At 40.7% G+C, this 144,179-nt stretch overlaps 1 protein-coding gene across 1 annotated transcript; it reads right to left on the bottom strand.

Moving 5' to 3' along the window:
* Positions 1-34,262: 34,262 nt before the first annotated feature.
* Positions 34,263-127,787, bottom strand: LOC122811599. Its single transcript, XM_044083555.1, has 6 exons — positions 127,631-127,787; positions 107,686-107,873; positions 103,459-103,610; positions 96,184-96,479; positions 94,320-94,510; positions 34,263-35,029 (listed from the first exon to the last, which is right to left on the bottom strand). The coding sequence occupies exons 1-6, from the start codon at positions 127,638-127,640 to the stop codon at positions 34,823-34,825; spliced, it is 1,044 nt and encodes a 347-aa protein (XP_043939490.1). The 5' UTR covers positions 127,641-127,787; the 3' UTR covers positions 34,263-34,822.
* Positions 127,788-144,179: the final 16,392 nt, after the last annotated feature.

Raw genomic sequence — 144,179 nt, 5'->3', positions numbered from 1 at the left:
CAGAACACGCTACCGAGATTACTGGAACACAGCACTCCCAGAGGCATACTTCTAGGTGGGTGACATAATCAGCAAAGGCAAAGACGCCGATAGGGAATGTATGGTGAGTGAGCAGTCTAAAAGCATTACACTGTCCCCAGGCAGCTGGAAACATGCACACACACATACACACAGTTGGCAGGGTTGGGATTAGAACATAGACCTAACTACCTTATCACACTACAGCATTACGCAGTTACAGAACACGCTACCGAGATTACTGGAACAAAGCACTCCCAGAGGCAAATTTCAAGGTGGGTGACATAATCAGCAAAGCAAAGGCGCCGATAGAGAATGTATGGACAGTGAGCAGTCTAAAAGCATTACTCTGTCCCCAAGCAGCTGGAAACACATGCACACACACACACACACACACACACACACACACACACACACACACACACACACACTTGGCAGGGCTGGGATTAGAACATAGACCTAACTACCTTATCACACTACAGCATTACGCAGTTACAGAATGCACTACCGAGATTACTGGAACACAGCACTCCCAGAGGCATACTTCTAGGTGGATGACATCATCAACAATGGAACAAACGCCGTTAGGGATTATATGGAGTGTGAGCAGTCTGAAAGGATATTACTATCCCCAGGCAGATGGAGACAAACACACGGCAGTGGTGTGAGCAGGACAACTGCCTATCTATGGAGCACTATTACAACAATACATAGATCAATACATAGATATGAGACGCGCCACAGATAGTACACCTTCCAAGACAGCCAACCAGTGTGTTCAATGTCAGAATCCATCCTGACGTGGGGTATGGACATCTGTTGCCTGGATGACCACTATCGCTATACAGGTGTACAATGGTCATGCCCATACACAGAGGCACATAACCAATGCAAGGCGTCACTGGGCATGCTCACACAGTAGCACACGTCCGTTTGGAATGTACTATGTGTCCATCTACACAACGGTGTACTGGGCATGCTCACACACTTAGTAGCGAAGGGCTGTCTTGTATGCACACAGATTCTAAACACAGAAGGGCACAGTGTGTCGATAGTCATCATTGTTAGCATGAATGCTGCACTACATATATCTGACACTGGTCTTCTACACAATGTCTGCTGCTGTCCATCACCTTAGCTGTACCAGTCTAAACCTGGCACACTACTACCACCCGTGGTGATGTCCTGGCAGCAGTGGCTACTTCGCACATGCAGTACCATACATAGACGAAGAAACCTGGGACCAGGTAAACACCCTGATACCTACAGGACAACTGCATTGTATGTGTATGCTAAACAGTACTAGATGTGTAGTGTTCGTAATCACAGCTGCCAATCTAGATCCACCAATGGGGAATACGGACATCTCTGCAGTGAGGGACACCTGGCATATGACACAGCTGTGCACAATAGCACTACCATTGTATACCTCAGATACAGACATGTGGGCCATAAGACCATTACGGACCGCTCCATGTGTTAGTGTCCCCATGTACATGAAGGCCACTCACATGTACTGACCAGTACACTCTTAAAAGCCATCACAGATGTGTCAGGTGCAGATCACAGTGGTAAATGTCGCATTCTAGTATGTAGCCCTCAGACATCACCACGTCCTTGGACCAGCAACACACATCCATACATTAGTACAACACCATGTTACTTATGACCAGTGGACTGTACTTAGCTCTACAGCAACTGTGCAGACTACCCATGTACTGACAGTGCTCCATCATGTGTTATGCAATGCAATGATACCAGTGTTTATTACCAGGTCGGCTGTACACTTAACAGGGGCCCTGGGTCTTATACAGCTGTAACAGATAACTGTTGCTGTACACCAGGGAACACACTCATGTTTGGATATGACATACATGTAACTACCGTGGATATGTACATGGCCATCACACACAACACATATGTACATAGCATAGCGTTTCCTGTCCTCCGTGCAGACAAGTAGCTACAGCAATTACACGCATGCACATGGAAGGTAGGTCCATGGCTGTTGAATGTACATAAGGTAGTAATGTTGACTGAGGTAACATTCCATCTGTACTGGTTACCCATGACAACTATCATACTATACGACAGTCCATGTGTCATGTATGTCATCACACATGTCCACCAATTGCAATGCATACAAACATGGCTACATGACAGGAATGTAGGACCTACACACATGTACATGCAGTGGTGTGCATTCAGCTACCATGCATGTGCAGGAGCTGATGTATGCAGTCCATCAGTGTCTTACTACAACATGCAGTTACAATGCAACCCCATCATTGACACCTGTATGTGGTGGAATACTGACAGTACGGTAAGATGTACATCAGGTATGGATGGATGTGTGTACATAACATGGTGGTCCACCTTTGCAGATAGATGTTTGCTGAGGACAGCTCACAGGTGTGTCACAAGCCATCCTACCATAACATGTGCAAACAGTAAGCTATGTTTCTGTTACATGATGGTGAAAACATACAACCTACACAGCGGTCAGGGTGTCACTGACTGTAAATCACTTGACACCTGTAACACGTACGTCCCCCCCATGTGCATATAGCAGGACAATTGCTGAAGGTAGCGTCGGTACACATTGCAATGCGGGCAATACTGCTGCATGTCTGTCAGACGTATCATCAGATAGCAGGTGTTTGGTTCATAGTACTGCCATGTGTGCTTGCTTGTGTTACCATATATGCCATGTATGGTGGGGAATACATCCCAATTGTTACACACCCCTGTACACTGTTGTAGAGATCTGTACATACTGCAGTGTAGAAAGCAACACATAGGCAGGGGTGGTGTGTGTATCACACACGTTAGCTATCTGTATGTGAATGACATGTGTGGACTCCACAGTGTGTGTGTGTGTGTGTGTGTGTATGGATGGCTGTCTGGTGCATGGAGTGAGGATGTATGCAACCATACAGAACAGTTAGGATCCCTGACCTCTCATGGTGATGCAATCTACTACCCCATTGATGCCGTCAGTCTTAGGCATTACTGCCTACGTGTACATGTTCATTCTCTGTGTTGTGTCATGTGGGTGCACAGTACTGTAATGGTGATTACCACATAGGCAGGGGTCCTCACCACAACACTATCATGTGTGTGTTATAGTGACATCGACCCCGTGAGTGTGGACGTGTTACTGTTTGTGTCTGTGTGTGTTTGTGTTCTCATCCTGTAATGTGAAAGTGTATTACCGCTACACAGTGAGGCCTCCTGCTATCAACTGCCTACACCCTTGACATCAGCTAGACCACTGTGTAAACCCCCTGCACCATGTAACTGTGGCTGTGATGTGGATGTGACCCGGTATGGATGTCACGTCTCTAGCCACTGTAGCCTAGTACACAGCCCACATGCTCCTGGATCAGTAGATGTGTAGACATCTGTGGAATGTTAGCCTTACTAACAGTGAGGTTGAGGCTACGTATAGCATGCTGGTATTGCCATACATGCCTGTGAGTACTCCACATTTACACATGGGAAACTGCAAACACTGGTACTAAATAACACATGCAATTAGACCGTAAGGAGTGAAGCAGGGCATCATTACCAACATGCTGTTACTGTTGTTATGAAAATACAACACCTCCACTCCTTCAAAACACCGCTATCTTAAATTCTACGAAAACAGGAACACATCCACAGTAAGTTTGAAAAGTTCTTTAATTCTGGTACCTCGGCCTTCGCCTTCTCCTGGAATACATTTTACTACATCAAACACCACCCTTTTTATATCATGCTTGATTGAATTATTGAACACATTAACCCACTAATACTAATTATTGCTGCACCATTATGGACTGCATCTTAGAACATTTCTTTTTAAATAAAACTGCAACATCTCCAAATAATTCTTAAATTACATCTTGAAACTATTTACAAATATGACAAAATGATTTGAAATTTTTATATGAATGCTTTCATACAATGTCCTTCATATTTGATTAAACATACTTACAAAACACTTTAATAAATTATCTTGTTTTTACAAATATTTTAAACTTACTTATGACCAGTGGGCTGTACTTAGCTCTACAGCAACTGTGCAGACTACCCATGTACTGACAGTGCTCCATCATGTGTTATGCAATGCAATGATACCAGTGTTTATTACCAGGTCGGCTGTACACTTAACAGGGGCCCTGGGTCTTATACAGCTGTAACAGATAACTGTTGCTGTACACCAGGGAACACACTCATGTTTGGATATGACATACATGTAACTACCGTGGATATGTACATGGCCATCACACACAACACATATGTACATAGCATAGCGTTTCCTGTCCTCCGTGCAGACAAGTAGCTACAGCAATTACACGCATGCACATGGAAGGTAGGTCCATGGCTGTTGAATGTACATAAGGTAGTAATGTTGACTGAGGTAACATTCCATCTGTACTGGTTACCCATGACAACTATCATACTATACGACAGTCCATGTGTCATGTATGTCATCACACATGTCCACCAATTGCAATGCATACAAACATGGCTACATGACAGGAATGTAGGACCTACACACATGTACATGCAGTGGTGTGCATTCAGCTACCATGCATGTGCAGGAGCTGATGTATGCAGTCCATCAGTGTCTTACTACAACATGCAGTTACAATGCAGCCCCATCATTGACACCTGTATGTGGTGGAATACTGACAGTACGGTAAGATGTACATCAGGTATGGATGGATGTGTGTACATAACATGGTGGTCCACCTTTGCAGATAGATGTTTGCTGAGGACAGCTCACAGGTGTGTCACAAGCCATCCTACCATAACATGTGCAAACAGTAAGCTATGTTTCTGTTACATGATGGTGAAAACATACAACCTACACAGCGGTCAGGGTGTCACTGACTGTAAATCACTTGACACCTGTAACACGTACGTCCCCCCCATGTGCATATAGCAGGACAATTGCTGAAGGTAGCGTCAATACACATTGCAATGCGGGGAATACTGCTGCATGTCTGTCAGACGTATCATCAGATAGCAGGTGTTTGGTTCATAGTACTGCCATGTGTGCTTGCTTGTGTTACCATATATGCCATGTATGGTGGGGAATACATCCCAATTGTTACACACCCCTGTACACTGTTGTAGAGATCTGTACATACTGCAGTGTAGAAAGCAACACATAGGCAGGGGTGGTGTGTGTATCACACACGTTAGCTATCTGTATGTGAATGACATGTGTGGACTCCACAGTGTGTGTGTGTGTGTGTGTGTATGGATGGCTGTCTGGTGCATGGAGTGAGGATGTATGCTACCATACAGAACAGTTAGGATCCCTGACCTCTCATGGTGATGCAATCTACTACCCCATTGATGCCGTCAGTCTTAGGCATTACTGCCTACGTGTACATGTTCATTCTCTGTGTTGTGTCATGTGGGTGCACAGTACTGTAATGGTGATTACCACATAGGCAGGGGTCCTCACCACAACACTATCATGTGTGTGTTATAGTGACATCGACCCCGTGAGTGTGGACGTGTTACTGTTTGTGTCTGTGTGTGTTTGTGTTCTCATCCTGTAATGTGAAAGTGTATTACTGCTACACAGTGAGGCCTCCTGCTATCAACTGCCTACACCCTTGACATCAGCTAGACCACTGTGTAAACCCCCTGCACCATGTAACTGTGGCTGTGATGTGGATGTGACCCGGTATGGATGTCACGTCTCTAGCCACTGTAGCCTAGTACACAGCCCACATGCTCCTGGATCAGTAGATGTGTAGACATCTGTGGAATGTTAGCCTTACTAACAGTGAGGTTGAGGCTACGTATAGCATGCTGGTATTGCCATACATGCCTGTGAGTACTCCACATTTACACATGGGAAACTGCAAACACTGGTACTAAATAACACATGCAATTAGACCGTAAGGAGTGAAGCAGGGCATCATTACCAACATGCTGTTACTGTTGTTACCAAGACACATACTGTGAACATAACACAATGCAATCTAAATGCAAACACTGTTACGTAATGGCACATGCAAGTAGACCTTAAGGAGGAAAGCAGGGCATCATTACCAACATGCTGTTACTGTTGTTACCAACACACATACTGTGAACATAAAACAATGCATTCTAAACCTGTACTACATGGTATGTCTGCTGTGTGTCAACAGTACACAACAATTGTAATGTACACTTATCTCACTATTCTGTTCACCCTGTGCATCAGACCATATGAGCATGTCCCTGCACCGATGGTGTGGATGACAGGGATGCGGCACAGGCATCATCATATGCAGAGGGTGATAATGTTTGCCAGGGGCCTAGGCTGCACCAGTAGATGACATCATGTGTGTGGGTTAGGGCCCGTGATCTTATTGGACATGTGTGGTTGTTATGCATGTGGGTGTTGCGGTGCCATACAGATGTTTTTGCTGTGTGCGTGTATGTTTGCACACAGTTCTGCCATGTGTGCGGCCTACACAGGGGTATTATTGACAGCTCCAGATTGTACTGACCAGAATGTACAGCTTACTGTGTCCAGCCATGGCCACGTGACCTGTGCCTGACAGGGGTTGCATGGGCACTACCAGGCAGAGGTACAGATTGGCTACTGTCTGATGACACATGTCCACTGGGACCGTGTCCCCGCTGGGAACGTCCTGGGCCATGTCTACGTGGCCTGCTGTGTCCTGGTGTGGACAGCGCAGCACCAGCTGCACTGCTACTGCTACCAGCACTATGGGAGCGGGCATGTGAAGTAGCTCGTTCACGTAGACCTGCACCAGGTGGTGTAGCTGGCCTACGTCCACATGGCCTACACCTCACTCCTACCAGATGTTCCAGCACAGACAGCTCCTGCTCGCGGATTGCCATGCCATGGTCAAGGATTCCAACCATGTCACCCACTCGCCTGTCCAAAACATCAGCAATCTGCTATTGAGCATTTGCCAATGCCTGGATGTTGTCATTTAAAGTACAGATGGCAGCCCTCTGAAGCCTCTGCCCTTCTCTGTTCTGCCATTCAGCATGTGCCTGTGCCGCCATTACAGTCTGAAACATGCGTCTGGTGACACCAGCTGCTGCGCTCTATCTTGCAGGTGCATGTCTGCCAGAAGTCCTCCTACGAGCAGCACTGGCCACATGCCTGTGTGGCACATCTGCAGTCATTTCACTGACACCATGGTGTGAGGACACAACTTCTGTAGCCACCACACGTTCCTGTTCCAAGATAATACACGCTGACTGTCCTTCCTCTATGGCTACTGGTGATGGGGTATGTGTTGGCATGAGAACTGTGTGCGGGGAAGAGGGAGATATAGCTGGGATGGCAACCATTGGCACAGATTCAGCCCCTGACAACCCTGCCTGTACCTCAAGCATATGTTCATCACTGCTAGCGTCTGTGGGGACACTAACATCAGATGGACTGCAGGAGGGTAACGCACCTACATCACCTGTGAATGCAAACAAAGACTCTACATTACAATAGAGACACACAGACTCACACAGACACACAGACACATACAGACACAGACACACACAGACACAGACACACACAGACACATACAGACACACAGACACACAGACACACACACAGAGACACACAGATAGAGACACACACAGACCATGCACATGATTTGACAGAAGGCATGCAGCATGCATGTGATACAGCAGATGGCATGCAGCTCAGACATTAATAGTGGTAGTTAGCATACATCCCTGGGTTGCACACAACAGCAAGCAGGTGTCATATCAGACACCATGCATTTCACAGAATGGTAGTAAGCATGCATCCCTGTGATACACCATGTGGACCAGCACAGGTTAACAGTACACATGGCTGATGTGACCTTGACCTTAACATGTGGTATGACATGTACTCTGCTGACATGATCATTGACATGCATACATGTGTGACACAATGGTGTCCTGACACATGTACTGTGGTGTGATGGGTGTCACATTGCAGTGTTGTCTGTATGCCCTACAGATAGATTGCACTTTTAGCAGATGTGCATGTGCATTGAAGGGTAGTATGGGGCATCTACATTGCTATACAGTGTGAAGTACAGACACAGTGCCATTGCATGGCATCATGTGGTGTCTATATTGCTATACAGTGTGGAATACACAGACAGTGCATAGCCATGACTGCGTACATACACATTACATAAATACTGTGGATTGTGACCCATGTCGCTGAGGTGTATACACACTAAACCATGCTGTGTCATGTGACAGGTCACTGGAAGACTTACAGATGACACCCCTGTACAACTGCTAAAATGTCTTAGCTGCCTGGCAACCGTGTCCACACATGACAAACTTGTCAATACACCATGTCCCACATGACATTTATGTACCACACACACACACACGAGTTGCATGGCTGACAGCAATGTCCAACAGTAGCAAGGAAAATGTTATGTGGTCGAATTAAGTGGCACCTCCACAAGCTGTGCACAGGCTTTTAGGATGTCCAGTGTTCCACATCTACTATATAACCATTCAACAAAGGCTATAGTTGGACCATGTGTGGACAATGTGCAACAAGGTGTACATACATCACATCTACTGTGTGTTGCTACATGTCTCTGGCCATCCTCCATGGCCATGTGTGAACATGTGTTGGCCAAATGTTTGTGATGGCCATCTATCTCACATGTCTGTGTTGTCCCATATGACATACACCGATAGATGTCAGATACTTCACTGTCCATAGAGCTATGCAGACAAAGGGTTGTATGTTTGTTATGTGGGGTATGTTTTATGGGATAGTGAGACAACGTTGCAGCTGGACCACTACATGCCTGGGACATGTCAGATGGCACATCACACTGTGTACACCCATTACAATGGCATATTCCACAATGGTAAATCTTGTGGGCTGGCCATATCCCAGCTCACTGTGTGGTACTGTTGACGTACCACACATGTGTTGTTCCAATGTATAGCACATATTCCTACATTGAGCAACACCTCCACCGTTGTATGCACACCTGTCCACACATCTAGCAATGACAGATACTGTGGTTTCATGTCGGTGTTTCATTTAGTTTATATATATTGCACATGGGTAGCCAGTGTGATTGATGACAGATGCGACCTGTATATCGTGACTGAACCATACAGTCTGTGTACATGTGTTAACTGGCCACATGGTGAATAGATCTGTGCATTAACATGCCTGATACTGATAACTGTCTCACCTACAATGGACTGCTGTCTGTGTGGCACGCTAGAGGTACCTGTATAGGGGTGACAGCAGTTTGATCGCTATCCATGACTGTATGACAGCTACAGGGTGCACTGTGCATGTTAACATGTTCGCTTGTACAATAGCATATAGTATGATGTATGCACATGTGTGCATACACAGGGTAGCATACTATAGTATGCGGCATGTGTGCAAACATACCTTTCATATGATGTTACATTGCATATTGTACAGTGACACATGCAACTACATGGGATATAATAGTTATATGTGCTCGCTGGTTGGGCAACATCTACCTCCACGATGGCAGCTAGTGTTTGTGGATGCTGTTCTGATGGGGTCCCCAGGCTGGCCAGTAGCTCCTCGGTAAGTGTGAGTGGGGGCTGGGTTGGTGGCCCACCACCTGTTCGACCTTGTTCCCTGGTGATTGCATTGGCATGCTGTTTCGCATGTAGGATCAGGTCTGTGCAGTGTCTGCACACCTGCTGGTAGGTGCGGTTATGGCCACCCACATCATTAACCCTCCTGCGAAGTTCCTGCCACAGATCGTCACACTGCTGGGCATGCTGTGGCACATGGCTGAACAATACCTCAAAGTTATCATGGAGGTATGGTATGAGAACATCATCCTTCAAGTGGCTATATGCTGGCAGGTGTGATTGAGGCATTATCTGGAAGACATAATGAAGGAGACAGGTCACAGTATCTCAGATGCACAGGTTTACAGCTGCACATACATGTGTATTACATCTAGTACATATGAACAGTTATCTTTGACAATGTCACACACATGTAACACCCGTTGTGCATTGGATATTTTCACCATATATGTGTATCACCTCATTACATTGTTCATACTCCATGTGAATGCTGTCTTGATGTGGGCATGTCTGTTTGCCTGTACTGGTGTTCTTACCTATCAGCACATGCCTGGATGTGTCCACAGTAATGCTGTTGACCTTGATGCTGTGTATATGTCACATATCAACACATACACTGCCTTAACGGACATGAGCAGTGACAATGCAATCATGCGCATGGGAACCTTTACATGCATGTGTTTTGCCATATACATCTACACGGCACTGTACAGCAGTTCAACATCCTGCCACGTATTGCCTGTGTTGCACATGTGATACACATGGGACAATGGCTAGCCGGATGGTATTCGCAGGGATGGTTATCAACTATAGCATGTACAGACAAGGTCATGCAGTAGTGTGCATGCCCTGGGCCATGTATGGCCATAGGATGTGACGTTTTCTAGCTGTATCCAACAGCCATGTTCCCGCCGCCAGGTGCATCAGTGCCACATTACAGATCCAGACAGTTAATGATACATCTACCATGCAGTCATCGCACCATGTATGACAGAGATGACATGTGCAGCTTTGATGGACAGGGTTGCATGGTATGGCAGGAGTATGTAACATGTATGGCACAGGGATCTGTCCAGCATGTGGCGATCCTTGTAGTAGGCAGGTGGCTGTCCATGACGTATGTCTATCAGATCAGGATATGTATGTGTAGCATGTCCAACATCACAGTGTTGCACATGTCTTTATGCAGGGTAGCCAGCATGCTGCATAGTGGAGGTGAGGATTGTGTAGGCTGGTGTCGCCCATCCACGCATGGCCAATACCCCTTAAAGGTGATATGTGATCCGATATTGGTCACCTGAGTGCTGAGTATGGCTGTCCAATGATCTCCATGCTCATGGATGACACCCTGTCATGACTTGGGTTGCCTCGTATGACTGCCTAATACACCTGGAGAGGTCACCAGCTCAGGGAGCACCATCCCTTACACACAGTGTCCATAATGTTGACCGCTGCCTAGGAGGTACATAATGGGTACAGGGTTATTAACCTAGCAGTGACAATGCAATAAGCAGCTGTCAGATTGTGCACATATGTCCTGCACCTCACCCACAATGCCCATTCTGTATGTTGTCCACAACACTGAGACAGCTATTGCTCCTAGGTCATGGCCATTCACATCCTTACATACACAGATGCCTTCCATTTGTCTGTGTGGTATGGGCTACAATGATGGGGGGTACAAAACATTAACCCTGTTTTACTGTAGCTGCCACTACTGTGGTATGCACATGTCACTCAGACACCTTTTGTAGTGCTGCTTCTGTCAACAGGCCACTGGTAGAACACTCCTGTGACATACGTAGGTACATCTAGTATACTCAGTGTAGGTGGAACACAGTATGGGCGATGATGTCCTATGACCTGCCACAGGTATGCTATGCAGGGTGAAATCATCCATACTGTCATCTACATCTGTACTGCTAACATCTATGTTGATTAAGGTTCATGGACTTGCAGACCATACTCAGCAGGGTAATAGTGCAGTGCCTCCCATTATGGCTGGCGTCTCCACTTTGTGGATTGTGCTGACTGTTGCTGTGCTCCATTCAGTGTTTTCACAGAATGACATGAACTCATGTTTTACATGGCAGTGTATGTGTAAACTGTTTTGCCATATGTGTATGATACGACCATGGCAGTGGACGGGTCACATGCAGCCTGAATGCACCTTGTACCATCATAAGTATGGTTACAGGGTTTCTGTAGTGTTCATGAATATGTGCTTGTGTACCTGTTTGGGGGGCAGTGAGTTTATATTATCCAACACCTTATCTGTATTGCATATTCATGCTCAGCACTTGTTCAGAACATGTAAGCACTTCATGAGCTACTAATTACTATAGCACTCATTCCAACTCATTTCCTACAAGTACACTGTTTGTCCTTACATTTCCGGCTTGCTTACAGTACAACAGCTGTTGTACAGACGTACCTCACATATCTTGTGAGACATGGCTGAATATACAGGCATGTCAAAGTGTCAATTACCAGTGTTATTGCCTGTCTATATGATGAATATGGCAAACATGAGGCAATATAACAATTGTCTCATGTACACAGTCAATGCTCACTTCCTAATGTACGACACTACAGCCTGTGGGAGATGCACATATGTAGCCATACTCGGGGTAATGCTCTCTCCAACCCAGACTGAACTTGTCATTCATGTGGGGATGTTAAATGATTGCAACACACCACACTCATCACATAGTCTCACTAGACCTCCACCACCAGTGGCCACACATAGTAAGATTACGACATTTGCGGAGATTCTCCATACTCTGTGTAGGCAACAGAGGCAGCCCCCATCACCAAACACAACACCAATTACTTATAGCCCACAGACTCATGTGTGCCCATCAACTACAGCCAATAGGGTGTTATAACATACCCAACACACTAGTCATAGGTGACTCTGTAGGCAGTCACACTGATCACCCACTCAGCAGGCTACACAAGGCGATAATCGCTTTCATCTGGCTGTCGGGTAACAGGATCCACAACATAACCTATGCACTCATGCCACTCCTCACCAGGTACAATTTGACTGTCATTCTCCATGTTAGTGTGAATGCCCTGCGATGTAACGTCCTTGACTACATGTACAGGGACATGCAATAGCTCTCTGATCTTGTAGCCCAGGAAGGTATCGCCCATGCCCTGAGAAGCATTCTGCATTTATCCAGACTGATACCACTGTACAACAACTGAATATTTCACCTCAACACTTGCCTATGCTTCTGCTGTCATTCCACAGGCATCCAGTATCTGTCTGCTTTGAATGACATGGTCAACAAAACACGATGCTGTGGCACAGATGACCTGCACCTGTCGGCCCTGGGATTACAGATAACATCTAAGGCTCTTGCTGCTCTTATACTGCCTGTCTTGGATACGTTTCCAATACCATATTCACCACCAGAACAGGAACAGGCAAGCAAACCTGAGGGTAATGTTACTCAATGCTTGACATCTTCATCTGTAACGCACTCAGGCGAGGCACTCCTTATAATGGACCACTTCAATATCTCTGCAGTGACTGGGACTTGCTTCTAGGCTTGGAGAGCACCCTGCACTGACAGGTTATATGCAGACCACACCTTTCAGTCATGCCACCAGGACCGGAACACCCACGACAGAGGTGTGTCCATATGTCACCAGGCTGTACACACCTCCAGGCTGGTTGCTTAGCACAATGCATCAGAGGTAATCCACATGCAATTAACTGTGGCCAGAACTGCTATACGCATTGTAACTTGCTACGGATTCCACACCATACCCCACGGTTAATGGCCCTCATTTCTTGGTGTACTGGACAGTAGGGTTTAGACAGGAACTACTGATGTGAGACTGACACTATCCCAAACTTAACTGGGATACCTACTCATGTACCGACACAGTAGGCCAACGGTTTCTGGAATTCATAACCTGCAGTCGGCTGGATCAACCTATACACACCACAACCAAGGCCAACAATATCCTGGACATGGACATTACCAACATGTGACTGGTGTTCCACACCTGGGGTTATCCCCTCATTGGTCATATCCGAACGTATGGTAATCACCCTTGGTATCCACATCCTGGCAGCACACCCTTCATGGAATACACAATGCAATATTTCTACAAGGCCAACTTCAGTCTTCTTATGATAGCGGTAGTAAACATCATGACACCCGTGCAGATGGACAATATAGTTACAAATGCTGAAACATACACAACTGCACTTCATTAGCACTTACACGACTGCATGGATCATGCTATCCCATACAGGGCCATGATGGTACCCACCCAATAACGGACGGCACTCTGGGGGTCCAGTTCCATGGACATAATGTGCAACAAAGGGAGGAGGCTGTTGCAAAGTGGAGTACAACCCCATGGGTGGGGTAGCTCCCTGATCAGCCTCAGTAGGAATCCGGGATCCCTTATCACATCCACCAAAGCTAGCTACATAAACATTACTGCGACACATTCCAAGGACTACCACAAAGTGTTTTGGAGGTATGTCAGTACTCTCGATGGCAATACCCACAGCTACTCTGACATACGACAGTTAGGCAGTAACATTACAGAACCGACTGATATTGGCAACATCCTGGCAGATATTCAATGCCAACTTTACACCGCTTTCACACCGTTCAGGGCCCAAATCTATACAGGAACAATGCAGAGTCCCTGCAGTCACAACTACGCAGTTCAAACCTGCACTCTGTAAGGCCTGGAACACAGACTCCATGTGACCGTCCAACATCCCGGGCTGCAATTTACACTAACCTCAGAATGACATGGCTCCCCACTTGGCCACCAGATTCACTAATAGCCTTCTATCAGGCATTGTGGCCCCTAAATGGTGCACAGCAACAGTTATCACACTCCACACAGGTGGCGCCACAATGGACCAGAGGGACTATTGCCCTATACGCCTGGCGGGACTGTTCTGCAAGGCTATGGGGCACATCATTATGGAAGTCATTCACAAGACATTGGTGGGCCCCAAACCTTTGATACCACCCAGGTTGGATTTGTTATGGCCAGACCATGGCTCCTACACCTGGTGGACTCCTTTGATACAGTTACCAAGGTAGTAGATGACAGTAAGGAGGTCCACACAGCCTACTTTGTCCTCTCATTACCTTTCAGCTCCATTCTCCATTCTGGTATTGACTACATACACATCCACCTGCACATCGGCCCCTACGTCTCGGGATGTTATGCATAGTGGCTCATGGACAGGACCCACACAGTGAGGGTAACATACTGTAGTACCTACTGTAATTCAGTTACAATTGGCGTACCCCAGTTCTCGGTCATAGGGCCCCTCATGTTCGGTATATGCTTCCCTGAGGTACAGGCTAGCACAGAGGGACTTTCCCTGAATAGGTTTCCAGACGACTGCAAACAAGGAGCCATGATTGAGTCACCAGCTGATACAGACACCCTCCATAAGGGTGTCACTGTGACGGATACCTGGTGTTGATAACATGGCCTCAAGCTGCATGACACAAGGTGCATATACATCCCTTTGGATGACACCAATCACCCACTGACTATCACATAGGTGGTAGTCCCTACATACATCAGACATTATCACGGGATCTTAGTACACACGTATATAGCACCCACTCCTTTGATGACCATATTGCCAGTGTGGAGTGGATATCTTTCTACATGGCCACCCTAATCTGTAATGGGTTTGTAGCTGGAACAAAGGCACCCATTGTACCTCTATACTCCTGAAGTATGAAACACGTTCAAGGGTACAACACCCTTTGGGGTGTACCTTGGAACAGCAACAGCTTTAAATACCACAACATGGGAATTATTGACCTCTGAAGGATGACATATGCAGCACAACTACAGAAACCACAGCTGTACACATTTGCATACTGCATACTCAGAGGTGACCTCTGCTGAACATATAAGGCCCATGTCCACAACAATATTGATGGATATACTCCACATAAGCAACATAAACACAGGCCACTGAGAGCAGCATGCTCAAGGATATGTACCCAAACACAACAATGAGTGGGGCGTGCTTGAGGGATACATTCCTGAACCGGACACTCACCATGCTTTGGAACATGATTCCTATGTACATCAAGCAGGGATCCTCACTAGCACTCTTCATGAGATACCTCGATGGGTGGATATGAGACAGACATGTATGCCAGGGATCACTGCAGAAGCAGTGGCTGTACTGTACACAGGTGCAGGTAACAATTGGCTCTGCTGTTCAAAGGCACAGGACACTACCCTAGGAAGGTGCCGCCAGTGAAAACACTGTAGTTGGGCTTACAAATGGACTTGGCCAGACAGCATAATGCGTAACTATGAACCTGTGAAGCTATTACATGTCCTTTGTGCATGGATAATTGAGTAGCTCTCCCATTTCAGTTAGCTATTATGCTGTTACACTGTCCCCTGACTACAAGCCATATGTATCCTGTTATTGTGTATTGTACATGCCAATAGACATAACTTTTGTTTGCATGATATAATAGTATTGCTATGTAAAATATCTGACATATCTACCTACAATACTGTACATTACACATATTTTAAACATTTCTCCCATAATGCAAAGCATAATTGCACAGCGGGACCACCTTAGGCATGTTATTCTCGTTATATGCCCATACATATGCCTACTGTAACAGTATATCAACATATACTATCCCTGTTATGGCACGTACTTGTTGGACAAACCCTACCACTGACGGTGGCTGGTGTGGAATTGTTGTGTTGAAAGCCCTTATGTAGCATCCCTTGTGGTGTATGAGATGTTTACCTTGTGGACCACAGCAGGACACACACAATTTCTACAAGCATTACTATGCTCAACAAGACATCACTACATAATACCTTTTCCCACTTTATGCATTGCATACACTTTAATTAATACAGAACAGGCACTACATACAGTAACATACTGAATGTTCTACATACCTTGTTAGCGTTCCAAGTCTTTGTAGATATCTGTCTTACTCCTTTCCTGTTTAAACGGTTCTATGGTATAAGAATATAATTTGAATTTATGGCAAGCCATCCTTTTATCGTAGATACCTGCAACATGTGGTATCCTGCATTGGTGTTCATGAGTAAATTGTTACATGCACATCAGCTGTGCATCTACTTCATTCACCAATTACGTGGCAACAGTGGGGTATAATTGAATACTCCACTTGGGCGTTGGCCTTTTGCCCTACGTTTGAGGGAGACGGCCTGTATGTGTTTTGTTGTGAGGAATTGCAACTGCTATTTGCAGAAACACTGATATTTTGGATTCATGTTCCCCGTGGATTGTGTGTGACGGCTAGTGTATGTGGTTCTACATGCCAGTGTAGCGGTTATCTCAACCGTCTGATATGGGCCTATTGCAAACAAAACCTGTAACATCGCCGTGTATTCCATTATACAACAGCAACAATTTCACATGGTGCCACTACAAGTGTGTCTCTCACAAGGTATGTTAACGCTTCTGCAAATGTCACTGAGTGAGTGGATGTTTGTGAAGTTATTACAGTCTGTATTGCAATTGTTTCGGGTGTGGGTGAGATGTAGGTAGGTGTACATAGCATATACAGGTTTGTGGGGACTGCATTTATACATATTCTATATGTGTGTGCGGGCTCCTTCCTAATTGCAGACCTATCATTTAGTATGCTACAACTATGGTTGTTGCAGGCTTATTCATTGAGCCATTGTTAATTGGTTCCTATATAGTATGCAGGTGAAGTTAATACTTCAATCCCTCCGGAAATACATCGATATGTAAGGGTATGTTACTACATGAAAGCTGTCTCATGTATGTCTGTCACAGATATTTGCACTCATTACAGTTGTGTTGGTGACTGAACCTCTTTGTCTTGGGTTGCCACCCTTTCAAATGGCCATAGTGAGACATTTGCAGGACACACATCGGTGTTTAGTGGTGGACACATACCCACGGTCAGTACACAGGATAGAACGACGTTTATCCTAAATACATCCTTATTCTTGTATCACTTTAGCTACTTATCATGTTTCTTGTAACATTTCGTAGTTTAGATACAGGAATAACTATTTAATGCAACTATTACATAATATATGGGACATATTTATGTCCTACAATCTCGGACATTTGCCCTTTTTAATATTTGTTGTCAGGACACAACTGCCCGAGGAGTGACTGTCCTACTTAAAGTGGGACAGGTAGTGACCGTATGCCTACAGCCTGCCATGACCACACCTACCATCATAATCTACCTCGAAGTTAGCACTTACAGACACAGGATGCAAACACACACACACACACATTACAGTCCCACAGAAATGCACACGGTACCCTCAACACACACTTACACAGACTACAGCAGCAATCACAAACACACTTGAACACAGTACCTACCTGGACTGCACCATCAGCTGTGCTAACTAAATGTCCCTTAACATCGTGATAATATTACTCGGGATTATAGTGTTCCGGTACTGTGGTCTTTCGGTCTTTAAGCCTCGTGATTATGCGTGTAGGTATGTAATACATTTGGTAGTTGGCAGTATCCTATTTACTTGTACCTCTATGGTTGTGTACATGTCGTTAACCTATCTATATATTTGCAGTACAACAGCTGTTGTACAGACGTACCTCACATATCTTGTGAGACATGGCTGAATATACAGGCATGTCAAAGTGTCAATTACCAGTGTTATTGCCTGTCTATATGATGAATATGGCAAACATGAGGCAATATAACAATTGTCTCATGTACACAGTCAATGCTCACTTCCTAATGTACGACACTACAGCCTGTGGGAGATGCACATATGTAGCCATACTCGGGGTAATGCTCTCTCCAACCCAGACTGAACTTGTCATTCATGTGGGGATGTTAAATGATTGCAACACACCACACTCATCACATAGTCTCACTAGACCTCCACCACCAGTGGCCACACATAGTAAGATTACGACATTTGCGGAGATTCTCCATACTCTGTGTAGGCAACAGAGGCAGCCCCCATCACCAAACACAACACCAATTACTTATAGCCCACAGACTCATGTGCGCCCATCAACTACAGCCAATAGGGTGTTATAACATACCCAACACACTAGTCATAGGTGACTCTGTAGGCAGTCACACTGATCACCCACTCAGCAGGCTACACAAGGCGATAATCGCTTTCATCTGGCTGTCGGGTAACAGGACCCACAACATAACCTATGCACTCATGCCACTCCTCACCAGGTACAATTTGACTGTCATTCTCCATGTTAGTGTGAATGCCCTGCGATGTAACGTCCTTGACTACATGTACAGGGACATGCAATAGCTCTCTGATCTTGTAGCCCAGGAAGGTATCGCCCATGCCCTGAGAAGCATTCTGCATTTATCCAGACTGATACCACTGTACAACAACTGAATATTTCACCTCAACACTTGCCTATGCTTCTGCTGTCATTCCACAGGCATCCAGTATCTGTCTGCTTTGAATGACATGGTCAACAAAACACGATGCTGTGGCACAGATGACCTGCACCTGTCGGCCCTGGGATTACAGATAACATCTAAGGCTCTTGCTGCTCTTATACTGCCTGTCTTGGATACGTTTCCAATACCATATTCACCACCAGAACAGGAACAGGCAAGCAAACCTGAGGGTAATGTTACTCAATGCTTGACATCTTCATCTGTAACGCACTCAGGCGAGGCACTCCTTATAATGGACCACTTCAATATCTCTGCAGTGACTGGGACTTGCTTCTAGGCTTCGGAGAGCACCCCTGCACTGACAGGTTATATGCAGACCACACCTTTCAGTCATGCCACCAGGACCGGAACACCCACGACAGAGGTGTGTCCATATGTCACCAGGCTGTACACACCTCCAGGCTGGTTGCTTAGCACAATGCATCAGAGGTAATCCACATGCAATTAACTGTGGCCAGAACTGCTATACGCATTGTAACTTGCTACGGATTCCACACCATACCCCACGGTTAATGGCCCTCATTTCTTGGTGTACTGGACAGTAGGGTTTAGACAGGAACTACTGATGTGAGACTGACACTATCCCAAACTTAACTGGGATACCTACTCATGTACCGACACAGTAGGCCAACGGTTTCTGGAATTCATAACCTGCAGTCGGCTGGATCAACCTATACACACCACAACCAAGGCCAACAATATCCTGGACATGGACATTACCAACATGTGACTGGTGTTCCACACCTGGGGTTATCCCCTCATTGGTCATATCCGAACGTATGGTAATCACCCTTGGTATCCACATCCTGGCAGCACACCCTTCATGGAATACACAATGCAATATTTCTACAAGGCCAACTTCAGTCTTCTTATGATAGCGGTAGTAAACATCATGACACCCGTGCAGATGGACAATATAGTTACAAATGCTGAAACATACACAACTGCACTTCATTAGCACTTACACGACTGCATGGATCATGCTATCCCATACAGGGCCATGATGGTACCCACCCAATAACGGACGGCACTCTGGGGGTCCAGTTCCATGGACATAATGTGCAACAAAGGGAGGAGGCTGTTGCAAAGTGGAGTACAACCCCATGGGTGGGGTAGCTCCCTGATCAGCCTCAGTAGGAATCCGGGATCCCTTATCACATCCACCAAAGCTAGCTACATAAACATTACTGCGACACATTCCAAGGACTACCACAAAGTGTTTTGGAGGTATGTCAGTACTCTCGATGGCAATACCCACAGCTACTCTGACATACGACAGTTAGGCAGTAACATTACAGAACCGACTGATATTGGCAACATCCTGGCAGATATTCAATGCCAACTTTACACCGCTTTCACACCGTTCAGGGCCCAAATCTATACAGGAACAATGCAGAGTCCCTGCAGTCACAACTACGCAGTTCAAACCTGCACTCTGTAAGGCCTGGAACACAGACTCCATGTGACCGTCCAACATCCCAGGCTGCATTTTACACTAACCTCAGAATGACATGGCTCCCCACTTGGCCACCAGATTCACTAATAGCCTTCTATCAGGCATTGTGGCCCCTAAATGGTGCACAGCAACAGTTATCACACTCCACACAGGTGGCGCCACAATGGACCAGAGGGACTATTGCCCTATACGCCTGGCGGGACTGTTCTGCAAGGCTATGGGGCACATCATTATGGAAGTCATTCACAAGACATTGGTGGGCCCCAAACCTTTGATACCACCCAGGTTGGATTTGTTATGGCCAGACCATGGCTCCTACACCTGGTGGACTCCTTTGATACAGTTACCAAGGTAGTAGATGACAGTAAGGAGGTCCACACAGCCTACTTTGTCCTCTCATTACCTTTCAGCTCCATTCTCCATTCTGGTATTGACTACATACACATCCACCTGCACATCGGCCCCTACGTCTCGGGATGTTATGCATAGTGGCTCATGGACAGGACCCACACAGTGAGGGTAACATACTGTAGTACCTACTGTAATTCAGTTACAATTGGCGTACCCCAGTTCTCGGTCATAGGGCCCCTCATGTTCGGTATATGCTTCCCTGAGGTACAGGCTAGCACAGAGGGACTTTCCCTGAATAGGTTTCCAGACGACTGCAAACAAGGAGCCATGATTGAGTCACCAGCTGATACAGACACCCTCCATAAGGGTGTCACTGTGACGGATACCTGGTGTTGATAACATGGCCTCAAGCTGCATGACACAAGGTGCATATACATCCCCTTTGGATGACACCAATCACCCACTGACTATCACATAGGTGGTAGTCCCCTACATACATCAGACATTATACGGGATCTTAGTACACACGTATATAGCACCCACTCCTTTGATGACCATATTGCCAGTGTGGAGTGGATATCTTTCTACATGGCCACCCTAATCTGTAATGGGTTTGTAGCTGGAACAAAGGCACCCATTGTACCTCTATACTCCTGATGTATGAAACACGTTCAAGGGTACAACACCCCTTTTGGGGTGTACCTTGTGGAACAGCAACAGCTTTAAATACCACAACATGGGAATTATTGACCTCTGAAGGATGACATATGCAGCACAACTACAGAAACCACAGCTGTACACATTTGCATACTGCATACTCAGAGGTGACCTCTGCTGAACATATAAGGCCCATGTCCACAACAATATTGATGGATATACTCCACATAAGCAACATAAACACAGGCCACTGAGAGCAGCATGCTCAAGGATATGTACCCAAACACAACAATGAGTGGGACGTGCTTGAGGGATACATTCCTGAACCGGACACTCACCATGCTTTGGAACATGATTCCTATGTACATCAAGCAGGGATCCTCACTAGCACTCTTCATGAGATACCTCGATGGGTGGATATGAGACAGACATGTATGCCAGGGATCACTGCAGAAGCAGTGGCTGTACTGTACACAGGTGCAGGTAACAATTGGCTCTGCTGTTCAAAGGCACAGGACACTACCCTAGGAAGGTGCCGCCAGTGAAAACACTGTAGTTGGGCTTACAAATGGACTTGGCCAGACAGCATAGTACGTAACTATGAACCTGTGAAGCTATTACATGTCCTTTGTGCATGGATAATTGAGTAGCTCTCCCATTTCAGTTAGCTATTATGCTGTTACACTGTCCCCTGACTACAAGCCATATGTATCCTGTTATTGTGTATTGTACATGCCAATAGACATAACTTTTGTTTGCATGATATAATAGTATTGCTATGTAAAATATCTGACATATCTACCTACAATACTGTACATTACACATATTTTAAACATTTCTCCCATAATGCAAAGCATAATTGCACAGCGGGACCACCTTAGGCATGTTATTCTCGTTATATGCCCATACATATGCCTACTGTAACAGTATATCAACATATACTATCCCCTGTTATGGCACGTACTTGTTGGACAAACCCTACCACTGACGGTGGCTGGTGTGGAATTGTTGTGTTGAAAGCCCTTATGTAGCATCCCTTGTGGTGTATGAGATGTTTACCTTGTGGACCACAGCAGGACACACACAATTTCTACAAGCATTACTATGCTCAACAAGACATCACTACATAATACCTTTTCCCACTTTATGCATTGCATACACTTTAATTAATACAGAACAGGCACTACATACAGTAACATACTGAATGTTCTACATACCTTGTTAGCGTTCCAAGTCTTTGTAGATATCTGTCTTACTCCTTTCCTGTTTAAACGGTTCTATGGTATAAGAATATAATTTGAATTTATGGCAAGCCATCCTTTTATACGTAGATACCTGCAACATGTGGTATCCTGCATTGGTGTTCATGAGTAAATTGTTACATGCACATCAGCTGTGCATCTACTTCATTCACCAATTACGTGGCAACAGTGGGGTATAATTGAATACTCCACTTGGGCGTTGGCCTTTTGCCCTACGTTTGAGGGAGACGGCCTGTATGTGTTTTGTTGTGAGGAATTGCAACTGCTATTTGCAGAAACACTGATATTTTGGATTCATGTTCCCCGTGGATTGTGTGTGACGGCTAGTGTATGTGGTTCTACATGCCAGTGTAGCGGTTATCTCAACCGTCTGATATGGGCCTATTGCAAACAAAACCTGTAACATCGCCGTGTATTCCATTATACAACAGCAACAATTTCACATGGTGCCACTACAAGTGTGTCTCTCACAAGGTATGTTAACGCTTCTGCAAATGTCACTGAGTGAGTGGATGTTTGTGAAGTTATTACAGTCTGTATTGCAATTGTTTCGGGTGTGGGTGAGATGTAGGTAGGTGTACATAGCATATACAGGTTTGTGGGGACTGCATTTATACATATTCTATATGTGTGTGCGGGCTCCTTCCCTAATTGCAGACCTATCATTTAGTATGCTACAACTATGGTTGTTGCAGGCTTATTCATTGAGCCATTGTTAATTGGTTCCTATATAGTATGCAGGTGAAGTTAATACTTCAATCCCTCCGGAAATACATCGATATGTAAGGGTATGTTACTACATGAAAGCTGTCTCATGTATGTCTGTCACAGATATTTGCACTCATTACAGTTGTGTTGGTGACTGAACCTCTTTGTCTTGGGTTGCCACCCTTTCAAATGGCCATAGTGAGACATTTGCAGGACACACATCGGTGTTTAGTGGTCGACACATACCCACGGTCAGTACACAGGATAGAACGTACGTTTATCCTAAATACATCCTTATTCTTGTATCACTTTAGCTACTTATCATGTTTCTTGTAACATTTCGTAGTTTAGATACAGGAATAACTATTTAATGCAACTATTACATAATATATGGGACATATTTATGTCCTACAATCTCGGACATTTGCCCTTTTTAATATTTGTTGTCAGGACACAACTGCCCGAGGAGTGACTGTCCCTCTTAAAGTGGGACAGGTAGTGACCGTATGCCTACAGCCTGCCATGACCACACCTACCATCATAATCTACCTCGAAGTTAGCACTTACAGACACAGGATGCAAACACACACACACACACACATTACAGTCCCACAGAAATGCACACGGTACCCTCAACACACACTTACACAGACTACAGCAGCAATCACAAACACACTTGAACACAGTACCTACCTGGACTGCACCATCAGCAGTGCTAACTAAATGTCCCTTAACATCGTGATAATATTACTCGGGATTATAGTGTTCCGGTACTGTGGTCTTTCGGTCTTTAAGCCTCGTGATTATGCGTGTAGGTATGTAATACATTTGGTAGTTGGCAGTATCCTATTTACTTGTACCTCTATGGTTGTGTACATGTCGTTAACCTATCTATATATTTGCAGATATAGGTGAATCCGTATATATCGACATATATCTCTCTATCACCCTTTCCATCTCTATTTTATATATATATATATATATATATATATATATATATATATATATATATATATATATATATATATATGTATATAAACAGAGAGAGAGAGAGAGAGTGGACACACTTTTCGTTATATACATGGCGGTGCTTACTGTTTCCTGAACTTTGCACGTTTGTGTTTTAACCTGTCACAATACACACCTGCCGTTGGTACTTCTCGGGTAGCTTAGTGGTAGGCGATTGTGTACATGGTTGTGCGTTCTACTCCTGGCAGTGGTCGTTTTACCGTTGAGAGCAGGCACTATTAATACAGGGGTGAATCATGCTGGTTTCACCTGTTCTGGACATCATTGACCATGATCTGCACGATATTCAGCGGAACTTAGCCCTGTTTCGCGCATATCCGTATAGTCATGTTTAAACGACACTTACCAGCACTTGCCAACGCATAAACCTGCTAACATGTGCTAAACCTGCTCTGATGACCTGCATGCAACATCCATAATTCGTGGCTTCTGGATTACGTAACAGCCCTTGCAGGACATGGAACCGGGAACATGCACGGCAGTCACTACCTTTACCACTTGGGCATCTGGGATTTGTACAATTATTATGGTGTTTCGTATGTGGACTGTACTACGGCTGTTCCTCCCTACTGCAATCAAATGTGTCACTCAGTTAGTTTACATATGGATGAGACCTATTAATGGAATGTCCATGTGATGTTTAATGGATGTGCTCCAGCATTGGGAATCTATGTCACAGTGAGCCACACACTATAATGTGCTACACCTTCATACAACCATATGTGGAGCATGCTAGAGTGACAGACACCTGTCATGGGTACTCCCCATGCTTTGGCACTACATCCCTGATTACATTATATGGAGCCCCTCATTAACACACCAGGGGAATCCATGCAGAGTGTGTGGGGAACAGTGGTTACAAATTCACCAAATAGACCAGCAAGGCAGAACGGAGTTCAAAATTCATTTATTTTTGTACTATAACAAACTAGTTTCTGCAGAAAATGCCTTCTTCAGTGTAGGACAGTATTGTCCTACACTGAAGAAGGCATTTTCTGCCGAAACTAGTTTGTTATAGTACAAAAATAAATGAATTTTGAACTCCGTTCTGCCTTGCTGGTCTATTTGGTGAATTTGATACTTGGTTTGGACCGTGCATTCCCCCTTGCATAGGATTTGGTTTGAACAGTGGTTACACACATGGATCCTGCAATTGGCTCTGCTCCACTGAGGGACAGTTGGTTAATCAATGTGGTGGCGACAGCAGGCACTGTTTGCCTTGGCTGATATATGGCCTCTGACAATCGGGCATGTACCTACCAATGTACCTAGGAAGCTATACATAAAGTATCGACATATGCTGTTAGGTTCGTGTACTATTCAGGTGTTGACTTGCCTTGTTCCAATAGCTGTTGTGTGTGCAATGATTGAGGGCTGCCTATGTAGGATTCACACAGTAGGCCACCTATACATTACAGTTTACAGGTGGTCGTGTGTGTGTGCCATCCAGTTTACTGTGTGTGCAGGTGGAGAAGTGTGTCAGTCCGTAGAGGCCTACACTGTCAGTGTATGTGCTATACGTTCCCTCTTTGCCAAGGCATGGGCATATTGGGCATGCCTCCGTCTGCCTACTGGGGCTGGCACAGGGTGTTCGTGGTCTGCATCCCTCTGTGCCTGTGATGGCCTTGGCAATTGCGGTGGGCTGTGAGGGCCTTCACCATTATGTCCCTGCTGCAGCTGTTTCCGCAGGATCATATTATGTAGCATGGCACATACTACGAAGATGTGGGCACACATGCCTGGAGAGTACAGCAAGGCTCCACCAGATATGTCCAAGCAATGGAACCATGATTTCAGCATCCCAAACACACACTCTATGATGATTCTGGTTTGTGCGTGTGCCTCATTATGGCATTCTTGCATGGGTGTGTGTGCATTTCTGATGGGCATCATCATCCACGGCTCCAATGCATAGCCAGCATCCCCCACAAGGTGGCCATATGGGATGTCCCCCCTGACAAATACCTGATACAGCTGTGAGGCATGCCAGATGTGGGAGTCATGGTAGCTTCCAAGGGCTGCCAGCACACACATCCATGATAATGCCCTGGCATTGCACACGACCTGGCAATTGATGGAGTGGTATCCCTTGTGGTTTATGTAGCATCTACCATGCTCACCGGGTGGTGACTTGATATGTATGTGCGTGCAGTCTATCACACCCAGTACCTCCAGGTAGTGTGCCACATGGTGGAAGAGATGCATATTACTGGCCAACTCCTCCTGAGTTCAGGGGAAGTATATATGCTCATTGACATGTGGTAACATGGCATCCAGGAATTGGTGGAGTACCCTGGATGCTGATGACTGTGAGATCCCCATGATATCTCCAGCTGGCCTTTGAAAGGTACCTGTGGCTAGTATTCTCAAGCTCACACATACCTTCGTGTCCACTGGGATGGGTTCCCCTCTGTTGTTTCTGGATCTCAGGCATGGCTGGCACAGCCCAACTATTTGCTGTAAGATGTCCCTGTCCACCCTGTAACGCTCTACTATCTCCAGATCATGTAGCCCCTGGTAGGTTACCCTGGGTCTAAACACTCTTCTCCTCCTCCAGGGCCTGCGGTGGTTGTCAGGATCATCCTCCACAACACCTTCAGTCTCCAACACATGGTGATGAATCACAGCTATGGCAGCTCCCAACAAGTACATTATAAAAGTTCCCCAACTGTTTACACCGATGGTGCAGTGTTTGGGAATACACAGGTGTGTGTGAGGTGCCTTCACACTTTATACTATTGTGCTTTGAACACTGATGATGTCATAGGGTGTATGTACAATCGGAGCTGCAGGGTATCTTATGTGTTTTACCACAGGTACTGCTATTGTGGTGCGTTTGGTGTTGAATTACATTTAGCTGCCGTGGATTACTTCATGCCCTTCCCTTAGCATTTCTTAATGTTTCCCCTCCTATTTTCTGGCATGCATCCAGCAAACTGCTTTCTTTTGTACTTTCCAAGACCTGGCTTATCTTGTGAATGTGTTTTATGGCCGATCTACTGCAGTTTGCTTTGCTCTGCGGTGACAGTACTCTTTTCTTTGCAATCCGACACCTCCCCTATCCTGTTCTGCAGGTTGCTGCTAGCAGCCTTTTTAGTTGCCGTCAATTGCCCACTGTGAGTTAATAGGTGTTAATTGCTCAGTTGTACTCCAATTACCCTACTGCGGCATTTCCTTAGTTTCTAACCCTAACCTTCCTGTTTGATCTGTGGTGCACAGCATGTGCGTCTGCTTACCGGGTTTTGGGCATGTTTTCATCCACCTACACATGCACTTTCGGGCACCATGTGTGCTCTCAGCTAAACAATGCTATACCTACATCCCCACCCCTATCCTGCAGCTTTGCTTAGCAACGGGCAGGTTGGATTTGCATTGCTCCAATGCGCTTACAGCTACGGTGGCACACCCCACTGCTGATGTCATGTATACCTTCAGACCACTCCTTGGTGTTGTAGCGCTGCGCCGTATGGTACATCCTTACTCCAGTGGGACGTTTGCGATTCACTATTACTTGCCTCATTTGCATGGCATTGACTACTAATTCATAGTTACCACGCCGATCACTGTCACAGACCCTTAGCAACCCTTGCAGCTTGGTTGTGGTGTACCATGCATACCATTGCCTATTATGGTGAAACAGTGATTTGTATTACATTGCGATTGTATGACATTTGTATATATTTTCCTTGTGTTTCCATTTGTGCACACATGCCCTGTGGTTGTACTTTGTGTGACTGTGGACATGACATTAAATGTTATTTTTTAGGTGTTGTGCATCTTTTATTATGCCATTGACTGTATATTTAGCCATTTGCATATGTTAACTTTGTAATACATGAGTCTGGTCCACTTTCATAGCTCCGATGTTCTGTTTGGCAAAACGTAAACCATTTTTTTTGGTTTACATTTCTGTAGGCTTACGCTACGCCTGCACCACTTCATGAATCGCTATGTACCTTCATTTGCATGCTGCAGTACTGCGCAAGGGGTGATTAGCATACCTGAGCCGAGGGCTGCGCAGATCTGGCGTACGCTGGTAGTGCACGTGGAATTGGATCGTACCTGAATCGCTCAGCGGCCATATTTGGCATTATACTGCCTACGCTACGCCTGCGCCTGGCGCAAGCTTCATGAATCCTGAGTTCTGTCAAAAAATACTGTATTACTGCCACAACAAAAAAAAAATTGGTCTAACAAAAATGACACAATAACCTAATAAATTCAACCCAATATAACATGGCCCATCATAAACCATGAACAAATTAGGGTAAGCTCCAAATTTCTTTGGATAATTTACATGAACACACATACACAAATGCACGTGCACACACACACACACACACACATACACACACACACATATCTATATATATACTATATACATACATGTATATATATACTATATATATATACATATCTATATATATCTATATATATATATATATATATATATATATATATATATATATATATATATATATATATATATGGGTCTGCTTCATTTACCCGACATACCATAATACCAACTTTCATAACACCGAGCCCATAATCACGAAATCTCACTTGAGCGAACGTTCACAATACCGACAATCGCATAACTAACTTTTACAACACCAACACACAGAACAGCGATGTATGAGCATATAATTTCTTAATGCTTGTAGTGAGTCCCAACTCAAAATAGTGCTTCATTAGGTGCAGAACATTTCACAGTTTGAATATATTACTTTCATTGACATCAAGTTACATATCCATAAATAACGGAACCACATAAATGGATAGTACGAGTTTCGTCAGCCTCAGCCAGAGTTACACGAACATCACTATACATTTCAAGATATCATATAATAACAGCAGCAGAAATGCACACCGCAGAACAGTTCTACTGCAGAACACTTCTACCTCTTACATAGCGTACTCTCGTCCTAGATTCAAAGGTTGTAACTCATTTTAGAAAATCATATCATCACAGGCAAGTGTATTATTCCACTAAAGTCACAACTACAGACTTCCCGTAAAGTAGTGCATAAACCATGTGACCATACTAGTGCGCACGTCCAGATACATGTTATGAATGATTTAAAGTAAAAATTCACATTTTTAACAACTTCCCAATAGCCTTCACAAATTCCAAAGGCGTATATGATTCTTTATTCCTTAATACTGTTTCAAACTGTTGATGTCTCATAATTAGCTTCCTTTTCTTCGGCGAAGGGGGAAATCCAGTGGCCATCTGCACTCGTAACTCATCTGCACGATCTTGTTCCCTGATTAACGCTGCTAATAAAACAGACAGATTAGTACCTCTAGCTCCCAGCAAATATTTGAGTCTTCTGTGCCACACTTCTACAGAATTTTGAGTGCGTGGTAGAAACAACTCATTCAAATCAAAAGCATTCCAAAATGAGATGGGAAATAGTGGTGGGAAATGAACACATGAGGATGTATGTGTGTTAAACTTTCTTTGTTTTCCATATACATACCAATCCACAAAGTATTTTAAAAGGCCTCTACCTTCAATAGGAAAGGTATCTTTTACCAATAGAAATGTTGCATGAATCTCACACACTCCTTCACAAATGCAAGAGCAGTTAAACTTTTCACAACTAATTGAAATGATGGAGTCCTATTGTGCTTGCCTGAATCTTTCGACACAAATTTTGTCTGAAATGAAAGAGACTTTTGGCCTGTGCTCCAGTCACATTAAGTCTAGCACTCTTTAGTGCAGCCACTTCATAGTCACATAGAACATAACGTACAACTACATTGAATACATGCACAGATAATAAATGGAAAATACAATGCCACATGTAGTTGTAAGATTTTAAGGATTTTTTGGACATTAGGGAAAATAATAAAGAAACTGCCTTGCTGTAACTGCCATACTTAACTAAACCATGCACACTATACAACTGGTGACAGCTTACTCCCTTCTTAAAGATTGTCCCCTCCATTAACCATATGGTGGCTCGACTCAAGTCATATAGATTAACAGTCGTAAACACCACTACAGTGTTATCTGTCACAGAGTCAGCCATTCTTTTACTGATAAAATTGCCTGTTTTAAGTGGATAGTCGTCAGTCAATGATATATAACGTTAAAACTTCATAACTGTCTCTCAAACACCATTTCCTTCTAACACGACCTATTTGCTGAAGGAGTGCTTTCCTGTTGAGTATGCTTTGTATGGTATTCATAGAGGTAGATGCTAATGCATCTTCCACAAGTAAGCAAGGCGTCTCAGCTGTATTCAACCCTAACTTTTAAATCATGACAAACAGTATATTTTTCTACCTCTCCAGGATCACCTGCATGCTGATAAGTGACGGACTTTTCTAATCTATCCCCATTAGGGACTACAGTTGTAACAGCTCTACCTTTGCACTTTTGTGTGCACTTGTATTTGCAACCCCAATATCTCCTGGAATTCCTACATCTTTTGAGATGATACAGATAGCCATCTATGACTAAGAGTGTCTTACTTTTTTGTGATGAAACAGTCTGATAGACATTACCAATGACTCCAGGCACTTCCTGATACATATCCGCCATCTTAACGTCGGTACACAGTACAGCGTCTAAAAGGTACAGACCACTTTTTATTCCCGTTGTCAGCATAGATTTAGGATATGGTAATAATCATTAGGAGATGCCGATGATATGCATTACGTTGAAATGAACATTCAAGTGAGATTTCGTGATTCTGGGCTCGGTATTATAAAAGTCGGCAGTATTATGGTATTTCAGGTAAATTAGACATAAATATATATATATATATATATATATATATATATATATATATATACACTACATACATACATACTGTTTTCCTGTGACACACAGCATCAAGTTGGCTTCCTTCCAGCTCACCCATCATCTACTTACTCCTTTATGTCAACTGTTCTCTTTAATTAAGTCTTGGATTGTAGCACATGCAGGAAGAGAAATGAAAGTGAGAAAATGTGCATTCATAAGGGATGATGGAGAAGGGCAAGAGTGCTAGTCAGTGTTTTTGGAAAACAGGAAAATGGCACAGAAGACTGAGAAGTATCAACAAGATAAAGCTGATGTCTTTGGTTATGCACATGCAGCCCTTTATACTCATTTAGGGTTTTTACTTGTTTAATTCTCATCCCAGGGATGCAATGCATCATAGTAGGATACACAGATGTGTGACTCTACACAGTTATCTGACAAGCACTGTGTTTCACATACATTATGGTCGTGTTGCTCCAAACTTTGCTTGATGCCTCTGAGCTCTAGCAAGCATGAACAAATGTAAAACAGTCCCATGCTGTCCCACTGGAAGGAGAGAACAGTTATCCATTTATTCTTTTTATCATGGCTCTCTTGGCCCTGGGCTTATTAATCACCCTGGGTCACATTAAGCACATGTAAACACCCTCCCCCTGTACCACCATATAATCTCATTGTTCTGGTAATTTCCATTGTTTTGTTTTGGTGAAGTATACATTTAGTTTTCATTATATACTTTTTTATTCTGCAATACATGGCAAGTCCCAGAATGTATTCTGACTAGCATGACAAATGTCTGCTTTAGCATTATTTCCAGAAATTCTAAAATGTTAATTAACAAAAAGTATCCCTGCAACTTATGGAAACTCATTAAAAATTCTATAGTAAAGAGAAAATGTAATCCTTTCTGCAAATATGTAAAACTGACATTTAAAAGAGATATAATCACGTTTGAGAGAGCTTGTCTGTCAGCTATCAAGACGATGAAAGATTATTTTACAAATATATAAAGATAATGAGTAAAAAGGTCACACAGAAAAAATAATTGGTTAAAAACACAAAAAGAAAAATCTAGCAAAGCTAGACTTTGCACTGTGTGATATCTTAAACCTCTTGTGTCAGAAGCAATATGGGGTATGTGCAAATTACCCTTTAAGGATATCAGGTGTTTCAGCTAAATGGCATTTCTGAATGTTCATGACTTACCTTTTACTTTTAAGCCTATTTATGGACAATTTCAGGCTAATATTGCCAAATGCCTCTAGCTATGGACATGAATGTTTCTGTCTTCTTATAGCATCATTATCACAGCATAAGAAGAATGTTTAACTTTTGAAACACAGGGTTGTCGTACCGAACTGATATCCATAAACATTAGGGTGTCCACAAAATATCCCAACCAACAAACTAAAACAATGAGTAAAAAGGTCACACAAAAAAAATTAACACCTGATATCCTCAAAGGGTAATTTGCATATATCCCATGTTGCCTCTGACACAAGAGGTTTAAGGTATCACACAGTGGAAATTCTAGCAAATCTAGCTTTGCTATATTTTTCTTTTTGAGTTTTAAACATATAAAGAATGGAAACATTCATAGGAAATTTGCTCTGCTTGAATGTAATAATAACAAAGTTAATCTACTCAGTCCAATTCGATACGTTTGACTAACAGTTTCAGTGTTATTGGTTCTGACATTAACTTATTAAATTAACCCCTTAGCAGCCCACAAATCTAGCTCAAGCTAAAGAAAAATTTGTTCCTCACAGCATTTGTAACTAAATGCATTTTATTATTTCTGTATAAATAAAAAAAAAAAAGCTGTTGATTTGGATACTGTAAGCAACAAGGATTTTAAGACACTTCAATGGCCATTATTAACACCACTCAATATTTTATTTCAAAAGAGTTTAAGGAAAGGTTTGTACCAGAAGTATGAAATCTTCCACCATTAACCACTTTTATAAGAAAACAGAAATTGGATAAAGTAGATATAAAAAGTATTCACCTATATGTTTGTCACCTAGTTTTTGTAAATTTATGGAGAGTATATGAAACCGAAGACAAAAATCACCAACATGCTTATATTAAGAACTGCAACATGTAACTTTAAATTCTGTCATGAAATAATTACTGCTTTAAACATAAATCCACAAGATGGTATTATATACACAGACTTTTCCTATGCATTTGACAGGGGTAATGACGCACTACTGGTGAAAAAGCTAACTTTAACGGGCTACTCACCTGAACATGAAAGCTGGTTACAAGTATCCATAACATAACAGAAGCTAAGCAATATCATGGAATGGTGTTTTAGGCTAGAGTCTCACTATTAATCAGTGTGTACCACAGGAGTCCAGTCTGGTCTCTGATTTATTATATTTGTATTTAATGGATATTGACTTTTATAATGCAATCTTCTTCACTATGTATGTATGTACCTGATACAAAACCCAGTAAAATTATGACCTCTCTCAATGATGTTTTATGTTTTTTGGGCTTCCATAAACAGGCTATATGACTATGCCATCATTAACAGTATGTTTTTAAAGGTTAATAAAACTAGAAGTATGTTCTTTGAGAGAATTACGAGTAGAATGTCATATTATATAGCAATAAACAATTAGAGGGAGTTATGAGTTTTCAGGATCTAGATATCCTTGTAGGTAATAAACCTAAATATATTGATCATATTAATATTTGTATTTCAGTACTTAAGACCACAGGATGCATAATAAGACACTTAAAACCTAGAAACACTAAAGTGATGGTAGATATGTTTTCTAGTCTGATGACAGCAAAGCTATGAATATGCTGGACCTGTCTGGAATCCACACACCAAGTCACACATTAACAAAATGAAAAATACAGCAGTAGTTTCATAAATGGTTCAGGATTAACCAGCTTAATTTAAGAGCAGAGGCTATGTCAATTAGACTACTTTTCATTAGTTAATGTACATTAAAGAGAAACCTTTATTGATATACAGAGCCTTTAATGAAGGACATCTGCTTTAGTGCTTTGTTTGAAGGCCTGACACATACATATACAGAATCTTAACACAGCTCTGAACAAAAACAACAGATTAACTAATTGATTTTCCCACTGCATTGCTTCCTATTCTAATACGTTATCCACTGACCTAAAAAATTCAAAAACATTGACAGACTGAATTAGTTTTTGGACATAGATGTTATTTAGCCACACTGTAGTGGGCATTATGGACTTCAGTTTCTAGCCTGTATATATTATATGATATATGTTTTGTACAGTACAGTACAGTCAGGATCCCATAATGACTCGGCATGTATTATTACTGCAGTTGTACATTCTGCTTTAGCATACCATCAAACGAACCTATAGTAACATGTCCATTGTAGGATCCATATCTCCTTGCTGTTGTCATCCAGCTCATTTTGAAATTAGGGTGCAGTATTTATAAGAATCAAAATTAATTTTATTTGGCATATTATTCAAAAATATTCTATTCTTTTAATTAAATGCATTTGTATCAATATTAAGCACCACGTCCAATTGTACGTAAGATCATCCTCATTTCAGTTTCAGTATTCTGAATCTGGGCTGTGATCTTTTCACATCGTTTATTCCACTCCTCAGTGAGAGGTTGCGGAAGCTCATCATTAAGGAATTCATCCAGTACTTGTTCTTCTGCTGATGATTTATTGTACAGTTCATGAAATAAATCCCCCAAACGGTGCCAGTTCTGCAAGAAATTATGTATATTGTTAATTGCAATACCCATGTACAAAATCTGTCTTATAGAAAAGTAAATACAGAAAACATATAACTGCCAGTCATTTTGTGTTACAATTTTACATGGGACATAATATGCAGCTGTATATAAACTGTGGAGGGAAGCAAACACTCTGATATCTTATCCTAGCCTTTTCTCTAGAAACATGGGAGACTGAAAAAGGTGTACAGTTCAGCTTACATGTTCTGTTTTCAACCAGTACTGTAGTGTTAGATACCAAGAGTAAGTCTTCAAATCAGAAAACTATATTAAAGACATTAAGGATCATCTGTTTCTTAGAGGATGTGTAGAGAGTGACTGTTTCCTGATTGTAATAGACATTAGAACATTATATTCAATTATACCACACAGGTAAAATCTTGAAGTACTGAGATAACAGATGATCCAAGATCAGAAATTGAAAGTATTAAGCACAGACGATACCATATATGCACAGATGACTTTGTCCTAGGGCAAATGTAATTTACAAGGTTGTCAGGTTAACTCATTAAAATGAGATTCCTCCCACCTCATTAAGCATTCTTTTTATACTGATTTTCTTCTGAAGACACAATACAATGAAAGAAATAAAGTATGTATTTTCTTGTACCTTCTTGCTAGGTCAACTAACTCTGAAACTATTGTCTTGGAAGCTGTTCTGTTGCTGTAAGATGCAGAGGTCTTGATGTTTTTTTAGTAGAATATGTGTCTGGATGAAGGGCAAAACCACAATCAGAGAATCAAATGGTCTGAAAATGATTTTGAAGACCTCCCCAAACCCTCAATAAATTAAATTAGAACATTTTACAAGGCAAATGCACAACACTGGAGGAAACATATTTCCATAACTATGTAAACTTGTATATATGACATTCAAGCTATCTGAATTCTTGTAATGCATTTGCAAACCAATACTACTGTGGTTTAGATCCATGCAAGAGAGTTTATTTAAAATGGGATCTAGAAGAGAAACAAACAAAGGACTGCATGAATGGGCAAGCTTGTTAGACAATGCAAACACTAATCTAGCGTGTTTCATGAAAAACAATAAGTTTAAGGTGCATCTTCTGGACTTAAAGACCATGCCAGGAAATCCTGCATGTGAAGCTTTGGAGAAACAAGACTGGCAGAAACACACTACTATGTATGGCATTCATCCACCCAACCAGAATATCTGCTGAATAGTGTTCCAAAAGCACAGCTCTGAGAAATAAATAATTCATCAAGTGAACCACGCATAATATAGGCTCCCTTAATGAAAAAAATATATATATAAACAGAGAATACTTGCTAAATGCAACTAGTGATGTCTCTGATGAAGCATTTACGGATAGGGCAGAACTATTAGCCTAATCAGAAATTCGTAAAAAATTTAATTCTAAGCATTTTGATTAAGTAAGTCATCTACTAAATACAAATGAAGAACTTGAATAAAAACAACACTGGAACATATTTAACAAATATAGGCAATGCACAGCTGTGTACCTATGCCTTCTTTTTGCCTTTGAAACATGGAGTGCCTCATACATAGGTACCTCTATTCAGAAAGCACTCTTATCACTGCCTAAAGTATGCTTCTTTGTGGCACATATCTAATTTTATTTCATATTCCAGTACAGACTCTGCATTTAAAATCACTTCTTTCATTAAGAGCTGCAAACTTTACATTTGCTGATGGGAGGAGACAATAAACCTGTCTGTTCTGTCCTTTACATGAATACATTATTCTACATCCCCTCTTTTCCTGTCATCCTCCTCACCTCTTGTTTATTTGGCTCATCCCCTCTTCAATGCCTGCATGAATTCCATCTTAACCAACCATTCAAGTAGCCAATTCCATGGGTACAGAACCTTCTCCGTGAAGAACTGCTTTTGCAGATCCAAGGAACAGTTAGTCCCTACAATCTGCTGCTTGAACTATTTTTTCCTTATTTGTCTTTCCTGTTAAGGATGATGTCTTCATATCTTCCTGACATAATACTGAGCAACCAAATCATGTTCTCCCCTAGTTTTCTAGTCTCTTGTCATATCCTTTCCCCTGCATTACACATACACCCTTCTAGTAGCCTTCCTCCAGGCTCCTTCCATCAGCTTGAAGTCCCTCTCCTCATGTGGCCCCTAGAAGAGCACACAATATTCAAGCTATGGTCTATCCATGTCCTTGCACAGTGGAAATATGGCCTGTCCAGATCCTTCCATAGTGGGAATATTACATTTTTGCTCCTAGAGTTACTTTTCCTGTGGATATACCTCAACAGTCTATAGCCTGCTACCACTGCCCTCTTTTTCTGTTCTTTGTGCAGTAGTGCAGATGTGATCAACACTTTCAGATTCTTTTCCTTTCCAAACTGCTGTCAGTTTCACTCTATGGCTGATACTCCACACCAAGATTGCTGTGGCCCATGGGCAGTAATTGCCTAAATTGAACTTCAACTGCTACCTTCTGGCCCATTTGTTAAACCCTTCTAAATCCTTCCATAGACTCTTCCTCCATGCCCCACTGCTGACCCTTACTCTATATCATCAGAAGTAAAGATGATCCTGTTATCTTTTTTCTCAGATATGTCTGAAATGAACATGTTAAATGTACTAAACCCAGGAGTGACCCATGTAATACTCCACCTGTTGATTTCCTTTTCCCAGACATGGTCACTCTCACCAAAATCTCACTGTCCTATTATTTACCTAAATACAAAGCCAATTCATTCGTCTTTCTCCTGCTACCAACCCCCTAGATTTTTAAGCAGTCTTCTGAGTAGGACAGAAACAAAGATGCTGCTGAAGTCTGGGTAGATCACTTCTATTGGTGTTCCCTTGTCAATTCCTCTTATTAGCTAGTCATAAAATTGGGTTATATTTGTCTGACAATTGTCTTCTGCCCATAAATAAGTGTTGGTTACTGTGCTGGAGACTGTTATTCTCTAGGTAAGCAATCAGCATTTTCCTCGGGGCTCTTTCCCTACACTTTCTGCCAATGCAGTTAGACTAACAGGCCCCTTATTCCTTAGATTTGTTCCTACTCCTCCCTCTTGTCCATAAATGAGTACCACACTGGCTGTCTTCCAGTGCTCAGATGTTTAGGCATTTCTATTAAATGCTGAAAACCTTGGTTGAGGGTATGCTAGTATATTGTCCAGATAACTGAGGACCTAGTCTCTGTGCTTTGACAGGCTAATTACACAGTCTGTTGCTTGTTTCTGGGGTAATTTACATGTATCTTCGTTCTACTGCTCCACCCTCTATTGTGCTTTATAATTCACTCTCCCGCCATTCTCTCATCATTCCTCTCGCCAACAAGGTGCAAGGGAGTTACAGGGTAAGTGATAAAACAGAATCAAATGTTTGAAGTTTATAATTATACTTTACCAACTGATTTGTGTTTGTCTAACTGGTGCTTTGTAGCCACTGTTGCTGAAGCAAATTTCTGCCTGTAATTGTACCGTCTAAGAATGAATTGCAACCATTGTTTGTACTTTAGTTGATTTGTGTGAACAATTGTAATGGAGCCTGATATTTGTCATTATAATTCCACTGTTTCATAAGGACCGAATGTTTTATTTTATTAGCATAAATCTTTACAGCTGGTATTAAATAAATAAGCTAGAAAGGTTATCTAAACTGTAGAGGTCTGACAGCACTATCAAGTCCTTTATCAAAAAAAGAGTTTGCTGGAATGTAAGTTAAAGTAAGTGCTTCTTAAAACTTCTGTTCTATTTAAATTGCTTGTGAGGTTTGGAGCTATTTTTGCAATTTTTTTCCTGCCTTATCCTTAATTGTTCGGTGTTCCTTTGTTGTTCTGGTGTTAAAAACATGTTTTTTAACATATTAATGCCCTTAATTTGTAAGGGGGTTAACAAAATAATACTGTTTGTTTCCTTCTGAGGAAGTGTTGTTTAAGGTGGTAAGCCAAGTGGCCCCATCGCAACAACTGTATTACAGAACTTAATTTTAACATTTAAGAGACCACTTACAATTTCATTGCATTTACTGGTGGCAGTGTTCCATTGCATACAGTTCATCCCATAGTAATTTAAGTGGATTTCTACTGAACATTGAATACATCTTTTTTTTTTCTCTTTTTCAACAGGCTCACTGGAAACTCAAGTATACCCACAGCAATCTCATCCAAAAAGGCAGTCTGAATCCATTCAATCCAACCACCATTTAACTAGGGCAAATTGTGTACCACCTCTGGCCTTGTGCTTTAAGTAAGTGTTAGAGGCATCCAGTCTTCTGTGTATATTTTAGCCAGCATAGTAACTAGTCTGAAGACAAGTGCTTCAGTGTCTTAGTTTGTAAGCAACAGCCTTACAGTCTGTAAATGCTCCTCCACTGACATAATGCTGGTCAGCTTTTACTCTCTACTTCCTAACAGACACTGGCATTTACTCATACTGCTCTTACTCAAACTATTTATTTCTCTTATATTATCTTCACTTCTTCTAGACTTGTTACTCCCATTATTTATATCCTGTCTTTAGTGGAACTGCATGCATTCAAAGAAGTCACCCTTGTTCTCCCCACTTCTTGCATGAGACAGTAACTAAACCAATTTCAGCTCCGAGCTTGTATTTGTGCACGGTCAACACTGATTTGGTGCACTCAACTGTCTCTTTAGTGTGCCTTTATGTTTCTATGAAAATACCCCTTCAAGCGAATAGATATGTATGTAACGGCGGAGTCTGCAGTTTGAACACCAGTCTGTGGGCTATATCTGTATGTAAATTATAAATACTATGGCAGCCTAAAACAAAGAACATTGTCCACTATAATAGCTCCACTTTCTTAGATCACAGCAGTCTCATTTGATATTTTCTCTTTTTAACTGTACTCAATTCATTGCTTTTAACAATCCACTCTCTCCCTTCCTTACGTTTATTTCTCTTCTTGTGCAACCACTTTTGAGTTTTCAGCCAGTATTTTTCCAGAACTGAACTATTGTATTCTAGCTTACATTTTCTCATTGTTTTGCTCGTCTGTGGGGTTTTAGCCTTTGCATTTCAAAGTCCATAGAAACCTCCTTACATTACACAGTTGTTCAAAAGGTCAAGTGCAATTTTTTACTGTTATCATGATTAGTCAGGTCAAGGTGATATAGTACTAACTAACCTACTAAAACTATATCCTAAAACAACAAAACCAAGACATTCCTCTACTAGCACAGAGGCCTTTTAAACTGCAGTGTTCCTTTTACTTATCTCTCAGCAGATTTGTGGCTGTTTACATTAAGTCACTGATTGTTTTCTCTGTCTCCTGACAAGTTTTCAGCCCAATTCATTCACACCTGCTAACAGTTGGGCTCACTCTGCTCCTCTACCGTATCCCCTCTTACTCTACATTTATACCTCCATAGCAGCACCCACATATTCCTCTAACCACTACCATCAGTTTCCTCCAGTAGGAAAACAGTCAATACAATTACTCCCAACAGTAACACACACTCTTGCTTACCTCCCAAGACTCACAAATTGTCTTAATTCTTGCCTCCTATAACCATCAAATTACATCTCTACAACCAGCCCATGACCCTCCTAACATTTTTTATCCTAATTTACAACAAAGATAAAACCCAAGTTAAATAAGATGCCCCTATGTCAGACTATTTTACCGTCTCTCTTCGCTCTACTAGCCTTTATCACCAATTATCAAATCCACCTACTTCAAATATTTAGGACTTCAACCAATCCTCACAAAGAATATCAACACCTACCCAGCCTGTTTTTCTCCATAACACCCTATCTCTACAAGCAAACCACATCGCATCTATTTTTCTATTAATATCTTAAAACTACACCTACAAAATTGCAATCAAATATCACCCCAAGACTAAAATATAACTAGCCACACTTTCTTCTGAAAAATATCAAATCAAAAATTTAGCGGAGATATGCACCCCAGCCCTGGTCTCACTGTTCATAAAACCATCACTTCCACCCCCAAAATAAACCAGTAATCTAATACCTTTGAGCAAAAACAGAATCCAAACTTGCGTACCTAAGACATATGTGCAATAAAATCCATGACATACATTCATATCTTGCCACATACACTCCTGATGCAGTCATAGCTACTGAAACCTGGCTAAAAAAAGAAATAAAGGAATAATGAGATCACCCCCAAGGATACAAAATATTCAGGCATGACAGACAAAACAAGTGTGCAGGTGTGGTGTAGCAATTATCTATAAAAATTCCCTAAGCATTACCTTACTTACACAGGAAATACCAAACTTTAACAATGCCGAACTACTAATAACACTTAAAAAATCAACAATAGGAAAACTATATGTTTAACAGCAATTTGTATACCACCAGAGAATAATGTTGATAGTGCTAGAAGCATTCTATATTAGGTATCACAACAAATTAACCATGACACTATAATACTTGGAGACTTAAATATAGACTGGCAACTCATAAATTCCACTACCCCCACTGATTCCATACTTGTACCACTTCAAATAACTAATAACCACATCTACTAGAATCAATTAGACTTCAGAGAGACACTCAACATTAGACTGGATTCTTACTAACAACCCAAACAAACTGACAAAAGTAGACTGCCTCAGATAGTATAAGTGACCACATACCAACATATGCTATTAGAACTCATCATAACCTAGATAAACATATTATCTATAATGAAATATGAAATACAACCAATTTCACATAGATATTGTTAATGAAATACTTAAAAAATATAACTGGAATGTACTTAGAAAAATGCCATTAGATACTGCTGTAGAACTCTTTAATAAAGTACTCTTACAGACCGTAAAAAATCTAGCACAAGTATGTAATAAAAGAGTAAAGTTCAACCCTGCACCATGGCTGACAAAAGAAACAACAAAAAAAACATGATTAAAAAAAAGGATAAAACCTGAAAAAACTGGCTTAAAAATAAAACTCAAATTGCTGTCCAGCAATTTAGATATCTTAGAAACCTTGCAAAACTCTGTCAAACAGGATAAGCAAACATACTATACCAACCTACAAGACAAATGAACACCCCAAATCTTTTTTGGTCATTACTAGTCCTTCTCCAAAAACAGACAATGTGACGGACTCTGTCCTCACACAGTTTAATTCCTACTTTACACAATCAATATTATCTCTCTTAGACACTAGCACATCTGCTCCCTCACTCTATCCCTGTCCAATCAAAACCATCCACCGCTCTTCAATTTTAGTCCAGTACCTACTTCACTCATAAGGAAGTTGCACCTTAAACTAAAAACTACTTCTGTAGCTATAGACCAACTACCATAAGAAGACCTAAAACTGGCTGCAGACATCATAGCCTTCTCTGTATTCATACTAATTAATAGGTCCATAGCAGAAAGATACGTCCCATCACTGTGGAAAAAATCCTACATCATACCACTGCACAAAGGTGGCACATCTACAGAGTTTAATAACTACAGACCAGTAACAATTACTACCCTACTGTCTCTCTGTCTCCCCCTCCAAAATATTAGAGAAATGTATCCACACATAGCTGATGCAATACCTAACCTCAAATAACCTGCTCTCAGGAACACAACATGGCTTTAGGCCCCAGCACAGCACCCCTACTGATTTACTACATTTTACCAATATAATAAACTGACATAAAAATGATGGTCTTGTGACGTCCCCACTTTGGGCCAGTAATCAAGGACCTGAATCCTCACCACTGACACTGGAGAGGTACATTCACTTGGAACAAAAATGGATACACCCAGTATTTCTAGATGCAGCTCTCTGCATTAAGCATCATTTCCCTTGAATACACAGAGAGCACACTCAGTCCAGGGTTTGGTTTCCCCCTCTGTCTATATCCCTAATAAGACTCCCCTCTGGCCCAGCTGTAGGACTGAGTCCAAAGTTGAGTGTCCAAGCCACTTCCTCCAGCTCCTTCTCTGTGAAACCAGTGCTTTGTGTCCCTGCTCCAAGTAGCTGACACATACACACTTTGAGATTTGACTTTCACACACACCTAGGAAAGGCTAGCACAGATTTACTAGCTATGCCCCCTTCTGCCCAGACTATAAGGTAGTTACACAACCACCAGACACCCCAAAGCCAGCTACTCTAAGGCTCTTACAAGGGTACCCAATTTTACTGAGTGAAATTAAGATTAATACAAATGATGATGTTTGGCCAATGCAGTGAGGCTTCCAGGAGTGGTCACAGTGTCACCAAATATATATGGGTATTCTCAAAGGTTGAAATATTCTTTAAAGGACCAGCCACAATGAAAAGATTAAATATATTTAATAATAAATAATAAAAGAACATGCATATACTAAATATCTAGTTACAAGTAAACACCAGAGTTTCAATCACAGGAAATATTAAAAATAACACGGGTGGACAGGTTCACAAAGTTACAGAAAAAAACATTACTTAACTTAAACTCACTATATTTTCCTGACTGAACTAAATAATTATTCCCTGGTTACTTACTGGAGCAAGGCAAGATGAAGTAGGTGAGAGATCCTTCTTTGTCAAATTACAAAAACAGACTGCATACAGACTTCTCTCTCACCTAGTATTAAACATCATTTTTAGTGATGGATTACAAAATGGCATCACATTCATCTGGTCAGTAGACTTTTGGTTTGCATGCTTCCCCCTTGGCTAGAAGCTGTCAGGATTTATCACATAGGCATTAATAATACACATGCATAGAGCCTTGCTAAGATCTGCTGCAGCTCCTGGAAATCATAAAAAAAAAAGTGAAGCTTCCACTCTTCCAGAGTAACAATTAGTTTACCCCACTGACAATGCAGAAAGATTCCTAGAACAGACTTTTACTCTGGGTGCATTGTAAGATACAATATTTATGGCCTAAGACAGGTAATTTAATTTCAAACTATTTTCAAAGTTTGAGATTAACCTCTTCTCTTCTAGTATCTTCTGTTAAAACATATACATTTAAACAGTTACAATAATGCATGTAATTTCTTTTTCTGTCCAGCAGAGCACACTGTTGGTGCATTTTTTAACACAAGCAACTTTACAAATACATTTTTTTCAACATGAGCATCCATACAAATCAGTTTGATATATAAATGACATGTAATTCTTTACAAAGTTCCAGCTAGCTGTGCTGGCATTAGTTACGCATCCACTGTCCTACTTCTCCTGGGATAGCTGATGATACCTCACATCGTCACAGGTCTGCTTGTGTCCACCATGTTCTTAGGCTTGTCAAAGGATTTGATACTCTCACACCAGCAAATGCTCATTCAACTCTCCTCAGTAGGACTTTCACAATACTCCTTGTTGTGGTTCCTTAGTTACCCAGCTGGAAGGCAATAAACTGTTAAATGGCAGCAAACCTAGTCACTCTTCAAACAATTACTACAGGTGCCCCTCAAGGTTCTATCCTGGGCCCTGTATTATTTAATACATTAATGACCTCCACACCTCCACTCATCACACTAGTTTAGTTCAGTATGCAGATGACTCAACATTAATATGTGCAGCCTCAACAATAAATAAGCGAAGGTATCTTCTGCAAGATTCCATGATTGGGAAATGTAGGTATGCCTCTTTTAGATCTAGAGATGCCAACCAGGCATCTTTGCCTAGCATAGGAAGTAACTGGTGAAGAGTCAGCATCTTGAATTTTGGAATGTCCAGGAAAGTGGACTCTGTAGAAACCTGTCTCAATGAATCAAACTTCTTACTCAACCCCAAGAAAACTGCTAATGCTTTTCACCTCAAAAAGTTGCCAAAATCAAAAGCAATCTTTAACCATAGTCAGCAAATAACACTGTCATTGAAACTGTAACTCACAGTAAACTTCTAGACATTATAATAAATGGCAATCTCAAATATGACCACCATATACTGCACACCATTAAATCTACACTCCAAAATCTAGGCTCCCTTTATAGGATGAATGGATTCCTTACAGATACTGCAAGAAAAACTCTAGCCACCACCTTCTTATTGCTGACTCTCCTATCTGCTCCTATCCTAACTAATCTAAACAATACTCAAAGAAATAAACTTACCTCCTGCTAGAATAAAATAGCTAAATTTGCCATCAGTCTCCCTCATATGACCCACCATTGTTTTAGCTTAAAGTAATTAAACTGGCTCGAACTGCCCAATGAATATATTTACAACTGACTACAGTACACAGACTCATTCATCATCCAGAAAAATGCCCTGCATGACAAAACTTTTTACTACCCTATTGTCCAGCAAGGGACCTATGTTCTAGTAACAAATTCTTACTACTTATAGATAAGTCAAATAATGTTACAAGAGACTCGCTAAGCTCTGGAATAGCATCCCCATGCAAATAAAACCAATAAAACTTTCCAACAAACTCAGCAGTTTTAAACCACTGCTTAAACAACATCTTAACCAATCATGGTCCTGCACATGCTCATCACAGAGTTTAAACTTTTTCAGTGTACAATACTATCCAAATAATCTCCTTAAACAAAATATTCTCAGCCTCTTACTGAAATGACAAAATAATTTTATACATAACTGCTGCCTCTACAATCCAGTAAGTTGCACATGTGCTTTCTCTTTAGTATCTTGAACCTCTGTAAATTTTTAGAATGTATATGTATAAAGGTAACAACTGTATTTGACTGGAATTTGGTAAAATGAAATGTAAGCAAATAAGGCTTTTCTATCCGGGCCACAGCTGTATCTACTCAACTTTGTTCACCCTGATTAAGTCGGCTACTCCCTTACTTCTTTTTTGCCCCTACCTAAAGAAGACTTTGTTTCCCCCTTGCTTTCTACCACCACCCTTTCACCTTATGTCTTTATTGCTCTCACCTTCTTGTTGCCATTCTACTAGCTCCCTTGTTTATAAATAATGGACTGTAGTTATATTTCACTAAATGCTTGTACTACATGATTAGCAAATCTAACAAAAGGAGATGTGAAACATATGAATAATCGCCATTAAGGGGGTCAGTGAGAAACAAAGTTAAAAGGAATACAAAATGTCTGGAAAAACAGAAAGGTTATAACTTAGAATACAAGCTACTGAAATAAGAGGTCTACTGGTTATGCACCTTAATACAATTCACTGGAGTCATATCAGTCTACTGACAGCTGTTTCTTTTACTGCCTAGAGATTGAAAAAATTATGCTGAAACACCTTTTGGCAAGTCTCAAAAACATTTTTTGCAGGAGGGCAAGACCCCTGCACACCCAATGTGGGGGGCAAGCCCCCCCAAAATTATATATACCCGCAATAAGGTTGTAAAACCGTCGAGAAAAGAGAAAGCCTTACTGTTGCCAAAAGGTGTTTTGACACAATGCATGAATTTATCAACAGTCAAATAAATGGCTGTTGATAGACTGACTGCATCCCCACTTCACCACCCTGGACTAAATGACAAGAGATGAAATCACCATAGCATTAAGAAAGTTATCAAGTTAAATCAGGCCTAGAGATGGAGAGGAATTAAACCTTGACTGCTCATCAGACAACTTGATTTCAAGTAGCAGTTCTGGTTACAGAAGGTCCAGGGGAGAGGGACGGGGATGAGCTACCGATGCTGACTTGTCTATTCCAGGAGGAGGAAAGTGGACTAGACCTGTTGCACTGCTGACCCCAGCTGCATACTGGGGTACTGTAAAGGGGCAGTTCAGAACTGGGTCACAGTGATTACACACTCCACATATGACAGGAGGCCCATCTTGTAGAGGTATGTCTCCCTTCTAGACAACAGTACAGGTGTAAGCTACTGGCCTCCAAGTGGAGAGGATAGGCCAGTATCAAAGGATGGTCAGGGCTCTTGCATAACTATGGCAAGCCAGCCTGCTACCTTGCCTCAATTATTGCCTTTGACAGGTATGAATGGGCCATCAGGGCTCACATCCTAGCCAAAGAATTAGTGGGCTAAAGGGCTCTTGAACCAGGAGGGGAACAAATGGGTCTACTTCATACCTCTCATAGTATGAACAAATGAGACCACTGGGGCCAGGAAAGGGAGTAATCAGGCAGGTTGTGTAAAGTTAAAAACAAAATAGAAATTTTCAAGCTAAGAGGATGATTTTTCAGGGTTTACTTTCCCAGACTACCACACTGTCAGCCCCCAACCTATAATATATCTCGGTGCCAAACATCTCCAAATCTTCATTGCCATACTCAGCATTCAGTTAAGGAAAATATTTCCAGGCTGCCATTGGTAATTTTGAAGTAAAAATTATCTGACTTGTGAGTGAAAAAAATACTTCACTTAAAATGTGACATAACTGTTGTCGTTCTTCTTTTCCTGATTTTTTTTATTATCTTGCGGTTAGAAGTCCTTATTCATATGTTTAGGTTTAGGCCCTCATTGAATCTCATACAATGGCATATTCATTCCATAAGGGTACACGAGGAAGGAAGATTCCTCCCCAAGACAGGCACTGTAAAAATGCTTGTATGTTGTAGCAGATCAGCACAATATTTATAGCTCCTTATTTGAAGAGATTTAAAGTTTATTATAAAAATGTAAGAAGAAACATTTGAAAACTGTATTGCAAGTGCAGTTATTAGTGATACTTCTACCACTTCTACTCTCCAGACATTTCTATCAGTATTGGGTTCACCATCCCATACCAAAACAGACATAACAATTAAAACTTCTAAATACAAGTATCCCAGACAGGTCTCTCCTACAACTGTGTTACAAACTATGCATATGCACAGAAAGTATAGTTACGTTTCTGATACTTTGGTATAATTATTTAATTGAATCCATTTATTTAATCTTCAAAGCTTACTGTTTCTGATTTTTGAGCAAACAAGCATGCTTTCTCTGCCAAGAGGAATAACGAACCACCTATTCCCAAAGTTTCCCACTCCTGCACCACCAGAAATTGGTTATGGCAGGTCCATAGAGGTCATTCTGAGGGCTCAGTAAAGTGATCTAGTGTTATTTCTCAATAATTTTCTCATCTCAACTGAAAACTCTGTGGATTTTCTCTTTGGTAATCACAGTTTTTGCACCAGAAAGGAAGTTGCCAGTCTTAACCCCTTTGGTGATGTTTTTTTTTTTTTTTTCACAGAGAATTAAGTTGCCATTCATGCTGTAGACAGCACTACTCTCAACACTGGCTGGGTTCTTAGTATTGGTGTCAGATGTCAAAGTCTCAGCAGATGTTGATGTCAGACTTTTCAGTGTTGATATTGGTTCTAACTTGCCCAATCCTGCAGCTTTTGGCACTAAGTGTCTGGGTGTTGATTCAATGCACCTCTCAACATTAAGAGTGATGTCAAACCAGCACCTGTGCAGTGGTCCACATCAACACCATATGTCCAAGTTGTGATGCTGGCATCTACTGCTGGGTGGGTGTATCATCTTGATCCCTTGACCCTAGAATATGTCACACCCCAGTAGGCTAGAGAGGCTGCAGTCCTTCTGGGGCTGTCTGCCCTAGTATGATATCGACATCTACAATGTTTTTTTCTTCCTCTTTGGACCTTCCTTCCACTGAAGAGACCCAGGAAGACCTCAGCACTAATCTGAAATCACATACAGCAGATGTTTATAATGAGGAAGATGCCATCTCCCCCACATCTCCTCAAATGACCCCAATTGTTGGGAATATCTAGAACTGCTGTATCAATGGGGGGATGGTACACTGACTCACTAGCCTTTCCAAAGAGACTTCAAAAAGTCTGTAGGCTTACCCATCAATCCTCCTGAGTAGTACCACCATTGGCAGATACCTCAGAAGATGCCTTCAAAGTGGCTTGAGAGACCTCTGATTTGGCAAGCCTTGTCACAAAGAAGGCTTACTCTATTTTTGAAATCCAAGCAGTGTGAACTATTGGTCAGAGACACCCAAGCCTGATAACTTATTTCAGCAGTAGATCTTACAAAGGCACCAACTCCCCCACCCCAGATGTCTATCCTCTAGACAGGGAATCCAGATCAGCAGGGAAATGGGGATATGCATCCTTAATGTTTACTTTAGGAGTGTTAAATTATTTGTCTCATATGATAGATTTCAAATTGGCACATCTGAAGAAATGTACTAGATGACCAAGCAATTGCCAAATGTGGATATATTAAAAATAAAATCCTTGCCCAAGTCTTATCTGGTAAGACTGTGACAAACCTTATGATGCATGTTTTATAGAATACTGCAGAAGATTCAGCTAGAACTGTGAGAACAAGTGTTCCTTTGCACAAATACATGGCTCCATTTGATAGATTTTACCAAACACGCAAAAGTAGCCTTTATGACTGCCCCATTTAAGGTGCCTCTATATTTGGTTATGAAGTAAAGGTGTATCTCAAGAACTTGAAAAAGGAGGACAAGACCCTCACTACTGTGGGAGTAAAGTTCCAGCTGTCTCAGTTCTCTTTTAGTAGGATGTAGTCAAGCAAGATGTGGTTTATGCGGATCTATGTCAGATTATCAAGTTTTCAGAAACTCAAAATTCATATAGATGAGACCATATGATCAAGTTTCCGAAAACATGAACATCAAAAAACCCCAAAAAAGAAAAATCTACTTTTTTTTTTACGTTTATGCAGGGGGAGCAAGCCCCCCTGCACCCCCACACCCCCTGCAAATTATATATACCAACTCCAAGATCACATTACAGTGAAGAAAAGAGTACATTTCCCGACACAACTGAAAACTCTATCAACTGATAGGGATCGGATTTATGCACAGCATGCAGCTAAATAACCAGACTAGGAGGATACCCATCATCCAGGTTAAAAGCCAGAAAGATCATATGCACAAAGCAAATGTCCTCAGCAGTCATCATGGAGCTGCAGCCTACTCATAGGTAGAAACTGCAGGCCTGAGACCCTGCATTGCTGTTCCCTCTCTGGAAGCAGTGGGGGGTTTGTCTGTCCCTCTGCCTGTCTACATGAGAATCTATTCTGACAGACAGGTAGATCAGGACAATGGTATCCAAAGGTTACAAGATTCCTTTTAAACTTGGCCAACCTCAACATCTTTTCCATTGGCTAATACTCCACCCCATCAAAAAGTATCTGCAAGAAGGCAGTCTTCAACATCACTGAAGAGGTCTCACCAGCCCAGAAAAGAAAGGGATAAGTTATTTGTTGCTCGCCAGGTCAGGATAAAACAGGCGAGCATCATGGGTTCTTGTTCAAACAGCATTATTATACACAAGCGCATTAGAAATGAGATTAAATAACTTTAACAGATTAGCTATCATGCACATGGATATTAACATTCTGGCTGCACCTTCAAAATGGCACTGAAGTTAACAGGTGCTTGGTATTTATATGCACACACCGAACTTAGAAATGCTTCTTAAAGGTAAAACACACCTGTTATTCTACATTCTCCCTCCTTGAGAAAATGACTTAAACATTTTCACTGAAATTAATAAGTATGCAATTTACACAAATGATTTTCATCATGCAATTATACAAAGCTAAATACATATATACAACTACATCCAAGTTGTTGTGTATTTCACACTAGGCTTTGAAATGTGACCATATTGTGTGACATAAAATTTGGGGTCTTGTTTAGCAACTGGGATCATCTCTGCTGACTGTTCAATCTGAGGAGCACTGGAATCATCTGCCAGAACAGTATCAGGAGTCAAGGCACATTCTGAAACAGGAATATCATCTGGATTGCTCTGAGAGTTAGAGTCTTTATCAGAGGTACAATGCTGAGGTATCAGTTGACTGCGGTGGTGGTGCTGCAGTAGCATTGTCGCCTCATAGCAAGACGTTGTCCTGTTTGATTCTCAGCTAGAGCCTCTTCTGTGTGGAGGCACACGTGAATGGGGCGTACCTTCATTGAAGGTTGTGCGTCAGGGCTGGTAACCCGGTACGTAAAAATCCACTACCAATCATTAGCGGACCGGAGTTCCGCTGTGGCAACCCCTAACCGGGAAAAGCCGAAAGACACAAACAAACAAACAATGCTGAGGTATCAGTTCTGCTACAGGAAGAAGATGTCTGCAATTTCTCCTGTACTCCACACCCTTGGATTTAACAAAATAGGATCTCTGCTCTGCATAAATACTTGTTACTTGACCAATCCAGTTGAAACCATTCACTGTTTGTATCCTCACTGTCTCTCCTTTTTCCAATAGATGAAGAAATCGGCTCAACTTATCATAACTGGACATTTGGAAAGAGCTATTTCTAGATAACTGGGCTTTGATTGTTTGGTTGTTTTTAGCTTTAGGCCTAGAAGTGATAGACAATGATGTTCTGGTTTGCCTAGACAAAAGTCTCTGAGCAGGTGAGCCAAGTTTATCGTCATGAGGTATGTTTCTGAGAGAGTAAGTTCAAAAAACATTGGTATTATCATGCCTTGACTTCTCAAGTAATTGCTTTGCACTCTGTACTACATGTTCAGCAAGTCCATTCGATTGCAAATACTCTGGACTACTAGTAACATGTCTGAAGTCTCATTCTTTGGCAAATTTCTGAAACAATTGACTAGTGAATTGTGTATCACTGTCAGAGATTAATTTCTGTAGACTCCCATGGACTGAGAAATGGAGTTTCAATTTAGTGATGACTGTGGTAGAAAAGAGATTAGGTAGTAGATCAATCTCGAACCAATTTGTATAAGAGTCTACCAGTACTAAGTAATGTTGATTATTCCACTCAAATATGTCAAGAGCTACAACTGACCCAGGTAGATCAGAGATTTGATTTTAGCTGAAGCGGTTCTCTCTGAAAATGCAGTTTCATACTATTACATACTGAACAGGAAGAAAGTACTCTATCAATGCCTTTTGCCAGAGAAGTCCAAAATACTAGTTCTTGTGCTCTTCTCTTAGTAGATTCGGAACCCGGGTGACCATGATGCAACATCTGGATATATTCTTGTTGTAGGGAAGCAGGAACAAGTACTTTATGACCTTTGAAAATAATGCCATCGTCCATCAACAACTCATCTCTGTAAGGAAAGTAGGGTTGCACTTCTGGTGATACACTTGATTGCTTTGATGGCCATCCATCACTGATATAGTGACTGAGCTTTTGGAAAACTTGATCAGTCATTATATGATCACGTAGCTCATCATGTCTTGTGGTAGAAATATGCACTTCCATGACATCAAAGTCAAAATTTTCTGCATCAAGCTGTTCCACTGTATTTCTGGGCAATCTGGATAAAGTATCAGCCAGATAAAGAATGTTGCCTTTCATGCAGACCATCTTGAAGTTGTATTTTTGCAATTTGAGCATCATTCTGTATAATCTCACTGGAGCTAAATGCATAGGCTTCTTTAGAATAGTAACTAAAGGTTGATGAGTTTCAATCTGGATTTCTTGACCATAAATATAATCATGAAACTTGGAACATGCAAACACTATTGCCAAAAGTTCCTTCTCAATTTGAGCATACTGTATCTCAGTCTGGGTAAGTGTTCCAGATGCACAGGCTACTGGCTTGCCTTCCTGAAGGATAACTGCACCTAAACCAAATTTCAAAGCATTGCAGGGAAGTGTTACTGGCTTGTTGACATCATAGTATTTTAATGTTTGAGTGGGTACCAATTTTCTGCTCAAGTACTTCAAATGCTCTCTGGTGTTGTTCTAGTCATGACCATGTAACATTCTTGCATGTGAGCTCTCTCAAAGGCGCTGTCAACTCACTGAAGTCTTGTATAAACTTGCATAAATAACTGACCGTACCAAAAAAAAAAAACATTGTAGAGCTTGCACATTATCCGGTGCTGGCATTTCAAGAATGGCTGCCTGCTTGGATGGGTCTGGTCTCAAGCCAATACTTGTAAACAAATGACCCACATATGCAACTTCTAAGTCTGAATTTGCACTTTAGAGGATTGAGCTTTAAGGTCACTTCACATACTCTGTCTAGAACTCTAACTCTTTAAGATTTCTGTCATGCTGTAGGTCACCATTGACTCTGACTAAGATATCATCTACTTTTATGGCACATGGATATCCCAAAAAAATTGCTCCAGTGCATGCTGAAATACTTCATTTGCAGAATTTATTCTAAATGGCATTCTGAGGAATCCATCTTCCAAATGGGGTACTGAATGTTGTCAGTAATGAAAATTTGCGATCAAGCATCACCTGCCAAAATGAACTCTTTGCATCTAAGACAGAAAAAGACAGTAGCATTCGGTATTAGTGCTGTGACCTCTTCAACTGTATGCATGGGATGATGCAGTCTCTTCAATGTTTTATTCAAATCTCTGGGGTTGATGCATATTCTGATTTCATCTGAGCCTTTTTTATGTGCTTGAACCCTTTATGTACTTCTCTAATGCTAAGAACAATAAATTCCACGATGGCTGAGCGGATGCAATAATTCCAATGCTGCTAACAAAAATCTGATAATTTATTCCACCAAAACACGTAAAAACACAACGTTTAACACAAGCGCTTTCACTCGGTTCCTACCGAGCTTTATCAAGTACCATGAAAGCTGCATAAATGGCATTTTATATACATTTACTTACTTCAATTGAATTCATTACATATGCAAATACTTTCTTAAGGTGATACCGCCTAGTATTTAAGTGAAAATCATTATTTAAAAATGCAAAGATTATTTGGTACATTATATCATAGTGAACTAAAGTGTTATTCTATTTAAAATTAACATGGGGGTTTTTTGTTTTTTGTTTTTTTAAAAACATAACATATCACAATACATCTAATTCAGTGCAACATATTCAAATTGTGCTTTTATGGTTGCAATCATCTTAAAGATAGAAGAAAAGAACAGAAACAAAAAGAAAAAGAGAGAGAAAGGGGGAGGGGGGGGAGAGAGGGGAGCGGAAGTGAATAGAAAAGGAAAATGAAAGAATAAAGTTGATAATATATACAAATATCTATGTATATAGCAGCAAACCATGTATGAATATGCAATAATTGTATTGAGAAGAAACTTTAGTAGCAACAAAATCTATACAAATATACAATAAATATGTTGAAAATGTACTGAACAAGATTGCTTCTTTCTAAGAACTATTCTAAAAATGTTTTAAAACTGATTTTGAAAAATAGGCTGGTAATTAATTAATTCTCCTGAACTGGATGTAACATGTCACAATACTTCTAAATCAGTACAAGTTATTCAAATTGTGCTTTTATGATTGCCATCATCTTAAGAATAGAAGAAAAGAGACAATAGGAAAGAAAGGGAAAGGGGGGGGGAGGGAAACGAGAGTAAGTAGACAAAAAAAGTAAAGAAATAAAGTTAATAATGTATACAAATATCTATATATATAGCAGCAAACCATGTATACATATACAATAATTGTATTAAAAATAAGCCTTAATAGCAGCAAAACCTATACAACTGTACAATAAATATGTTTAAAAATGTATTGAACAAAATGGCTTCTTTCTAAGAACTATTCTAAAAATATTTTAAAATTGATTTTGAAAAATAAGCTGATAATTAATTAATTCTCCCTGAACTGGATGTTAGAGTTTAGCTCTCCTTAATTTTAGAACTGAGCTTATGCTTAAAGTGTCATTTAATCCAGGACTTTTGTTTGCATCTAATCTTAGTTGCCACGTTAGCTCTTTGGATTCTAAAACAGATTCCCAGTCACCACCTCTTTCATTTTGTAGCACTTGTTCTAGGATTATGAACTTGAGATTATAATTTGGACATGTAAGTGAATGCTTGTAGAAGGCGTTATTTTCCTTCTTCTTTTCTATGTCATAGGAGTGTTCATATAATCTTTTTTTCAATTCTCTCTCCGTTTTTCCAATATAGAAACTATTGCACGTGGTGCATAGTCCTAAATATACCACTCCCTTAGTATTACAGGTGTAATGTCCCTGTGACCTGATGTCAAAATTTCTTGCCTTCAAAAACAAATGAGAGTCGTGGATTATCATGTGACATTGCTTGCAAGCCCCGCATTTATAAGTTCCTTTTTTAGCTCCATGTCTGTTGCTCTGTAGGTGTTGTCTTCTCTCGAATATTTCTTTGAGGCTGGGACCTTTCTTTCTTATAAATTGTGGTTTGTTTTCCAGTATCGAATTAAAGTCATCGTGCATTTTGAGTACCGGACAGTGCTTTAGTATAGACTGTTCAATCTCAATGCTGTCATTGGAAAATGTGTATACAAAACCACCACTTTTTTCTATATTGCTTTTATTCATTTAATTTTGCCTTGAATTTATACATCCAACACCTAGCAGGGGTTTGTAAGAACTGTCCCTTAAATTAGTCACTTCTTGTGTAAGGGTATTTAGTAGATCCAATGGGTATCCACGCTGTAAAAACATGCTGTGTAGTTTTCTAATTTCATCCTCAAAATCATCTTTCTTGCTGCACATTCTACTAGCCCTAATTAATTGTCCTTTTAAACACTTCTCTAATGCTCTTTTTATCAAACAGATTGGTTTTAAACATTTCAGCTGATTTCCTATGCTTCTCGTTTGCTTAATAAACATTGGCATGCTATTCATTTGCTTAACAATACAGTTTATGCCCTTGTAATGCTCCATTTAACCTCCTTTGACAAACAATTAATTTGTATGTGTTTTCTTTTACCTTTACTTGTCCCTGGTCCTTTCTTGCTCTTGGTTCTTTTAGTTTGCCTTTGCCATTACCTCTGCACCTCCTGACTCTGAAGAATAGTCTTTGCCATCCCAGTTCTGACACCATGTCACTCACCAGGTCAGGATAAAACAGACAAGCATCATGGGTTCTAGTTCAAACAGCTTTATTATACACAAACACATTAGAAATGAGATTAAGTAACTTTAACTTATAAACAGATTAGCTATCATGCACATGGATGTTAACATTCTGGATGCAACTTCAAAACAGCACTGAATCTAACATGTGCTTGGTATTTATATGCATACGTAGAACTTAGAAATGCTTCTTAAAGGTACAACACACCTGTTATTCTACAGTTTTATTCTAAGTTATTATTATGTGCAAAAAAGAAAAGACCTTCAGCTTAATTTTAGATCTAAATAGTCTAAATGCCTATGTTCTCAGACACATTTCACATGGAGGTGGTATAGTCAGTCCTCCTTTGTCTATCAGATGGAGACTGGATGCAATCTTTGGACCTCCAACATGCCTACCTTTACATCAATATTGTGGAAGAGTCCAGGAGTAATCTCCACTTCCAGGTAGGAGACAGTCATTATCTTTTCTAGACTCTTCCATTCAGATTCCTCTCAGTTACTAGAGTGTATAACAAACGCATGTCATGCTACTAATAGCAGTTCACCAAAGAATGTAGGGAGTCAAGACTTTCCCATGTCTAGATGACTGGCAGCTAGCTACTTCCATTGTTCGACCTCTGAGTGTAGGAAGTGAGTCTGTGACTGAAATATTCAATTTACTCATGAACCTTGCTAACTCACAAATGACTCCCATCCCACTTGTTCACATTCATCGGCTGAGTACAGACACGGTTCACGTCATGTACTCAGAGGATGTATGCCAAAGGGAGAAAATAAAATCTATACAATCCAATATTTTTCTTACTCTGTGCTCCTAATGTTTCACGATGGCAGCCATCTAGATGATACCCCATACTAGACTTTACATTGGTGTGTTACAGTGGACATCAAGGGTCCACTGGTAAGAGATACTGGACCATCTCTCTCACTAAGTTCAAATCTCCAGAGTATGCAAGAAATACTGTCAGTGGTAGATGGAAATCCAAAACCTTACCAGTGGCAATACATTTTAGTTACCCACTGTCAGGGCAGCAGTCATCATAGATGTGTGTGCCCTGGGATGGCATTACAATAGGCATATGGTTCAGGTTATCCTAGTGCACACTAAATCCACCTTATGTATGTATGTATGTATGCATACATATTTATCCATGTATTAACAAGGTAAGTGCCCTGTCCCAAAGACCCTTGAAGCAGATATTATTTTATTTATTTAATTTTACATTTGTTTACCGGGAAGGTCTGACTGGACAGAGCTGTCAGTTTTCAGCGGAGGCCTGGGGAGAAAAGTTCCAGAACAATTGCTAACATACTGTACATAAGATATTTACACATTCAGTTATAAAAATATAGAAGACAATAACATATGATTGTATAAAATATTTACATAAGCATAGTGATTTAGACATACAATTAAAAGTATAGTAGGTAGTAGAATTTAATTGTTGATCATACAGTATCTATAGTAGAGATAGTCTTGAAGATGTACTAAAGATAAGAAAAGAAAGGAAAAACTAAAAAAGGAGGAGAATATAGACAAGTTCAAATGAGGTGCATTGACATTTTAAGGGAAACCTTTTCAGCTTAGTCTAGGGGAGAGTTAGTGGGTATAGATGGGGCTGTGGGGAGTAGGCGACAGTGAGTTGGCAAGTAATGTGTGATAATATATAGTATATAGTATAATATATATATATATATATATATATATATATATATATATATATATATATATAGTATATTATAAAGAATTACAAGTGACATGCATAAATAAAAAAATGTAAAAAAGTAACAACAAGCAATAAATAAATTTGCACACATTAAAACAAACAAAAAATAAAGCATTTTAATTTCAAAGGATAGAGGCAAATAAATAAAAAAAGAACAACTTAACATTTCTACAGAATTTAACAATAAGCATCTACAGTTAGCAGAATATTAATCTATAACTTTGATAGGAATATAAACTGTAGATTTTAGAGATGCATTATTCCTCCTTACCCCTCCCACCCCAAGACTTTCCAGACTCTCTCCCTCAAGGTGTGATGACCTTCCATACTAAAAACTGAAACAAATACCACTGCGAAACTGAAATACAAAAGCTTCAAAGAAACAATCCAAACTATAAGAATAAAACTGGTTTAATTAAGCGCTTTTCGTCACCTTCATTAAGGCAACTTCCTCAGATTACATCTTAAAACCACGAGACCATTTAAATAGTATAGTGCAATGTCACATGATAGTTACCTACACAAGTGTATTAATCTATGAAAAAGTGTACTATATTCTATATATAAATTCTATACTTAAACATTTCTATCTTATGTTCAAAATTCTTAGTCTGCATGTTGAAAATCACTTCCACTATCACAGATATGAAATGTAAAATATGAGTATCTAAATACAAAAATACAGTAGGTATACTGTTATAAAGTATTGTAACACCAATTATAAACTATAACCAACACCATCCCAAAACTGTCATGAAATGGGACGATGTTGTGAAATACTTTATAACAGTATACCTACTGTATTTTTATTTAGATTAATACACTTGTGTAGTTAACTATCATTGACATTGCACTATACTATTTAAATGGTCTTGTGGTTTTAAGAAGTAATCTGAGGAAGTTGCCTTAATGAAGGTGACGAAAAGTGCTTAATTAAACCAGTTTTATTGTTGCGGTTTGGATTGTTTCTTTGGACCTTCCATATTGACAATATGCTTATGGTTTGGTATGTCAATAAACAAGAGGAGACATGGTATTATCCTTATGTTGAAACCCATGAGGGTGGGAGAATAGGCCATTTGGTCCAACTTCTTTTTGGTGGCAAATCATATTCCAGGACAGGACAGTTTTCATTACTTATTTATGCCTCGTGAGTGGTCCTTAAGCCCTCTGGTGGATCAGATGTTGCTCTAGATGTGGCCAAGCCTTACTGTAACATCTTTGCTTCCCTGCCCAATACCAAATACGACAGCTACTTCTCCATTATTTTCCTTTTCAGGAGGATATCATAGGGACACTCTGGTACAGAAATGGAACCCAATGTGATGTTCTCTTATGATGAAGTTCTTCCAGAAATCCAAGCTATACACAAGTCTTTCTAATAGCCCCTATTCACCCTCAACAAATTTAGTTCCAACTCCTTTGGCCCATCTGCTGGAAAATCTCCTGAGACTGTATCCATCTAAGATGGGAGGTTGGTGTAATGGTTAATGTGTTTACCTCACACAAACAAGGTGCAGGGTTTGACTGAGGTAACCTAAGATGCCCCTAACCGATCCTTCAGACAAGTGTTATTCATACATTCGTTCCCTCAGGTTAACTGCATAGCTGCTTCAGTTCCAGTAGTTAGCAATAACTCCTCCTCCTCCTCTCAAATTATTTACTCTTCTAACTCATAAGACACATGGAGAGAAGTGTACTTGATTGTCTCCAATATGCCAAGAGTACATCCTTTCTCAGCCATTTTTCTACCTAACCTAGATGACCTCTTTCATACTATTGATTCTGGTCTGAGATTTCCTTTGTCAAAATGCATCTTGCAGTATTTCTAATTTCTATGGATTACATCCCCTTTCTTTAGCATAATTAAGCATCTGTGTAAAGACTTCCTGAGGGTACATTACTATTTAGACCTCACCTGCAGGATCCTGTGTCACCATGGGCAACCGCACTTCATACGGGAAAAAAATATTTTTTTAATTATTTTGAGCCTACAGTGTGTATTGATTTGAAATACCTTTCTTGCAACATTATTTCTACTGGATGTCACTTCTGCCAAGAGAATTTTTGACGTGCATTTCACAGAGAAAGGTTCACGTTCCACACTAATCCCTTCTATATAAGAGTTGCTATTAAGACTTAACTACACCACACTACTACTTTATGACAGACTTACTACAGAGACTAACCTTAAATAGTCAGTCCAGTTTTGCTTTTTCCTCCTATGGTATTCTAACCAAGGAGAATACATCTTCCATTTGTATAGATGTGCAGAGGTCATAAGTTCATCAGAGATTACTAGGCTAATGGCTCCCTTACAAGCCTAGCCATTATTACCCACATTTCGGATACCAAAAGGATAGGGGATTCCCCAGCCATAGGTCCAATTTGCTTTTGAAGAGGATCAGGGAAGGGGTCTGCTTCACATGAATAGGTAGTCTGTCTCAGAGAAGTGAGTAGTCTCTGAGAAACATATCTGTACCTCCAGTATGTTTTGCCTAGTTACAGGCTAGGTTTCAAGCCTTTGATCAGGTAATCCTCATGTTTGTTTTGTGAATGTGTAACAGTTCCATTAAGACCGTATTTGAGAATGCCTTGTAGGTTGGGCTAGATCACTCCTTTATAGTTGGTAGGAGACAGAATAAAGGGATAGGTCTTTTAGGCAATCTGCATAGGACATGTTTACGCTCTCTCTCTCTCTCTCTATATATATATATATGTGTGTGTGTGTGTGTGTGTTTTTTGGAAGGAACCTCTGAGGCCAGTCCAGTTGTTGCAAAAGCCTGGTCAGGCACATGCTAATTATTGGTCTAATCAGGGAAGAGTATAGTTGGACTATAACCTCCTTGGATTTGATGTCCTTCCCCTATATATAGGTTGTGCCACAGAGAAGGACTTCTACACCATAATGGACAAATGGTGATCAAAGTTCAGGTCACTGTCTGTGTATCTAAATCTCTCACCACTGGGTTCACTCTTAGCAGTGTGTTATTAATGTTGTAATTTGCATGCATATTTGAATTCCCAAAGGATATAATTATGCATTTTTTTGTATATAGTTTTAGTCCATTGCTCTGGCACCAATTATTTGTCTGAGTCAGACCTCTTTGAAGGATATCAGCATCATTGGTGGATTCCATGATTTCCCCCAAAGGCCACCTACATTAGCCTTGACTTCAGGGAAGTATATTCCAAATAGGACAAGTCCCAGCACTGAGTCCTGTTGTACACCACTAGTAACTGGCCTCTTGCTGGATCTAGATTCCCCCACTCTAATAACGTGTCCTGTCATTTCACAATTGGCTATCCATTTGGTGGTGTAGGGATTTATGCCCAGTTTTGTTAGTTTGTCTGCAAGACCCAAGGGAGGAATTGTGTCAGATGCCTTAGCCAGGTCAAGGTAGGCAGTATGTACTGTTCTACCCTAATTCATGGCCTTGGTGACTTTCTAAAAGAAGTCCATCAGACTGAAGATGCATAACCTGTCCTTGACAAAGCTGACCTGGGTTGTGCCCAATGTTTGGAGATTTCCTATGTCATTGTTTATCAGGTCCATGATTATTCTTTCGATGGTTTGCATATGTGATTAGTCAAACTTATAGGTCTGTAATTTCCTGGGTCTGTTGATGGTTCCCCTTTATGTAGAGAGATGACCATTGCTGTCCTTCACTCCCCAGGGACAAAACTGGTCAGGAGGCTGTGGTTAAATAGAGATCCTTGTGGGCCTGACGGGTCATGCTTCAACCTATTTAAGAGGTATTCTGGGATACTGTCAGGACCCACTGAGACCATGTTTTAGCATTAGAGAGTGCAGTGATGACTTGTTCTTTTGTGATAACTGATAGAGGAATGATGGAGGGTATTTGATAGGGGTAACCGGAAGTGTTGGGGGAGTGAAATTATCAGTCAGCTGATTTGTTATATCTTCTGGCTGGGTATGGGTGGTACTGTCTACAACTAACTCCGCACATTGTTGGGTGATGCCCTTAAGATTACAGATGTGACTGAAAAATGTCTTATGGTTATCCTTTGCTTGGGAGGTTATTTTTGCCTCAAAGCTGGCTTTTGAAAACTTCACTAGTCCCCAGTTTGTTTGTTTAAACTAATGAGAGAGTTTTTGCCCTGTTGTGCACTTCTTCTCCTACGTCTGGACATGATTTTCTTTATTTTGATGTACAACCTATTTATACTAGGGGACCATCAGGTGCTTTTGCAGTTTGACCTAGGTTTATTTCTGGTACTGCCTCTGTATTTTCTGGGTTTGAAGGAGTGTGGAAATTAGCTATTCAGTTCCTTAATAGGTGGTAGTTGCCTTAACAAAAACTCTTAAAGGTTCTGAGGTTAGAGAGGGAGTTCTAGATATATATTTATTTCAAAGGAGACTGCTTTATGATTCAATCTAACTAGTAAGCATATTACATTTGGGGGGGGTAAAAAGTTCATGTTTGTGAGTACCATGTCTAGGATATTTGTACCCCTAGTGGGAATGCAGATTAGCTGTTCCAGGGCATTTGCACTGACAGTCTAGAAATCTTTGAGCCTACATGTTAGTGGTCATGTAAGCTTCCCAGTTAATGGAGGAGTAGTTGAAATCACCCATGGGTATGGTGTTGGGCTGAATAGTAAGATATTTTAGTACATTCAGGTATGAGTTATGTTTTTTCTCAGTCATGGTGGGGGGACCTGAAGCTAGCAAGGATATGGTAAGGGATTTTACCTATGGGTAGTTAGACGAAGAGTAGCTCAAGTGTGTCGTTATTTGGGCAGCCTTGAGGTGTGCTTATCCTTCATGTAGATTGACACACCTCCAGCTTTTGTACTTTCATGTGCACTGGGTGGCCAGATGTATATAATGCATTATAGCCTTGTACTGCTGGAGTGCTTTCTGTGGCTCTGAACCATATTTCAGTAACTGCACATTTGTCAGCATTCTCCATGGTGAGGAATGCTTCCAGGGAGTGTAGTTTTTTTCTGTTGAGACTCCTATCATCATCATCAGCCCCCTTTTTCCCATTTTTCTACATGGGGTCGGGGTATCATGTTATCTGTCGCCAACTCTCTGAATTCAGTGCCACACTCCTGCTTTCTTCAACACTCATGCCTGATTGTCACAGATCTTCTTTCACACAATCCATCCACCTTTTTGCTGGATGCCCTCACTTCCTCTTACATTCTTCCTGTCTGTCCCAAATCTTCCTCACCAGCTTGTCTTCTGCTTTTCTACACATGTGCCCAAACTACTGTAATTTGTTCTCTTTGATCTTTTCTGCAATTGGAGCTACTTTGGCTTCTGCTGTTATGCCCTCATTTCTTTATTTGTCCCACAGTGTGCATCCTACCACCTTTCTCAGGCACTTCATTTCCATCACCTCTAGCTTCTTAAACTGTTCTGCCTTTACTGCCCAGTTTTCTGTACCATACAGTAGTAATGGTCACACCACTATCTTGTACACCTTACTTTTCAGCTTTTTTGGCATTCTTCTGTCATATACTACACCTGATAATCTATGCCAGTTGGCTGCAGGCCCTCTGATTCTAGCTTTGACCTCTTCATTCAGACTACCCTTCTTCTCAACTAATCCTCCCAGATACTTGAAGCTGTTTACCTGTTCCACTATCTTCCCTTCTATTTCTAGTCGCAGCTTCTTCTGATTTCCCCAATTTGCTGCCATTACCACTGTCTTATCTGTGCTTAGTTTCATCCCATGTGCCTTCAGATTTGCATTCCAGTCTCCTATCCTTTGCTGAGGTTCTAGCTCAGAGTCTGCCTGTACTGCCACATCGTCTGCATACAGCATCTTTGTTGATCTGCCCCCTCCAACCTGTTTGCTAATTTAGTCCATCACCAGTATGAACAGAAGTGGGCTCAGAGTTGAACCCAGATGTACACCCACACCCACTGGGAACCCCTTTGTGAGGTCAGACACCGTCCATACTTGAGTCATTGGGTCTTTGTACATAGCCTTCACTAATTCTACCAATGTTTCTGGGACTTCAAACCACCGCAGTACTGCCCAGGTCAGCTTTCTTGGGACCTGTCATATGCTTTCTCCAAGTCTAGGAATGCCCAGTTCTCCTCATCTCTAGCTTCTTCTCAAGTATCTGTCTCAATGCAAACATCGGGTCAGTTGTGCTGCATCCTGATCTGAATCCTAACTGCTCATCTCCCATCTTACATTCTACTACTCTGCATATCCATTTATCAAGCACCCTCTCCAGAACTTTCATGCAATGTGATAGGAGTTTGATGCCTCTGTACTGCCCACAGTTGTGGATGTCTCCTTTGTTCTTGTACACTGGCATGGATATGCTTATTCTCCAATCATCTGGAATATGCCTTTCTCTGCACACTACTATTAGTACCCTCAGGAGCCATTTTGCCCCTATCTCACCCAGCATCTTTATCATATCTGCTGTGACCTCATCTTAGCCTGCTGCTTTCCCTGACTTCATCTTCCTTAGTGCTGTTCTTACTTCTTCTAGTGTGGGCTCCTCTTCTTCTCTCCTCACCTGATATAGTTTCTTTGTGCCCCTTACTGAGTCCATTTTCAGAAGATGGTAGAGTGCTTCGGATGCCCTATTCTTTGCTATTGCAACTTCTTTCTTAGCTTTTTTGTTAGCCAACCAGTAGTCCTTCCTAGCCTGGTCAGTCTTTTCTGTCTCCCACTTCTTCCTGCACTCGTTTTTTTTTTTTTTTAATGACTTCCTGGACTTCTACATTCCACCACAAACTTTCCTTATGTACCTTATTTCCATACCTGGCTCAGCCACATATCTTTTCTATAGTCCTAACACATGCTGTTTTAGGCGCTGCCATTCTTCTTCAAATCCACCTATTTCCTCCTCCTGTTTGGGTGCTAGAGCCCTGAATAATTCCTTGAACTCTTGTACTTTCTCTCCAGTCAACTTCCAGGTCTTCAGCCTGGTATCTGTTGACCTTAAAGCCTTCTTTGACCACTGCTTGCAGCTGATTGTGGCAACTAGAGGTTTAGGCTGTGGGCCGACTGTTTCACTGGGGATGACTTTGCAATCATTGATTCTGCCCCAGTGCCTTTTCCTTACTAGGATTAAGTCTACCTGGGTTGCATGTTGACTAGTCTTGTATGTGATCTTGTGACTGTCTCTCTTTCTGAACTATGTGTTGGCTACTATCAAGCCATTCGCCAGACAGAAGTCTAGAATGGCTTCTCCTTCTTTATTCCTGTTACCCCACCCATGTGGACCCAGGCAGTCCTCATATCCTGTTCTGTCTGTCCCGATATGTGCATTCAACTCACCCATTATTAACACCAATTCATGTTGTCCTGTTTTATCTAGTAGGTCCTGCAACTGCTGTCTGAATGCACTCTTTTCCTCACTATCACAACCCTGCTGTGGGGCACAGGCTGAGATTATGAATACTGCCCTATCATTACATTGGAGTCTGACTGCCATGAGTCTGTCATTAATTCTGATGATATCCCTTACTGCCTTCTGAAGTCTCTCTCTCTCACCACAATTCCTACACCATTTCTAGCCTGCCCTCCACCTGAGTAGTAGATTCTGGATCTCAAGCCAAGTGGCTTTGTTGCGCTGTCCTCCTATCATTTAGCAATAATACTTTTAGCTTCTGAGTTGATTTTGCTATGTTGGAAGTTTTATCTGTTTGGCAATGCCTAAAAATTGCTCATATCAGCCTGTGACACATATTCTGAAAGCTCACTCATGTCTCTTTTCATATAGTCCAGGGAGGTACATCTCAAGTCATTTATGGGATATGGTGCTGGTACTTGTGGTTTAGTGGCCTGAGTGCTTGCATAATCTGGCAAATCCTGGCCATTGACAGGCAACTAACTGTGACCTTCTTCAGCCTGGTGAGAAAGACACCAGTGTGTCTCACAATGGAGTCTCATATGACCAAAATATTGGGTTGTGTGGTGTTATGCCTTATAGACTTAGTGGTTAAGACACTATGTGGAGTAGTTTTATGTGTTGTTAAGACACTTTGTGGAGTAGTTTTATGTGTTGTGGTGGGAGTTGTCTTGTTTGTGAGCATGCAGAATTGCCAAGGACAGTATCTGGGAGGCTGTTGAGGTTTGAGTAAGTTACATGTGAGCACCCCCGCCTATGTGGGTCTATTTGTCTGGTCCTTAATGTGGTGTTAGTGTGTCTCACTGACAACCTATTTGATGTTTGTTGTGTCTGTATGTGAGAGTCTTACCTCCAGTGACATTGTGTAACTAAAGTATATCTCTCACATACTGTATTCATCTGTTCTAGAATTAAATAGCTATCAGTAAACATGAGGCAATTGCTACATTGCCTCACGATGCCCATGTCCACCAAGCTAGCTGCAGAGATAGCAGGAAAGTGCCTATCCACGGTTGCCAGTCTTTAAAGAACAATGGGATATTCAAGCAGATTGCTCAACCTCCTGATTCTTTTAGTCCCTGTTAGTTGATACAGCCTCAAAAAATCAGAACCACAGCTTTAAAAAGTAATTCACTCAACTGTTTTACCTCTTAGGCTTGCTACCTTTCCGTACTGTTTTATTTTCACTTTGAAAACCAAGTTGAAAATCCTCTAGCTGGCTCTTAAATGATGATGTCACATCTGCTAGAGCTCTTGCTGTAGTTACAGGGACGTTTCCTCCCCAAAGTGGCATAAGCACTGTCTGATTCACATGCTCTGTAGAAGAGCCAGTGGCCTTCCCACATTGTGATGTCAGAGCTGCCGTGCCTAGCCCACTCTTAACCTAATAAAAACTAGCTGGTACTATGTGGAACTACTTTTTATTGTAAGTGTATCCAGTCGAGTGCATTCGGTGGAGGGACTTCTGGAAAGTTTGGATTGCCTGCATGTTCTCCTGCATTTTTGTACTTCATTGGTAAGGTAACTCTTAAGACCCCCTGTTTGTATGCATTCCTAGCCATGAAATTTAGGGATCCCAAGTTTCTCAGTGCATAGTGATATAGTTTATGCTTTCTGTTTGTGAGGGTACCTACCACGTGCTTCAATATTATATGCTGCTGCCGACTTTTTATAGCTTAGTCTAGTTATTTTGTATTTGTTTGCTGCTGCTGCTGGGTTATATTGATAATTATTTGTTACTGCTGCTGCTCAGTTCTGTTTTATATCTAATGCTGGCGTTTTCATTCTCAAATTGACGCATGTTGGTGTGTGTGAATGCTGCCTTCTGGTTTCCCATGTCCCATGCAAGCAAGGGGCAAGTGTTTGTGTGTGTGTGTGTGTGTGTGTGTGTGTGTGTGTGTGTGTGTGTGTGTGTGTGTGTGTGTGTGTGTGTGTGTGTGTGTGTGTGTGTGTGTGTGTGTGAATGCAACTAAGGGGCACATGTGTGTGTGTGTGTGTGTGTGTGTGTGTGTGTGTGAATGCACACAAGGGGCAAGTGTGTGTGTGTGTGTGTGTGTGTGTGTGTGTGTGTGTGTGTGTGTGTGTGTGTATGCAAGCAAGGGGCAAGTGTGTATGTGTGTGTGTGTGTGTGTGTGTGTGTGTGTGTGTATGTGAATGCAAGGGGCAAGTGTGTGTGTGTGTGTGTGTGTGTGTGTGTGTGTGTGTGTGTGTGTGTGTGTGTGTGTGTGAATGCAAGCAAGGGGCAAGTGTGTGTGTGTGTGTGTGTGTGTGTGTGTGTGTGTGTGTGTGTGTGTGTGTGTGTGTGTGTGTGATGTGAATGCAAGCAAGGGGCAAGTGTGTGTGTGTGTGTGTGTGTGTGTGTGAATGCAAGCAAGGGGCAAGTGTGTGTGTGTGTGTGTGTGTGTGTGTGTGTGTGTGTGTGTGTGAATGCAAGGGGCAATTGTGTGTGTGTGTGTGTGTGTGTGTGAATGCAAGCAGGTGGCAAGTGTGTGTGTGTGATAATGCAACCAAGGGGCAAGAGTGTGTGTGTGTGTGTGTGTGTGTGTGTGTGTGTTTATGTGAATGTAAGCAAGGGACAAGTGTGTGTGTGTGTGTGTGTGTGTGTGTGTGTGTGTATGCCAGTAAGGGGCAAGTGTGTATGTGTGTGTGTGTGTGTGTGTGTGTGTGTGTGTGTGTGTGTGTGTGTGTGTGTGTGTGTGTGTGTGTGTGTGTGAATGCAAGGGGCAAGTGTGTGTGTGTGTGTGTGTGTGTGTGTGTGTGTGTGGTGTGAATGCAAGCAAGGGGCAAGAGTGTGTGTGTGTGTGTGTGTGTGTGTATATATATATATATTTATATATATATATATAGATATATATATATATATATATATATATATATATATATATATATATATATATATATATATATATATATATATATATATATATACAAGCAAGGTGTGTGTGTGTGTGTGTGTGTGTGTGTGTGTGTGTGTGTGTGTGTGTATGTGTGAATGCAAACAAGGGGCAAGTGTGTGTGTGTGTGTGTGTGTGTGTGTGTGTGTGTGTGTGTGTGTGTGTGTGTGTGTGTGAATGCAAGTTAGGGACAAGTGTGTGCATGTGTTTATAGTGTATCATTTATTAGTTATTTAACCAAACAGGAAGGAAAAATAAGTGGGAGATTGATGCTTTGCAAAGCAGTGATTATTTCCAGTGCTATGGAGCTTGGTTCTAAATTTGACAGGAGGAGTGCAACAAAAAAAGTCTCCCACTGTAAGGAAGGAATGGCTGACAAGAAAACAGTACATTAGTCTGGTCACCTGCTGTATGCTGTCAATCACATGCAGATAATGGGTCAAATTACCCTTAGCTCTTTGACAGCTAGGGAAGGTAGTTGTGAAGGGGGCGGGGAGATACCTTGAAGAACTAGATTTCAGCCTTCACAAAAGAAATCAAGTTAGCATTTCTAAGAAGAAAGAGCAATAAAATGCACTTTTCATTTCTGTTCTGTAGCATTTGCACTGCTTGTGTTTGAACTTGAAGTAGTAATTGAAAAAGGATACATTTTTAACCAAAAGTAGATGACTATAACACATCAGTGAATGCCTGTAGAATGAGTGCACTGACAGGAGCTTTAGGGAAAAAGTGGCAGACATGATGCAATTTTTTGGAGACAAACAATGCATTCTGGGATACTTAGAGGCAGACTAAACAATCAGAATTATTTCAAGATGCCAGACCCTATGTGGTCAGAGTCAGAAACTGCGTATAAAATATCTAAAAAGTTCTAAATAGTCCCAGAGTGGTGATAAAATGTAGGAAACACCAAACCATGATGAAATAAACATGTTTTTGTTGAGTCTGTGGTGCGGTTCTCCTTTAATATGTGTTTTACAAGGGGATAGAATGATGGAGTAGTTGCAACCAGAGAGGATTTGGCTGATTTAAGTAGTGTAATCTATAGCTAAGTGATGCAGCTATGCTGCTCAGTGTGCAAACCTTGAAAAGCAAGAGACTCTGGAAATTTCAGAGGGTACTTATAGGTTTGGGCACTGTAACAGTGTAATCTGCAGCTAACTAAACATACTGATGCTTAGCATGCAAACCAGTTGCTCCTTGAGCAGCACAGGATGGTGGGAGATTTCAGAGATAGTTCTTATAGGAAAAAATTGAACTTTTAGGTGTTGTGTAACTATACAGGGCACCTCTAACCGTCACACAAACATGGGGCTTTTATACAAACTGAAAAAAGCAACTTTTAAAGTAGGTTTGCCCTCAAACCAATCAAATAAGCACACAATATGCTTTCCACAAGCAATTCCCAACTCATGTATGTGATACCGGCCTTCTCCTGCCAGAAGACTGTAGACTTTTGCCCTCTTAATGTAAAATGGACTGGTTTGAAAACCAAGTGTTGGGGAACCACAAAATAGATGTCTAAAAGCACTGGCAATACATGATAGAATATATTTACAGCACTGCAATTGCAGAGCAACTGTCCTTACAGCAGTGGAAAATGTAACTTAAGACGGTAAGTAAATGAGATTTAACATTGACAGGATAAAGGATATCTGTAAAGGTGTCTGTTATTTTGTATCCTTCAAAAGAAATCTTGACTAGAAGGTTACCAAGATTACCCGTGCAAGTTGGTTACCTGACTGCATTTTGTCATATTAATTACAGTAACAGTTTTCCTATGTCAGTCAAGGTCCATTCAACTAGTGCAGTTTCTATACTTACAGCTTTTTATTCCAAGAAGGGCACCTTTGAATGATATTGTTGCAGAAGCAAATTCACCATCTCTCAAACCTTTTGTAAGGCACAATAAGCTAGATTTGATGTCCTGGTCTGGGACTTTCTTGGGACCACTGTAATAAGGGGGTATATTCTCATGAGGGATACAACTCAAGACAGTTAGCTTGGGACTCTGAAGTGTTGTGAGAATGGACCTTCTACTACCAGATATAAAATTTGAGTGTTAACATAATAATAAATCTGGAAGAGCAGATCCTTCTTCTGTACATATCTTCACCTTTCCCTGTCTCTACCAGAGTTGGTTTGAGTCTCTTTCTCTAAATTTTCAGATATCTTCACGTGTCTTGGGATAAGGTGACAGTGCTTGGCAGACTGTGAAAGTTTAATTTACCAAACAGTTCTATGCAATTAGGCCTGATGTTATAAATGATAGACTTCCTTTTCCAGATCCGTAATTATTGCAGATACATTATTTTCATTCTTAAGCATTCTGATTAACTTAAAAAATATAATATCATGTTTTGTACTCGGTGATCACCATTTGGTGTCACTACAGAATCCCCCCAGGACATCTTGAAGAAAGCCAGTTACACAGTTTAATCTGTGTGAATTGTTACTTTTTTCCCCGATAATACTTAAAACCTTGCTGATGGCCATTTTTGGTGTGTTGGAATAACTTTGAGAAAATGCATATTTTACTGAAACAGTCATTCTGATCTGGAATTTTCTTTAATGGTTAACTGTAGCTTCTTCCTCAAAGAATGATACATTCTCAGTTAGTAAACCTACTATGCAGGAATGAGAATGGACAATTATTGCCAAGCTGGTTTCTCATCTAGTCAGTCTGCCCTAGAGTTACTTTAGCTACTGAAATATAAAATAAAAACAATTCTCTTTAACACAATGCTTAACCAATTAAATTAAAATCTGACGTAACCTGACTGAAAGTTGTTTAATTTCTGAGTCTCCCAGGTCTTGAAAAGGGGTTTCCTTTGCAAATGTAAATGTAGTAATCAACAACAAATCCTTAATTCCAAGTTCTGTTGGCTGTTTCTAATTATCTGGAAAAGTGAAGTGATAGTTTAGTTTCAGTAATTGATTAATAAAATCAGCACAAAATTGTCAACATTTTTCTTCCTATGAATGTTCTGAAGATCTTTCTTAGTCCAGATGATGAAGAAATTATTAGAAGTATGCAAAAAGGGTATTATGATCAGGTATTCAGTCAAAGCCTACAGTCCTCTCAGCTAGACAAACCAGAACAATTGTATAATAAGTTTGCAAATAAACAAATTAACCGAACACATCGCTGTCTTGGACTTCAGTCCCTTAACTGCAAATAAGTCATACACTTGTAACAACCCTATTACTAAGCCCCCTTCTCAGTCTAATTATTTCTCATCTATAAATCCCAATGAAATCATACCTAACATAATCCTTGTACCAGCGCTACTAGTAAACCCATTCCTTATGCAGCCAAATCAAGTATGTACCACAGAATCCTCACACATCGCCACCTTTTCAAATGTCTCAGGGAAATACCTTTTCAGATAAAAGATGCATATGCCTCATTTGCTCTCTGTGTATTAAAATTTCTATATGACTTTATACATAAACTGTAAAAAAATGATGAATGCTCTTTAGATATGTGTAACTTTAGCATGCTGTAAATAATGTATAGTGCACTTAAAATGGTGATAGCTGTTAAACTATACATAGCTCTATGTAGAGTATTTTATTGTTAGCTCATGCTGATGAATGTAATGTAATAATGTAATGTGCATCGTTTCTTCTAGGGCCTACACTGAAAAGGAGCTTTGTCCAGTTGGGCTTTTCCAGTAATCAAAAGCAAATAAAATAAGTAAGCAACTTTTTTTTATTGGAGACATGGATGTCAAGCAATTTACCTTGGAAGTGAATTGAAATGCAGCTCAGTAAGTGAGTTGTAGCATCCATGTCTAGAGCATATAACTAATTAGTTATATCAGTGAGGCTCACTCATATTTCTTTGTAGTATACAGAGCTTTAACTGCCCTAATATATCACTAATTACAAAAAAAAAGGTAGGCTAATGAAATGTTTTACAGCCTTAGAAGCTGTAACATGCTAACCAGAGCCTGATCCAGCACTAAGTGACCTAGGCAGTTGCCTAGGGCCCAGTGGCTGGAAGGGGCACAGGCTGGAGGGCTGCCACAAGATTTATTTTTTATTTAAACAATTAGAAAAAAATTGCATTTCTTCTTCAAGGATGCATTCTGTATCTATGTATTATCTTCAAGGGCACATGCACAGCAATGCGGATTTAAACATTGGAACTTCTGCTGTTGCTTTCACTCAGGATAAACTGCTGCCATTAACATAACAAATGGAGAGCTTGTTGGAGCTGCTGCCCTGCCACTATTCAACCAGAGAACTTGGAACTGGCTCTCTGGCTGCCATAAGAGATGAGGCTTCCTTCTCTGGGGGGGGGGGGGGGACGCATGTGTGCATGAGAGATAAATGCCCAAGTTAGGAAATGGCAGATTAGGTTAATTAACTTGCTCAGGCTTAAACCCTGTACCTTGGATACAGGAGACAAGAACCTGTATCCTCCGCACCAACAAACAGACTGCTGACTTGGTCATCAGGTGTGCCTTTTCAAGGAATTATCAGTGTTTGTGCCATAAAATTTGAAATGAAAGTTGTAAATTAAATCCAAATATCTATAATCATTGTAGAAGTAAAAAAGAAAATAGTATGTATACTGACAGGTTTGAACAGTGTTTATAGTAACTGAGGAGAGATAGCCAAGCAAAGGGACAGTGGAATGGCTGTATGGTGGGATCCATTACCCTGTCTAGGACCCCATTTGACCATTTTCTGTCTCTGGCATCATAATACACAGCCAACAGCCAATGATGTAGCCAGTCTTTTTTCAAAATAAGTTGTGTTGTACAAGGTAATGTGTTAGAATTTACATTAAAACATTCTAACATATTTACCTTAGTGTATCATTGAATGTTTTCTTTTTTGGATAAATGGGCATTTTTTCAGAAGTTTTTTTTTTCTAGTAACGAAAAGGTATGCTCTTAAATTCATGCACAGTACTGGGTGGATGCTACACTTTGGGGGGTTGCATTCTGGAATGTGGTGTATAGTACTAAAAGTCTTTGCTACATCCCTGTCATCAGCTTTAAAGATAGGATGAAACAAAAGTCTTTGTTAGTTGTAAAAAACATTTACATGTACTCTCTTCTGTTTGGTTTTATCTACCTGTTGGTTTCTACAATGTGAAAGAAGTTCTACAATTAAATGAAGCACCATTGTTGGACTAACTTCTGAAAAGCAACTTGCTTCTTTGAATTTGCTACTATGTGGCTGTTTTGACTGTTTGACTCAATTTGGAAACTTTTTCAGTCACTCCACTGGAACTTTCATGGCAGTGTGCTGACAGTTTTTTACTTGGGGTGAGAAACTTTTAGTTATGTACTTACCATAACTTTGGATGTATGGGATCCATCTCGCCTACATTCATAACAGATGGGTTCGGAGCCGATCTGTCTGCTCCGACTCAGCCACTATACTAGAGCGAAGTCTCTCATTGGCTGGGCTACCCCTTATCCCACAATGCACCACTCCTGCTTCCCCAGATCTTGTTTGTTCGCTTTATACATTCATACTGATACAGAAAACACATATACCAATAACTGTAACCAACCAGAGACCTTCCATAGGAGAGGTTAGCAAGATCTATATTTCCTCCAAATCCAAAAGGTAGGGGGAAGGAGGGTGGGTATGTATGAATGTAGGTGAGATGGATCCCATTCATCCAAAGTTATGGTAAGTACATAACTAAAAGATGTAATGGGATCCTATCTTGCCTCATTCATAACAGATGGGACAGCGTCCCTAGCACCTAAAAACCCCGGGTGGCTCACTGGAACATACTCCTGAGAACTGCGGAACCAAATGAAGCTCTGTCTCGGGAAGCCACATCAAGCTTGTAATGAGAAATGAAGGTGTGCGGAGAAGACCAAGTAGCAGCCGCACAAATATCATCTATTGAAACTTTGGAATGAAAAGCTACAGAGGTGGCCATAGCTCTGGTAGAATGAGCTTTGATTGGGAAAGGCAACTCCTTGCCTGAGTGGGAATAAATGAAAGAGATGCAATCCTTAATCCATTTAGCAATGGTGGCTTTGGCAACTGGAAGACCCAACCTATTCTCCATAAAGGACACAAACAGTTGGTCAGATTTTCTAGTCTGAGTGGTCCTAGCCAAGTAAAAACGCAGTTGCCTGTGAACATCCAACTGGTGGAAGGTATATTCTGCTCTACTGGAAAAATTAGGAAAGAAAACTGGAAGCTCCAAAGATTGCTGAATGCATAAAGGGGATGCTACCTTAGGCAAAAAGGATGGATTCAATCTAAGGGAAACTCTGTCTTTGTGAAAGATCAAATACGGAGGGGAAGAACAGAGAGCCTGAAGCTCTGAAACACGCTTAGCCGAAGTAATAGCCACTAGAAAAGCCGTTTTCCATGACAGGAATTTGATATCACAAGTGGCTACCGGCTCAAAGGGATGGGCAGTTAAGGAGGCCAGAACCAAATTTAAGTCCCGAGGGGGCACGGGATGAGCCACAGGAGGCCTGAGGAGCCAGGCTCCCCTAAGAAAGGACTTGCAAAGTCTGTTAGCCATTAAAGAGGGATCTATAGCAACATGAAAATTAGATATAGCCGCCAGCTGAACTTTAAGTGTGGAGAATGAAGAGCCAGAATGAAATAAGGAAGCCAGAAATTCCAAGACCTGCGGAACTGAGGCTGTAAGAGGATCAACGCCTCGCTGTTTTGCCCAACAACAAAACCTTTTCCATTTGCTGGAATACAGCTTAACGGTAGACGGCTTGTGGGAAGAAGACAAGATATGCATTACTTCCGAAGAAAGAGAGAGATCTCTAACTAAGGATGGAAGTGGAGTAACCAAGCAGCCAGTCGCAGCGACCGGAGGGATGGATGCGGGAGTCCCAATGGATTGGATAACAGATCCGGTACTGGGTCCAGAATCCAAGGGCCCTGTGCTGCATACTTCTGAAGAAACGGGAACCAAACCTGACGGGGCCAATGTGGGGTGACCAAAATCATGTCGCACCCGACATGGAGAGCCTTCTGAATCACCCTCGGGAGAAGGGGAATCAGAGGGAAGGCATAAAGTAGACCCGGGGGCCAAGTGTGGGCTAGAGCGTCCCTTGGAGACTGTCCCTGAGAGGGCGTCAGAGTGAAGAACTCTCTGCACTTCACATTGTTGGGGCTGGCGAACAAGTCACAACAAGGGAGACCCCATTTGGCGAAGATCAATGCAGCCACTCTCTTGTTGAGGGACCACTCATGGGGCAACAGGAGAGTCCTGCTGTGCCTGTCTGCAATCACATTGGCTTTCCCCGGAATGTGCGTGGCTACTAAGAAACGTCGAGAGGCTATGGCCCAGTGCCATACTCTCATGGCCTCCCTGCAAAGGGGGTAGGACCTTGTTCCACCCTGCTTGTTTATGTGCCAAACTACCGACATGTTGTCGGATAGAATCGCAATAGTACCCTGGGGGAGAGCATGATGAAGTGCTTGTAAAACCAGAAGCACTGCTCTCATTTCCAGGACATTGATGTGAAGGTGCGCCATGATCCTGCCAAGTGCCTTGGACAGTCCTGTCCAGATAATGACCCCCCCACCCTATCTGGGAGGCGTCCATGGTCACTGTGGCAACAGGAGGCTGAAGAGCGAAAGGCCGCCCCCGGTCCAGGTTGGACCGACATAGCCACCAACAGAGATCTCGACGGCAACTCTCCGTAATCAGAATTAGGTGATCCAAGGGAAGTTCCTGGTATGACCACTGAACCGATAACAGCCATTGCAGCACTCGCATGTGCAGTCTGGCTAACGGTACTAGGAGGATGGTTGCAGCCATCGTACCCAATAACTGAAGAATCTGTCTGGCAGGAACTCGAGATTTGGGTAACAAATTTTGGACCTGAGATTGTAGAACTTGAATTCTCTCTGATGGCAAAAATGCCCGCATACTTTTTGTGTCTAACTCTGCGCCTATAAAGGTGATATGCTGAGATGGCCGCAGCACAGATTTTTTCCAATTGAAAGAGATTCCTAGCGAGAGACCCAAAGTTACTGTGGCCCTCAATGCTCGAATCAGTAAATGCTTGGAGGTGGCAGTGAGGAGCCAGTCGTTGAGATAAGGAAACACTTGGAATCCGAGACTTCTCAAGTGAGCTGTCACTACTGCCAGACATTTGGTAAACACCCTGGGGGCTGTGGTGAGACCAAAGGGCAGTGCACGAAACTGGAAATGACTGGTTCCTAGGTGGAAGCGCAAATGACTCCTGGACTCCTGACGTATCAATATGTGATAGTAAGCGTCCTTGAGGTCTATGGAGCACATCCAGACATCCTTCTCCAATAACGGGAGAATGGACTGAAGGGTGACCATCTGGAACTTGGACTTCTTCACAAAACGATTCAAAAGGCTGAGGTCCAAAATGGGCCTTACGTCCCCTGTCTTTTTTGGCACCAAAAATAACCTTGAGTAAGTTCCTGATCCAATCTGGTCGGCGGGGACGGGCTGGATGACCACTTTTTTTAGCAGCTTTGAAACTTCTAAAGCTGCCAGATCCCGTTGACTGGGTGGCACGTCCGGGATTCTCCTTGTAGGAGGAGGGGGCTTGAAAAAGGGAATGAGGTAACCTCTGGTTACAATGCGAAGCACCCACTGATCCTTGGTTATTGATTCCCAAGCTTGTGGGTGTTTCACAAAACGACCCCCGACTGGCTCTGGAGAAGCACAGCCAGGCCACATCCTAGGGACGTTGAGGATAGGAGGAACCATGAAAGGATTCGTGGTCTCCAGAGTTACGGGGGCCTCTGCCACCTCTAGGACGGCATCTTCCTGAGTCCCCCCCCCTGCCTCTGAAGGGGGAATCACTCGGTGGAGTAGAGAAGAACTTTTGGGATTTTCTGAACCACATTTTCCCTCCTCTCTGAGCCTTGGGATAAGGTCTAGAGGGAGCGGAAAAACGGGCCCCAACGGCAGTCAAGGTCTTGCCCTCCTGCTCGCACCGAGTAAGAGTGTCCTTCACCTTGGGTCCAAACAAAGAAGACCCATCAAAGGGGGCATCAGCGAAGGAAGACTTAAAGGCCTCCGCGAATGTACACAAGCGTAACCAGGCCTGTCTCCTAAGAGCCACTCCTGTGCCTGCTGCTCTACTCACCCCTTCGGCTGCATAGGAGATGAGCCTCATGGACGAGTTGACAATAGAGTTCAGGGTAGTCATCTGTGTGCCTACAGTCTGAGCTAACGCCTCAGGAAGGTTGCCCGCAAGGGATTCTCCTAACTCCTTGAGGAGGTCCCTTTGGAGCCTTGTAAAATGACAAAGATAGTTCAGGGACCGCATGGTAAAGGTCGCTGAAGAAAGGGTATGCTTCCCGTACCTATCCATGCTCCTAGAATCCTTATTAGGAGGATGAATAGACATTGAAGCCTCTGCCACATCCTGCTGAGTGGCAGATGCCACCACCATAGCATCAACTGCAACACCTTTAGAGAGGAATTCTTTCTGGGGAGGAGCTGAAAGAAACTTATTGGGCCTGGTGGGCACCGGTTCTGCTGTGTCAGGATGCTCCCACACCCTTCAAGAGATTAAGTCCAATAATTCGTCGAAGGGCGGAGACACCCAGGAGGAGGAGGGCTGGGCCCCAAAGGCCTTGAGGAAAACTGACTCCTCAGCGGAAGGGGCTTTGGATTGCCAACCACCTCTTTGTCTCAAGATCTCAAGGATATCCGAGAAAGAGACGTCATCCAAGGATGATTTAGGGGACCCTTCTGCATCCTCGAGGTCAGTATCTGAAGTGACGGATTCATCCTGGGAATCGACGTGCTTCCTCTTGCACAGTTTCTTCTTTGGGGGTTCATCCGAAGAAGATTCGGAAGGACCCCCCGGAAGAAGGGAACCCCCCAAGGGGGTATCCTCAATCCCCAGGGCCCCACTGTCATGGGAAAGAATGTCTCCAGAGGCACCAGTACCCAGAACTTGGGATGGTGGGGTAGAAACCTGCTGAACCGGCAAAGTCATGGCCAGCGCACTCCTCATGGCCTCAAAAGCAGGACCTCCAGACTCTGCAGAGGGCACTTGCTGAGAGACCACGGAGGTACCCGGAATGCCTGCGGCAGATGCTCTGAAGGGAAGACTGGGCATCGAAGAGGCGAGCTCTACAGTGTTGCCCTCGGCCCCCGCCGAGGAAGACCCGGTACCAAACCCTGACACCGAGGACAGGGTAGGAATGAAAGTCAGAGCAGAGGAACTCCGAGGGGGTCCCAGCTCTGACTGGACAATTCCGCTCTGATCCACCTGCACCAACTCCAATGGCTCCAAGGGGGTTGGGGGAGGAATCAAATGTATGGGATGTGGAGTGGTCTCCGAAGCCGCGTGGGCTGGAGCCGAGATCATTTTGGTAAAAACTGGGGACTGGAACAGCCTCTGGATAACCCTATCCAAATCCGAATCAGATAGCCTAGAGGATTTGGAGGAAACAGATTGGGGCCGCAAAGACATCTGCCTCAGCTCCGATAAGGCAGGAGATCGGCTCCGAAAAGGTTCCAACACTGTCGGAGCCGAGACTGGAATCGACTGCAGCAGTGTCGGCGCCGAAGGCAGCTTCAGAGCTGAGGGGGAAGAGTCTGAGCCGAAAACCTCCATCGGCTCTGAGATCAATGGAGCCGAGGCAAGTGATTGGCCTCTCGATGCACTAACCTGCGGCTCCAAAACCAATGGAGCCGAGGAGAGAAGCACAGAGGCAGACTCTTCAACCATCGGCTCCGAAGCCATTGGAGCCGAGGAAGAAGAAGTCGAGCCTTGGTTCTTAGTTGTCGGATCCGACGGACTGGTCGGAGCCGACAATCTATGCTTTTTAGACTTCGGGCCCGACGGACTGGTCGGAGCCGACGATCTCTTCTTTTTGGAAGCTGGAGAAGAAGCCAAAGCTTCTTCAAAAGAAGGCTTAACCAGACCCCTGAGTATCAATTTATTTTTCCTCTCCTGGAGAACCCTGGAAGAGAAAGCGTGACATACACTACAAGAATCCTGTAAATGTTTAGGGCCTAGGCAGTACACACAGATAGCATGGCTGTCTGTAATAGACATCTTATAATTACATTTTGTACATTTCTTAAAACCTGACTTTTGCTCCTTAGACAATTTGACAAGAAAGTCACAATTAACTAGTAATAGCACAAAGGGCAGTAATGAAGTATGGGCTAAAACCCTCTGACTTAAACAGGCTTAGCAACAATAAAATAAACAGCAATGGACACTGCGTGGGCTAAAGCCCTCTAACTTAAACAGACTTAGCCCAAAACTAACTCTGTCACACCACAACAGGAAAAGATGAATATCCAATGACTTAAAAGGACCTTGTCTAGTCTACAAGAAGCGCGAGAAACAATAAAATTAAATTTTCTCCAAACTGAACACAAACACTCACAAAGCTGTTAAAACAGCTGTTTAATAAGATTCCTGACAGAAACCCTATGTAAAAAAGACCAAAAGGTCAAGAAAATCACTTAGCTCCAGCCAAGTTGAGACCACGTCCGTCTTGAAAAGTGGCAAACGAGATCTGGGGAAGCAGGAGTGGTGCATTGTGGGATAAGGGGTAGCCCAGCCAATGAGAGACTTCGCTTTAGTATAGTGGCCGAGTTGGAGCCGACGGATCGGCTCCGAACCCATCTGTTATGAATGAGGCGAGATAGGATCCCATTACATCAGATTTTCCTTTTTACCAGCGACTTTGCTTGAAGAACTTCAAGTGTGTGTTTGGACTTTGACATTTTTAAACATTTGTTTAAGGGAATCGTTTGGTGGTTCTTGCTTCGGTGCTGCACTTCTGGTGTGAGCACACTGTGTTCCAACTTGGCATAACTCAAGGAAAGGTACTGTACTACTAAAATACACCAGCTTTTTATATTGTTTGGCTTTTATATGTGTGCAGCTGCTCTCAGTGCTTTTAAGGAAAGTTTTTTTGTGGCTGAGTGTGTTTTGACTTGATGGACTTACACACAGTGTGTAAACACACCAGCCAGTTTCACATAAACTTGTTGAATACACACTTGAAACGTTTGGCACATGTTTACCTGCATTTCTAGTACAACAAGGAAGTACCAAGTTTTTAAGGTGGCTTACTGTGATTTAAAACCTTTTGGGTTACCTTGAACAAACTTTTTTTACAACTAATAAAGACTTTTGTTTCATCCTACCATGGAGCCAGGTGGTTTTTGTTCATAGTTGGTGACGTTTATTGGTGGATTTCTTTGTTTGTTTCTTCAACACTGATGCACCCGAAGTATGGATGAATCTACGCTCAGTGACTACACTGAGAAAGGTAACCTAACACAACTACTCGAACTTATGAATGAAAGACTGGATAAACTCACAGCTAAAGTAGACCAGGTTGCACAGCAACAGGAGTCAGACTTTGTTAGTAATAACTGTCCCAAGGAGAACTTTAACACAGCTAATGATCGAAACCGGGGTGACTGGCAACAACAACATGAAAGTAACCAGGATGGAGGTTCAAATGACAACTTACAAAGTCCTTTACCTACAAGGGAAAACAACGCAGTTTCTACTGTATACAAGCCACAGGTTGGTCATAAAACAAATGTGGACATTTTCAACTGGTTAAACAATGACTTAACTTTTGATGTTAATGCAGAAAATGTAAATGTGAATATAGAAAATACTGACCACTGTGAGGATGTACTGGTAGATAGGCTTAAACAGTTTGATTACAAACTGTTTAAAATGAAAAAACTACAGTTAGAAGTGAATTATTTAAACAAATGTATTAAGGAAAAAGTGGTCCCTAAGGGACTTAGACACTGTATTTACCCATCAGGACTGATAGAGGGGTCCCAGTTCCATAAGGACTTGATTGATTTGTTTAATAGACAAGGTTTAGCATTATTACACACAATGGTCAAACATTACGAATTATCAATTAAGGAACTAACAGATGAAATTAACTTACTAGAGGAGGTTATTAGACAGGATGAGTTTTTTCCTCATTTTCAATATGACTATGACAGGTCATTTGTTACCATCGCACACCAACTAGAAAAGCTTAGGACTGTGAAGATTGGTAAACTGCAAAGGGACCTAAAAGCATACAGGGATGGGTACGCATATAAGAAACCACCTAACCCACAACCGTATACTGGAAGGAGAGGCACTCAAGGGAGGTTCAACCGGAATGATGGGGAAATACAAGCAAAGGAAACACACACTACAGGACGAAATAATATGGGCAGTTATGCTGAGGTGACTAACAGCCTACCCTTAGAAGATACAATACTGGAAGGAAACTCTAATGGGAGTGAAAACACAGGACATCAAGTGGTTCGCCCAAAAAATACACATAATTTTAATCCTAATACAAACTGTGAAAACAGTGAATATGAATCAAACCAACATTCAAAAAACTACAGGAGGAGGGGGGGAGGGGGGAACAATTGGACACCCAAAGCACAGTACCAACCCCAGAGGAGATACAATACCTGAAGTTATGTGAACAGGAACTGAAGCCATGTGTTTTAGTCACAAATAAGGAGAATGATTTCACAATTTACAACTATACTTCATTTACTTTAGAACCGGAACTGGTTGACCTTTTGGCCAAGGGTTTCACTTTCATTCCCACCGACAGGTGCAATATTGCAGACCTTTTGGTGGACTTGAAACTTTTCACTAGGAAATTAAACCTTACGGTATTATTTGGTAATTCTTCCTATAGTAATAACGAATTGAAAGTTACTAATACTTACAACCCATCTATACACCCTTCTATTGGTTTGTTTGAATCAATGTGTGAAAATGAAATCAGAGAGGTAGTCTGTAACTTTAACAAACAAAGGTGGGCTAGCAATATTACCACTAAAGAAAGGGACTTACTGACATCCTTTTGTAAACTTCCCATTAGGGCTATGAAGCCGGATAAGGGAGGGGGCCTTGTTGTTATGCATAAAGACCATCATTCTAAGAAGATGACTACTATTTTGGAAAAAGAGACATATGAAGAAGTTAGCATCAATGAGATGAATATTGCTTACAACAAGATTAGGATGTTCCTCAATGACTTGTTTATAGATGGACTAATTGATACTAAAACATTAAACTACTTAACCCTTCTTGCCCCAAGAACACCACAAATTTTTGGAATACCTAAGATCCATAAAGACATACAGGACCCCCCACTTAGATCCTTAGTGGACGGTAGACAGTCAATCACCTACCCATGTTCAAAATTGGCAGACACAATTTTGACCAAATACGTACAAAAAGAGAACCAAATTTGTAAGGATTCTTGGTCATTTTTAGAAGAAATTAATGGAATTAAATATGAGGAGGGCTACAACTTTTTGTCAGTGGATGTCTGCGACTTGTATTCCAGCATTCCTCATAATACTGGAGTGGAATGGGTAACCGAACACATGAGGTCTAAGGGAGCACCCAATAACGAAACCTTACTGGTTGAACAACTTTTAGACATCATCTTGCAACACAACTACTTACAATTTGATGGTAAGGTATATTTACAAAAAATCGGAATAGCTATGCGGACACCTACAGGGGCTAGTTTTGCCAACCTGGTCATGGCACATTGGGAGACTAACTTTGTCTTTAACCATGAGTATTTTAGAAAAGTAAGGGTTTATAAGAGATTTTTGGATGACATCTTTCTCCTATTTAAGGGTGACCAGAGAGAAGAGGAGAGAATTGTGGAACATCTTAACAATACAACTTCTTTTCTTAAATTTACACACAATTACCAAGAGTGTGGTATTAACTTTTTGGACATTGACCTGCGTAAAGATACAATGAATAGGAGGTACACTGCTAAGATTTATAGAAAGGCCACTTACTCAAACTCCTTTTTACATTTTTCTAGCGAACACCCACTACATCAGAAAAAATCAGTGGTTAAAGGCCAACTAGTGAGAGCAGCTAGGATAGTAACATCTGAGGAGGACTTTGAGCAGGAAATGGGCCTTCTATTCAAAATGTTTACACGTATGGGTTACCCTGGACACTTTTTGAATGACATTTTTGAGGAGGTTACAAGGAAAAGAACTACAGGGACTTACAGACCCATTCTAAATTGTCTCACATCATTTAACAACACCATGGGCAGCACAGTGGAACTACCTCCTGTAGATGGTGAGCTTAGTACATCCAATATAGGATGTACAAAAGTAGACCTAATAGGGGAAGGTAAGGTCAATTCAAATAAATATCATTTAGCATTTACTTTTACATACACACCTATAGCAAGTGACATACAAAGAGTGGTGAGCAAATGTTGGTACTACCTTTCTTTAAATAAGGAGATTTTTGATAAAATTGGGGAATACCCCTGTATTAGTTTCAGAAAAGGAAAAAAATATTAAACAACTTTTGGAAATAAGGAACTATGACTATAACAACAAAGGACCAGGAGGCACACGCAGGTGTGGCAGCTGTAACCAATGTAAGCACATTGCCATTGGGAACTACTTTAAAATCAGGAGTGAGACATTTTTCACTAGGGGCACATATAACTGTAACACTAAAAGTGTGGTCTACCTTGCCGAATGCCAATGTTGTCAAGCATTCTATGTGGGCAAAACCGACCGTAGGTTGCGGGACCGGATATATGAACACACATATGCCATTAGTAAAAAGTACACTAATAATGTACTAGCACAACATTGTGTATGAAGGGTAGGCCATTTCTTTAAATTCAGAATTATTTCACAGGTTACAAGTACTATGGGGAATAAAAACGGAGCTGACGAATGCCTAATAAAACTTTTGTTAGAAAAAAGTGAACTAAACTGGCAACTTAGGCTGAATGCGCACCAGGAACCTGGTTTAAATGACAGTTGCAGTATAGCTTGTATACTAAAAATTAAAAGCTTATATAGATAATGGGGCATACTTTCATATATGTCTATTGTTGGAGCTTCCACTATCTACTCACCTTGGAACAACAAAGGGACTGAATACTGACCATTTATATTAGTAAATAAAGGTGATTGTATACATGTACATACAAGTTACACTACTCTACCTGTTCTTAGTTTTGCAGTTTCCAGCAATACTGTTTTTCATTTTGGATTTTTTATACAACTTTGGGATTTTGCATTTCATGTTATAGTAGGTTCTGTAACCTGGATTTTGTATTTAAGGTACAACTAAACAAAGATAGAGAATGAATGTTGGGCACTACTGGTGGGAATACAACTTTGTAAATTACTTTTTGAATCACACTAACATGGTTTATTGTAACCTAAAGACAGAGCCTTTAATACTTGAGATACTGCTGTGAATTTAATGTACTACAACTTTAAATCTACTGGGTGCATTAAACATTTGCCAGCTCTGATAGGGTAATCAACCAAAAGGAGCTCTTTTTAAACTGTGACAAATCACTAAAAACTTGTCTGAGGAAGTTCAGTTACTGAAGTGAACGAAAAGTGCTTTACATGTACTCTCTCTTCTGTTTGGTTTTATCTACCTGTTGGTTTCTACAATGTGAAAGAAGTTCTACAACTAAATGAAGCACCATTGTTAGACTAACTTCTGAAAAGCAACTTGCTTCTTTGAATTTGCTACTATGTGGCTGTTTTGACTGTTTGACTCAATGTGGATACTTTTTCGGTCACTCCACTGGAACTTTCATGGCAGTGTGCTGACAGTTTTTTACTTGAGGTGAGAAACAGGTTTTCCTTTTTACCAGCGACTTTGCTTGAAGAACTCCAAGTGTGTGTTTGGACTTTGACATTTTTAAACATTTGTTTAAGGGAACCACTTGACAACTTTTTGATGGTTCTTGCTTCGGTGCTGCACTTCTGGTGTGAGCACACTGTTTTCCAACTTGGCATAACTCAAGGAAAGGTACTGTACTACTAAAATACACCAGCTTTTTATATTGTTTGGCTTTTATATGTGTGCAGCTGCTCTCAGTGCTTTTAAGGAAAGTTTTTTTGTGGCTGAGTGTGTTTTGACTTGATGGACTTACACACAGTGTGTAAACACACCAGCTAGTTTCACATAAACTTGTTGAATACACACTTGAAACGTTTGGCACATGTTTGTTTACCTGCATTTCTAGTACAATAAGGAAGTACCAAGTTTTTAAGGTGGCTTACTGTGATTTAAAACCTTTTGGGTTACCTTGAACAAACTTTTTTACAACTAATAAAGACTTTTGTTTCATCCTACCACGGAGCCAGGTGGTTTTTGTTCATAGTTGGTGACGTTTATTGGTGGATTTCTTTGTTTCTTCAACACCGACGCACCTGAAGTATGGATGAATCTACGCTCAGTGACAACACTGAGAAAGGTAACCTAACACAACTACTAAAACTTATGAATGAAAGACTGGATAAACTCACAGCTAAAGTAGACCAGGTTGCACAGCAACAGGAGTCAGACTTTGTTAGTAATAACTGTCCCAAGGAGAACTTTAACACAGCTAATGATCGAAACCGGGGTGACTGGCAACAACAACATGAAAGTAACCAGGATGGAGGTTCAAATGACAACCTACAAGGGAAAACAACGCAGTTTCTACTGTATACAAGCCACAGGTTGGTCATAAAACAAATGTGGACATTTTCAACTGGTTAAACAATGACTTAACTTTTGATGTTAATGTAGAAAATCTAAATGTGAATATAGAAAATGCTGACCACTGTGAGGATGTACTGGTAGACAGGCTTAAACAGTTTGATTACAAACTGTTTAAAATGAAAAAACTACAGTTAGAAGTGAATTATTTAAACAAATGTATTAAGGAAAAAGTGGTCCCTAAGGGATTTAGACACTGTATTTACCCATCAGGACTGATAGAGGGGTCCCAGTTCCATAGGGACTTGATTGATTTGTTTAATAGACAAGGTTTAGAATTATTACACACAATGGTCAAACATTACGAATTATCAATTAAGGAACTAACAGATGAAATTAACTTACTAGAGGAGGTTATTAGGCAGGATGAGTTTTTTCCTCATTTTCAATATGACTATGACAGGTCATTTGTTACCATCGCACACCAACTAGAAAAGCTTAGGACTGTGAAGATTGGTAAACTGCAAAGGGACCTAAAAGCATACAGGGATGGGTACGCATATAAGAAACCACCTAACCCACAACCGTATACTGGAAGGAGAGGCACTCAAGGGAGGTTCAACCGGAATGATGGGGAAATACGAGCAAAGGAAACACACACTACAGGACGAAATAATATGGGCAGTTATGCTGAGGTGACTAACAGCCTACCCTTAGAAGATACAATACTGGAAGGAAACTCTAATGGGAGTGAAAACACAGGACATCAAGTGGTTCGCCCAAAAATACACATAATTTTAATCCTAATACAAACTGTGAAAACAGTGAATATGAATCAAACCAACATTCAAAAAACTACAGGGGGAGGGGGGGGAACAATTGGACACCCAAAGCACAGTACCAACCCCAGACGAGATACAATACCCGAAGTTATGTGAACAGGAACTGAAGCCATGTGTTTTAGTCACAAATAAGGAGAATGATTTCACAATTTACAACTATACTTCATTTACTTTAGAACTGGAACTGGCTGACCTTTTGGCCAAGGGTTTCACTTTCATTCCCACCGACAGGTGCAATATTGCAGACCTTTTGGTGGACTTGAAACTTTTCACTAGGAAATTAAACCTTACGGTATTATTTGGTAATTCTTCCTATAGTAATAACGAATTGAAAGTTACTAGTACTTACAACCCATCTATACACCCTTCTATTGGTTTGTTTGAATCAATGTGTGAAAATGAAATCAGAGAGGTAGTCTGTAACTTTAACAAACAAAGGTGGGCTAGCAATATTACCACTAAAGAAAGGGACTTACTGACATCCTTTTGTAAACTTCCCATTAGGGCTATGAAGCCGGATAAGGGAGGGGGCCTTGTTGTTATGCATAAAGACCATTATTCTAAGAAGATGACTACTATTTTGGAAAAAGAGACATATGAAGAAGTTAGCATCAATGAGATGAATATTGCTTACAACAAGATTAGGATGTTCCTCAATGACTTGTTTATAGATGGACTAATTGATACTAAACATTAAACTACTTAACCCTTCTTGCCCGAAGAACACCACAAATTTTTGGAATACCTAAGATCCATAAAGACATACAGGACCCCCCACTTAGATCCTTAGTGGACGGTAGACAGTCAATCACCTACCCATGTTCAAAATTGGCAGACACAATTTTGACCCAATACATACAAAAAGAGAACCAAATTTGTAAGGATTCTTGGTCATTTTTAGAAGAAATGAATGGAATTAAATATGAGGAGGGCTACAACTTTTTATCAGTGGATGTCTGTGACTTGTATTCCAGCATTCCTCATAATACTGGAGTGGAATGGGTAACCGAACACATGAGGTCTAAGGGAGCACCCAGTAACGAAACCTTACTGGTTGAACAACTTTTAGACATCATCTTGCAACACAACTACTTACAATTTGATGGTAAGGTATATTTACAAAAAATCGGAATAGCTATGGGGACACCTACAGGGGCTAGTTTTGCCAACCTGGTCATGGCACATTGGGAGACTAACTTTGTCTTTAACCATGAGTATTTTAGAAAAGTAAGGGTTTATAAGAGATTTTTGGATGACATCTTTCTCCTATTTAAGGGTGACCAGAGAGAAGAGGAGAGAATTGTGGAACATCTTAACAATACAACTTCTTTTCTTAAATTTACACACAATTACCAAGAGTGTGGTATTAACTTTTTGGACATTGACCTGCGTAAAGATACAATGAATAGGAGGTACACTGCTAAGATTTATAGAAAGGCCACTTACTCAAACTCCTTTTTACATTTTTCTAGCGAACACCCACTACATCAGAAAAAAATAAGTGGTTAAAGGCCGACTAGCGAGAGCAGCTAGGATGGTGACATCTGAGGTGGACTTTGAGCAGGAAATGGGCCTTCTATTCAAAATGTTTACACATATGGGTTACCCTGGACACTTTTTGAATGACATTTTTGAGGAGGTTACAAGGAAAAGAACTACAGGGACTTACAGACCCATTCTAAATTGTCTCACATCATTTAACAACACCATGGGCAGCACAGTGGAACTACCTCCTGTAGATGGTGAGCTTAGTACATCCAATATAGGATGTACAAAAGTAGACCTAATAGGGGAAGTTAAGGTCAATTCAAATAAATATCATTTAGCATTTACTTTTACATACACACCTATAGCAAGTGACATACAATGAGTGGTGAGCAAATGTTGGTACTACCTTTCTTTAAATAAGGAGATTTTTGATAAAATTGGGGAATACCCCTGTATTAGTTTCAGAAAAGGAAAAAAATATTAAACAACTTTTGGAAATAAGGAACTATGATTATAACAACAAAGGACCAGGAGGCACACGCAGGTGTGGCAGCTGTAACCAATGTAAGCACATTGCCATTGGGAACTACTTTAAAATCAGGAGTGAGACATTTTTCACTAGGGGCACATATAACTGTAACACTAAAAGTGTGGTCTACCTTGCCGAATGCCAATGTTGTCAAGCATTCTATGTGGGCAAAACCGACCGTAGGTTGCGGGACGGATATATGAACACACATATGCCATTAGTAAAAAGTACACTAATAATGTACTAGCACAACATTGTGTATGAAGGGTAGGCCATTTCTTTAAATTCAGAATTATTTCACAGGTTACAAGTACTATGGGGAATAAAAACGGAGCTGACGAATGCCTAATAAAACTTTTGTTAGAAAAAAGTGAACTAAACTGGCAACTTAGGCTGAATGCGCACCAGGAACCTGGTTTAAATGACAGTTGCAGTATAGCTTGTATACTAAAAATTAAAAGCTTATATAGATAATGGGGCATACTTTCATATATGTCTATTGTTGGAGCTTCCACTATCTACTCACCTTGGAACAACAAAGGGACTGAATACTGACCATTTATATTAGTAAATAAAGGTGATTGTATACATGTACATACAAGTTACACTACTCTACCTGTGCTTAGTTTTGCAGTTTCCAGAAATACTGTTTTTCATTTTGGATTTTTTATACAACTTTGGGATTTTGCATTTCATGTTATAGTAGGTTCTGTAACCTGGATTTTGTATTTAAGGTACAACTAAACAAAGATAGAGAATGAATGTTGGGCACTACTGGTGGGAATACAACTTTGTAAATTACTTTCTGAATCACACTAACATGGTTTATTGTAACCTAAAGACAGAGCCTTTAATACTTGAGATACTGCTGTGAATTTAATGTACTACAACTTTAAATCTACTGGGTGCATTAAACAATTGCCAGCTCTGATAGGGTAATCAACCAAAAGGAGCTCTTTTTAAACTGTGACAAATCACTAAAAACTTGTCTGAGGAAGTTCAGTTACTGAAGTGAACGAAAAGTGCTTTACATGTACTCTCTCTTCTGTTTGGTTTTATCTACCTGTTGGTTTCTACAACTAAATGAAGCACCATTGTTGGACTAACTTCTGAAAAGCAACTTGCTTCTTTGAATTTGCTACTATGTGGCTGTTTTGACTGTTTGACTCAATGTGGATACTTTTTCGGTCACTCCACTGGAACTTTCATGGCAGTGTGCTGACAGTTTTTTACTTGAGGTGAGAAACAGGTTTTCCTTTTTACCAGCGACTTTGCTTGAAGAACTCCAAGTGTGTGTTTGGACTTTGACATTTTTAAACATTTGTTTAAGGGAACCACTTGACAACTTTTTGGTGGTTCTTGCTTCGGTGCTGCACTTCTGGTGTGAGCACACTGTGTTCCAACTTGGCATAACTCAAGGAAAGGTACTGTACTACTAAAATACACCAGCTTTTTATATTGTTTGGCTTTTATATGTGTGCAGCTGCTCTCAGTGCTTTTAAGGAAAGGTTTTTTTGTGGCTGAGTGTGTTTTGACTTGATGGACTTACACACAGTGTGTAAACACACTAGCTAGTTTCACATAAACTTGTTGAATACACACTTGAAATGTTTGGCACATGTTTACCTGCATTTCTAGTACAACAAAGAAGTACCAAGTTTTTAAGGTGGCTTACTGTGATTTAAAACCTTTTGGGTTACCTTGAACAAACTTTTTTACAACTAATAAAGACTTTTGTTTCATCCTACCATGGAGCCAGGTGTTTTTTGTTCATAGTTGGTGACGTTTATTGGTGGATTTCTTTATCAGCTTTAAAGATGTTAGACACTTCATCTGCCACACTTTTGTTATTTATGTGGCAATATGCTGCTGCAACATTTATTACAACTTTTAAAGTTTTAAAAGCCCTGCTAATGGTGTACTTTACTGTGGAGACAGCCATGTGTGCTGCAGCATCAGGCACAATCATCACAACTTTGACAGGTGCATAGAATGTTGTAATGGATGGAGTGTGGTGACTACACCCCAATATTCAGAAAAAGACAAATCAGTTAAGAGCTAGAATGGCATGAGACCTGTCCTTAAACAATGTTAAACACCCCTGCTTAAGTGGGTATGGTCAGGTCTGAAGTTAGGCAGTAAAATATTCCTCTACCAACCAGTGAGTGACGGCAGCAGAATAAAATATTTTGTTTCTACCTGCTGTCCATCAGTAACGTGTCCCCCACTTCCTGTTAGTAACTTAGTTACTAGAATACCAGGATGCATGTTTGGTTGCATTTTCTGAAGGATACAAAGTTAGAAATTTGAATATCTTTCATTATTTTTTATAAATTCAGTCCTCGGTAATTTCTCCAAAAAACACAGACTTTGGAGGAACAGGCCAAATATAGGAGTGAAAAATCTGGACAGTTGAGAGGTGTGGGAGGTGACAAGTAAATTTAAACATAAGAAACAGTTACACTACCTTTCTGACAGCACTTGCTAAGTGGTTTATGGCTTTCAAAGCACGCAAAACAGTGTTTTTTTTCTTTTTTCCTGTAACTAGTAGTACATGGAGCAGATAAAGCTCCATGCACTACAAAGAATTATGATCGGGTCTCCAATCCTAATCTTCTGTTGTGTTCTCAACATGTATGCCAAGAGTCACCTCATGAACTTCGTTCTCAAGATGAATTTCTTGGTGTCCATGTCTAAAACACATAAGTTAGTTAAGATCGGCAACCCACTCATAATCCTGTTATGCATCTTTCTAAGCTATTATGATTGACTCTCATGGCAGGACAATGCATAACCAACTTACATTTTTTTGTCACTTTTGAAGCATAATCTTTGTGCTTAAAGTATTAGTCTGATTATGTAATAAAAAATCTGATAATTGATTAATATGATCATTTGATGTTCTTTGTCTCACTACTTGAAAAGACAGTACGTCTTGCAAAGATCAGTTCAATGGCAAAATTACAATGGTGACATCTTCAGTATTTCATTTGTTCCTGTTTCTTCCAGTTCAAGTAGTCTAATTACACTCAGAAATGATGCTCTTTCTTTAGGCGAAGTGTGTACTTTCATATTTATGTCAACCAAGAAATTTAATGTGGTACATAAGTAATAATATAACACTGGGTTTTGATGCTTAGAACTGTTTTAATTATGTCTATTTTCTACAATTATAGCATTAGTCATAGCTTTAATCATTTTATATATAACCTTACATATGTCTTATCCATGTATTTTTCTTTCCCATTTCCCAGGAATTAAACTCCTGTCAATTCAATTACAATTTGACTTTGCATATTTATTGTATATTCTTTTGTACAGCAAAAGAAAAACATTTTGTTAAAAAAATAGGAAGGACAATGCCCAAAAGACAAAATTCCAGTTTCAACAAGCAACTCGGGACTAATCAAGTCCCTCAAAGCCAACTTTGAGGTAAAAATAGCCTCCCAGGCTAAAGATAACCATAAGGTATTTTTCATTTATGTATGCAACCTTAAAGGGAACACCCAACAGTATGGTAAACTAACAATAAATGGAACTTCCTATATCAAACACAGAGATACAGCAATTTTGCTGGCCAATTAAATTTAGCTCCCGTTTCACCCACCTATCACCCCCAGTCTTTCCTCCCTCCAGGAAATACCCTTATCCATTTCTCCCCTACAATCACTAAAGAAGAGGTCCTCACCACAATCTCCAGAGCTAAAAACACTGATTCATTGGTTTCTGATAATATGTCAGGATGCCTCCTAATTAGCATGAAACATAACCTGTCAGGCCCACCAAAATATCTATTCAACCATATCCTACAGATAGGCTTCATGCCTAAGAAATGGAGGACTGCAACATTCATTCCTCTACACAAAGGAAAACCATCAACAGACCCAGGAAGCTACACACCCTCAAGTCTGTCTAATCTTCTATGTTAGGCTATGGAAAGTATTATTGTGGAACTGATAAACACATAGCAAATCTTCAAATACTGGACTGTCCCAGTTCAGTCTCGGTAAGGGCAGGTCATACCTACTAAACTTGGCAGATGTCTTCTATAAGATTATTAAAGCATAGACGAGGACAAAACAGTACATACTGCCTACCTTGACCTGGCAAAGGCATTTGACACAATACCTCACTTGGGTTTTATAGACAAAACACAGATTTGGACACAAATCATCTATCACCCAATGGCTAGCCAGATGGCTCACAGATAAAATGCGGGAATCCAACTCCAGCAAGAGGCCTGTTACAAATGGTGTCCCACAGGGCTTGGTACTGGGACCTCTTCTAAACCATAAGCTAAAACTCAATGCAAAAGAAATGCATAAGTGTACCCTTTGAGAAGATGACCAGCCCTGCAATTGACAGCATTGACAACACTCTATGAGTAGACCCAGTGGCAAGGCAAGGGACTTGGGAACTTAGGTTGACAGCAATCTGGACTTTGATCACCATGTGTCCATTGTAGTGGGAAAATTCTTCTACATGCCACAACTTATAAGTACGGACATGACATCCAGATCTAACTATATCATAGTCCCACTATACTCAGCCTTCATTAAACCAATAATCAAATGCAATGCACCTTTCGGCATGTACCTGCCCAGATATTTGCAACAGCTGGAATGGCCACAGAGGTTCCTCACTGAAAGAATACAGGGTGTAAATAACATGTCCAATGTGGACTGCCTCAAAGCGCTGTCCCTGTACTTGGTCTCCTACAAACCCCTGAGGGGTGATCTATGCCTAACTTACAAGACATTCTCCAATCCAGCCCTGACAAATCTGCTATACATTTGCAAACAAACAGCACTAGAATTACCCAATCTATGGAACTAAACCTTGTCTGTGACATAAAAAAAAACATGTGGGAGGAACAATTATGTGTCTCAGAGTTTACCCCTTCTCTGGAACAGAATCTCTATTCATGTGAAACAGAACTCTTCCCTAGGTCTATTCAAATACAATTTGGTCCAGCAGATGGTAACTAGCAAATTCACCCCTGGCTTCTCACCTGTGGCCCTTATGGACAGGGGCAGTTTGTAGATACCCTAAGGCACAGGCATATACCAAGGCAATTCTAGCCTGTGAGCATTGATAATTGGGGAAAATTGGGGTATGAATAGTGAGGCTTAAAAAGACTCTAGGGCTGTTAGCCTAGCAACCTCATGTGATCCTATATGATCCTATATTACAGATAGGTCTATATTATTTCAGCGAAATACGTATTTGTCAAATATGTATTCAACGAAGGATAAACAGCGAAATGCAGTTCAGTGAAACAAGGAATTTTACCCATGGTTACGAGCCAGTCATCCACACTGGCACTCCAGAACATAACATCGCACTAAATGAAACCCACCGAAGTGAAGAGCTTTGCCCCCCCCCCCAATGTGGGGACTGCGGGCTGCTCCCCTCCCACAACCCTTAACTATATCTACCAACTCCGAGATTGCACTATGGTGGGGAAAAGGGCAAAGTTGTGGTGTTGGCCAAGAGGTTCCTAACCATGGTAAAAGTTCCGTCCTTCACTGAACTGAATTTCGATGTTTAGCCTTCATTGAATACGTATTTGAATACGTATTTCAATAAAGTAATATAGAACCATTACAGATATAGGAAAGAGAACAGTACAACTTAACTCCAAAATATTCCGCACTAATTAATTATTTTTTTAACTAAAACTTTTGTTCAATACCTGTTTTGCAGGCAGCAGTGAGCTTTTAACGAATCTGATCAAAGTTGGCAAAAATGAAGAAAGTATGAAAAGAGAAAACAGGAAAGAAAAGCATGGTGGAACTCGTAACTAATATTCATTCTTTACTAAGGAGCAAATCTCACTATCTATTAACTTAGAAAATATGCTTTTCATTTAACCTTGCAATTCTATAAGGTAGTCAAATGGAAATGACGTATTTTACCCAAATGTTCATGCACTGGGGTAAATCCAGTTGTAGTGTAAGTAGCTCTGCAACAAAACTAGATTTTGCTAGAAAGCATTTGTTTTAAAGTAAGATCTTCCTAAAATACCAGAGATAGATCATGTAGGGGTATTGTTAGCTATTTAGCTGTTTAACAATAATCTGTATCCTCCTGAAAGTAATTTAACAGATGATTAGTTTTTCTTTTTTCGGTATCACGGATTGCTTTTTAAATTAGCCACAAATGTAATACAAATAAGAAAAAAAATGAAGAAATTATTTTAGTAGTAGTAAACATTTAAGCTGCAAAAGCATGACTCAGATTTATTTAATTCAGATACAAGTAGTATTGGTAGTCTGAATGGCTATAAGCCATGCTTAATTTTATTCTAGTGTTTATACAATAACATACCTTTTTCCAAGACTGCAGCTGTGTGGTCATAGTATCTGAACATCCAAGAGAAAGCTGTAATTTGATTATGTCAAATTTCTGATATAAATCCTGGAACCAATTTGAAAGCCTCTCCCACAATTCTTGACAGCTTTTTATTGTCTTATATAGCACATTTAGTTTTGCCAGTGCCATCTGCTCATCCACAGCTCCTATTAAAAGTTAAAACAGTTTGTCACACTGCTAGCTGTAAGGAGATTATGGTTGCAACTGATACATAATTATTTTTGGAAGTACAAAACCAGTAAAAATATTAGGTTGACTGTCTAAATCTCTGACATACTACAGAATTTGCTGTAGAACAGCCATACATTTCAGTATGGAATTTTAAACAAAGACTGGAGTACAAAAAAATCAGAAAAATAGAAAATTAGAATTAAGTAAGCTGATCATAATTTTCAAAGAAATCAAGATGCAAAGAACTCCATGTTCATTTCTGTTAATGGATATTCCATTTTAAATTAAAATATGAGCAAATAAAATTTGACCTTTTTGTTGCAGCTTTGACTTTCACACTCCAAGTGAAGGCAGCAATAGACTATATTTAGTGCAATCACTGCATCCAAATTATTCAAGTCCCATACTCTCTGGCAATTACCACTATCAAAAGAAATGGAATGTAGTAAGTAGTACTGTTGAAAGAAATGGAGAGTAGCAAGTACAACTATGCAAAGAATGGAGTGCAGTAAACATTGTTTGCATCATTCACTGCAATATATCAGGAGCTGGCTGCTCTGTGTTTCCAAATGGCCAGTTTATTCCATTTTACTAGAAAGGTGGGTCCCTTTCCTAAGAAGCAGAGCATCCATGGAGGTGATGGAAAGTTCTGAGAGATATTGCCATAGGCAGCTATGTGGCAAACATCTGTGGGGATAGAAGGGATTTTTATCCATTTTGCCCTTTGCTGACAAGGCTAGGTCCTGCAGGACCTTGCACACTATCACCACAGTGCCTACCATGTACTATCATGCACATGTACCCCATGACGGAAAATTCTCAATATATGCCTCCTATTTGAATCTTTTTGGAGTTCCATTGGAACTCCCGAGTAGTCCCTGGCCTCTGACAGAGTAGACTTTTATAACAAGAGTTACTCATACTCTCCAGAGGAATGGCAGCAAGTCTGTGGTCACTCATTCCTTTCTAAATAATCAGCTTGCACCCATAGCTATGACTATTCAAGCCCCCATCACTAGAGGCACAGATGGACACTGCATTCCTGCTTGCTAGCTATCATTTGATAGCTTTCTAGCCTATACACTATCTTATTTGTTTGTATGTTTATTACCATGAGCAATGCTCTTACTGCTTCCGAGGATCTTCATCCCTTATTTTATTAGAACATACTAAAATCCTGCTCTTGCACTATATGCCAGTCAAAATACAACCACGAATGCAACTAGGATCCCAATCTCTCCCTTCATCAGTCCATATAATCAGAAGGGTCAAACGGCTGTTTTCAGGACAGAATAGAGTGTTTAGTCCTGTTTTATGAAAAATTCATTAATAAGTGCCAAATCTACCATATCATACATGTAGGGGGTTTTAGACCAATTTGAAAAGCCTCTCAGCACCATTCTGTCTTCCCTTCCTCATTCATCTATCTTGTCTCATTGTCCCGACTGCTGTTGGTTATATTTCAACATGATACAAAAGACAATCATCTCTTTTCTCACAGAAAAGGGAAAAATACCCCAACTCCCAACTCTCCATATTTTTGTTTATCTTTTGATAATCTGGCCTTTTCATCAGTTCTGTTCAATGATATAAGTAACACCATAAATACACTTTCTTAGCATGAGAGTTAATGCAGTCGTGCTTTTACCTTGTAATTCTGTGCTCGTTTCTTCTGCTTCCTCAGGCTCCTCACTATCACTGGTACCATCTTCAGTTGCTGATGTATTACTTCCAACACAGCAGCCAGTTTTCCACAGAGAGCAGAACCACTTTATAAAACGATGGATTGCCTTACTAATTAATCTCCACATATGTTTGAACACATTTTCATTGCATCTGTCATTATCACTGGCTGCAGTGTTTTGGGCTTCTTTTTCCCTACTTGGAAGTTTCATCCAAAGATTATGCAGAAGTCTGTTTAAAGTTTTATATGCTTCAGCAAACCTGGTAAGATAAAGCAAAGGAATTATTAAAGCTCCTGTATACCTTTTTCTCTAGGGCACACACACTGAAAAAAAACTTAAAAAAAATTGCAATAGTCCAATTTTAGTTGGAAAGTTCTGGAACACCTGTATTAAGTGCTGATAAGTACTCTTCTGCCTTCCAACTTCAATTTCTTAAGTCTAATGTAATGATGGTTTTACAAGCAAATTGTAAATATGCAAATAATGCTTCTACAGTTTATATTCTATACTGAAAATGTTTGCACACTCAGTTACAACCTCTTCTCAAAAAACAATTAACCCCTGTACAATGAGATTTGGTATAAACTTAAGCTTTTACAGGACAGCCCTGTATAATTTTTTCCAATCTGTGTTTGCATGTTACTTGCTGATCTTGTATGATTGCCTTAGTGCCAGTTTATGGCTGAAAAGGTCCAAGGGCCAGCCCAACCACCAGGTTAGTAAATCAATAGAAAAATAAATAAAATATAGCAACAAATCAGTCAGTACAGTAATTAGAAAGTAAAATTTGTAGCAGTCTACCAATTTTCTTTCTAACCAGTACTTTAGTTTACACATACCAATGCAATAAAATAATTGGAATTAGGCATATGGTCACTGATTATATGACCTGCCATTGATATAAGAAATTTTAAGTTCCTAATTCATTGGGTTTTTAATAGATTGTATGACAGTAATTGATGACCTTTTCAGTCCTGACACTGCTGCCTAAACATACTGTAGAATAATCATATTGTTTACATAGAATAAGAAAATACATGCTAAATCAAGTGGCAAACTAAGAAGGAAACAACAAAACTAAGACCACATTTTGTATTTATTTTGGCTTAAGTGTGTCCTAGAAATAGACTTGATACTTAAATGTGCCAGAATAAACATGGATGACATATGATATAAGCAGTAAAGTGATCTCCATTCCTGCATCTCAGTCATTAGATGAATTTTATTTGATTTAGCCCAAATACAAATTTGGATTACCATTTTTTTATTTTCAGCAAGATTAATTTATATATAAACAATTTAGCAATTTGGATAGCATTCCAGGAGGTGTTTACATTGCAAACATCTTATTTACAGCAATATAACCTATTAATCCTTTCTCCGGTTGAAATGATACCCATGATCCTTGAATGCTAAGAAACTCACAACTCAATTCAATCAGTAATAATGAAATTATAATTGACTGGACACACTGTTTGCCTGCTCTTAAAGGAATTAAAATGGAGTTGTGATGCCCCACTACTGGACCAGTATTTAAGGAGCCTCATTCCTTATCACTAGCACCAGTGGGTGAAGTACATTGGGAGGATGACAAATACACAGACAGTAAAGTGCAATTTCCCTTAAGAGCACACATGGACCACAGTCAGTCTGGGGTTGGTTTCTCCCTATTTCTCCAGATCCCCAATAAGACTGTCCACTGGCACAGCTATAGAGTTGAGATCTCAGCTGAGTGGCCAAGCCAAGACCTCCAGCACCCTCTCTGCCCAACCAGTGCTTCATGTCCCTGCCAAAGTAGCTGACACATACATACATACACACACACACACACACACACACCTACCTGGGAAAGACTGGCACAGGTTTACTAGCTATGCTCCCTTCTTCCCAGACAATACGGTAGTTATTACTGCCACCAGCCAACTCTTTATCAGCTACTTTAAGGCCCTTAACAAAGAGTGCCCAATCTTACTGTGTAATGTTACTGTTAATATGAATGGTAGTTTGACCAAGAGTAAGGCTTTTAGGAGTGGCCTACACAGTGTCACAAAATAATTATGCAAGTACTCTCAGAACCTAAATATGTCTCACAAATATCAGCCACAGTGAAGGGTTTAAATATATTTAATAATAAATAGTAAAAGAACAAGAAAATACTCAGTATATAATTACAGTAACTTCAGAGTTCAAAATCACAGGAAATAGTTAAAACAACACTGCACAACAGTCTCAAATAAATAAAGAAAACATCTAAATTAAGCTTTGCTATATTCCTGGCTGTATCTAAGAGAATTGTACTGTTCCCTAGTTTTACTTACTTAGAGCAAGCAAGGCTGATGTGGTGAATGCGTCTTCTAGCTGATGCTGTCAGGTCAAAGACAAAATACATAGTCTGTTGCAGAGAGTTCTTAAATTAATATCTCAGATATTACTGCTGGGATAACTTGCAGAATTACATAATTTCTTGTCATCTGACTCTATCCCAGGTGAAAAACACCACTGATGCAGCTGGTAGCATTTAGCATCTAACTGTGAAAATACATAAACAAGGGCTATTCTTAGATCTAAGGCAGATCCTGGAAGTCATAAAACAATAAACCACTTCCAAGACAATACCAAAAGCCTCTAGTGCTAGACGTTGTGTCTGTTGCTGCACTGAAACTGAAACTGAAAAATAACATCCTTTTATTATGTGGCCATACAGTAATTTAATTTCAGCTATTTTTCTGAAGTTAACCTCTGGTGTTCCAGTTTCCATTGTTAAAATATATACATCTAAATAGATATAATAGTGCAGGTAGATTTCTGTTCTAATCCAGTAAAGTACACTGTGGTTACATCTTTAAACAGCACTTTGTAGAATACCTCTTCAGCACATATGTCTGTACAAACCATCTTATATGACATACAGTTCTAATACATTTGTAACACAAGCATATGAATCATGTTGATATTCACAAATGACATATAACTATTTACAAAATTTCAGATAGCTGGGCTGGCAGTATCTCCTTTTGTGATACCCCCCCCCCCCCCGAGGACTCAAGCTAGTTTTTCAAGTGACCCTTGAAAAACATTGCTTGAGAGGGTTGAGCCTATCTGAGAAAATCTTAACCCACTCCCTGTCTTGAGATTCCAGCTGCCTTGGCATTGCTGACCCCAGTACAGTACCATGGTAATTTGAGATTTTGCTGGCTGGCTCCCTGTAGCCATAGATCCCCCACAGATACCTCCTGTCTTGTACTGCAAATACTTAGCACCAGGGCCTCCCAATCATGGTAAGGTTTCATCATGTTCACATGGTACAGTTTGTGTTCCCATTGCCTCCTGCCTACCAGTTCTACCATGTAGTTAACATCACTGACATTCCTTACCACTTTGAAGGGTTCCTCCCAAGCTGCCTGCAGCTTGTTGTGTCTGACAGGAATGAGAACCAAAACATGCTATCCTACAACATACTCTCTAGCTTGAACATTCTTGTCATACCAGACCCTTTTGCTGCTGTTGGACTTCTACCAACTTCTCCTGGGCCAAGCCCATATGCTCCCTGGGCCTTATACTGAGATTTAGGACATATGCCACAACAGACTCCTTGTGGGATTCACACTGACCCTCCCACTCATCACAAATCAAATATAGAGGTCCCCTCACCCTATGCCCATACAGTAACTCAAAGGATGAAAACCTGTGGATTCCTGGGGGACCTCTCTGTAAGCAAACAACAGATGCAGTAAATATTTGTCCCACTCCCTCTTAAACTGGTCTGCAAATGCCAGTAGCATGGTTTTTAGTGTAGAGTTTCAGCTCTAATATCAGACCATTAGTCTGGGGATAGTAGGGGGTGGTCTTTAAGTGCTTCACCTCACAGTGCTTCCACAGACAAGCCAGCAGGTCTGACATGAGACTGGCACCTCTGTCACTATTTCTTTTGGGAAACCTACCCTGCTGAAAATCTCTAACAAAGCATTTTCCAAATTTTCTAGCTCTATGGAGGACAGGGCCACCACTTCAGTTTATCTGGTAGCATAATCAACTACCACTAGGATAAATGTTTTCCTTGTGTAACTTAGGGTACTCAGAGACCCCATAATATCCATAGCTACCCTCTGAAATGGCTTCTCAATCACAGGCAAAGGCATCAAGGAAGCCTTGGCCTTGTCTCCTGCCTTTTCTACCTTTTGGCACTGCTCACTGGAAATTCCAGGCCAATAAAAGTTCTCTATAATACGTCTCTTTGTATGCTTTATGCCCACATGACCTACAAAGGGAATGTCGTGGGTTATGGCTAGAAGTGCCAGATGGTAGGCTCTGGGCACTACCAACTGCTGTTTCCTCACCCTCTAGCCCTCCCTCAGGGATCCACTATATATACAGTAACCCTTTGTCCCAGTATACAAATTCCCCCCTTCCCTTGAGAATTAGGTGCCTCCCTGGCTACCTCCCTCAGGCCTTTTAATGTAGGGTCTGAGAGCTGAGCCTGTCTCATCTCTGTCTTTGTAACCCTTCCCAGCTCCCCTTCCACAGGAAGTATGGTATTCTCCGACAGCTGTGCCTCACTGTCAGCCTGGGTACTACTACTTACCTCTGTCCTTACAGTCACTCTGTCCAAGGGAACATTATTACTCACCAAGATGACTGCAAACTAGGAGCCATAGTCAAGTCCCCAAATGACGTGAACATCCTACAGAAGGGCCTCTCTGAGACAGATGCCTGGTGTCAGAGCCATGGCCTTAAGCTCAATCCCAAAAAGTGCAGTGTCACCTCCTTTGGTAAAAACTCTGTACCCATGAACTACCACATAGGCAGCAATCTACTTAACACCGAATGTGTGATAAGAGACCTTGGGACCCAGGTGGACAGTAGTCTCTCCTTTGATAGTCACATCGCCACAGTAGTCAGGAGGTCCTTCTACATGGCACACCTCATCATAAAAGGGTTCTCATCCAGGAAAAAAGAGGTCATCGTTCCCCTCTACTCAACACTCATTAGACGTTAGTACACATTAGTACAACACCCCTTTTGGTATGTACCTCACAAGACATCTACAACAACTGGAAAGGCCACAAAAATACCTCACAAAGAGGATTACTGGCCTCAAACAGATGCCTTACGCAGACCGTCTCAAAAAACTCCAGCTTTACTCCATCGCATATTGCCAACTTAGAGGCGATCTCTGCCTAACATACAAGATATGTCAAACCCAGAGCTGTTGGACATGCTTCACTTAAAGAAATCCCAATCCCACCAAGCTACATGCTCTAGGGACCTAAACCTTGTCATCACAATAAACAGAACATGCTGGAGGGATATATTCCTGTCCCAGAGACTTAACATACTCTGGAACAGACTACCTATCTATGTCAAACAGAGCTCCTCATTAGCACTCTTCAAGAAAAATCTTGATGATTGGATGGGTAACATGAAATTCACCCCGGGGATCATTTCTGTGGTTCTGCTTGACAGGGGCACAGGAAAATAATTTTCTTGGGTGGCGAAAGCCAGGGTACCTTTTTTGGCTAGGCTTGTATAGGCCTTAGGGCCAATAGCCTAGTACCTACCTATGAACCTATAGTGCCTTCATGTCTGCCAGCTTGATAGCTTTCTCAGTTTGTCTGTTGCTGAAGTCAGTGACCATATTGTCACTGATAGACAGCAAATGGGAGCAACTAATAGGAGGGAGGCTAATGGTCAGCATGTGAGGGCACAGAAAAAAAGCATACAGAAAAGAAAAATACTGACTGTTATCTGCATAGTATTTTTTTTAAAAATATGCAAATTATTATGGGGCATTCAGAAATTTGTAGTGGTTATGCAAAGTGCTAAATAATGTGAGCTGGTGTCTTTTTACTTTTATCTAGTTTCATGGAATATGGTTAGTTATGCATCTCAAACACATCATTTTCTCAAGACACATGGTTGCAGTAGGGCTGATGATGAACAATTGATGCAGTCCTCCATTGGCAGGAAGTGAGGAGAGACCCTGGTTGGCACCCACTGCTCTGTGCAAATGTAAGGTCCTAGTTTCCATGTGTACTGTGAATGCCTAGTACCACTGCTGTTTGCATTGGACATGATGATGATGTCTATATTTTGATCACTTGCTAACAGTACAACACATATTTTGTTACACATGCAAGTACAGCTTGATATAGGGGATGTCATATTTGCCCTGATATAACACCAAACTGCTGTTATAGTATTACATACTTCTCAGTAGCTATATATTCTTTGGTTACAGGTCTGTCCACCTACCTACATGTGTGTAACCACCTTAATAGTTATGCCATCCTGCAGCTGTTGTTCTTGCATGCTGTGTGCCTGTTGGGCCTTCTGGTGGAAGTGGTCACTGGCTGCTCTTCATCATCACCATCTTACCCAGGCTGGGAATTCAGGTTACTTAACATCATAGTATGTAGGATACAGCAGGTGGCAGACATATGACAGACTGTGGCAGATGTATACTAGGCATTGCCACCAAACCTGTCTTGGCAGTAAAAATGTGTATACAGATGGAGAAGATGCATTCAGTGGTGTTCCATTTACGGCACTGCACATGGTTGTAGTCCTCCTATGCTGGTGTCTGTGGAACCTTGCAAGTGATAGTAGCCATGGCTCGAGCATATATCCAGCATCACCTAAAAAACATTCATGGGGATGGGTCAAGCTTTGAAAAAGTGTAACTGGTGTGGCATCCACTGCTCAAGAACACTTGATATATGGCATAAGTTGTTGGAGCCTCACTGCACCTCACAGTAAGAGAGATCACTGACAGGAAGTGTAAAGACTGTCTCACTTTTCCTCTGAGAGGCTGCAACATTGGACCACCTCAAAATAAGACAAGTACAAGCAACTATAGTTCACTTGTATGTGTCAATCAAAACTAATATATGCAACTGAAAACATGAGCTGCTGTGCCTGAGCAAATGTGATATGAGCATGGATGATTCAGGCAACTGAATGCAAGCCATCTCGAACATTCCTTTTTTATTTTATTTTATTTTATTTGTAAGACATCTCTCTAGCTGAACCTCTCATGTAGGCCTAGAGATAGTTTTGTAGGTGGATGGCTGAATGAATGCATGGAAGGATGGATGAATGGGTGGACAACTGGGTGAGCACACAGATAAACTGACAAGTGATTCTAGTAACTTTAAACCTTGTTTCCTGCATTACAGCTCTCTGACCCTAATTCCTAAAGATTGAAAACATGATATTTGAAAGCAGGCACCCATACTTACTTGCTTCCCAGGTTTTGTGCTTTTTCTCCCATGTCACGTGCCCATTTACGGCCTGTAGCAAGGATTTCTTTACATGTGGTTGTATTTGATCGGTGAATGGATTCTTGCATTAAGTCCACGAGTTTTGTGTAGTTTCTGCTGCTGCTTTCACACTAAGAGATAAGGAAAAGCATGAGATACATTGGGGTATATCCCATGGCCTTAAATACAGCAACTTTATCTAAAAAGTGCTTAAATGTTTTCACTTGCATCATGTAGCAAGAATTTTGTTAGTTCCTTGTTACCTGTACTTTTATTATGTGACTTTTTAAGACCACTTCCCTTAAAGAAACTTACCCTAATCCTGTGTTAATGTTTTACATGCTCTATAATCTTCACTATCCCTTTGTCCTTGTACAGTGCATTTAGTCTTGTATTACTAATGTGCTGTGTAATCCTCAGTGCCATTTGCTTTTTGAATCTGCCCTTTTTCTGTGCTTGTTGTTTAACCGTTATGTTATCCTCCCTAACAGTCTCTTCTAGTCTTGCAGTATTCCCAGTCCCACTTGATGCTTTACAAGCTTCACTGCTCTGAGTTGTGTCTAGTGAGGTACATGCCAAATGGGGCATTATACTCCATGAATAGCCTAATGAGGGAAGAGTAGAGAGAGAGAGATGAAGACCTTTTTCTTCCTGGATGCAAAACCCTTGGTAATGAGATGTGCCACATAGAAGGACTTTCTGACCACAGTGGCAATGTGGTGGTCAAAGGAGAGGTTGCTGTCAACCTGTGTCCCCAGATCTCTTATAATGCCTTCAGTGTTCAGTGGGCACCCATTGATGTGGTAATTAGTGGGAACTGAGTTTTTCCCAAAAGGAATGACAATGCATTTTTTGGCATTAAGCTTAAGGTCATGGTTTCAACACCAGTCATTAGTCTCAGTGAGGCCTTTCTGTAGGATGTCTGCATCACTTGGGGAGTTAATAATGGCTCCTAGATTGCAGTCGACTGCAAACTTGGTCAGCCAAAGTCCCTCCATGTTGGCCTGAACTTCTGAGAAGTAGATGCCAAACAGGAGATGACCCAGGACCTACTACTCCCATTATGAAATACTTCCTCTCTCTCTCAGTTCATATTTTATTTTTTATTCCCTTATCAGTATTTTCTGATAAGGGAATAAAAAAGAAAACATGAACTGAGAGAGAGAGCGAGAGGAAGAATTTCATAATGGGAGTAGATTACTTCTATCACAGTCACCAGAAATTTTATCTAAAGGCTAAACATGGTGCAAGATAAAACAAATTAATAAACAGGAAGCAGTTAGCCTGTGTGTGTGTGTGTGTGTGTGTGTGTGTGTGCGCGTGTGTGTAAATAAATAAATAATGGCATGTAGTGGCACTGAGTGGGAGCAGCACCAGGCTACACAAAGGCTGCGGTGGTTCAGCAGTTAGCATTGTTGTCTCACAACAAGAGGTTCTCCCATTCGATTCTCAACTGGAATGCCTTCTGTGTGGCATCTGCATGCTCTGCCCGCAGTCGACTGATGTTAAAGACATGCAGGTAGGTGCGAGAGTGAATGGGTGTGCCTTCTTTGAAGGTTGGGTGTTGGGCTGGCAACTCAGCACAGTAAAAATCCACTGCCAATCATTAGCGAACTGGAGTTCCGCTGTGGCGACCCCCTAACCGGGAAAAGCCGAAAGACATTACTATCAGGCTACACATTTTCTCTGATCTTGTGCAATGTTTACTTAGGTGTTGGAACTCTACACTACTAGCTAAGCAGGTTAGGTTATTGCACATTTGAATCAGCCATGCTTTAACTTAGTAACCTGACACATCATAAATAGTACGGGAACAACAGGAAAGCCATGGCTGGACTGGTTTCCCTGAAGGATCAACTATAGCATCTGCATTTGGAGACAGCTATTGGCTTTACATAAAGTGTGGATACAGATGAAGTGATTATCTGTGATACTTTAAGGTTTTAACACATTTTGTTTCATTTTCTGTTCAATTTAGGTTTGATTTATTTCCGTGTTTCAATATATCTGCATTTGTATTTGGTGTTTATCCTCAGGCATTTATTTTATTTTTATATATATATATATATATATATATATATATATATATATATATATATATATATATATATAATTTTTATTTTTAGAAGAGCACACACATAGTTTGTGGTTACTAGTCTTCTTTTTTCTTCTTTTTACACCTCTGTCACATAAAAAAGGCCTTTGCACACTCTGTCCTGTAATACAAAGGTGATCTGCTCGCTACAATCATTATTTTAATATCATGCACCACCACCTTTAGTATGAAGATCTGAGCATGCCCCTCTAGTGACCTTGTCAGATGTACTATAACCCCATCCCAGATCAGATTGCTTCATCTCTGTATATTTTATATACATTTTATTCCTTTTTCATACAACAGAACCTCTCTGATCTTATATATATTTTTTAGGTGTTGAATTGTTACATTAATTACTGAATGGGACAGATTTCTTCTTGTGCTAATTTGCTGTGGTTGTATCTGCAAGAGCATAATAGATGTATTTGGCATTAGTATCCCACCAAAGGGATGAGACAGGTGCACCCCATCACCATTTTTTATTGTTTTCAGATTTTATTACACACAGTTGCTTGTTTATTTAATATATATATTTATTTTGTTTTTAATCTGAAAAAAGTCTGGGTAGCGTACAAAAGTACTTACTCTATTTTAGCTGACATGGTTTATGCCTTTATTATTAAATGATACTAATAGCTATAAATAAAATATAAATGCATATAATATATATACATTGTAGTTGCAGACCTTATTTTAGTTATCGACCTCAACCAAATAAAGGGAGAAGCTAAGCCTCTATAATGTACTCTACCGTGTAATGACCTAAGTGAATGCACATGCACAAAAGTTCTTTATTTCCAGTTTAATAAAGGGCAGAAGTCAGAAAAACAAGTCTTTTCAAACAGGGCAGAAAAAAGTGATTGTGCCATAGTATAACCAGATGACATTTCTATTTCAGAAAGCTAACACAGTAACAAGATGTATGGCTAAACAGTGTGATAAAATTAAATAGCTGCATAGTTCCAAATGACAAAGCTACAAATGTGGCAATTTTAGTTTCAGAATTCTGAAACCCATTATTATGACCACTCAGCATTCTGAATTTAGAAAATCACCAATAGTGCCTAAGGAACTTCCGTGGTGGTGCACCGGTGGCGTTGTTGCCTCACAGCAAAAGGTTCTCCCATTTGATTCTCAGCTTGGGTTGGGAGTGCCTTCTGTGTGGAGTCTGCATGTCCTCCCCATGGTCGAGTGGGCATTCGAAAGACATGCGTTGAATGGGCGTGCCTTCATTGAAGGTTGGGCGTCGGGCTGGCAACTCGACACCATAAAAACCAACTGCCAATCATTAGCGGACTGGAGTTCCACTGTGGCAACCCCTAACCGGGAAAAGCCGAAAGACAAACAACAACAACTAATAGTGCCTAAGGAAAAATAAATTTTTAGTTTTGCTTGCCAACATATATAGTTAGGCACTGATGGATGCAACTGACATCTTCATTAACCTACTTGCCAAAATGCAAATGGTGTTTTATACAAGGAACCAGCCCCCTCTTTTACTATAACACCAGCCAAAACTATTATGATGAACTTTGAGGTTTTCATAACTCTAAGAAAGAAAAAAATACTAGAACTGTGTCAATTTCAACAAGACAGCACTACTCCCAGCCACATACTAATGCATGTGATAGCTCCCTATTGAAATGTTAGTACTTGCACAAAAAAAAAGATTGAAAATACAGGAGAAAATAGAATACTGAACACTACTCATTTTCTTTATGTTTCTTTTTAGCAAAGGGCAAGCTCACGTTCACTCCTGAATGTGAGGGGCAATCCCCCTATTCCTGAACATGTATATATATTCTCAGAGATCATCATAACTCAAAGAAAAAGAAACAATCCAAGAAATGTCAGTCTCACACTATCTCCACATTCCAGGACTCAGCACTGTAAGTCATAATATTTTGAATAGTTAATGAATGTCACATATTGAGTAATTCCATAATTCCAAATTTCACACTAACATGCATTTATATTTCAGGACTTATAAACATAAGTTTTCCCCAAAAAAACATGCAACTGAAGACTATGTAGCTCTCTGATAAAAAGGTAGTATGTCCATTCATGTCATCCTATCTGCTTACAAATGTTATTTACAATTCTCATACCTGAGAAAAATATCTTGAGCTCTCATGCTCCAGACTGTGACATTCATAGGTAGCATTTCTGAAATCTTCTTGAAGATCTGGAAAATCTCCAGACTCATAGCAAAGCATCTGCATTTCGTAGCCCAATGGAGTGTGCTGATTAAAGGTTAGGCTATTCCGGGAACTCTCCTGCACTGGCAATCTATATTCTGTAAACAGATCAGAATGAGAATCTCTTGCATCAGCTTCATCAAGCTAATTTGGCAATAAAACAATATATGATTCACAGTTAAGCCAGCTATGGATTCCTTGTCAGGAAGAGAGAGATATCTAGCACATACCAAGATCTGAAAAAGAATCAATCATATGTAAAAGTTATAGAAATTAGTAGTGTGTAGCATGGATGGCAAAGGTGGCTTTGTTAGGTAAGTGCTGCTGGTTGTGTTTACAACCTGTTAAACATATTATACAGTCTTACTGTATAGCCCTCATCTGGAAGTCATCATATGCATAAGAGATGGATAGCTGTGACCCTCTTTACTTTGCAGATTTTACTGTTAGTCCCATTTTGTGCATGTTATATGTGAATCATCTTCATGGTTAATAAACATAAGACAGTGTTAATTCATCCCAGATGTGACAGCAATCATTTGTTCCTGCACAATAGCCCTTTTGTTTCTATATAATAATTGTAAATGGTAAATATTACTATCCCGTTTCTAAGGTAAGATGAATCAGGGTGAATATAAAATTTCTGTATCTGGTATAAATAATTCTACACTTAAAGTAAAACTCTTGTATATCTCAACAAAAGGTGTAATTCTACCACCATGAGCCATATTGTGGTCACTTGTCCCAGTTTAGTCATTTGTGGCATTCATAACAGTCTATGCAATGATTCCTTATATTAACCATAACATTCAGTACAGTAAAGGAATTCCATAAATTATATATAGATATAAAACAGTACCATTAGCAAGTAAGAGTATAAGGAATGCATGCCTCACCCAATCTTCATGTTGAAAGAGAAGTTCTGAGGAAAAATCAAGGCTGCAAATACCATGTAATTAAAAGATGTATTGTTCACATTTGACTTCTGTTTCAACATAAATTAGCCACACAATTTCCTTCCAGTATATGGTAAAACACTGCTCCAACAAAATAAAAGAAAACATAAGTTGTAAATTGATTGTTACAGTGTAAATAATAGTATCAGATAGGTTCATAGGTAGGTACTAGGCTATCTGCCCAATGGCATTTATAAGCCTAGCCAGAATGTATTGGCTTTCGCTGCCCCCTTAGATTAGTTCCCTGTGAATCTGTCCAGCAGAGCCACTGAAGTGGTCCCCAGGGTAAACTTCCTGTATCCCATCCACTCGTCAAGGTTTCTCTTGAAGAGTGTTAGTGAGGAGCTCTGCCTAATGTAGATTGGAATCTTATTCCAAAGCATGGGAAGTCTCTGGGATAGGAATCTATCCCTCCAGCACATCCTATTTATTGTTGTGATGAGGTTTAAATCCCTAGAGCGTGTGGCTCGAGGGGATATGGTTTTCTTTAGGTGGAGCATGTCCATCAATTCTTGGTTGGTCATGGCCTTGTATGTCAGGCAGAGATCACCTCTGAGTAGGTGGTATGCAACTGAGTACAGCTGGAGTTTCTTCAATCAAGCTGCATACGGCATCTGTTTGAGGCCAGTGATCCTCTTGGTGAGGTACTTCTATGGTCTTTCCAGCTGTTGCAGGTGTCTTATAAGGTACATCCCAAATGGGGCGTTGTACTCTATGATGGGTCTGATGATTGATGCGTAGAGGGGCACAATGACCTCTTTTGATCTGGATGCAAACCCTTTTGTGATTAGGTGGGCCACATAGAAGGATTTTCTAACCACTTTGGCAATGTGATTATCAAAGGAGAGATTACTATCTACTTGGGTCCACAGATCCCTTATTTCATCTTCCGTATTTAGGGGGCTACCACTTATGTGGTAATTTGTGGGTACTTTGTTTTTTCCAAAGGGGATGACTATGCACTTTTTGGCATTTAGCTTGAGGCCATGGTTTTGACACCAGGTATCTGTCTCAGTGACACCCTTTTGGAGGATGTCTGTGCCAGCTGGAGAGTCAATTATAGGCCCTAGCTTGCAGTAATCTGCAAACTTGGTCAGCCATAGTCCTCCTGTGCTTGCCTGTACTTCTGAGAAGTATATGCCAAACAGGAGGGGTCCTAGGACTAGGCCCTGGGGAACGCCACTTGTAACCGGTTTAGAGTCAGACCTAGCTCCCACAACTCTTACCATGTGGGTTCTGTCCATGAGCCAGTTGGCAACCCATCTCATGATGTAGGGGTTTATGTTCAGGCTGATGAGCTTGTCTATAATACCAGAATGGGGAATGGTGTCGAAGGCCTTTGCGAGGTCTAGGTAGGCTGTGTGGACCACCTTTCCCTCGTCTATAGCCTTGGTAACTGTGTCAAAGAAGTCCATCAGGTTTAGGAGGCATGATATGCCCTTAAAAAAGCCGAACTGGGTAGGATCCAGTGTTCGGGGGATACCAATGTCTCTGTTAATGAGATCCATGATGATGCATTCCATAGCCTTGCAGACCAAGCTAGTCAGGCTTATAGTGTGATAGTTCCCAGGGTCTGTTGTGGCTCCACCTTTGTGGAGTGGAATAATCATTGCTGTGTGCCACTCTATGTGCACATAGCCTGTGGAGAGGCTGAGTCTGAACAGTGTGTTTAGGTGAGGGGTTAGTTCATCTTTGAGCTCATGTAGGACACAGCCTGGGACACCGTCCAGTCCCATTGATGCTGTGTTTTTGGCTTTGGAGAGGGCTGTTTTAACCTGAGTGTCTGTGATTTCAGGGGCACTACATTCTTCTGGTATAGTTATGGGCCCTTTTGGGGGTGAGAGGGGGTGACGTTTGCAGTGAACCTGTCTGCCAGGATGTTAATGATATCGGTCGGTTCAGTGTATTTTGTGCCATTCTGCACTAACTCTGAGCAGATCTGGGAATTGCCACTAAGATTCTTGACATAGCTAAAGAATGCCTTGTGGTTATCTTTAGAGTCCTTGGCAATTTTTCTTTCGAAGCTAGCCTTGGATGATTTTATGAGGGATCGTAGTTTCTTGCTGATACTGATCATGGATGTCTTCCCCTCTTGGGATTTTATTCTTTTCTGTACTAGTTTCCTCCTTCTATTGTATAGCTTGTTCATGGCAGGGGTCCACCAGACTGGTTTCCTTTTCTTGGAGGAGCAAGTCTTGGCTTTGCTTGGGATAGCATGATCCATGCATTCTTGTAGGTGCCAGTAGAGTGCATTAGTAAAGGATTTTGCAGCTTGGGTGGCATTATCCTTTAGCATGGGGGATTTGTAACTTTCCACCTCGGTCTTAAGTAACGTGAAGTTTGCTTTTGAAAAGTTTTTCACAGTGGTTTCTTTGACCAGGGGTGGGGGCAGAATGTGAATATCCAGAGTGATTAGTTTATGGTCAGATCTAACCAGCGAGGGGCTGATATCCAGTGTGGAACACCGGTCACCCATGTTGGTGATGACCAGGTCCAATATGTTGTCACCTCTGGTGGGGGTATTGACCAGTTGATCCAGGGTGTTTGAGTTTATAAATTCTAGGAAATGTTGGTCAAGGGAGTTAGTACTTGAGTAGTTCTCCCAGTTAATGTTTGGGTAATTGAAATCACCCAATATTAGGGTGTTTGGTGGACCTTTATGTTTCCCAGTGTTTCCAGAAATGCAGAATGGGGGTCCTGGGACATGGTGGGTGATCTGTAGCAAGCTACAATTTGAATTGCAGTTCTTCCCATTGTTAGTTGCACGTGGATAATCTCTGAAGCATTGTGCTGTGCCATTAACCTGGAGGTATGGGTATCCTTGATGAATATGGATACGCCCCCGCCTTTTGTATTTCGGTCCAAGTTTTGTGGCCGAAATGTATGGTATGAGTTGTAGCCTGGTAATGCTGGGGTGCTCTCTGGAGCCTTAAACCAGGTTTCTGTTACTGTACATATATCAATTTTCTCCATACTGAGGAGTGCCTCGAGTGTATGCATTTTGAGGTTTAGACTTCTGGCATTGAGTAGCATTACCCTCAGTTTTTTGTTACTTGTGCTATTTATGGCAGTGGGTTTGTCTTTGAGCCTTGCATAAAAAAGGCGCTATGGGGGTGGGAAGAGCCTTGGCCACTATTCAAAAGCCTAAGGGTGACAGGTGCAAGCTGTCTCTAGCGAAGCAGCATGGCTTGTCGAGTATGTCTTCCCAGGCTGACAGAAACTGGATCCCCTTTGAATGACACCAGAAGCTTAGCCAATTGTTGAAATTGATAATCATGAATGCCATCACCTAGGCGGTAATAAAACAGAACTCTAGTCATGAATGTGTAGGGGCATTCTGAATTTTTTTGTAATGCCTGGTAACAGTAAAGGGCAGCAATGAGCAACACGTCAACTACACTTAATGCAATAAGAATACTAAAAGAGAATCTTAAAAAAAAAAAACAAAAAAAAAAAAAACAGCAAAAATCATACCCAAGACATGAACAGGATCTAGAATGAGGTAGGGCTTTTTGGAATACAACTTAATAAATATCTGTTTTCATTTGTAAACTGAATTTCTCTCTTTTCAGATTCAGAGAACATTATAGCCCCATTTAAAAATCAATTTGTTCATGTTTGTCTCTTCCCCATAAGATCAACTCAGTTGCACAGTCTGCATTTACCATTAAGACCATATTTACAATTTTTGGTTTCAGTTCAGACTGTCTGTGTGTTTTGTGTGTGTGTGTATAATATATAATATATATATATATATATATATATATATATATATATATATATATTTTATAGGAGAAGAAGGTGGCTGCAAAGTCATATGCGTCACTATGTAGGCTGTTAGCTTCTTTGATGTGCACTGCCCTGCAGTTGATCTCTACCTTGTTATAAGACAGTGACTATAACCTCTCATTACTTCATTACTAACCCCTCAGGATCCTTCAGCCATCCTTCTTCATTCATTGCAATGTCCTCTCCCCCACTGTTCTGAACAGCAGTAGCCATCAAATACAATGTTACTGAAGCAGCTATTTCGAAAACCTCCTATTGATGTTTATTTCCCATTTTCTTTGCTGCTTTCTGTACAGCAAACAAAAGTCACATAAATAATTATTATTCTACTTAAGTTATGCTCTTTCAATGTCCATTCTATTCAGGCAGGATTGAAAGAGAAAAAATAAGATTTTCCATTTTTTTTTACTGATATGTCACTATTAAAGCCCTTCACATCTTTTTTCTATGCAGTGCCCAGATCCATATTCCCCTTCCTGAATCTTTTAGGCTTGGACCTTTCTTATATATATATATATATATATATATATATATATATATATGCCTTTATAAGGAAATAAGTACTGCTTTACCCCTTACCCAAATACGTACTGGTGCTTACATTCATGTCTGCTTGGCGTTCTATTTCAGCTCTATAACTTATCCTTGTTACTATGGACATTTGGTATGTCTGTAATGAATTTCTGTTCACTCAGATGTTTATTGAGCTCTGTTTTATGTTCTTGTGTATTCCTTTGTTCCCATAAGAATTGTTAGCCATAGGGACTGATCCATCAGACACAAGGCAACCATACTGCTCAACCTCTTAGGAGAAGAAATCTGGACAAAGCCTAAAATAATGGGGGACGAAGGCCCCAAAATAGGGGCATTTTTTTAAAATATTGTTCTTATAAATTTAGAAAGTTACTAGAAAACAGGGTTTGTTAACATGCGTTTTCTGGAGGGTATGAAGTCTGAAACTCAAATGTATGTCATTAGTTAGTGACTTCAATCCAGAATGATTTCCCAGAAAACCAGAAATTGTATAAGGAACAGACCAAAACATGAGGCAAAAATCTGGACAGTTGAGGGGTATGACTTAGGCAACTTATAACCAATTACTTCTTAAATAGAAAAGCAAATTGTTTTAAAGTGATAGGTGTCAGGAAAGGAGATACTGCCAGCCCAGCTGTCTGGAATTTTGTAAATAATTGCATGTCATTTGTGACTATCAACATGATTCATATGCTTGTGTTACGAATGTATTAGAACTGTATGTCATATATGATGGTCTGTACAGACAAATGTGCTGATGAGGTATTCTACGAAGTGCTGTTTAGGGTTGTGGCCACAGTATACTCTACTGAATTGGAGCAGAAATGTATCTTCATTGTTATAACTGTTTAGCTGTATATATTTTAACAATGGAAGCTGGAACACCAGACAACTTAAAAAACAGCTGAAATTAAATTACTTTATGACACAGAATGTCTATACTAGGGCTCTCTGAGTTGTCTTAAAAGAGAAGTAATTACTAGGATTGAGATGTGGGTGTGTTTTATTGTTTTATGACTTCCAATAGCTGCACAGCTCTAAGCAAAAACCTTTGTCTATGTATTATCACAGGTAGATGCTAAATGCTACCAGCTGCATCAATGGGGGTTTTACCTACAATAAAGTCAGATAACAAGAAATGGTATTATTCTGCAAACTATCCCTGCAGTAATATCTGAGATATTAATTTAAGAACTCTCTAAGAGAGACTGAGTAGTCTGTATTTTGTCTTTGAACTGACAAGAAGATCCATAAACCATGCATCTACCTTGCTTTCTCTGAATTAAATTAGGGTACAGCAATTTCTCTTAGATAAAGTCGGGAATATAGCAAAGCTTAATTTAGATGTTTTTCTTTATTTATTTGAGACTGTCCTGCAATGTATTTTGTTTTAAATATTTCCTGTGATTTTGGACTCTGATGTTACCGTGATTGCTTACTGAGTATTTTCTTGTTCTTTTATTTATTATTAAATATATTTAAACCTTTCATTGTGGCTATTTGTGAGACATACTTAAGTTCTGAAAGTATTTGCATATTTATTTGGTGACACTGTGGGCCACTCCTAATAGCCTTGCTCTTGGTCAAACTACCATTTGTATTAACAGTAACATTAAACAGTAAGATTAAACACTCTTTGTTAAGGGCATTAAAGCAGCTGATAAGGAGTGACTGGTGGCAGAGGAAACTACCTTATAGTCTGGGCAGAAGGGGGCTTAGCTAGTAAACCTGTGGCAGCCTTTTCCCAGGTGTGTGTGTGTGTGTGTGTGTGTGTGTGTGTGTGTAACTCAAATCTCAGAGTGTGTGTGTCAGCTACTTGGGCAAGGACACTAAGCACTGGATGGAAAGACAGGGTGCTGGAGGTCTTGGCTTGGTCACTCAGCTGAGATTGCAACTCTATAGCTATGCCAGTGGGGAGTCTTAATGGGGATCTGGAGAAAGAGGGAGAAACCAGCCCCGGACTGACTGTGGTCTGTGCATGCTATTAAAGGAAATTACACTTAATGCAGAGAGCTGCATCTGGAATTACTGTGTGTGTATTTGTCATCCTCCCAATGTATGTCTCCACTGGTGCTAATGGTGAGGCTTGAGGCTCCTTGATTACTGTTGCCAGTGGTAGGGTGTCACAATAGTAACTATAATTTTCTTATAGCCATTTGTACTGCTCACTCAAAATAAAACATAAAACCCGACAAGTCACTGTTCTAATGCCAGCTACAAAGTCTGCCACCAGTCATCTGTCCTCTTCCTTTTTCCTTGTCAAGTCTTGCAGTATTTCAAATCTCTCTTTGTATCTCTGTCTAGCTCTGAAAAGGGGGAAGACAGCAGTGCCATTTCTTCGCTAGTTCATTGGAACATTCCATTCATTGCTCAATGTTTCTATATTTAGTGCACCACTACTCTGATTCCCGTGATCTCATACATGAACACCTTCAGCCTGTGTACACTTCTCCCATAGTTCTTTCAGTGCTTCTTCTAGTGATGAAAAGGCAAGGACACCTATGCTTAACGAAATATTTAGTTATGCTGACTTTAATAGCCTGAATCTCACACCACAAATTTGACATCCCTTAATCGCTGTCTAGAACTGTTCTTTTCTCCTCCTTGTTTGTAACAATAAACCCTGCTCTACAAGCAGCCTGTGTTTCCCATAGGTCAGCCTTTTCCTGGTTTCCAGATCACTGTTAAGACATTTTTGTTCTGCTTATAGGTCTCAAGGTGAATTATAATTGATTAGAGAAATCGGTTTCTATCCACAAATGGTGATCAGAGTGCTCTGTCCATCCATCCACAACCCTCTTTCCTATTTTTGTACATGAGGTTGGGGTACCACTTCAAAAGTGACAATTATCTAGAGCCATGGTTTACACCACCAGGTGGTTAGCCCTGCTGCTGTAGTTCTTCCACACCACATACTCACACACACACTTGCAACTATGGTCAATTTAAAGTGCCCAGCCCACCTACTGCTTGTCATTGGAATGTGTGTGTGTGTGTGTGTGTGTGTGTGTGGGTGGGGGGGGACCAGAGCACCCGGAGGAAACCACGAGAACACAGAGAAGATATGCAGAAGCACCCCAGCCTCAAATTGAGCTGCTGAACCTCTTGCTGTGAGGTGGCAATGCTATCCACTATGCCACTGTGTCAGGGTACTCTATGTGCTCTCTGTCAATTTATATTTCTTCCTCAGGTATACCAACCCATAATGATAACTTACTTTTTACAGAACTCTTGCAATCCCCAACTTCAGCCTCTTCTGGAATTCCATTCACCTGGGCATTCTTTCACCTTGCTATGTATTCAAAATTCATTAACAGGACTTCTACATAATCTAGTCTGGCTTCTGCAGTGCTCATCTATTACTTCAGTTCAATATTTTCACCCATCACCGCTTACAGAGCATCAGCATGATTAGTTAACATTTCCTCCACATCTGTGAAATTTCATTACATACATTTGTGAATGTGTTCTATTTTGGTGTTCATTTTTTGCAGTTCATTGATGATACTGTTCAAGTATATTGTATGTGCATACTCACCAGGTGATTTTCACACAGATGTGGGTGTGCCATGGGTGTTTACCCTCTTCTTCAATGTAGTGCGATCTCAGAGTTAGTATATTTAATGTTCAGGGGTTGTGGGGGGTGCAGACCCCCCATGCAGGGGGGCACAGCCCCTCTGCAAAAAATGTAAAAAAAAAATACATTGAGGTCCCGGACTGTTGGGTGGTGGGTGTGATCTAGGCGGCCCTTGCTACTGCTCACCCGGTGGGATACGCATGTAAAGCATAACTGCCCTTTCATTCTCATCTATTCCCTTCTCTATTTGCACGTTCTTTAGACGCAGCCATATCTCTGAGGCTTAGCTCAGTGTCCTTAAACATGAACCACGTTTGCTGATGATGATGATGATCTTGTTGCTGCTCTTTCTTTTTTTTTTTTTTTTCTCAAATGTATTGCAGCACTATCTTCAAATTCGGCATAACTCAAATGTGCTAAGATTAAGACATCCTTTACAACTTTTGATTTTTTTAGTTGATGCATTAATACCCTGGAAAGCAGAAAATAAGTTGCTGCAAAAAAGCAGAATATATTGATGGGGTTCTCAAACTTCAATTAAGAAACAATTATAAAGAATGCTGCAAACAATGAGTTAGTTATATTTCTGATTCACTTACGTGAACATAAAGAATGTGATAGTCTCAGAACACTGCGTAACCAATTTAATCCGTTATTTTATTGATAGTCTCAGAACACTACGTAACCAATTTAATCCATTATTTTATTGATAGTCTCAGAACACTGCGTAACCAATTTAATCCATTATTTTATAGAAAGAAATATTTTGTTTCAGACATAGCTGATGGCAAGGTCCATTTAGATTTTTTTTTTTTTTTGTTTTTTTATGTGAAGGAATTAGAGTTATATTAGCCAGTGTGTACTGAAATACTTAGACCTTGTGATGAAGTGTCTTTTCTTTCCTAATGTTTTATCTATCCCACACAGTAGCTGTCTCTATTGATCCTGCTAGCTACATTCCATAATCTTGCATTCTCCATACAATACCTAACAGCGTTAGAAATTTTATACTGTTGCCAGTTTGACACAGCACATATATTTATATATACGCTGAGGGTATTAGATTTTGATGTGGTTAGTGCCTCAATTTTCATCAACAGAATCCTCAAACATTAAAAAAGCTAAAATGGATTTTTATAAGCAGTACAATATGGGAAACTAACATTGTTGTTTTCAGTTTTGTGCATGTATTGCTCCACCAATCCAACAGAATTTTTTTTTTTGTATTTTGAACCGTGTTTCTTCAGACTTTTCTACATAAAATGCAGTCTACATAAATGTCATGCCATCAGCCTAAAGTTTTCAATATTGACATGACCTGAGACTGCAATGTTACAAAACAGCTTTAATTTGACACAAAATGGCAGCATACTGCAAACATGGTTACCGACACTGCTTCCTCTTCTTAAACTGGCTGAAAGGCTATATGCATTACAGATCTACTGCTGTCTTAAAATGCAAACAGCACATACACACATGCATAGATATATATAATAAGTACACAATATGTATATTTTTATTTATTTATTTTTGACATTTCTTTACTAGGAAAGTCCGATTGGGTCAAAAATAACCCATTTTCAGTGGAGGCCCAGGGAGAAAAGCTCCAACTAACAGATGTTATGTACATACATATTGTTACATTTTAGATTTGTACAGTTAATAGATAGTTTATGCTCATATGCATACCTCTCAACTGTACAGATTTTCGCAGAATGTCCAGATTTTTGCCTTAAATTTCTGGTCTGTTTTTCATAAAACTGTGGTTTTCTGGCAAATTAGTGGCAAGTCATTAAAGACTGAAGTTAGAAAATAATGACTGGCATTTGAGTTTCAGACTTCATACCCTTCAGAAAAACAATGTTAATGCAAAACCTCTTATTCTATCAACTTTCTAAGCTTGTTAGAGCAATATTTAAGAATTGTCCCTATTTTTGGGCCTTTGTCCCACTTTTATTAATACTTTTTCTATTGTGTTTATGAAGAAAAGTATGTTACATTCTTTCATAGCATGTAACATTATTCTTCAGCTCTTTTTAGTAATTTGACACAGTGATACGATGACAAGGAGCCACTACATTATAATAAAAGTGAGAGAAAGCATTGTGGGGAGGTGAGGGAAGTGTGCAGGAATGAGATTAGCAAAATATGTCTGTTATATTGACAAAGGGGTTATGGGAAATGTGTTAGTCAGGGGATAGAAATGTAGAGAAAAAGTTGGCTTGCAGAAGATCAGACAGGCAGGAAGTCAAGTTAGCACGGAGCTGAGCATGTGCACAGCCATGTATTATTTAGATTTTGTTTTAGCGAGCATTTCAAGGATTCTAGATTAGTGACGGCTCTTATGAAAAAGGCAGAGTGAGTTCCAAACCCTAGCAACTGAGTAATAATATAAACTTTGTCCTGGTACTATTGGGGGATGTAAAATTTAACTATGTGACCCAGGGCTAGGCATGCTAATGGTTTATAAAGAATGTTGTGTAAGGTTAAGAGTTGGGTGTAATGGAGTTGATTAGGGAGTTCAGGTCATTGTAACATATGTAAGGTTCTGCAATGATATGTGTGTGTGTATCTATATATATTTTTTTTGTTTTTGTTTTTTATTTCTCTCTCTCTCTCTCTCTCTCTCTCTCTGACTGACACACACACACACACTAGAAACATGCTATCACCACAGTCATAATATATTAAGTATATTTTTAAGCTTATTGTTCTTAATGCATATTATCTTTACTCTGTCTTGTACTTTATTGCTTAGAAGCATTTCACAGATTTGAAAAAAACAACTACAGTATTTGTTATGGGAGTTTGCTTGTGAATACATATGTACAAATCATACCATCTGTCTAGCAGGTGTGTCCAGAAGTGTATGGAATACAACACATCAGGAAAACTAGGTACAAAAACCCCAGATGTTTTTCATTCCACCTTTGGGAAAAGAGCTTTCTCTAAGGCCATGTGTAGAACTACCTCAAGGTAGCAAGCAAAGGCGACTTGTACTACATATCGGAAAAAATTAGCATATGCATCCAGTGGTGTGCTGTATTGCAACTAACACAGCAACACTTGCTTTGTCTTTTAACAATCAGCTGTGCAGAAGGGAGGGTAAATAAAGATTCACATCCAATTCAACTGATTCTGTACATCTGAGCAGCACCCACAGGCTAAAATCAAAAAGCAGTACAGAGTATCTGAAGTTCTTTTAACAGAATAGGACAGTGCTGAACTAACCTGCAGTGCTGGAAATTCAGATGAATTTTATAAGGTCAAGAATACACAGCTTTAACTGCCAAGATCTTGGACTCTTATCAAAACATTTCAGAACAGACTGGGAGTGATTCCATCATAAACAGGAAAGTCACACCCGGCCTCTGTGCTCCTCAGCTCCTTCCCAGAAACGGTTCAGCATTTAAGGGGACATTAAGGAAGACAGAGATAAAAGGCCTAGGAGCCGCACACAGCTAGACAACATAACTTATCTGTTCTGCAGAAATGCAAAAATGAAATTCTTATATAAAGATATTCCATTTATGTAGGGTTACCACCTGTCCCACTTTGCGAGAGACAGTCCCTCTTTGGGCAGTTGTGTCCTGACAAAAAATTGTAAAAATGGCAAATGTCCTGAGATTTTAGGACAAAATTATTTCCTATATTTTATGTAATAGTTGCATAAAACAGTTATTCTGTATCTAAAATACCTAAATGTTATAAGAAACAGAATAAGCAACTAAAATGCTACAAGAATAAGCTTTTATTTAGGCAAAAAAGTTAAGTTCTATCCTTTGTACTGACTGTGGGTATGTGTCAGCCTGTAAAATCTGATGTTTGTACCAGAAATGTCCCACTTTGGCCATTTGAAAAGGTGGCAACCCTACATTTATGAAGCAGTTAGTATGATCATAAGCATGGGCCTGCACCAAAATTCTTTTACAGTAAGGAGTAACTAAAATAATGCCTTGGCCAAGAAAAAATTAACACAGAAGGTGCTGTCAGACAGTTCAGTGTTAATTTCTCCAAAACACACACAAACTAAAAAAAGAACTGGTGATTGCTTGTAGGAGTTTAGAAATGAAACTATATCTAAGCAGAGTTTGTGAAATAAAGTTAAACAGAAAAATGGGAATACAAGATGTTCAAGTCTTTAGCAAAGAATCTGGATCAGTTCAGTAGCACAGCGTCCATATAACTGCAAATAACTCTCATTCTGGGAATGAGCAGACAGACTCCCTCTTAGTGAAAGACTGGAAGCTGCTACCCATGCCAACAGACAGGACTTGGTACTTGTGTTATACAGCTCATAGTGTCATAGGTGTGTACTACCCAGGTTTGCATCCCTGCCCCCACCATAAGATTACATGAACTTTGTGCCAAGCAAGCTGCTTACCTCTCTGTCAACGTGTACCATCTGGCACTGCAACAAGATTTGCTATTATAAGTTAACACACAAGAAAGCACATCAGTTTTCCATATTTTTCTGTAAAGTCCAAGAATTTGAGTCACTCTGACTCAGAGGCATTTCCTTTAAACACCCGGAGGGCACTGGACACTAGGGGAGTGCACCGCTTTCGCATTCCGGTGCCAAGTGTTCAATGTACAAAAAAAAAAAAATTACCTCAGGAGGAGTGGAATACTTTCTTGTTCCCTGGAGGGCACTGGACACTAGGGGAATTACTGGGCACTCACTCACACTCCGACTCTCAAGTGTGCCGCTTTCGTGTTTTGGTGCCAAGTGTCCAGTGTACAAAAAAGAAAAAAAAATTACCTCAGGAGGAGTGGACTTTTTTCTTGTTCCCTGGAGAGCACTGGACACTAGGGGAAATACTGGGCACTCACTCACACTCCGACTCGCAAGTGCGCCACTTTCGCATTTTGGCGCCAAGTGTTCAGTGTACAAAAAAAAAATTGACCTTAGGAGCGATCTTCTTTCTTGTTCCCCATCTTTGATCAACCTACCTACCTTCTTGTTGTTATACAAAAACTAAGTGCACAATACCACCAGCCCAGTGCAGTCCTTCCACCACATGATGAATCTTTGGTTTGTTCAGGTCAATAGGATACTTTTACAGTCATCCAATTAACTCTATGCAACTATGGTTGGAAACAGAGAGATGCAGTTTAAGGAGGAATTTGAGGCTCGTCAATTATGAATAATCATGTCATGTGACTGCCGACTGCCACCTGCACTACCATCTCTTCTGAAGTTCCAAATGATGCAGGCTGGCTTTACAGAAAAAAAAAAAAAAAGGTAAGTGGAAATGAAATCATCACAGATAGCTTTATGAAAATCCAGGGGGTGCAAGTACACCCACTTGCACCTGCCTGCGGGTGCCCTTGGTCTAAGGCCATTGAAAGAGAGCATTCATTTGTGGATGCACCAGCAGTATATGAGGGAAAAGGTGAAAGCCATCATATTGTTGTACAGGCTGAATCAAGAGAAGACCCCATGTTACTGGGTCTCACATTCAGGGAAATGTGTAACCCCAGGACAAATATTACATTAGAGAGGCATTTGTTTTACACGAGATCAAAAACCTGGGGAAACTTTTGCAGCTTATATAACTGATCTGAGAAATAAAGCTAATATGTGTCGGTTTGGTAACTTAAAAGATGAGTTGATTAAGAACAGGCTTGTGTGTGGTATTAAAAGTGCTGCAGTGAGAAAGATTTTGCTTTGTGACCATGATTTAACGCTAAGCAAAACTATTGAGATTTGTCAAATCCTTGAAGTTACAGAAAGGTACACAAGTATGCCTGCAAGTGATACAATCATGGTTTCAGCAGGCTCCAGAGCAAATGTAGACAGCATGCAACACGTGACTAGCGGAAGCAGGCCTAAGCACATGGCAGCTGCCACCCCTACAGGTTTACATGGGAAACCCTGTAGTTTTCCAGCAAGTTCTAAGAAAAGGATGTGCACAGTACAGTACAAGGGTGAGTCTGCAAAACACAAATCCAGCTTTATTGTTAACTGTCACAATTGTGGTGCAGTCATGAGTCTAAAAGAGAAAAATGCTTAGCATTTGATCAGCAATGCCACAAGTGTAAAAAAATGCAACCATTTTCAAAAGTTTTGCAAATCAAGTAAACCTCCCACAGTTATAAAGAAAGGTAATTCAAAAAAGCAAGTTGATCATATAGAGAGCTGCAATTCTACTTTCTATATAGATGATGCATCAGTAATTGGTGAAAAGGTTGATAAAGTTAATTTGTTGGCTGTCCAGATCAATGGTAAATCCACTGAGCTTAAAGTAGACACTGGTTCAAAGTCTAATGTTATGTCAGCAGACACATTTGCTAAGGTGAGAATTGGTGAATAACTCAATGTGGCTAGTTGTGCAAAACTTGTTGCTTATGGAGGTAAAGAAATTCAAACAGAAGGCATAGTAGTGCTTTCATGTTATTTGGCTAGGAACTGTTACAGCTTGTTATTCCATGTAGTCCAAAGACCTGTGCAGTCGTTAATGGGTTTCAGAGACTGAGAATGAATTTGCTTTCTTTTACCAAAGAAGTTCATCATATAAGCACATATCCTAGTTCCAATTTTACTGAAGCTATTTTCTCAGAGTATGCTGATGTTTTCGATGACAAGTTGGGCAAACTTCCAGTTATGTATTCTATGAAGTTAGACCAAGAAGTCAGTCCAGTAGTCAGACCAGCAAGAAAAGTTCCAATAGCTATACAGGATAAAGTCAAGGCTCAGCTGGATAAAACTGTGCAGCAAGGTGTAATTTGTCCAGTTACAGAACCAACTGAATGGGTGTTGTCTATGGTAGCAGCCCACAAAAAAGGGTCAGACAGAATCAGATTATATACTGACTCAAGAGATTTGAACAAACCATTAAAGAGACTGCATCATCCAATGCATGCAGTCAAGGAAGTCGCAGCACTAATACCAAATGCCACTGTTTTCTTCTGTCTTAGATGCAAAAAGTTCATTTTGGCAAGTGATGCTTGATCGCAAATCCTCATTACTGACTACTTTCACCCATTTGGCAGATATAGATTCCTCAGGATGTCATTTGGAATAAATTCTGCAAGTGGAGTCTTCCAGTGTGCAATGGAGCAAATTTTTTCAGGTTATCCTTGTGCCATAATAGTAGATGGTTTATTAGTTGGAGGCAGTGGTGAAGCAGAGCATGACAGAAACCTTTAGAAAGTTCTAGACAGAGCATGTGACGTGAACTTAAAACTCAATCCTCTTAAGTGCAAATTCAGACTACCAGAAGTTACATATGTAGGTCATTTATATACTAGCACTGGTTTGAGACCAGACCCATCCAAGCAAGCAGCCATTCTTGAGATGCCAGCACTGGATAATGTTCAGACTCTACAATGTTTTCTTGGCATGATCAACTATTTAGGCAAGTTTATACCAGACTTCAGTGAGTTGACAGCACCTTTGAGAGAGCTGATGCACAAAAATGTTACATGGTCTTGGTTGGAACAGCACCAGAAGGCTTTTGAAGACCTTAAGCATAAAATTGCCACACCCATCTACATTAAGATACTATGATGTCAATAAGTCAGTATCTCTTTCCTGTGATGCTTCAAAATTTGGTCTTGGTGTAGTTATTCTTCAAGAAGGCAGACCAGTAGCCTGTGCATCTAGAACTCTTACCCAAACTGAAATGCAATATGCTCACATTGAGAAAGAACTGTTGGCAATGGTATTTGCATGTTCAAAGTTTCATGATTATATCTATGGTCGAGCAATTCAGATTAAAACAGACCACCAACTTCTAGTTACTATTCTGAAGAAGCCTATGCATTCAGCTCCTGTGAGAGTACAAAGAATGATGGTCAAATTGCAAAAGTACAACTTCAAAATAGTCTGTACAAAAAGCAAACTTCTTTATCTGGCTGATACCTTATCCAGATCGCCCAGAAATACAATGGAACAGCTTCATGCAGAAAATTTTGACTTTGACGTCATGGAAGTGCATAATTTTTCTACCACGACACTTGATGAGCTGAGAGATCATACAAAGACTGATACAATTTTGCAAAAGCTCAGCCACTGCATTAATGTTGGATGGCCATCAAAGCAATCTAGTATACCACCTGAAGTGCAAACTTATTTTCCTTACAGAGATGAGATATTGATGGAAGATAGAATTATTTCCAAAGGTCCTAAAATTGTTGTTCCTGCTTCCTTACAACATGAATATATCTAGATTTTGCATCGTGGTCACCCAGGTTCTGAATCTACCAAAAGAAGGGCGAGAGAACTAGTAATATGAAGTTGTTCTATCTTGTTGTTCATTCTTACTGATGGGTTCAGAGTGAAGGCCAACAACAATGCTCGAGGTCTCCAACCAGCTCGAGGCCAACTCCCTATCCCACGATGCTCCCTGTGTTACCCCAGATCTTGTTTGCCGCTGCAACAGATCAGAAGATCCTTCACAGCTCTGGCCAGTGAAAGTTTTTTTATTTTATTTTCTAGAATTTGTATAGCTCTTAGGGGGTGGCCATGGTGGTGCAGCGGTTAGCGTTGCTGCCTCACAGCAAGAGGTTCTCCAGATCCTCGGCTGGGGTGCCTTCTGTGCAGAGTCTGCATGTCCTCCCTGAGGTCACGTGGGTTTCCTCCAGGTGCTCCGGTTTCCTCCCACATCCCAAAGACATGCTGTAGGTGGATTGGACACTCTAAATTGGCCCTAGGTGTGAGTGTGTGCGTGTATGTGCCTTCTGTGGAAGGTTGGACGCCGGGCTGGCAACTCAACACCATAAAACTCCACTGCCAATCATGAATGGACAGGTGATCCGTTGTGGCAACCCCTAACCGGGAAAATCCAAAAGAAGAAGAACTACAGTAGTGAAATGGATTGTCATGAGCTGTAAAACTTTGCTTTAGTCCACAGGCAAATTTTCTGCTGATCTGGGGACACAGCAGTGCTAATTTCTTACTAGACTAGACTTGTTTCCAATCTGTTTTATCATGTCAGTAAAGACTAATCACAACAATGATGAAAATATGTACATAAGAACACATGCAGAATTCATTACAATGTAGAAAATTATATGAACAGTAATGTACCTGTCCAGGATTACTCAAATGTGATGGCTCCCTAGTTTAAATTGCAAAATTCAAGTTTTAATTTAGGATGACCTTGTGGTTAACATTTGGTGGTGGTAGAACTACCACAAAAAACAGTTTTCAAAAGGCATTACTTTAGAGTTGCTGGGGGCTCCATGTACATGATTCCACCAAATGACTGAAGCAAGTTTCGATAATAATAGATCTTTCAAAGTACTAGGGCAGGTTGCAAGTAACTCATTTGTTATTTTGTGCATATGTATACAGTCTTAAATTTTGGTAGTAATCATTTAAATAGCATTTTTGTTTTATATATCTAATTCTAGATAAGACAGAATAATGTTCTGGTCATTGACACAACCTATAATCAAGTCACAGCCGTTTAAAACTGGTGCTTAGACTACATTATTCAGATAAATAAGTATCAATAAGTAATAGTATTTCCAACTTGTTTCTTGAAATCTGCATCCTTAAAATGTTGGTCTATTCCTCATAAAATTTGTGATTTTCTAGCAAATCACTGAGATGATCTGAGGAGTGAAATCACTGAATAATGATGTACATTTGAGTTTCAGACTTCATACCCTTTAGAAAATGCATTTCAATACAAACCTTATATTCTAGCAACTGTTTAAGTTTATAAGAGCAATATTTAAAATCTGACCCTAATTTTGGGCCTTTGTTCCCCATTATGTCAGGCTTTGTCCAGATTTCTTGGTTTAAAAAGTTGAGAGGCATGATCTGCATATATGTCAGTAAGGCAGGTGAGAAGCACACAGAAACAATCATGAGTAGCTTCATTCTTATTTTTATTTCTTACTGGGACTAAACAGGCAACTATCAGTTCAACACTTCTGTCTGAAGCCTGGTACATCCAAGTGTTTGAAACTTAATATACTCTCTGCCCCATATGAGAAGTATGTTAAGGGGAAAAGAAGTGTCCTGCAATGAAATCCCCCTGTTCAGCCTCATAGCTGCATTAGAATAATTCTGTCTGCAGTGAATTTCCCCTGCACTGTGCCTCATGTCTTCTTTAGAATCCTTCAACACTGCCAGTTTTTGTGTTCTTATTTCACTGGCTCTTAATTGCATTTTAAAATACATTTTTAATATTTTCACACATTTTCATCCAGTGGAGCTGCTTAGAATCCGAACCCTCCAATCCAGTTGTTCTAATACAGCTGATTACTGATACAGGGAACCCCTATCAGATGACAGAGTTTTCAGAAACTCGAAATGCATGTGGTTGGGACTGTATGCTCAAGTTTTTGAAAACTCAAAGGTTCTGAATGGAGATCTCAGTACAGTGAGGGTCAGGAAATTTTCCCTTTTCCTCACTGTAGTGCGATCTCAGAGATGGTATATATAACTTGCAGGGAAAGTACGGATGCAGAAGGGGGCTTGCCCCCCTGCAAAAACATAAAAAAGTTAGATTTTTTTTTTTGAAGTTTGAGTTTTCATAAACTCGATTATATGATCCTAACCATATGAATTTTGAGTTTCTGAAAACTCGATTATCTGATAGGGATCTGATTACAGTACCGTCTCAGTCATCTCATGAATTTCCATGTAAACTTGCACAGACCTTTCACATAGCCACATTCTACTGACTTTATAGCTTTTTCTCCATTTTTCAAGGAAGTTAGTGAGCAAAAACAGTGAATTACAATACTTAAGTCAAAAACTGAACTGCTTATACTGTTGCATATTGTCTTAAACTGCAAATAGCACAATTATCAACAAAATAAACAAGCAGTTTTCAACGAACTGTTTCACATGACTTATTAACAGCTTATGGACTACTGTGTTTCAAGTTGCTTACTAATAACTTAGACGTTCAAATTCCAACTACTTTATATTCTGAAGTGCATAATGAAAGCAAATTATTCTCTCATTGTGTCAGGATACACAATACTATCACTACCTCTCAAGTGGACTAGAGTAAATAAATGTACTATTTCTTACCTTCTGCCATGGTTGCCAACTGCTAATTAAAGTCTCATAAAGCAGGCAAACTTTAAAGACAAAGACAGCTTCTATTTCACGTTTAAAAAAATACAAATGAAGGGTGGATCCTCAAATCTGCTTTCGTTACTTCTGAAAAGTGCAAAAACAGCTGCACTTCCTAAATAAAAAGACCACAGACTAATTTCGAAACAGAAAGTATAATGTGTGTTTACTTGGAATTTGGCATGCTAATTACTGAAAACTGTCTTTCATCTTTTAAGTTTCTTTTGCTATATACTGAGGACTGTTTTATATTGCACACTACGGTTTATGTTCTCTTTATGTTCATTATACAGGAAGTGCATTTTCAGTAGGTCACCCTTTAAATCATATTTAAGGGATTTATTTTACAAGAAGATATAAGGATATACAATACCCTGATGCAAAGGGCCACATTCTAAAAGACTCAAGGTAGTACTGGGGAGAACCCCACCACCAGCCTGCAGGACTACCCCAAGCCTAAATCCAGCTTTTATCCTAGTATGACATCATAATGGGGGTAGGGTGCTCCTTGCTTGATCTACCAGATGCTATGACACCACCAGAAGTGATCTGACTACCCACTACACTAGGAAAAGGTAATGAGATTCTGAAACATTGTATGCATATGAATCTTGTTACCTATTCCTGGTGTAAGCAGAACACTGCTGAACCTACTATACATTCTGAGGGATTCCTTGAAGTTGGGCATCCCCGCAGCATCTTCAGTATTTCAGCTACAGCACTATCTTGCCTACGTGCATTCCAGCTAAATCTATCATGCATGCATTGTTATGGCTTAACCTAAAGTGATGGCATGCTGTGAGCCTCTGCTACAGAAAAATAGGCCAAGTTTTGAGAAAAGCTGCCTTCCCCTGTGTGGGAAGGAGACGACTGTTAAAAAAACAAACACTGTAATACATGTATGTACTTCTCACGAAGCTGAACTGACACCTAGCCAGCCACAAAAGCTAAGCCTGTATATGCCCATACTGTTACTGCAGAGATATGTACTACCCCCATGTAATACCAAAAATATTACTTCTGGCACAGAGGTGGAGCTGTACCTTCACAGCCAAGGCCGTTTGAATTAAGTATTGCGGTAACGTGAGAGCAATATGGCACAGGCCTATGTGATTTTTCATTAGCTTGTGCAACTAGAAAAATCACATGGGCCTGTTTTGGAATTGGGTATGGCACAAGTGTTTGGGAGTAACATGTATCCCAAGTGTAAAGCCTTTCAGAATGCATCCCAAAATATGCAACTTTTCAGTTATGATGGAACAAGAACATGGCTCAGAATTTTGAAGGCATGTGCTTAGTGCCAAAGCAAAGTGTACTGATGCACAAATGAAGTGCTCCCAGACAGAACTTGCCATCTAACATTCAATCCTATTAACCACTTGTGAGCTGGACAATTGTACTCACACATGTTCTTTGATACCTATTATAATGTATAACATAGAGTACTGCTTTAAGATTCAATACCCATGAGGCTAATCTGCTTGCTTTACGTAATGTGGTTCTTTTTGCTTTGGCTGTTCACTGCTATGATGGTAAAACGAATGAGCCCATTCAACAGTGTCTCGTGTTCCTGAGCTTCGCAAACAGGTCTTAGTCTATAGAAGGTCCAAATGAGTCAAATGCTGCACTCTGTCAGAACAGAAGTAAGTACTACCTGTGGACAAGGCTGGCCTTAGGCAAACTGGTGCTCTAGACGAAAAAGTTCTTTGAAGTTTCTAGATGCTCCAAGATATATTTTAGAGTTTTTTAAACAACCTTTTTATCCAGTGATGGCCTGAACAGAAAACATGATTAATGAAAGGAATTCAATGTTACTCTTCAGCTTTGCTTTTTCCTGCATCCTTTCAACACACCCTAAATGAACACACAAGGTAAGTAGAGGGTTGGGGATGCTAGGTACACAGAAGCTGTGGGATTATAGATGCACTGAAGTGCATTTTACAGCTTTTTCCAATGTTCTGATCTGATAATTGATTGAATTTCTTTTTTTGTACTCTTGATTTTTGTTCACTCTTACTTTTTTATTTCAAGGAAGAAATAAGTTATATCAAAGTTTTAATGCTCAAATCTGACCAAACACTAGTTCACAATAAACTGAAAAGATAAATGCTTGTAAGGATACATATATTATATCTGGGAATAGTACTTGTCCCCCTAACCCCTTCCCCCTCAAAATAGGTAGACACTTTCTGTGTATCCACCTCTGGTTTTAAACTGGGATGAAAATTCATGCACAAATGCCCACAGGCATATATTTAATGGCGATGCTGTCATATGTATGCACGGGTTTACTTCTAAATTTCGAAGTTTCAAACCTTCAAATTTCTTATGATTGAGACCATAAGATCAAAGTTTTGAAACTTGGAACCATTTAAATGGAGATTGCCATAGAGCATATTTACCATTTTCCTGGCTGTACTGCAATCTCGGAGGTGGTATATTTAATTAGCAGGGGGTGTGGGGGTGCAGGGGGCTTGCCCCCCTGCAAAAGTGTAAAAAAAAAGATTTTTTTGTTTTTATTTATTTAACACCAAGTTCCTGGAGGTGCACATCTTAGATGACCTATCCTGGTCAACTGATATTAGCCACATAGTGAAGAAAGCACAACAATGTCTGTACTTACTATGGAAACCGAGGAAGGCAAACCTGGTCTCAGTCCATCCTCAAAGCCTTCTACAGGGGGACCATTGACAGTATCCTCTCAAATAACATCCTAGTTTGGTATGGTAACTGCAAAGCATCTGACCGCAGGGCTCTCCTGAGGGTAGTGAGGACAGCGGAAAAAGTAATTGGTTCCTATCTCCCATCTATGGATGATCTGCATGAGACTTGGTTTGTGGGAAGGGCTAGGAAGAGAATTGATGATCCTACTCACCCTGCCCATGACATGTACTTTCACCTTTCCTCGGGCAGGTGGTATTGCAGCTTACACTGCAAAACATCTAGACTGAATAGGAGCTTCATCCCTCTATCCATAACGCTGCTGAGCATGAATGCCAGACATGATAGCAAATAATCAGATCAATATGCCACTTGCTGTGAAGTATCTTCTGTAGTAATCACTCTGGCAAATTGCTTCAATAACTGGTACAGTTACCCTGATTTCTTAAGCTACTACTTCCTGAATGTGCAATAGTCAGGAGTGAGTCACCACTCCATACATGTGCAATATGAACATCAGAATATACCATACTATAACTGATGGAAGTGCAATATACTAAGCAGTCAGAATGTGAAGTCATAGTCTTGCAATACCTACAGGTATAATACTGTCTAATATCTTCTTGTCCAATTGTGATAATTTATTGTGTTGTTAATATTTTAATTATTATTGTGCATTAGTCTTACTGTCATTCAAACTGTGTGTTCATTGTTTTGTCTTACACTGGGACCAAAGCAATGCAATTTCATTCAGATTGCACTGCTGTGTATATCTGATCAACAATAAAGTATACTTTGACTTTAGATCTTTTCAGCATTTCTCTTTAATCTGCTCTGATATAATTTGTCAGACAGATTCATATTAGCCCATTGTACATAGTAACATAACCCATATGGTCTATAGGACTACAGAGTAGTTGCTTTCTCCTCCTCTGTGCCCTCTGGGATGCATTCTGCCAGACCTACTGCAGCTGGGTTTAAAGTTTTAGAAGGACACTAGAAGAGAGTAACACTAAACTAACACTTAGACAAAGGGATAGGGCTTGCTTACAATACCAAAGATCCAAGAATAATGACAACCTGTTCTCAAAACAACAGCTGAGAAACCTCACTAAAAATAAATAAATCAAGCATGATAAAAAACTTATTTTCAAACATGTCAACAAAAGCACTTAAATAGCTCACAGAAAATTTGGCAAAGTACAAACCCTCTACCCCTGCTTCTTCCACAAAAAATACTTACAACTGCATAACATCTCAATTTAATACTCAATTTATCAACTCTATAACCTCCCTCATTCACTCCAGTGCTACATCACCACTTTCAGTCCCCACCAGTATAGAGCCAAACCTAACTTTGTTCTCTTTCAAACCAATTATATAAAAAGGCTCCTAAAGTACTCTTGCCGTAGACCAGCTCCCCAGTGATTTTCTAAAACTAGGTGCCCCATCTGTCTCATATTCCATATCTATCATAATAAACCACTCCATCTCTAAACAATATGTTCCTATCTTCTGGAAAATATCCCATGTCATCCCTCTACACAAAGGTGGACCCTCTACAGACTTCTCAAACTATGGCCCATAACTATCCTCTCCCCCCTTTCTAAAATCTTAGAGAAGTGTATTCATCAGCAATTACATGACCATCTCCTTAACAACAATCTCATATCCAACTCCCAACATGGTTTCAGACCAAAACACTGTACTACTACCACCTCACTCATTAGTTTCACTAACAACAAAAACACCTTTAAAATGGGAAACCTGATGTATTGCTTTGCAAATTTTAGCAGGCCTGGGTGTTTTTCTGTGTAAGAAAAGGCTTCCATCTTGCAACCCTACCCCATAGTCCAGACATATGGAGAATACGGGAGATTGTTGTCACATGTAGTACACAACCAGTACTTGCCAGAAACTCCTGCAGCTCCTTCAGTGTTGCTGTATGTCTCTTGGCAGCCTCCCTGACCAGTTTTCATCTTGTCTTTTAATCAGTTTTGGAGGGATGTCCATTTTTTGCAACATTCCATATTTTCCCCACTTTTTGATGACTGTCTTCCCTGTGTTCCATGGCATATCCAATGTTATGGAAATGTTTTTGCACCCTTCTCCTGACTGATCCCTTTCAACAATGAGATCCCTTTGATGCATTGTAAGCTCTCTGCAAACCATGGCTTTTGCTGTAGCAGACAACTGAGTAAATGTCACTAAATTCTTATTAGGACAGTTGAACTTTACTTGGGGTTAATCAGAGTGTCTTTAATTGATGGCAGGTGTGTACCCAAGAAGACTGAATGCTGTAATTATATCAAAAGGTGCTTCAACAAAGTATTAGTTTAAGGGTGTGTACACTTATGCAACCAGAGTATTGTACGTTTTTTATTTTTTCCCCTAACCGATTTGTTTGTTTTTCAATTGGATTGTACAGGTTTATAGGTCACATTAAAGGTGGGAAAAGATTTGAAATGATTTACTGTCGTCTCATTTTTTTAGATCACAAAAACGTGGCATTTTAACAGGGGTGTGTACACTTTTTATATCCACTGTGTGTTTTATATATATATATATATATATATATATATATATATATATATATATATATATATGACAGACACACACACACACACACACATATATATATATATATATATATATATATATATATATATATATGACAGACACACACACACACACACACACACACATATATATATATATATATATATATATATATATATACGTAGTTACAAGAACAGATATAGCTGTATGAAAATTTGTGGGGGTGTCTGCTTATAACAAATGAAAAATCTTGTACTATAACTTTGTAAAACAAGTTTCAAATTCACTCATCATGAAATGCACTGTCAAAATCTATAGTATAAGAAATGTAATTTGTCATTCATGCTGATGGCCATGTAATCCATTTATAGGATCATAGGAGGTTACTAAGTTAACGGCCCCAGAGCTCTTACAAGCCTAGCCAAGTTCAACCAGTGTTCCTAAGGGGGTCTGGTTCAAGCAGACATTAAAATCAGCACCTATTGCCCCTGTCCAAGAGGGACACAGGTGGAACCCCCAGGGTGAATTTCCAGTTACCCATCCAATCGTCCAAATTACACTTAAACAGGGCCAATGAGGGTCTTTGTTTAACATGAATAGGAAGCTTGTTCCAAAGTTGGGGCAACCTCTGTGAGACAAATCTGTCTCTCCAGCAAGTTCTGTTGATGTCACATACCAGGTTAAGATTTTCTGAGCAGGTGACCTGTGTGCCATTTGACTTGCAAATGGGCAGCATTTCCATTAAAGCTGGGTCAGAGACTGCTTTATATGCCAGGCACAGGTTGCCTCTGATCAGTCTTATGACACACAGTAAAGTGACAATGATTTCAGTATGTCCACATAAGACAGATCTTGAAGACCCTGAATTTTCTTTGTAAGGAACCTTTACAATTTCTCCAATTGCTGCAGGTGCTTGGAAAGGAACATACCAAAGGAAGTATTGTCCTCTATTGCTGGGCTGATGAGGGAAGAGTACAAGGGGGCTATAACCTCCTTTTTTCAGGAGGCAATACCCTTGCTTATGAGATGAGCAATATAAAATGCTCTTCTTACCACTGTGGAGACATAGTGATCGAAGTTAAGGTTGCTGTCGACCTGTATGCCCAGATCTCTCACCACTGACTGTGTACTTAGGGTATTGCTACTGATGTGGTAGTTTGCAGGAACATTACCCTTGTCAAAGGGGATAATAATGCATTTTTTTGCATTACGTTTAAGACCATGACTTTGGCACCAGTCATTAATCTGAGTAAGACTTTCTTGCAGGATGTTGACACTGCTAGGGATTTCAATGACAGCTCCCAGTTTGCAGCCATCAACAAACTTTGTCAGCCACAGTCCTTTAATTTTAGCCTGTACTTTGGAGAAGTACATTCTGAACAGTAGTGGTCCCAGAACCAATCCTTGTGGAACATCACTGGTTACGGGTCTGCTGGAGGAGGTGGAGTCCCCTATTTTGACCTTATGAGTTCCATCAGTGAGACAATTTGCAACCCATCTGACAACATATGGGTTGATACCCAAACTGAGAGAGATTATCAGTGATGTTGGCCGATATCGCCAACATCCTGGCAGACAGGTTCAGTGCAAACTTCACCCCCCTCTCACCCCCAAAAGGGCCCATAACCATACCAGAAGAACGTAGAGTCCCTGAAATCAAAGACACTCATGTTAAAACAGCCCTCTCCAAAGCCAAAAACACAGCATCAATGGGACCGGACAGCATCCCAGGCTGCATCCTACACAAGCTCAAAGATGAACTAACCCCTCACCTAAACACACTGTTCAAACTCAGCCTCTCCACAGGCTACAGAGTGGCGCACAGCAATGGTTATTCTGCTCCACAAAGGTGGAGCCTCAACAGACCCCAGGAAATATCTCCCTATACGCCTGATTAGCTTGGTCTGCAAGGCTATGGAGCGCATCATCATGGAACTCATTAAGAGAGACATTGGGAACTTCCAAACACTGGACCCTACCCAGTTCAGCTTTGTTTTGTTAAGGGCAGATCATGCCTCCTAAACCTGGTGAACTTCTTTGAGACAGTTACCAAGGCTATGGACGAGGGAAAGGTGGTACACACAGCCTACCTAGACCTCGCAAAGGCCTTCAACACCATTCCCCATTCTGGTACTATAGATAAGCTCACCAGCCTGAACATAAACCCCTACGTTGCAAGATGGGTTGCCAACTGGCACACAGACAGAACCCATATGGTGAGAGTTGCGGGAGCTAGATCCGACTCTAAACCAGTTACAAGTGGTGTTTCCCAGGGCGCAGTCCTAGGAGCCCTCCTGTTCAACAAATACTTCTCAGAGGTACAGGCAAGCACAGAAAGGACTATGGCTGACCAAGTTTACAGACGACTGCAAACTAGGGGCTATAATTGACTCTCCGGCTGATACAGACATCCTCCAAAAGGGTCTCATTAAGACGCATACCTGGTGTCAAAATCTTGGACTCAAGCTAAATGCCAAAATGTGCATAGTCATCCCCTTTGGAAAAAAACAAAGTACCCACAAACTACCACATGGTAGTACCCCAAATACGAAGACATAATAAGGGATCTGGGGACCCAAGTAGATAGTAATCTCACCTTTGATAATCACATTGCCAAAGTGGTTAGAAAATCCTTCTACATGGCCCACCTAATCACAAAAGGGTTCGCATCCAGATCAAAATAGATCATTGTGCCCCTCTACTCATCACTCATCAGACCCATCATAGAGTACACCGCTCCATTTGGGATGTACCTTACAAGACACCTGCAACAGCTGGAAAGACCACAGAAGTACCTCACCAAGAGGATCACTGACCTCAAACAGATGCCCTATGCAGCTTGACTGAAGAAACTTCGCCTGTACTTGGTTGCATACTGCCTCCTCAGAGGTGATCTCTGCCTGACATACAAGGCCATGTCCAACCCAGAATTGATGGCCATGCTCCACCTAAAGAAAACCTTATCCCCTCGAGCCACACACTCTAGGGATCTAAACCTTACCGCAACAATAAATAGGACGTGCTGGAGGGATAGATTCCTGTCCCAGAGACTTCCCATACTTTGGAACAAGATTCCAATCTACTTTAGGCAGAGCTCCTCGCTAACATTCTTCAAAAGAAACCTTGACGAGTGGATGGGAAACAGAAAGTTTACCCCGGTGATCACTTCAGTGGCTCTGCTGGACAGAGGCACAGGGAACTAATCTAAAGGGGTGGCGAAAGCCAACACATTCTGGCTAGGCTTATAAATGCCTTTGGGCAGATAGCCTAGTACCTACCTGTGAACCTATGTCTGAGTAGGGGATTGTGTCAAAGCCTTTGGCTAAGTCTAGGTATGCCACCCTCGTCTAGGCCTTTGGTGACTGTTTTGAAGAAGTCCACTAAGTTTAATAGGCATGATCTCCCCTTGACAAAGCCAAACTGGATGGAGTCTAGCATTTAGAGATTTCCTATATCTTTGTTAATAAGGTCCATGATGATTTATTATATGGCCCTGTAGATAAGGCTGGTCAGGCTAACAGGTCTACAGTTCCTAGTGTCAGTGGATGCACCCTGTTTGTGCAAAAGGATGACAGTAGTTGTTTTCCATTCCACTGGGACAAAGCCAGTGCTTAGGCTGTGATTGAAAAGTGTGCCCAATGGTGATGCTAATTCCTGTTTTAACACATGTAGAACACAGCCCAGGATGTTGTCTGATCCCATAGAGGCTGTGTTTTTGACCTTGGAGAGGGCATGTAAGACCTGCTCTTCTGAGAAACTAGATGGGGGACAGGTGTTAGGGTTGCTTTGGGGTATATGTGGTGGGGACTGGGGAGTGAAGTTTTCACTGAACCTGTCAGCCAGCAGGTTTGCTATATCCATTGTATATGTACTACCATTAACTATGAGTTCAGTGCAAATCTGGGCCTTACCTTTGAGGTTATGGATGTATCTAAAGAATGCCTTGTGGTTATCCTTACTTAGGGAAGTTAATTTGGATTCATAGTTTGCTTTGGAGGACTTCACTAGGAGTCTTATTTGCTTGTTTAAGTTGAAAAGGGGGTGTTTCCAGTTTTGAGACTGTTCCTTCCTACATTTAGACAGCAATTTATTTCTCCTGTTGTATAGCATATTAATGGCAGTAGTCCACCAATCAGGTTTGTTTTTTCTTGAAGATCTTGCTTTGGTGCTATCAGGTAAGGCACAGTCAATACAATTGTGCAGGTGCTCATATAAAGCACTGGTGTATAACTCAGCATAGGTGCCTGTTTCATCACTGGGGGAAGGGTGGTGAAGCTATTTATGCTGTCACGTAAGAGGAAGTAATTGGAGTTTTTAAGTCTAGTTGTTGCTGGGGTGGGGGGGGGGGTCTTGTGTTATAGTTGCTTCTAGCGAGATTGATTTGTGGTCAGATCTCACCAAGGATGGCCACACACTATGGGTGTGCAGCAGTCTCCAATGTTGGTAAGCACAAGATCCAGGATGTTTGAGCCCATTGAGGGTGTGTCAACCAGCTGCTCCAGAGCATTGGATTCAATGAAGTGCAGGAACCTTTGGGCAAGTGAATTAGAACACACATAATTTACTCAGTCAATGGATGGGTAATTAAAATCACCCAAAACCAGGGTGCTTGGTTGTATCTTGATTGACTCGATTAAATCCATGTACGCTGAGTGGATGTCCTGATTCGTGGAAAGGGTCCTATAGCTGGCAATGACCTGAAGAGAGGTCTTACCTCAACTAATTTAAGTGAACCATGCTGTTTAACCAATCTGGAGGTGTATTTATCTTTACTGAATATTGATACGCCACCTCCTTTAGTTCTCATGCCTTCAGTTTGTGGTCTGAATGTGTGAAAGGAAATGTAACCTGGTATAGTCTCAGTGACTGAACAAATGTCATCATCTTCCAAGGTTAGGACTGCTTCCAGTGACTGCAGTTTTTGGTTTAGACTCCTAGCTTTTAGCAGCATTTTCCCAGTCTGAATGACCATTTCCCATTTATTTTAAAAGGATACAGTAAAACACACAAGTTGTCCACGAATAGTACTTTGCCTAGATTATACATCTTCTTATGAATAGGTTGTTCTACAAGTGGTTTCCTACTTCAGTTCTGAGGTACTTTTTTACCAGGCAGTTGTGGTATTATTTTAGTAGAGTAGTGAGTGTAATGTTCCGGTATGTTAAGTTTACACTTCTGTGTCTGATATTTAGTTAATCTTGTGTACTTGTAAATGGTTTGGATGCCAGTCCACATCAACAGTAATGCAACTTTCTGCCCATCTTGCAAGGAAGTAACTACAGCCAGCCTGCTAGTCAGAAAATTTAAAGTTCCGCATTCTAATTTCAGTAAATTTTATTTGAGAGTTTGACTTAGAGGGATGTTTTTGTTTCTGTGGATATTCAGACTGTGCAAGTGTTTATGTAATATGTGCATGCACATCTTTCTGTGTGTCTTTTTTTCCCTTCATATGTTGGTGAGAATGGGGATGAATTACAATGGCTGGTCACACAGAATGTTGTAATGGCATAACAATGTTATGTACTCACCATAATGCTAGATCTTGTTGAGCTTGTTCAACTTTCGTGGTAACAGTAGAACTTGTTTCCAGATCTACAGCATGCCATAATACCTACCGCTATATCTCTTAGAGCAAGAAATCTGGACAAAGCCATAAATAAAAGTGGTACAAAGGCCTAAAAATAGGGACAATTTTAAATATTGCTCTTACAAACTTAGAAAGTTGATAGAATGACAGGTTTTGCATTAGCATGAATTTTCTGAAGGATATGAAGTGTGAAACTCAAATGTCTGTCATTATTTTCTAACTTCATAGGATCATAGGAAGTTACCAGGCTATTGGCCCTGAGGCCCTTATAAGCCTAACCAAGAGTTTAGCTCGTGTATAGACAAATCAGCGCCTGATGTCTTATCAGTGGGAGTGGTAATCACTAGGTAGCCTGTCTACCACAAGAGGAGTAGTTTCTGGTTCTGAAATTGCAGTTTATTGGCCATTTGAGCAGTTTTTCTCTCTCTCTCAACTTTCTGGTTTAAAAGCCTGTGTTTGCACGGGTTTGTGCTTGTTTAAGATCCTGTTTTGGCGTCCTGCTGAGTACAAGAGCAACAGAAAGGAGAAAGAGAGACTAAGTGCCTCCATTTTGATTTTTTCTGATTATACTGCTCTCTACACTTTTGTCGTTTTTTCATTTAACTGCATTTATTATTTATTTTAACTGTATTTGCTTTAATATTGCTACACACTCAAGTGTGCTAGCTTGTACTGCATTTAAAATATTTTTATTACTGTTTTAACTGTTTTTTTCTGCAAAAAAAAAAAAAGTTCTAAGCATGTTTCCCGCCTTTCCTGTTACTAGAGTAGTCCAGATACAGATTTGCTGTATCCAGGACTGTTTTGTAAGTTGCTGAGTTCCCCAGACCTTTCTGTGTTACAAGGAAGCCTTCTAGTTTATCAGTGGGAGTGGTAAGCACTACGTAGCCTATCTACCAGAAGAGAATTTCTGGCTCTGAAATTATGCTTTATTGGCATTTTGGGCAGCTTTTCTATCCCTTTCAACTTTCTGGTTTAAACGCCCGTGTTTGCGCACCGCTAAGCTGGGGTAAACTATTGCCGGTGCCAGAAAGTCTGCGCTTCAATTTTTCCCTTAGATCTTGCTAGTTCTCTTCTCTCTTGCACTTTAATTAGCTTATTCGCCTAACACTTCATCAGGCTTTTTTGTAGCAATTATTGTAGCACACATAAGTGCTATCAGCACTAGACGTCCTATAAGAAAACAGCTACAATACTTAATAATGATGACCATCCCTCCTGGCATGTCTAAAGGTCAGTTCCCTGTGCTTTCTCCTATTAACCTGGTGAACATGGGCATTCTGAGGCAGTGTAGCAACTGCCTCATGTACACAGACAACCCCTCCTCTTACAGCCCTACAATCAGATTTGTGAGAGATGCACTTATATATCCAAATTGGAACCCATGCACTCTCCAGCCAAGACTGGAATAGCTGGTCAAGAGGAGAAGGTCAACACCTGCACCACACCACATGGAACACATAGCCCTCCAGAACACCCACCATCACAGCCCTCAAATAAAAACACAAACCACACAACCACCCCCGCAGCGGATCTCAATAGAAATCTACCCAAACAACAGAGACCTCCAAGGCAGAAAAGCACTCGACCACCACAACACAGCACAAACCACAAGACACACAGCTCACCTACACAGTGTGCCCCTCAACCTAAGCCCATAAGGCAAAACAGCTTGTCCAATACAACAATCATAGGTGACTCAGTAGTGAGGAACACTGATGTCCCACTCACTAGACTGAGTAAGGAGAAGGTAACAGTCAGCTATCAGGTGCCAGAATATGACACATAACACATGCACTCCACAACAAGTACAAGTATGACTCTGTCATTGTCCATGCGGGTGTGAATGACCTGAGACGCACCTCCCTGGACTACATGAAAAGAGACATGGTGGAGCTCTCGGATTATGTGGCCCAGGCAGGTATGACCCTAGCCCTGAGCAGCATCCTACCATCGCCCAGAATGATGCCGCAGTACAAACAGAAAATTATTGACTTCAACAATTGGCCAAATTTGTGGTGTCATTCTAAGGGGATCCAGTATCTGTCTGCTTGGGATGACATGATTGACAGACCTTGATGCTTTGCCAGAGATGGCCTGCATCTGTCACCCCTGGGTTTCTGGGTACAGGCTAATGTTCTTGCCACCCCTATAGTGCTTTTTTTAGGCGGTGTTCCAAAGACCACATTACCACTGTAACAGCTATAAATAAATGCAATCTGGGGTCATGCTGCTCAATGCTAGAAGTCTAAATCTCAAGATGCACTCACTCAAAGCACGCCTCAAAATGGAGAATATTGACATTTGTGCTGTAATGGAGACCTGGTTTAAAGCAGCAGAAAGCAACCCTGTGCTACCAGGCTATAACTTATTCCACACCTTTTGGCCCCAGAACATGGACTGAAGCTCCAAAGGTGGTGGTGTCTCCATATTCATAAAGGATATGCACACCTCCAGACTTGTAGCCCAGCATAACCCATCTGAGATACTCCAGGTACAACTAACATTGGGTAAGAAGGCGATTCAGTTCATAGCCTGCTATAGGTCCCTGACCATGTCCCAAGACTCTCACTCCACATTCCTAAGCACCCTGGAAACTATTAAGATCCAACCCAACACTCTCATACTAGATGATTCAACTACCCCTCCATCAGTTGGGAAAACTACTCCTGCACCAAAGCACTGGCTCAATGCTTCTTGGAATTTATCAGTTCCAATGCCCTGGACCAGCTCATTCTTACCCCCACTAGAGGAAGCAACATCCTTGACCTGTTTTTTACTAACATGGGCAACCATTGCTCTACATCAACAGCCAATTCCTCCCTGGTTAGATCTGACCACAAACTAATCACCATGGAAATCCACATCTCACCCACACCCCCTGCAAAGGTATCCAGGATGAAAAACCTCTCCAAAGCTGACTATGGACTCCTAAAAACAGAGGTGGCTAACTTCACGGCACCCATGCCAATGGACAAATAGATGTATCACTGCCGAATCATACACCAATGCACTGTGCGAACATGTACATAAATGCATGGAACTAGACATACCCAACAGAACTAAGACACTCTCCTCCAAAAAAGGAAGCTAATCTGGTGGTCCCCTGCCACTAATAAACTCTACAACAGAAGGAAGAAACTGTTGCAGAAAAAGGTGAAGTCCCAAGACTGGAAAAATTCCCTTATTAGCCTCAACAAAAAGTTGAGATCCCTCATCAAAACCTCCAAAGCCGGCTATGAAGGAATAATTGTGGCAGACACTAAAAACAACAACAAAGCCTTCTACAGTTATATCAAGAATCTTCAGGGCAATACCCAGATTTGCTCGGAGTTACTGCACAATGGTATCTCCTATACTAAGCCAAAAGATATTGCCAACATACTGGCTGACAGATTCACTGTAAACTTTACCCCCCCCCCCAAAGGACTAATCTCAATACCGGAAGAATGCCAGGCACCCAGCATTACTGCAGCACAGGTTAAAGCTGCATTGTCCAAGGACAGGAATACAGCTTCATGGGACCAAACAATTTCCCTGGCTGTGTTTTACATGAATTACAAAGTGAATTGGCATCACATCTGTGTGCCCTGTTCACTCACAGCCTCACCTCAAGCTTTGTCCCTACCAAATGGCGCACTGCTGCAGTCATCCCTCTCCATAAAGGAGTGGCTACAGACCCTGGAAATTATCTCCCCATTAGCCTGACGAGTCTGATATGTAAGGCTATGGAGCACATCATCATGGATCTAATTAACAAGGATATAGGGAATCTTCAAACTCTAGATCCCACGCAATTTGGTTTTCTGAAAGGTAGATCATGCCTGCTCAACCTGGTTGACTTCTCTGAGACAGTCACCAGAGCTGTGGATGTGGGTAAGGCAGTTCATATAGTCTACCTCGATCTGGCCAGGGCCTTTGATACCATTCCTCACTCAGGAATTATTGATAAACTCACCAAACTAGGCATCAATCCCTATATCATTAGGTGGATTGCAAATTGGCTCACAGATAGAACCCACAGTGTGAAATGGCGGACTCCAAGTCAAACTGCCAACCAGTCACAAGTGGTGTCCCACAGGGATCGGTCCTGGGGCCTCTCCTGTTTGGCATCTACTTCTCATAAGTCCAGGCCAACACGGAGGGACTCTGGCTGACCAAGTCCGCAGGCAACTGCAAGCTGGGAGCCATTATTAGTGCCCCAAGTGATGTAGACATCCTACAGAAAGGCCTCACTGAGACCAGTGACTGCTGTCAAAACCATGGCTTTAAGCTTAATGCCTAAAAAATGCGTTGTCATCCCCTTTGGGAAAAACCTCAGTTCCCACTAATTACCACATCAATGAGAGCTCGACCACCACATTGCCACTGTGGTCAGAAAGTCCTTCTATGTGGCACATCTCACTACCAAGGGTTTTACATCCAGGAAGAAAGAGGTCATCATTTCTCTCTACTCTTCCCTCATCAGACCAATCAGAGTACAATGCCCCATTTGGCATGTACCTCACTAGACACTTGCAACAGCTGTAGAGGCCACAAAAGTACCTCACGAAGAGGACCCTAGGCCTTAAACATGTCCTACATGGACAGACTCAAAAAAACTCCAGCTATTCTCTGTCTCATATCATCTACTAAGAGGCGATCTCTGCTTGACTTACAAAACCATGTCTGACACAGCTCTGTTAGAAATGCTACATCTAAAGAAATCCCAATCCATCTGCACCACATGCTCCAGAGACCTCAGTCTCATTACTACAATCAACAGAACATGCTGGAGGGACAGGTTCATAACCCAGAGACTGCCTATGCTCTGGAATAGACTTCCCATACATGTCAAACAGAGCACCTCACTGGCCCTCTTCAAGAGAAATCTTGATGAGTGGATGGGAAATAGAAAGTTCACCCTAGGGAACAATACAGTGGCTCTACTTGATAGAGGCACTGGGAACTAACATCGTGCGGCATGATGCCAGTCCACTTCTATGAGTAGGCTTGTAAAGGCTCCAGGGCCATTAGCCTAGTACACACCTATGAACCTATAATGATTTATCACTAATTTGCTCGAAAACCACAATTTTAGGAAAAATGGACTAAAAAATATAAGGCCAAAATCTAGACATTCTGCGAAATCTTTACAGTTGAGAGGTATGCGTGCATACAGTGGATAAAATGGATTATTCCTCTATAGCAACCTCAGAGAGATGAGGGGTAGTACATTGCTGAAGACAAACCTGCTCATCCAGATCTACCATTATGCTATGCAAGTACAGCTTTTGTAGTAGGTATGAGGAGGCCTTTCCTTGGGGAAAGGCAGGACAGAGTCCATAGCTAATCTTTCTGGATCATCTCCCATAAGAGAGCATACCTTTAATAACAGTGGCGCTACCTGGATACTACACCCAGCTTTACAGTGCCTTGTGAAAATGTAAAGAGAAGTGTCAAATGATCTAGTAGAAGAAGCTGAGAATTTTGTACATGGTACAACAAAACTGGAGTATGCAAGTATTTCATCAGAGTTGCATTAGAAACATTGGATCCAAGTTTTTTTTTTTTGTTAGACAAAAAGGAAAAATTGGTAACTCTTTCAGACATACCTGGTTATATAAATATAAAAACCTCAACTGGTGATGAGCATGCATTCATGCAGTGAAGAAAGTATTCACTATGGCTAGAACAGAGTAAAAACAACAGGTAGAC

This window comes from Protopterus annectens, chromosome 9.part0 (genome assembly GCF_019279795.1).
Source record: "Protopterus annectens isolate FY-2018-M chromosome 9.part0, PAN1.0, whole genome shotgun sequence".
NCBI classification, from domain to species: Eukaryota; Metazoa; Chordata; order Ceratodontiformes; family Protopteridae; genus Protopterus; species Protopterus annectens.
Note: the sequence above shows the minus strand (reverse complement) of the source record. Positions and strands in the feature narration are given on the sequence as shown.

Bases quoted from the DNA above. Each gene is read 5' to 3' on its own strand.
- LOC122811599 (XM_044083555.1), bottom strand. The intron at 96,480-103,458 runs GTAAGTATGGGT...TTATCTTACCAG, and splicing joins GCACAAAACCTGGGAAGCAA to GTTTGCTGAAGCATATAAAA. The intron at 35,030-94,319 runs GTATGTTATTGT...AATTTCTTGCAG, and splicing joins AGCTGCAGTCTTGGAAAAAG to AACTGGCACCGTTTGGGGGA.